This window comes from Artemia sp. Qi Xiang Cuo, chromosome 8 (assembly GCF_049724085.1).
Source record: "Artemia sp. Qi Xiang Cuo chromosome 8, ASM4972408v1, whole genome shotgun sequence".
In the NCBI taxonomy this organism is placed as follows: Eukaryota; Metazoa; Arthropoda; class Branchiopoda; order Anostraca; family Artemiidae; genus Artemia; species Artemia sp. Qi Xiang Cuo.
Window position 1 is genome coordinate 46,419,189 of NC_142801.1, and position 142,839 is coordinate 46,562,027.

Below are 142,839 nucleotides of genomic sequence, written 5' to 3' on the forward strand. Positions count from 1 at the left end.
CACTCACTGATTGACAACATTTTTTCGACTCTGCCTCCAACATCAGCCTCCGTTCTGCTATCCGACACTTCAGATCACTTCCCTCTGCTTACAAATTTCAACATACAGCATAAATATCCAAAGCCTAATGCTTCGATTAAGCAGGGGTTCACTACCTGGAAACTGAATGACAAGAACTTGAAAACTCTTAATCAAATTCTGGAGAGCACATCCTGGGAAAGTGTTATGAATACAGATGATGTTAATTCAGGATTTGAGGAATTTCAAAACATTTTAATGAGAATATATACGGATTGCTGTTGTGAAAAGCGTTCAAAGAAGACGGGATGGAAAAATCAACCCATAAGCCCTTGGAATAGTCATGGACTGCTCCAGTGTATTAACAGGAAAAATAAACTGTGGATGGATTACACAAATGACCCATGCATTGCAACGCTGGAGAAATATGAAAAATATAAAAAATGTCTTCGATCAGTTTTACGTAAAGCTAAACGAGATTATTTTAGTGGGAAAATAGCTGAAAGTGGCAAAATTATCGGAAAATATGGAAGGTTGTTAACTCTATACTGCGTCCCTGCAGCCCCCCACCTGAGCTTCCATCTAATTTATCTGTCAATGGGGAGACAGTAACAGGAGCAGATAATGTTGCAAATGCATTGGGAAAATTTTTTGCAGAACTGGGCAGAAAAACATCAGCGTCTGTTGGGAAGTCCGCGAAGAGTTTTAAAGATTACCTTGGCCCGGCATGCACTAAGTCTATGGCAATAGCACTTGTCTCTCCATCTGAAATTCTGCTAATCGTACTAAATCTAAGAGGCAATTCGGCTTCTGGGTTCGACCGAGTACATACCAAAGTGTTAAAAGCAGTTGCCCCTTCAATCATAGAGCCCCTTACTTACCTCATAAATTTGTCTCTGCACAAGGGCACTTTCTCAGAACTGCTAAAGAAAGCTAGAATAATTCCACTGCACAAAGGGGTTCTCAAGTTGACCCGGCTAATTACAGACCTATTTCTATTCTCTCAGTTTTTTCAAAAGTTATTGAAAAACCTATGCAACAGCAGCTACTCCAGTTTCTGGAGAAGAAAGGGTTTCTTAATAATCGCCAGTTTGGGTTCAGACCAGGGCACTCCACACAGGATGCACTAAAGGCGTTAAGTTTATGGATAAACAAAGCTTTGTATTCTGGTCTACTACCTGCAGCGGTTCTGCTTGATATCAGGAAAGCATTTGATGGCATGTACCAGTCAATTCTCCTCGGGAAACTGGAACATATAGGAATAAGAGGTGAAGCACTGGATTGGTTCAGATCATATCTGAGGGACCGCAGGATTTATTTGGGAGAAGATCCTGGAAACCATGTGCTCGTTAACTGCGGTGTCCCCCAGGGCTCAATATTAGGACCATTACTTTTCCTAATCTATGTTAACGATCTGAGTCGAGTACTGAACCCGGCACGAACAAATCTTCGCTGCTGTAATTTGTGCCAAGATGAAAACTCCCTCCGGTCCGAAGGTGAAGATCATGAGCTCGTGGCCTTTGCTGATGACACCACGCTTGGTTGCTGTAAAACGACTAAGACAACGCTCATGTCTAAACTGAGGGAGGTTCTGAAGGGGACGTATCTCTGGATGGATGCTAACCGACTTGTTATTAATGTTGAGAAATCTTGCGTTCTATTTTTTTCCCCTGTTGGAAGTGTCCATCCGGAGATATGTGGTATCCGGACATCCAGAGGTGTGATTAGTCAGCCAGAAAAGAATTTTGCATAATACCTAGGAATCCTCCTCGATGAGAACCTATCATTCGTGCATCATATTCAAGCAGTAGAGTTGAAGCTATCCCGGAATTTTGGAATAAAAAAAAACTGAAAAGCGCTGTGCCACAGAAAACGCTGGTCCTCCTGTACAACGCTCTTATAAAACCCCATTTACGGTATTGTGCAATGATCTAGCAATCAACTTTTAAATCCCACCTGCGAAAACTGAATTAGATTCATCAACGATGCCTGATATTAATTGGAAAAAATGAAGATTACTTGTCATTAGGGTCCCTGCATCAATTATCATGCTTGACCTTTGTCTTCAAGTTTTTAGCTGGAGACCTGCCATCTGCGTTTAAAAGATTATTTCGACCTATTTCAGACCAGCATAATTTGCATACCCGATCATCATCAAACCTGCAAATACCCCTCACCCCGACCGTATGATCAGATTTCGCTCCTAACGTAGCTTGTGCAAAGATATGGAACCTGATCCCAGAAGAGCTGAGAGGTAGGAACTCCCTCGCATCATTTAAAAAAAGAGTAAAAAATCATTTAATAGCTTTACAAAAGAATAGTTAATAAAAAAAAATAGAATTAAATGTAAGCAGTAAATTTAAATTATAATAGTATGATTTTTAAATATGACGGGGTGGTTTCCCCTGAGGGTAAGGAACGGGAAGGTAATAGTTTTAGTTATTTGGTAAATGAGGGGTATGGTTGTGTCTGAGATTAGGAGCGGTGACCATTCTGCGTATTATGTTAAATTGTAATGATTTTGGTTCTCGGCGTCCGGGAATGGACTGAGTATTTTGATTATGTGTGATTTATTATTTTTATTTGTTAATAAACCCATTGAACTTGAACTGATGTTAATAATGAATTTATTCATTCTGATACCTAGATTTTGTCAATGTTATCCCATGTGTCTGACAAAAGATGTATGTAAATTCCTTTTCTTACATCTCCGATATTTTAATAGACATTCTAAACGTTTGATATGCTAGCTTACTCTAAAAATAATAAAAACATAACAATGTAATGTATAATATATTTTTAATGAAATAATGCTATGTAGAATATTAATGCAAAAATATATTATGATACATTATTAATAACAATGATCAATTTTGGATATTTTGAATATGTCTCATAAAATATTTTACAATGTTCTCTCTTGATACTGTAGCTAATGTCTTCTGTTAGTTCGTAATCATCAGAATAATCATCATTCGATTTTGAGTCATGCACAATTTTTACTGGTGTGTGATTGATAGGCTCAATATACGTTTTGTCTTTGGTATTATTTGGTTCATTGACTGTTTGATCAATGGCAGTAACGTTTTCTGGTACTTTGTTTTTCATCGATTCATCTTTATACTCCATAGTGATATTTTTTGCCAATGCCCTTTTTATTTTTCTGGCAATTTCACTGTCTTTTATCACATTATTTTTACACAGGTAACAGTTTCGGCACGTAGACAAGATATGGTTTATGATACTAGTAGAAGAGTAGGCCTTCCTTTTTTGATTTTCCGTTGAATGCTAATACCCGAAAGCTGACGATACGATGTATCAGTATGTAATATGTTACCTGCAACAGTAGCAAGGAGTTGTCCTCTTTCACCAATGATTATTTTTATGTTGGCATTCTCTTTGAGTGTAATCATTTCTGGAGATCTCAATCTTGCATATCCACCAACATAAGAGTTGATTTTTTTCGGTACTCCAAAGAAATTTAATTCCTTACTGTCATGACAATGCATGCATACATTTCCAATTGTGCTACCACTTGTACTTGTTTCATAGTTTAAATACTTCTCCTTGTCGTCGTTCAATGCTACAATAACATTGTCATGTGAACACACTTTATTAAAATTCTCCATCTTCACTTTTTTTACAGATATGACTTATGTGTTTATCGTTCCACTGCGTAAAAAATACTGATTTAATACATGCAGTAAACTAGATAGTGTCGATAACCCGCCATAAAGTACCAGTGGGAAAGCCGCATTGTGTCTCTGAGCAAGCATAGAGTACAATTCTTAGAGCCGTAAGCATATTTTACGCCATTTTAAGATACGTAAAAAAAAATAATGCTTATTATCCTTGATGGTTCGTACTCACATACACCTTACTACTTGATTTGCAAGGATTTCTAAGGTTTGTTCTGAATTCCATTATTAAAATTCTTTTTTTTGCCATCTATATCTCTCTTAGTATCAACTTTTTAGTATACTATAACGTAATACTCTATTTTAAATTGACAACACTGTTCAAACACCACTTGTGTATTATACAGAACACATCGAAGAAGTAAAGCTAGGTCAAGTCATAAGAGCATTTTATCATCGTTAACCATTTCCATAGATTGATATTGTTCCAAATTTATAATAAAAAAGCTATGAGTTAACAACAACGAGGGATTACCTTAAATGATAATCACCAATTCGCAAATGCTATACCTTTTTTTGCATTTAGAGTTAGCTTTAGCAGCGACACATTCCCAACAAACTAGTCTTGACTAATGGCAATTGTCCAATAATCAGTTTAACCCTTTTTCCTACACCTTCATACGATCCAACTAGCAAATACTATCTAGCCCTGTTTTTTTCCCTATTATTCAATTAATATCGTTCGTATAGTCCAATTCGCAAATGCTATACCCTTTTTTTCAATTGGAGTTAGCTTTAGCAGCGACATATTCCTAACAAACTAGTCTTGGCTAAAGGCAATTGTCCAATAATCAGTTTAACCCTTTTTTCTCCACCTTCATACGATCCAATTCGCAAGTACTATCTAGCTCGGTTTTTTTCCCTATTATTCAATTAATATCGTTCGTATAGTCCAATTCGCAAATGCTATGCCCTTTTTTTCTCCACCTTCATACGATCCAATTCACAAATACTATCTAGTGACACATTCGAAACAAACTAGTTTTGACTAAAGGCAATTATCCAAAAAATCAGAAATCAGTCTGATAGCAAATACTTCAAAGAAATGTAACAGTGGATAATGCATGGGTGATAGACAGCTTTTCCTACAAAATCATTCCTAAATGCGCAATTTGACAATTTCTAGTTTTTGGTTAAAAAAAATGTTATACAATCTCATTTATACTTTCAAAACGTGGTTGATCACTTTATAGGTATATAACATAAAAGAATTGGTCGATTCTTGCAATGTGCTCGTCAAACTGCACTGCCTCAGGCGTATGTTTTCTTGTAGGGTTGATATTCCCTATGCCCTTACTACTCTAGTGCCTTTCTTAATAGTTGAAAGTGATTGAATAGCGACTAACGCCCCTCTCACGCAAATTTTGATTTAAATGTGACAGCGCAGGGATGCCAAAACAAAAGGAACACGCAGAAATTACTTTTAGGGGATTATTTTGGTGAAACCGTTTGAGTCATTTTAGAAGATGATTTAGGGTGAAACTCTATGGTCGTTATAATACACAAGTTCCATTTGTACAATGTTGTGAGGTCCCCATACCCCAAAGAGCCCCACCCCAACCCCCCCCCCAACCCCAAAGGGAACCCCGGGCCTCCAAATGACCCCGGACCCTCAAATGCCCTCCGGGCCCCAAAAGGGCCCTGGGACCGCAAAGAGCCCCCCAGGCCCCCAGTGCCCCAAAGGGCCCCCCAACTTTTTTGCCCCCCATTTTTTAATACTTTTTTATTTGCGCATTTGAGACAGAGAAGGGCCCCATCCCCCAACTTTTTGGCTCCCCTTCCCACCATTAGTGTTTTGTTCTGGTTTACCTTGTCACAGTTACATTCTCGTGATTTTTCAAAGCTCATTTTGAATTTCTTTCGTTGAAATGCAAGAGTTGGAATATTTCAATAGTGTTTTGTTGTGGTTTACCTTTTCAGAGTTACATTCTCTTGATTTTCCAAAGTTCATTTTGGATTTCTTTCATTGAAATGCAAGAGTTGGAATATTTCAGTAGTGTTTTGTCGTGGTTTACCTTGTCACAGTTACATTCTCTTAATTTTTCAAAGGTTATTTTGAATTTCTTTCGTTGAAATGCAAGAGTTGGAATATTTCAGTAGTGTTCTGTCGTGGTTTACCGTTTCACAGTTACATTCTCTTGGTTTTTCAAAGTTTATTTTGGATTTCTTTCGTTGAAATGCAAGAGTTGGAATACTTCAGTAGTGTTTTATCGTGGTTTACCCTGTCATATTTACATTCTCTTGATTTTTCAAAGTTCATTTTGAATTTCTTTCGTTGAAATGCAAGAGTTGGAATATCTCAGTAGTGTTTTGTCACGGTTTACCTTGTCACAGATACATTCTCTTGATTTTTCAAAGTTGATTTTGAATTTCTTTCGTTGAAATGCAAGAGTTGGAATATTTCAGTAGTGTTTTTGTCGTGGTTTAACGTGTCACAGTTACATTCTCTTGATTTTTCAAAGTTCATTTTGAATTTCTTTCGTTGAAATGCAAGAGTTGGAATATTTCAGTAGTGTTTTGTCGTGGTTTATCGTTTCACAGTTTCATTCTCTTGGTTTTTCAAAGTTCATTTTGGATTTCTTTCATTGAAATACAAGATTTGGAATATTTCAGTAGTGTTTTATCTTGGTTTACCCTGTCAGAGTTATATTCTCTTGATTTTTCAAAGTTCATTTTTGGTTTTTTTTCATTGAAATGCAAGAGTTGGAATATTTCAGTAGTGTTTTGTTGTGCTTTACCTTGTTACGGCTACATTCTCTTGATTTTTCAAAGATCATTTTGGATTTCTTTCGTTGAAATGCAAGAGTTGGAATATTTCAGTAGTGTTTTGTCGTGGTTTACCTTGTCACAGTTACATTCTCTTGATTTTTCAAAGCTCATTTTGAATTTCGCTTTTTTTGTGTTCTGGAAAATTTTTCGCTTTTTTTTGCCAGAAGAAAGAGCATGGATGGGTGTTTATTTTTTTGTCAGGGGTGATTGTATCGAACCACTGGTCCTAGGTGATTGAAAGAGGGCTCATTTGAACCGAAATTAAAAGTTCTAATGCCTTTTAAGTTATCAAAACATTGGAGGGCAAATCCTTATTGTCATCCGATTAAAATTTTTGGATTGCCATTTTATTCAGCATAGTTGAAAGGTCCAAAAGCTATGGCTATGGGGATGGTATGACCCATCAAGCCCCTGGGGGAAATACTGTAAGTTATGCAATTTGTCCATTGTTTAAAAATAGTAGTATTTGGGCTATTGATTAAAAAGGCCAGTATTCTTATTGGGAAACATACGTAAATTTTTCAAGGGGAATTTTTTTGCGGGGGAGGGGGAGATTCCCAACGGGAAAAATTTCCAATGGGGGAAGTTCTTCCCGGAAAATTTTTCCAGGGAAAATTTTACAAAGGGGAGGTCTGTAAGTTATGTAATTTGCCCATTGTTTGCACAAAGTATTTATTTAAGTACTTATTTAATACACAAAGCATTTATTCAGATTTTTATTTAATCAAACAGTTTGTGGTAACAAAATGTAAGTAAGAAGCAATTCGACCCAAAAGTAACCAAGACTTTTAAAAACTGAATTTTTATAACAATAGACACATCAAAAGAATTTCCTTTTTATGCTTATCCTAAATATATAAAATTCCTTAAGTTTAATGTGAATTTGAGGGCAACCAGCCCCCCTCCCATGCCCCTTTTTCCATAAAGGCTTCTGATAAAATTTTAAGATAGCCATTTGATTCTGCATAGTTGAAAGGTATAAAAACAACTGTGCATTCGGTGATGACATGAGTCTCCATAACCGGGTAAAGGGCTGCAATTCGGCCATATGATTCACGCATAGTATTTGTTTCTGGGAAATGTACAGGGATATTTTGAGGGGAATTTTCTTCGGGGGATTTTCCATTGGGAAAATTTTCCATGAGAAGGAGTTTTTCGGCGGGGAGGGGATTTTAGACAGATAATTTTACACGGGGGGTGGTTAGGGACTTCCAAGCAAGATTTAAAAAACGATCAGAAATTAAATTGAAAAACTAGTTTTTTAACTGGACGTAAAAAGCAACATTAAGACTTAAAACGAACAGAAGTTATTCGGTACATGAGGGGAGCTACCCCTTCCTCAACCCTCATTCTTTACGCTAAAGTTTGACTTTCTTCCTGGTTCTTTAAGAAAGACTACTCAAATACAAGGGTTGTTTATTTTGAATGAGGAGTATTTCTAAAGAACTTTAAGACTTTAACGTAAAGAGTACGGGCTGAGGAAGGGGCAGCGCCCCTCGTATACAGAAGAACTTCAGTTTGTTGTAAGTTTTAATGTTGCTCCTTATTTGCAGCTGAAAAAACTTTTTGTTTTTCGTTTAGTTAATCAAACAGTTCGTGGTAACGAACTGTAAGTAAGGAGCGACCCGGCTCAATGGTAACCGAAACTCTAAAAAACGGGATTTTGATACCAATAGATACATCAAAAGAATCAGATTTTAATTCTGATTTCAAATATATAAGTTTCATTAAGTTTAATCTAACCCATCAAAAGTTACGTGCCTGAGAAAATTTGGCTGATTTTCGAAAAAAGGGGGATAGATCCCCTAAAAATTATAGAAACTTCATGAAAATCACACCAGCATATTCAGCGTATTAGAAAACCCTATTGTAGTGGTTTTAAGCTCCTATCTACAAAAATGTAGAATTTTACATTTTTTGCCAGAAGAAATATCACGGATGCGTGTTTATTTGTTTGTTTGTTTGTTTGTTTGTTTTTTTTTTTTTTTTCCCAGGGGTGATCGTATCGACCCAGTGGTCCTAGAATATCGTGGGAGGGCTCATTGGAGCGGAAATTAAAAGTTCTAGTGCCCTTTTTAAGTGATAAAAAAAAATGGAGGGCAACTAGGCCCCCTCCCACGCTCAATTTTTTCCCAAAGTCACCCGATCAAAATTTTAAAATAACCATTTTGTTCAGTATGGTCGAAAATATGATAAAAATGTCTTTTAGGATGAATTGATACCCAACACGCCAGTTGTTTTGTTATTATTTTTTTTAAATTTAAAAAAGTTTACATTTTAGTTTGTTTTTTTTTTTTTCTTTATTCATTTTTATGTGTTGTTTGTTTATTTTTGGAGGTGGAAGGAGAGTGTCGGGGGATATATGGAAGGATCTTTCCATGAAGGAAGTTTTCATGGTGGAAGGGACATTGCTATGAAGGGGGCGCCGGATTTCCCAGCATTATTAAAGAAAAACATCAGGAATTAAATAAAAAAAAACAAGTTTTTCAAATGATCAACTGATTGTGATTAATAGGTATTTTTTAAAGAACTGGAAAAAATTCGAACATAGTTTAAAGAGCAGGGTATTGACTAGGGGGCGAACCCTCTAATATACGTGTTAAAAATTTATGAATATAGAAGTTCGTTACGTAAGTTAATTCTAAGTTACGTATATTTATTACTAATAAAAACGCTCGTAAATAAAATTAAACAAGTTTCGAGAAAGCCATTTAACCAAATATAATATGCAAATTTTGTTTTAATTATTCATGTACGGTGAGCCAAAATCAAAACCTGCATTAATTCAAAAACGTTCAAAAATTAAATAAAAAAAACAAGTTTTTTAACTGAAAGTAAGGAACGACGTTAAAACTTAAAACGAACAGAAATTATTCCGTATATGAAGGGGCTGTCCCCTCCTCAACGCCTCGCTCTTTACGCTAAAGTTTGACTTTCTCACAACTCTATTTTTTTAAACAATAAAAAAACTTTAGCGTAAAGAGCGAGGCGTTGAGGAGGGGACAGCCCCCTTCATATACGGAATAATTTCTGTTCGTTTTAAGTTTTAACGTCGTTCCTTACTTTCAGTTAAAAAAACTTGTTTTTTTTATTTAATTTTCAACTATAAGGAGCTTGTCCCTGGCCGCTACGTTCTGCTCAAAATTGATGCGTAATGTCTTTTGGTTTTGGATAGACAAGCTTTCAGGTACAAACTAGAAAAGAGACATATTTCTGTATAGGTAATTTTTTTAAGTAATTTTTGTCAAGGCTCACATTACTCTGGTGATACCTGGCTTTTCCTGCTTATGAAACTGGCATGGGTAGTAGATAACCCGTTTGGATCGAAAACTGAATATTATCTTTTATAAATAGTATGCTTCTTGGACGTCAAGTTGTAGTAGAGCAGGTATGCAAAAAAGGGCAACGAAGATAATGAAACTCAGCTTCACACGACACTGAAATCTTCAGTATCTAGAAGTTTTGACTATTGAATGATTATGGAGTATGAAAGTTTTGTATATACAAAGGAGCGCTTGGATTAATGCCCCGTAGAGGAGCAAAAGTGAAGGTAGTTGCATCTGCGTGTTAAGTGTTGTGGGGGAGGTCCACATCATAGGCAAGGCAGACATAGGAGTTTGATTCCAGGGGAAGGGGAATTCCGAAAAAAGCAGAAAAAAGACCAATTGTATTGAGAACATAAACATTTTGAAGTTTTAACTAGGGACATGCTAGAAGGCAAATCTGCGTTGCGTGTGCCTGGAATTGGGCGATGCAGGTTAGGTTATGGATCCCAAAATGCAATTCGGAGAGGGTTTCAGTTAAAGGTGAGAAAATACAATTAGAATAGATTCAAGTCAGGATCTGGAGTTCGAAGACAAATGTTATTTTAAATCCTCTGTTTGGTATGGATAATTGTAAACTAGATTCAAATTCAAACTTGGGGCTGCAATTATGGCAAAAAGGTTCAGTTATATTAAAAATACGAGAATGAAAATGCGGTACTCTTATTAAACGGACTCATTTATATAGTGCTAGTTTGGTTAATGCTAATGAAATGAAATAAAATAGGATGAATATATAATAGTTTAGAAACAAATTTGGGCTATATATTTGCACATTAGGGGGGAGGGGGGAAAGCATAGCGTATATTAAGTACTTAACCTAACCTGACCTAGGCAACTCTTTTCCCCAATAAACCCCAAAAAAAAACAATTTAAATACAGTTCTTTCCTTTGTTTATATTCCAGAATGCATTGTAAACCTGTTTTCATCACGCGTTTCAGTCTATTTTGTGACTGGTATGCATTGCCGTATATAAAAGAGTCCATTTAGTAGAAGAGTACCGAAAATGCTACTTATTTAGTATTTTTCAAATCTCCGAAGTTACTTTTTCACTTTGCCATTTCTCTTTTGTAGTCAACGTGCTAATAGTAATTTAGTAAAGAGTGATGTGCCTCTCATGTGCCATTGTTATTGCCTTATTTTTTCATCAGGTCTTGTCATATACAATGGATAATCGTAAAAGGATGAGAGAAGGGCTGTTCCATCACGAATTCCGATATGAAGAACCCTTAAAGCGACAAAAGCACATCCAAGAACCCTTTCATTGCCCTTTATCCTCCCATGGTCCCAGACCACTTTAGCTCAGAATTTCAAAAAACCTAAATATGTGACTCTAGAGGCGACAAAATAAGAGAAAATGCAGATAAGCAAGGTACGGCCTTCATTAATATGAAGGTTTCCTCGGGAGTAAGTTCTGTAAGTTTGCCCAATCTCTTGGGTTTCAGATATAAACATCAAGGACACTAAAATTGAAATCAAATTCTTTAGGTTGATTAAGCGGCACTTGCACAACCATATATGACATTAATGCACAATTGGTACCATTGAGAAAGAAATATGTTTAAAAAGCAGTGCTTACATCATAATGTGCAGAACAACTGTAGTTAACACATTTTGAAGCCGCTTCCACCTTTTTTTTACCCCCGACCCCTCCTAATGTGGAAATATACAGCCTAAATAATATATTTCCCACGCATTTTGCCATGCATCAGTCTTATTTCAAATTAATACCTATAAATTGAATCAACACTGACAAATCAAAAAACGGGAAAACACATAGGAAATATATAATGTGGGCAATATACTTTTACATTAGGGGTTGGAGTGGAGTATAGTAGAAGAAGTGGCTCAGAATATTTTAACTACAATTTTTCTGCCTATTATGATGTAAGAATTGTTTTCTTAACATGTTTTTTTCTCAATGGCCCCAATTGTACATTAACACTCCACATACGTCTTTCAAATTTAGGAAAACCCAGGAACTCAATTTTCAAACAAAAACACCTTCACATGCAAATAGGTAGTTGTTGCCGACTTTTTGACCCATGAATATTTCCCCTGAGCATCCAAAAATGTATAATTTTTAGCCAAATTGTGTCCATATTTTGTTTATAATATGTTCATAATATGTCCACCTTATCTCAGAAACTAGTTTTTTTTTACCACTTGTGCTGTTGACCAAAACACACTTTCTAAACCTCTTCAAAGCGGCTAGTTAACATGAAATTATATTAAAAAAAATCTTTAACACGGAATGTTTAAGTGAGAAAGCACAAAACTCATAAAACCATGGAAACAGTAAAAAACTACTTGTTGGAGCTTAAGGCTTATCTTCCAACAAGAATTCCTTTTGACAGGCATGATCGGCATGATGGTCAACATTTTCACTTCCTTTGGTAGCTTTTTGTCAATCAGAGTACTTCTTGTGTATGTCATAAGGCAGTGGTTCTCAAACTTATTTAGACGCTCTACCCCATTTAATCCACAAAACATTTTAAGTACCCCTTCTCTGTTACCGCTACTAAGATAACTATAGCTAAAATATAAATAAAATTGCCAGTCCTAGAGTAAAAGGGTTGTTTAATTTTTTTGTTGTTGGCCGGCTACGTACCCCCTAAAAGTTTTGGCGTACCCCCAAGGGTATGCGTACCACAGTTTGAGAACCACTGTTATAAGGCACAATCCAGGAGTAAAGCGACATTCCAGGATGCCAAAAATGTTGGGTTGTCCTCCAATCACTTTTGAATCTTACAAAGGGTGCTAGAACTTTCAATTTCCAATTGAATGAGCTCTTTTCGAAGTGCTTACGCCAATTCCTTCTATACGAAGTGCCTTGGCAGAAAAAAAAAAAAAAACAAGATAAAAATAAATCAATAATACATTGTTCCCACATTGTTCTTTACTTCAGCAGTTGTATTGCGCTGCGTATTATTTCTGGTTGTTTTGAGTTTTAATTATTATAAAGATTTATATCTTCTGAATTTATTTCTGGATTTTTATATGTTCTTTGGACTATTTTGAACAAAATGGCTGTCTCACAATTTCAATCAGATGCATTTGAGGAAAAGAGAGCATCGAAGGTGGGGGCTTACTCTCCAATCACTTTTGAATCTACTAAAAAGGGACTAGAACTATTAATTTCCAATCAAATGAGTCTCATCGAAAGTTTACACGGCCACCCCTTCCATTAAGGCCTTATTTGCTTCCGGGGTATAACTTATAACCGTTGCCCCCTAGCTATGGGGGATTGTCTCAACCCCAGAGGTCTTGTTGTATGATCTTCAGATTTTTTTTAATGGTTATATCAAACTTTCTAGTAGCCTATATACATTTGGGGAAAAGAGAACGTGGGTGGGGGTCTAGTGCCTTTCTATCATTCTTGACTCTTAAAAAGGGCACTAGAACTTTCAATATGTTAATAATATGTAACTAGTATAGCTCATAACCCTTATCCTGAGTACTTTTGGGGGGGGGGGCTTGTCATCCACAAATACTTAATGAGTGGACCTTTAAACTATGCTGAACAAAATGGCTATCTCAAAATTTTGATTGGATGTGTTGGGAGAAATGTTAAGCGTGGGAGGGGGGCTGGTAGCCATCCAATTACTTTTGACTTTTAAAAAGGGAACTAGAACTTTCAATTTTTGATCGAATAAGCATTTTCAAAGATTCTACGACATCTCCTGTGTACAAAATTATTAGAAAGTAAATAGATAAGTAGATTTAGTACTAGATAAGTAGTTTTAGCGGTACTTTACTGAAAAGTGTCATTGTTTTTTTTTTACAAAAATATATATCCGGTAGGGAAATATTTTGTTTTATGTCATAAATTTACAAAATGTGTTCGTTTTATGTCCCAAATTTCTAAAATGCGTCCCTTGTTTTCCCTGTAAAGTCATTGTATCCAGGCTCATAGGAACGTGTCCTTTGGATACTAAATATGTCCAGTTGGCAACATTGTGCTCGACACTCAGCTGCAAATAGGGTTGCCACCTAAGGCAAAAAAAATCCTTTTTTGAGATTAATCACCAAAAAATCACCAAAAGCCAAATTAGCGGTGAAAAACTATAGCATACCAAATACATCCATACCTATCAAGTAAAGAAATTAGAAATTTACGTCTAGTAACTGGTAGCAAATTGCACTTTATCAGACACTAGCACTACTGCCCTCATTATCTAAGCGTCATGTAGTAAAGTTCACTGAAATGTAATGCACATTTTCACAAGAAAGTGTAAAAGGTAGCATTTGGAAAAGATAGAACTTCCCTGTTGTCATTTTTTGCAGTAAGGACTTGGCGTTTGAGGACAATTGTCAACTTTTTTTGTAAGGTTTATCAAATTCCAGGGCGAAACTGCAGAAGTGGGAAATCTTTTGATACTATCCAGTAGATCCGCTTTTAAACCTGTTTTTTAGGTAGAATTATGCTTGCTATTTGTATTCAAATTTTTAAGTGAATGTATACGTGGTCCTTGTGTCAGCTGGCCTCCAGAACAAAGAGCAGCAGTTTCCATAGCAAAAATTCTTAAACTTCTACATTCACACTGATTTTGAACACAGCGTTCATGTTCCAGATAGTGCAGATTGTGAGACGTCAAAAACAAAGAGAAAATTGGTTTTAAAAGTTTCTTTGCCTACGGTGTATTTTATCATTATTTTGAATTCAAAGGTTCAAAAATGGCATGTTTTCAAAAGCTTTTAGGCTTGCATTTCCAGTTACTACAGTACAGAGTATTTGGTAACAAGGGTCGGTCTTTTGTTTTAAGTCATGTTTATTTTTTTAAGATTAAGAATATACCCCGCCCCTTCTCTCAAGCTTAGATAAAATGATCGGCTTTGCAATAACCCAAACAGAAGACCCATACAGCCTCAACTGCCCCAATTCAACTGCGGCTGCCTGTCATTTTCTTATTTAGCGAGGTATTGACTAGGGGGCAAACCCAATCATATACGGAATAATTTCTGTTCGTTTTAAGTTTTGAAGTGCTCCTTACTTTCAGTTGAAAAACTTTTTTTTTATTTAATTTCTGATCGTTTTTTAAATAATGCTGGGAAGTCCGGTGCCCCCTTAATAGCAATGTCCCTTCCCCCCATGAAAACTACCTCCATGGGAAGATCCTCCAAAGTAACATCTGACAGTCCCCCCCCCCCGTACCAGAAAAAATTCCCCTGAAAATGTCTGTATATTTCCCAATAACCAATACTATATGTAAACATTGGGCAAATTTAATAACTTGCAGCCAATCCCTGGAGACTTTGGGGGATTAATCATACTCAAATACATATCTATTATATTTTTCGACCATTTTGAACAAAATGGCTATCTCAAAATTTTGATCGAGTGACTTTGGGAAAAAATAAGCCTGGGAGGTTGCCTAGTTGCCCTCCATTTTTTGTCACTTTATAAAGGGCACTAGAACTTCTAATTTCCGTTCGAATGAGCCCTCCTGCAATATTCTAGGACCACTGGGTCGGTACGATCACCCTTTCTGGCATCATTCTTCTGGCAAAAAATACAAAATTCCACATTTTTGCAGATAGGAGCTTGAAACCTCTACTGTGGTTCTCTGATACGCTGAATCTGATGGTGGGATTTTTATTAAAGTTCTGTGACTATTAGGGGGGTTTCGCCCCTTTTTTCGAAAATAAAGCAAATTCTCTCGGGCGCGTAACTTTTGATGAGTAAGACTAAACTTGCTGAAATTTATATATTTGAAAGCAGTTTGAAAACTGTTTAATTACCACAAACTTTCTTTAAACAAAATTCAAGTTTGTCGCTGATTCTCGTTATAATGGTAAAGTGGTAAAGGTTTTGTTTTCAATTGCCGGAATAACTGAAGAAAGGGGGATGGGCTCAATATTTTTTTGTTTTACATTTTTCAATTTTTTATACATGATATTCTCAATATTTAGTCCAGTAAAACTACGGTTTGACCGGGACAATATTGCAACAAAAGGTTTTTGTACACCAAAATCGCTACACCGATTTTTTGTACACCGAAAAAATCGCTGAACAATATATCCAAAATCCGCAAAAATCACCCGCCGGGAAAACCTTCTGGGGCTGCTTAAAGAGTTTGGAAGGGGGCAAAAAAAAAGGTTTTTCCATTTTTGACATTTATGGAGCTTTTTTTTACACTTAAATATTCAAAAAAAAATCGCTGAACAACATATCCAAAATCCGCCAAAATCAGCCGCTGGGAAAACCTTCTGGGGCTGCTTAAAGGGGGTGAAAGGAGTGAAATAGTTTTTTTCGATTTTTGTTATTTATGTACATTCAGGGACTCGATTCTGGCATAAATCAACTCTCTGAAACCGAAAATGATGTTACTTTTATTGTAACACGTCTGTAACTTGTATTAAACTATAAACTTTAATAACTTTAATTTTAAGACTTTAACTTTAACTATAAGATTTTATTAACTCCATCGCAAAAATAAAGGAAATAGCTGTTCTTCCGAAGTGTCAGAAAGATCAGATCATGGGAAGCCTGAAATATTTCAAACAGCAACACAGGAAAATCTCGAACGGCAATTTAAAGGAGCAGAGAAGTACCCCACTCTTTGTTGCTTCGCTAATTGTTGGAAACCTGGTTATCCGATGAGAATCAACCGTGTGAGGACCAGACTGCAGAAAAAGGGAAACTAAAGGCATAGACGCATAGAAACTTGAAAAATCATTCTTATTATCGACTTCTATTACAGTTGGAAAACAAAAACATTAACAATCATCATTTTTAGATCAGATAATATTGAGAATCATCATTTCATTAATGAGCACTACAAAAGAGCACAACCACCGTTGTTGCAAAACACTAAAACTCTTCTTCTTCTAGAGATGTTGGTTCAGAGTTATTACAGCTTGTTCCCATGCACTCTCCGCAAGCAAGTGAGCAGGGCATGCCATTCTTACGGCAAGTGCATCTGGCAGTATCGCAACCTGATTTGTATTTGAAGCGGATAATTTGAAGAAGACTTTAGGGAGCTGGTTTCTTCTCCGTCATTACTGGAATGTAACTATCAGCAGAGAGTCGCCATCCCCAGTTCTCCGGTTTCATCGCAGCAGCATCGCTCTTCCATTTCATTACCTGCAAATACACGCAAAAAGAATGGAACTTCGCAGCTGAGGGTGTGGGAGGCATTCGATCAGGGCAGACAAATGCGGAAGAGGAAGTGAGCTTGGCCAAGAACAGACGATGTCTCAAGGACACGAGAGTTTCTTCAGGCTTTCCTTTATAAATTCTTAAAAGAGCTTGCTCACCAGCTACAATGAGCTCGTCTTTCGTAGCCTTCGAGTCCATAAAAACCTTAGCGGCCTCACGGAAAGACGGATCGGACCGGTACAATGACAGTCCGACAGATTTACCAATTCCTTGTAATCTCAAAGTGGTGTCACAGCCTAGGAACGCGTGCAGAAATAGAATTGCACCACACATGTCCCTTAGTTTTTCTTTGATGGAGCAAATATTACATAGCTTATCTTCGTTTGAAGCTTTCGTCTTGGATCTGAAATACAGGCCTTTGTGGGTGGCAGTGACATGATAGAGGAGAAGGATAAGGAGGTCAGTGTCGTTACCGATGAGACATGTCAACCGAGTTCTTGCACAATGAATGGATATGGTTGCAATCAGGACATCCGCGTCAGCAGACTTTATATGCGTCTATGCTTAGTCTCTCTTTTTCTAAAGTCTAGTTTTCACAAGTTTGATTCTCATCAGATAACCAAGTTCCCGACGACTAGCGAAGCAAAAAAGAGTGATGTACTGCTCTGATCCCTTAAGTTTGAGATTTTCCTGTATTGCTTTTCGCAGGCTGTTCGAAGTATTTCAGGCGTCCATTGATCTGATCTTTCTGTAAAACTTCGGAAGAAAAGCTACTTCCTTTATTTTGGCAATGGAGCTATTAAAATATTATTTTTGTAGTTTAATATAAGTTAGAGAAGTGTTACAATAAAAGTGATATCATTTTTGGTTTCAGCGAGTTGATTTATATCAGAATCGAGTCTCCGAACGTACCGAAATAACAAAAACGACAAACGGATTTTTCACCCCTTTCCGTCGGGTGATTTTAGCGGATTTTGAGTATGTTGTCCAGCGATTTTTTCTGAACATTTTAGTGTAAAAAAGCTTCCTAAATGTCAAAAATGAAAAACACCTATTTTGTCGCCCCCTTCCACCCCCTTTTAAGCAGCCCCAGAAGGTTTTCCCGGAGGTCAATTTTAGCGGATTTTGGATATGTTGTTCAGCGATTTTTTATGAACGTTTTGGTGTAAAAAAACCTTTTGTTGCAATTTTGTCCGGGTTGACCCACTTTTCTTCGCACTTTTACTGGACTAATTCTCAATTTATTGGGTCAACAATTACAGAATAAAAAATTTAAACACAATTTAAATCAGAGGCTTCATGATTGTGTGAACAGATTTTTAAAACTCGGTTGACTAAAGAGATTACCACCCCTCATTTCACAGATGGAGAGTGGTTTGACGAGAAATGCTGATCATGGTTGCAGCGGTAGCTGCAACCTAGTAAAGAGCAAACCACAGTCCATAGTAACCACAAGTTAAAAAACGTACGTTGAAAAAAATTGGCTAGTGAAAAAAAAAAATTTCATCTGACACTGACTCGGGAAAAGTAATTATTATTTCTTTTCGTCATAAAAGTAAAAGTTTATTGCGAAAAGAAATTTATGGGGATTTCGATAAAAAGCACCAAACCCCTCGAAAATGGCTTCAGATCAAAATGAAAAGTATATAATTGGAATCAGAATGATCAAAAACCTTGTACGGGAAATTACAGTCTCCCTCCTGGAACAACAGTATATACCAAGGTACCATTTTGCGCAGGCCCCCGTACCAAACAGTTTTTTCTGTTAGGTAAACAGGTCATTACACTCTTTGCCAGAGAATAACGCAATTTCAAAAGTTCAGCGTAACTTCAAAGTTCAGTGTCCTTTTTTAGTGTTAAACCCAAACCACAGAGTATAACTTGATTGGTGATTAGGATTTGAATAAAAAAAAAGGGTAATTAGTAATTGGAAAATTTCTTAATGCTTTTACAATCGGAGATGTTTGATTAACCTTTTGAAAAAAAAGGGGTAATGGGATATGCGAGTATTTGCAAAAAAGGGGTAATTAGTTAATGGAAATTTTTTTTAATGCTTTTACAATCGGAATTGTTTGATTAACCTTTGCAAAAAAAGAGGGTAATGGGATTTGCGATTTGGAGGAGATGGGATGATAGTGTACCGTATAATACACAAGTGATGTTTTGGAGCGTATTGTCAATTTAACGAGAAATGACTGAAAAGTGTTTTGAGGGAGATGGGTTGCATGGAGGGTTGAGTTGCATGAGAGTTCAGTTAAAGGGGGCGGGCACAGTTACACGGAGGTTGAGTTAAAAGGGGTCGAATTGCATGAGGGTTCAGTAGCACGAGGGTTCAGTTGCATGGGGGTTCAGTTGTACAGGGTTTCGGTTATACAGGGGTTCACTTACATGGAGGGATTCAGTTGAACGGGGGGGGGGAGATTTGCGAGGGGGAGGAGAGGGGATGATAGGGTACTGTATAATACGCAAGTGATGTTTTGGAGCGTATTGTCAATTTAACGAGAAATGACTGAAAAGTGTTTTGAGGGAGATGGGTTGTATGGAGGGTTGAGTTGCATGAGATTTCAGTTAAAGGGGGGGGGAGGGGGAGGGGGTACAGTTACACGGAGATTTAGTTAAACGGGGTCGAGTTGCATGAGGGTTCAGTAGCACGAGGATTCAATTGCATGGGGGGTTTAGTTGTACAGGGATTTCAGTTAAAGAATACCTCCTCGACATTAAACCTAAGGAAATTTATGTATTTGGAATCAGCGTATAAAGCCCAATCATTTTCATGTATCTATAATTATTAAAATTCTTTTTTTAGAGTTATGGTTACTTTCGGACACACTCAAGAAGTGAAGTTAAAGCAGATAATGGGAAAGTGGAAGAGTTGTAGCCTAAAACAGCCATAATTGTAATTTCGGTTCATTTAGGGTTTCATTTATTTATCGATGCTGATTTGTGGCAGTTTCATGATTGGTAGATTATTTGATGTTATTTTTGCTAATTTTTTGTTTATCATATAAGGCTATTGCGTCTTTCTGAACTTTCTGTTGGAGGCGGGGGTAAGTATTTAGTTTAAATAATTCTAGGAGGAATTGAGTTTTGTGGATGGTGTTGAAAAATGGTACGTGTTGAATATTTGGGTAAACATACGGCTAAGAAACGCTTCACTATAAATAAGACTATTGTGTATTTCTGAACTTTCTGTGAGAGTCAGTGATATCTATTTAGTTTAAATAATTCTAGGATGAATTGAGTTTTGTGGCTGTTGTGGAAAAATGGTACTTGTTAAATATTCGGGTAAACATTCGACTATAAATAAGGCTATTGCGTCTTTCTGAACTTTCTGTTGGGGGGGGGGGAGGGGGAGGGGGTACAGTTACACGGAGATTTAGTTAAACGGGGTCGAGTTGCATGAGGGTTCAGTAGCACGAGGGTTCAATTGCATGGGGGGTTTAGTTGTACAGGGATTTCAGTTAAAGAATACCTCCTCGACATTAAACCTAAGGAAATTTATATATTTGGAATCAGCGTATAAAGCCCAATCATTTTCATGTATCTATAATTATTAAAATTCTTTTTTTTAGAGTTATGGTTACTTTCGGACACACTCAAGAAGTGAAGTTAAAGCAGATAATGGGAAAGTGGAAGAGTTGTAGCCTAAAACAGCCATAATTGTAATTTCGGTTCATTTAGGGTTTCATTTATTTATCGATGCTGATTTGTGGCAGTTTCATGATTGGTAGATTATTTGATGTTATTTTTGCTAATTTTTTGTTTATCATATAAGGCTATTGCGTCTTTCTGAACTTTCTGTTGGAGGCGGGGGTAAGTATTTAGTTTAAATAATTCTAGGAGGAATTGAGTTTTGTGGATGGTGTTGAAAAATGGTACGTGTTGAATATTTGGGTAAACATACGGCTAAGAAACGCTTCACTATAAATAAGGATATTGTGTCTTTCTGAACTTTCTGTGCGAGGCAGGGATAACTATTTAGTTTAAATAATTCTAGGAGGAATTGAGTTTTGTGGCTGGTGTGGAAAAATGGTACTTGTTAAATATTCGGGTAAACATTCGACTATAAATATGGCTATTGCGTCTTTCTGAACTTTCTGTTGGAGGCGGGGGTAAGTATTTAGTTTAAATAATTCTAGGAGGAATTGAGTTTTGTGGATGGTGTTGAAAAATGGTAAGTGTTGAATATTTGGGTAAACATACGGCTAAGAGACGCTTCACTATAAATAAGGCTATTGTGTCTTTCTGAACTTTCTGTGCGAGGCAGGGATAGCTATTTAGTTTAAATAATTCTAGGAGGAATTGAGTTTTTTGGCTGGTATGGAAAAATGGTACTTGTGAAATATTTGGGTAAACATTCGACTATAAATATGGCTATTGCGTATTTCTGAACTGTCTGTTGGAGGTGGGGGTAAGTATTTAGTTTAAATAATTCTAGGAGGAATTGAGTTTTGTGGATGGTGTTGAAAAATGGTACGTGTTGAATATTTGGGTAAACATACGGCTAAGAAACGCTTCACTATAAATAAGGCTATCGTGTTTTTCCGAACTTTCTGTGCGAGGCAGCGATAACTATTTAGTTTAAATACTTCTAGGAGGATGAAGTATTTTTTTACTTAACAACTACATTAATAACTTCCAAGGTGATAGGACAGTATGACACAGAATTTATCAGTTACCGAGAGTTCAATACCCCTCCCCCCCCCGCAATGACTTCCAAGGGTTTTATGACTCCTCCCCACAATGAATTCAGATGGTTTTAAGGCTGATCTCACTAGTCATAACTCCGTTCAACCTTGAGCGAAGGTATAAAAGTTTGATGAAGTATTTGTCTGCTTAACAACTACATTAATAGCCTCCAAGATGATAGGACTGTATGACACCGAATTTATCAGTTTGAAAAAATCATCTTGCGGTGTTATATTCGAATGTGATTTTTTATTATTGTCTATGGATCTCGAAGAAATCGACTGTTATCATTGGTTAGTGAACTATAATCTGTTTGAGTATGATAAAAGCTTGTGGAGTACTACATTACGTTATATAAACAGACTGGGAATCTACGAGAGAGTGATTACACCACTTAATAATACTGGTCAGGAACTGAGAAATGTCCAGGAGGAAGTCAGTGAAATTTGCAGCTTTTTCGGAGTTGAAGCGCTCTACGTAAAGGGCAATGTACCTACAGATAAAGTTTTAATTCAAAAGTGTGACCGTAGGATTCCACTTTTCAATCTAGAAGAGTTTAAGTGTCCTAAATTTGAAGGGGGCTATCACCGTCCTGAAGACGAGGTTAGGTTCTTCACACAGTGGATACCTAAGAACATACCTGATCGGGATAAATCCATAAGACATGTTAAAAACTATCCTATATCATGGGACCATCGTTTGTGGATGTTTAAGAGTGAAGTCTAAGTGCTATTTTTATGTAAACATTTGTTGTTGTTTTTTCTTTCTCAAAAAAAAAATCTGTTAATACATTTAAGCAATAAATATCTTTAAGCTTAACCCCTTCTTTGTTCTTTAGAATAGTTCTATTGTAAGCAAGTAACAAACTCTTTCCTGAAGTCACCTCTTGGATACACAATGCAGAAACTTCATTTAAGAAACAATGAAAAAAATTGTAAGTAAGTAAGTAACAAATTCCTTCTTGAACTCACCTCTTTGATACACAATACAGAAATTTTCATTAAAGAAATTATGAAAAAATTGTAAGTAAGTAGCAAATTCTTTCTTGAATTCACCTGCTGGATAAACAAAGACATTTCGTTCAAGAAATTATGACAAAATTCTAAGTAAGTAACAAACTCTTTATTGTTTAAATGACTTAGATACACGATGTAGAAATTTATTTCAAGAAATTATGAAAAAATTCTCAGTAAGTAACAATTTCTTTCTTGAAGTCATCTCGTGGATACACAATATACGGAAATTTCATTCAAGAAATTATGAAAATATTTGTAAGTAAGTAACAAACTCTTTATTGATTTCACCTCTTTGATATACAGTACAGATACTTCATTCAAGAAATTATGAAAAAATCGCAGGTAAGTAACTTTTTTTTCTCTTTATCACAAACAATTTTCACTTAGCTAAATGATTTAGAAATTTAATTCAAGAAATTATTAAAAAATTCTCAGTAAGTAACAATTTCTTTCTTGAAGTCAACTCTTGGATATGCAATACAGAAATTTCATTCAAGAAATTATGAAAAAATTGCAAGTAAGTAGCAAATTGTTTCTTGAATTCACCTGCTGGATAAACAAAGACATTTCGTTCAAGAAATTATGACAAAATTCTAAGTAAGTAACAAATTCTTTATTGTTTACACTACTTAGATACACGATGTAGAAATTTAATTCATGAAATTATGAAAAAATTCTCAGTAAGTGTTAAAACTATTTTGGATTTGTGTAAAGGATTTTTTCTATTTTTAAGAATAGTTTTTGTTGTTTAAGAACTATTTTCAATTTTCTTACAACTTTTTGTATTTTGCAAGAATTGTTTCTGCTTTGTAAGAATTATTTTTGGAATAAGTTTGAATTTTTTGTATGCTATAATAACTATTTGGGATGTTGTTAGAAAATTTAGTGTCTTGAAGCAAGTATTTGGTATTTTGCATCAAGTATTTTTTATATTCTGTTAGAACTATTGTGGATTTGTGTAAAGTATTTTTGTATTTATTACGAATAATTTTTGTTTTGTAAGAACTATTTTGGATTTCTTAAAACTTTTTGTATTTTTTAAGAATTATTTCTGTTTTGTAAGAAATGCTTTGGATTTTTTCTGAACTTTTATATTCTGTAAGAACTATTTTTAATGTTGTTAGAAATCTTTTGGTTTTGTAACAAGTATTTTGTATTTTGCAAGAACTATTTTTTATTCTGTTAGAACTATTTTGGATTTGTCTAAAGTATTTTTGTATTTTGTAAGAAATATTTCCGGATTTTTCTGAACTTTTTGTATTCTGTATGAACTGTTTTCGATGTTTTCGAAATTTTTTTTATTTTTGAAAAGCATTTTAATATTTTGTAGTAACTATATTTTATTCTGCTAGAACTATTTTGGATTCGTTTAAAATATTTTTTCTATTTTGTAAGAATAATTTTTGTTTTGTAAGAACTATTTTGGATTTTTTAGAACTTCTTGTATTTTGTAAGAATTATTTATGTTAAGTAAAAATTATTTTTAGAATATTTTTGAACTTTTGTATTCAATTAGAACTATTTGGGATGTTGTTAGAATTTTCATATTTTGAAGCAAGTGTTTTGTATTATGTAGCAAATGTTTTTTAATCTGTGAACTATTTTTTTTTTATTCTGCTAGAACTATTTTGGATTTGTCTAAAGTATTTTTGTATTTTGTAAGAACTATTTCCGGATTTTTCTGAACTTTTTGTATTCTGTAAGAACTGTTTTCGATGTTTTTGAAATTTTTGCTATTTTTGAAAAGCATTTTATATTTTGTAGTAACTATTTTTTATTCTGCTAGAACTATTTTGGATTCGTTTAAAATATTTTTTCTATTTTGTAAGAATAATTTTTGTTTTGTAAGAACTATTTTGGATTGTTTAGAACTTCTTGTATTTTGTAAGAATTATTTATGTTCAGTAGAAATAATTTTTAGAATACGTTTGAACTTTTGTATTCAATTAGAACTATTTGGGATGTTGTTAGAATTTTCATATTTTGAAGCAAGTGTTTCATAGAGACACACACACACACACACACACACACACACACACACACACACACACACACACACACACACACACACACACACACACACACACACACACACACACACACACACACACACACACACACACACACACACACACACACACACACACACACACACACACACACACACACACACACACACACACACACACACACACACACACACACACACACACACACACACACACACACACACACACACACACACACACACACACACACACACACACACACACACACACACACACACACACACACACACACACAGAGACAACATCCACACAGAGATGACACACAACACACACACACACACACAGAGACGACACACTCAAAGTGACGACTGACACATAGAGATGACACACACACACACACAGAGACGACAAGCACACACACACACACACACACACAGAGACGACACACACACACATAGAGATGACACACTCAAAGTGACGACTTAAACAGAGACACCACACATACACACAGAGACGACAAACACACAGAGACGACACACATAGAGAGACGACACGCAAACAGAGACGTCAAACACACACACACAACACACACACACATATTAGAAAACACAACCTCTACTAAAACAGAAGTTATTTGACAAACCAACAAGAAACGACACACACACACACAGAGTCGAATACAACCAAGCTCGAAACACATGAAATATAGATGAATGCAAAAGAGACGACACACACACATATATAACACACAGACAAAGATAAGACACACGATACGTGTGGCACCAAAAACACGAACAGACACACACACACAGATACGACACAAACCTCCAGACCCCAAACACATAGAGATCACAGACACACAGATACAACACACCCACAGAGACACAGTCAACACCATCAGAGAGAGGAGACAAACACACACGGAGACAACACACACACACACAGATACTAAACACCCACAGAGAGCACACATCCACAGAGAAGACACACACATACACAGAGTCCACTCAAACAGAGAGAGGACAAACACACAGAGACGACAGACACAAAGAGACGACTCACTTGCCTTTCCTTGGCACCTTTCCAAACGAGCGGGGAGTCCCCACTGATTCCTACACATTTCAAAAAAGTGACCAGCACTAAAACTCCACCATTTCAACCAGACTGTTTTTTTGACACGACACACAACCAGAGTCATAGTGAGAGAGATATCCAAAAAGCTGGGGTTAATCTAGGTTCACTTAGAGTGGCGCGCCACTCTAAGTGAACCTAGATTAACCCCAACTTTTTGGATATCTCTCTCACTATGACTCTGTTTGTGTGTCGTGTCAAAAACCAGTCTGGTTGAAAACGTGGAGTTTTCATGCTGGTCACTTTTTTGCAATGTGTAGGAATCAGTGGGGAATCCCCGCTCGTTTGGAAAGGTGCCAAGGAAAGGCAAGTGATTCGTCTCTTTGTGTCTGTCGTCTAAATCTAAATCCAGAAATAGTTCTTACAAAATACAAAAATACTTTAGACAAATCCAAAATAGTTCTAACAGAATAAAAAAAAATAGTTCACAGATTAAAAAACATTTGCTACATAATACAAAACACTTGCTTCAAAATATGAAAATTCTAACAACATCCCAAATAGTTCTAATTGAATACAAAAGTTAAAATATATTCTAAAAATAATTTTTACTGAACATAAATAATTCTTACAAAATACAAGAATTTCTAAAAAATCTAAAATAGTTCTTACAAAAAAAAAATTATTCTTACAAAATAGAAAAAATATTTTAAACGAATCCAAAATAGTTTTAGAAGAATAAAATATAGTTACTACAAAATATAAAATGCTTTTGAAAAATAGCAAAAATTTCGAAAACATCGAAAACAGTTCTTACAAAATACAAAAAGTTCAGAAAAATCTGGAAATAGTTCTTACAAAATACAAAAATACTTTAGACAAATCCAAAATAGTTCTAACAGAATAAAAAATAGTTCTTGCAAAATACAAAATACTTGTTAAAAAACCAAAAGATTTCTAACAACATTAAAAATAGTTCTTACAGAATATAAAAGTTCAGACAAAATCCAAAGCAGTTCTTACAAAACAGAAATAATTCTTAAAAAATACAAAAAGTTTTAAGAAATCCAAAATAGTTCTTACAAAACAAAAATTTTTCGTAATAAATTCAAAAATACTTTACACAAATCCACAATAGTTCTAACAGAATAAAAAATACTTGGTGCAAAATACCAAATACTTGCTTCAAGACACTAAATTTTCTAACAACATCCCAAATAGTTATTATAGCATACAAAAAATTCAAACTTATTCCAAAAATAATTCTTACAAAGAAGAAACAATTCTTGCGAAATACAAAAAGTTGTAAGAAAATTGAAAATAGTTCTTAAACAACAAAAACTATTCTTAAAAATAGAAAAAATCCTTTACACAAATCCAAAATAGTTTTAACACTTACTGAGAATATTTTCATAATTTCATGAATTAAATTTCTACATCGTGTATCTAAGTCGTGTAAACAATAAAGAATTTGTTACTTACTTAGAATTTTTTCATAATTTCTTGAACGAAATGTCTTTGTTTATCCAGCAGGTGAATTCAAGAAAGAATTTGCTACTTACTTACAATTTTTTAATAATTTATTGAATGAAATTTCCGTATTGCATATCCAAGAGTTGACTTCAAGAAAGAAATTGTTACTTATTAAGAATTTTTTTTTTTAATAATTTCTTTAATTAAATTTCTACATCGTTTAGCTAAGTGAAAATTGTTTGTGATAAAGAGAAAAAAAAAGTTACTTACTTGCGATTTTTTCATAGTTTCTCTAATGAAGTATCTGTAATGTTTATTCAAGAGGTGAAATCAATAAAGAGTTTGTTACTTACTTACAAATAATTTCATAATTTCTTGAATGAAATTTCAGTATATTGTGTATCCACGAGATGACTTCAAGAAAGAAATTGTTACTTACTGAGAATTTTTTCATAATTTCTTGAAATAAATTTCTACATCGTGTATCTAAGTCATGTAAACAATAAGGATTTTGTTACTTACTTAGAATTTTGTCATAATTTATTGAACGAAATGTCTTTGTTTATCCAGCAGGTGAATTCAAGAAAGAATTTTCTACTTACTTACAATTTTTTCATAACTTCTTTAATGAAAATTTCTGTATTGTGTATCCAAGAGGTGAGTTCAAGAAGGAATTTGTTACTTACTTACTTACAATTTTTTTCATAGTTTCTTAAATGAAGTTTCGGCATTGTGTATCCAAGAGGTGACTTCAGGAAAGAGTTTGTTACTTGCTTACAATAGAACTATTCTAAAGAACAAAGAAGGGGTTAAGCTTAAAGATATTTATTGCTTAAATTTATTAACAGATTTTTTTTTTGAGAAAAAAAAACAACAAAAAATGTTTACATAAAAATAGCACTTAGAGTTCACTCTTAAACATCCACAAACGATGGTCCCATGATATAGAATAGTTTTTAACATGTCTTATGGATTTATCACGATCAGGTATGTTCTTAGGTATCCACTGTGCGAAGAACCTAACCTCGTCTTTAGGACGGTGATAGCCCCCTTCAAACTTAGGACACTTAAACTCTTCTAGATTGAAAATTGGAATCCTAGGATCACACTTTTGAATTAAAACTTTATCTGTAGGTACATTGACATTTACGTAGAGCGCTTCAACTCCGAAAAAGCTGCAAATTTCACTGACTTCCTCCTGGACATTTCTCAGTTCCTGACCATTATTATTAAGTGGTGTAATCACTCTATCGTAGAATCCCAGTCTGTTTATATAACTTAATGTAGTACTCCACAAGCTTTTATCATACTCAAACAGATTATAGTTCACTAACCAATGATAACAGTCAATTTCTTCGAGATCCATAGAAAATAATAAAAAAGCACATTCGAATATAACACCGAAATATGATTTTTTCAAAATGATAAATTCGGTGTCATACAGTCCTATCATCTTGAAGGCTATTAATGTAGTTGTTAAGCAGAGAAATACTTCATCAAACTTTTATACCTTCGCTCAAGGTTGAACGGAGTTATGACTAGTGAGATGAGCCTTAAAACCATCTGAATTCATTGTGGGGAGGAGTCATAAAACCCTTGGAAGTCATTGCGGGGGGGGGGGGTTATTGAACTCGCGGTAACTGATAAATTCTGTGTCATACTGTCCTATCACCTTGGAAGTTATTAATGTAGTTGTTAAGTAAAAAAATACTTCATCCTCCTAGAAGTATTTAAACTAAATAGTTATCGCTGCCTCGCACAGAAAGTTCGGAAAAACACAATAGCCTTATTTATAGTGAAGCGTTTCTTAGCCGTATGTTTACCCAAATATTCAACACGTACCATTTTTCAACACCATCCACAAAACTCAATTCATCCTAGAATTATTTAAACTAAATAATTACACCAGCCTCCAACAGAAAGTTCAGAAAGACGCAATAGCCTTATTTATAGTCGAATGTTTACCCGAATATTTAACAAGTACCATTTTTCCACACCATCCACAAAACTCAATTCCTCCTAGAATTATTTAAACTAAATAGTTATCCCTGCCTCTCACAGAAAGTTCAGAAAGACACAATAGCCTTATTTATAGTGAAGCGTTTCTTAGCCGTATGTTTACCCAAATATTCAACACTTACCATTTTTCAACAACATCCACAAAACTCAATTCCTCCTAGAATTATTTAAACTAAATACTTACCCCCGCCTCCAAGAGAAAGTTCAGAAAGACGCAATAGCCTTATTTATAGTCGAATGTTTACCCGAATATTTAACAAGTACCATTTTTACACACCAGCCACAAAACTCAATTCCTCATAGAATTATTTAAACTAAATAGTTATCCCTGCCTCTCACAGAAAGTTCAGAAAGACACAATAGCCTTATTTATAGTGAAGCGTTTCTTAGCCGTATGTTTACCCAAATATTCAACACGTACCATTTTTCAACACCATCCACAAAACTCAATTCCTCCTAGAATTATTTAAACTAAATAGTTATCCCTGCCTCCAACAGAAAGTTCAGAAAGACACAATAGCCTTATATGATAAACAAAAAATTAGCAAAAATAACATCAAATAATCTACCAATCATGAAACTGCCACAAATCAGCATCGATAAATAAATGAAACCCTAAATGAACCGAAATTACAATTATGGCTGTTTTAGACTACAACTCTTCCACTTTCCCATTATCTGCTTTAACTTCACTTCTTGAGTGTGTCCGAAAGTAACCATAACTCTAAAAAAAAGAATTTTAATAATTATAGATACATGAAAATGATTGGGCTTTATACGCTGATTCCAAATACATAAATTTCCTTAGGTTTAATGTCGAGGAGGTATTCTTTAACTGAAATCCCTGTACAACTAAACCCCCCCGGCAATTGAACCCTCGTGCTACTGAACCCTCATGCAACTCGACCCCGTTTAACTAAATCTCCGTGTAACTGTACCCCCTCCCCCTCCCCCCCCCCAACAGAAAGTTCAGAAAGACGCAATAGCCTTATTTATAGTCGAATGTTTACCCGAATATTTAACAAGTACCATTTTTCCACACCAGCCACAAAACTCAATTCCTCCTAGAATTATTTAAACTAAATAGTTATCCCTGCCTCGCACAGAAAGTTCAGAAAGACACAATATCCTTATTTATAGTGAAGCGTTTCTTAGCCGTATGTTTACCCAAATATTCAACACGTAACATTTTTCAACACCATCCACAAAACTCAATTCCTCCTAGAATTATTTAAACTAAATACTTACCCCCGCCTCCAACAGAAAGTTCAGAAAGACGCAATAGCCTTATATGATAAACAAAAAATTAGCAAAAATAACATCAAATAATCTACCAATCATGAAACTGCCACAAATCAGCATCGATAAATAAATGAAACCCTAAATGAACCGAAATTACAATTATGGCTGTTTTAGGCTACAACTCTTCCACTTTCCCATTATCTGCTTTAACTTCACTTCTTGAGTGTGTCCGAAAGTAACCATAACTCTAAAAAAAAGAATTTTAATAATTATAGATACATGAAAATGATTGGGCTTTATACGCTGATTCCAAATACATAAATTTCCTTAGGTTTAATGTCGAGGAGGTATTCTTTAACTGAAATCCCTGTACAACTAAACCCCCCATGCAATTGAATCCTCGTGCTACTGAACCCTCATGCAACTCGCCCCCGTTTAACTAAATCTCCGTATAACTGTACCCCCTCCCCCTCCCCCCCCCCCCTTTACCTGAAATCTCCTGCAACTCAACCCTCCATGCAACCCCTCTCCCTCAAAACACTTTTCAGTCATTTCCCGTTAAATTGACAATACGCTCCAAAACATCACTTGCGTATTATACAGTACCCTAGCATCCCATCTCCTCCAAATCGCAAATCTCCCCCCCCCGTTCAACTGAATCCCTCCATGTAACTGAACCCCTGTATAGCCGAAACCCTGTACAACTGAACCCCCATGCAACTGAACCCTCGTGCTACTGAACCCTCATGTAATTCGACCCCATTTAACTAAACCTCCGTGTAACTGTGCCCGCCCCCCTTTAACTGAACTCTCATGCAACTCAACCCTCCATGCAACCCATCTCCCTCAAAACACTTTTCAGTCATTTCTCGTTAAATTGACAATACGCTCCAAAACATCACTTGCGTATTATACGGTACACTATCATCCCATCTCCTCCAAATCGCAAATCCCATTACCCTCTTTTTTTGCAAAGGTTAATCAAACAATTCCGATTGTAAAAGCATTAAAAAAAATTTCCATTAACTAATTACCCCTTTTTTGCAAATACTCGCATATCCCATTACCCCTTTTTTTGCAAAAGGTTAATCAAACATCTCCGATTGTAAAAGCATTAAGAAATTTTCCAATTACTAATTACCCTTTTTTTTATTCAAATCCTAATCACCAATCAAGTTATACTCTGTGGTTTGGGTTAATCACTAAAAAAGGACACTGAACTTTGAAGTTCGGCTGAACTTTTGAAATTGCGTTATTCTCTGGCAAAGAGTGTAATGACCTGTTTACCTAACAGAAAAAACTGTTTGGTACGGGGGCCTGCGCAAAATGGTACCTTGGTATATACTAACAACAAGGAAAATCACTTTTTTGCATTGGTAGCACTGATCTGTCTCCCGTTTTTTTTGTTTTTTTTTTCAACAGGCCTAGTGGGCTACCAGAACATCATAAGAGATGCTTAATGGCTTGTTCAAAAGTTATTTCTCATATCTACGTGCTTTTTATAAATTCTGCCATCTGCAAGTGCCAATGGCACTAAAATGACCCTTTTTGTGCCATTTCTCAAGGGGTTGCACTAGCAGGCTACCAGAACATAGTAAACAGATCGTTTAAAGCTCATATAAGAGATATTGCTCATATCTACGTCCTTCATATAAATTCTACCATCAGCAAGTTCCAAATGGCACTGTAAACGACACTTTTGGTGCCGTGTCTCAGTTGGAAAAGCTGGGGCTATTGGGCTATCAGAATTTATAAGAGTGATGTTTAATGACTCATTTGAAAGCTATTGCTCACATATACGTGCTTTTTTTTTTTATCAATTTCATCATTCGTAAGTGCGATATAGCACTCAAAATAACAGTTTTGGTGCCACTTCTTAAGTGGTAAAGCTCTGAAGTACAAGACATGTGCTATTGTAATAGTTGTGATCCAGAACCCTTAACTGGAGGTTTAAAATAACCCCTCCCGTACACTCCCCCTCCCAGCCCCCTTAGTAAGATTCATAAATCGTCTACTCTTCGGTAAGCTACTGAAACATTAGCAGGCTACCACACCATCGTAGTTAGATGTTTAATGGCTCAATTAAAACCTTGAAATCAAATATATCAGATATATTTGAAATCAGCATAAAAATCTGATGCTTTTGATGTGTCTATTGGTATCAAAATCTCGTTTTTTAGTGTTTCGGTTACTACTGAGCCGGGTCGCTCCTTACTTACAGTTCGTTACCACGAACTGTTTGATGATATATTTTGTTTCTTTAAAAAAATTTCTAGTTTGTCGCTGATTCTCGTTATAATGGTAAAGTAGTAAAGGTTTTGTTTTCAATTGCCGGAAAAACTGAAGAAAGGGGGATGGGTTCAATATTTCCTTGTTTTACATTTTTCAATCTTTTATACATGATATTCTCAATTTATTGGGTAAACAATTAAAGAATAAAAATCTTAAACATAATTTAATTTAGAGGCTTCATGATTGTGTGAACAGATGTTTAAAACTCGGTTGACTAAAGAGATTAACCACCCCTCATTTCACAGATGGAGAGTGGTTTGACGGGAACTGAATATCATGGTTGCAGCTGTAGCTGCAACCTAGTAAAGAGCGAACCGCAGCCCATAGTAACCACAAATTAAAAACATACGTTGAAAAAAACTGCCTAGTGAAAAAAATTGTCATTCGACACTGACTCAGGAATAGTAATTATTTCTTTTCGTCTTAGAAGTAAAAGTTTATTGCGAAAAGAAATTTAGGGTGATTTCGATAAAAAGCCTCAAACCCCTCGAAAATGGCTTCAGATCAAAATGAAAAGTATACCATTGGAACCAAAATGATCAAAAATCTTGTACAGGGAAATTAAAGTCCCCCCTCCTGGAACAATAAGGAAAATCACTTTTTTGCATCGATAGCACTGATCAGTCTCCCGTTTTATTTCTTTTTTTTTCAACAGGCCTAGTGGGCAACCAGAACATCATAGAGAGATGCTTAATGACTCATTCAAAAGCTATTTCTTATATCTACGTGCGTTTTGTAGATTCCGCTGTCTGCAACTGCCATACGGCACTAAAATGGCACTTTTTGTGCAATTTCTCAAGGGGTGGCACTAGCAGGCTACCAGAACATTGTAGACAGATCTTTTATAGCTTATATAAAAGATATTGCTCATATCTACGTCCTTCATATAAATTCTACTATCAGCAACTTCCAAATGGCACTAAAAGCGGCACTTTTGGTGCCGTGTCTCAATTGGAAAAGCTGGGGCTATTGGGCTATCAGAATTTATAAGAGTGATTGCTGACACTGTCACCTATTGACACTGTCCCTCACCCCTGCTGCCATCTACAATTTAGTCTAACTCTGTCAGTACACCAAATAAGGGCATAGAGTCCCTGGGGAGAACACGTGGTTAATGGGGTCAATGACCTAAATTTCCAAAGGTCGATGTTGTTGTTGTTGTAAGTGCACGCTCTCAGCGAATGTCAAGGTCGATTTATTTGTTGTTGTTGTTGTTTTTGGCACGCTCTCAGCGAATGTTATGAGTTTCCCGGAAACAGTATTTGTTGTTGTTGCTCGAGCCAAATGTTATGAGTTTCCCGGAATTTGGAACACCTGTGCTGTCGACCACAATTCACCTATCGTGAATCAATAATTCCCCTTAGAAACAACAAATTAATTCCCCTTTCTTGACAGATCAATCAACCAATGACATCATCTGTCAGACTTTAAAAATTGTCGCATAGAAACGATTCTCCAGGAATAGATCCAAGACATTAATGTCTTTGCCTCGGAAACAACTCTTTTGGTCGAACTCCAAAGGATATTAATAGCCAAAGGCCATGGAAACAATTCTCCAAGAAACATCTTAGCGATGAATTGTTTTAGCGCGGGAATCAGGTTTCTTATTAATTTGAAATGCATTAGCGCAGAGATGCCAAAAACAAAAGGAACACGCTGAATTACGTTTAGGGATTATTTGGGCGAAACTGTTTTAGACAGGTTATGGAACTTTCGGCGAAACAGTTAGAGACATTTTAAAAGATGATTTTTGAAGAGATTTTAGAAGAGAATTTAATGGTGAAACTCTTTGGTCGTTATAATACACAAGTTTCATTTGAACAGTGTTGTGAGGTCCTCTAACCCAACCCCAAAGGGTTCCAATCCTCCTACCCCAACCCCGAAGGAAGCCCCCGGTCCTCAAAGGCCCCCCAAGCTCCCAAAGGGCCACCGGCGCCCCCCAAGGCCCACCCAGACCCCCAAAGGCCATCCCTGGGCCCCCCAAAGGCCCATCGAGCTCCCAAAGGACCAACGGGGTCCCAAAGGCCCTCCACCGGTCCCCAAATGTCCCCCAGGCCCCCAACCGCCCCCCGGACCCCCAAAGGCCCTCCCTGTGCCCCAAAGGCCCTCCCTGTGCCCCCAAAGGCCCTCCCCCCGGTCCTCAAAGGTCCCCTGAACCAGAGAAGTGCCCCTGGGATGCGCCGTGGGCCAGAACAGCGCCACAGTATGTGCCGCAGGGATGCGCCATGGGTCAGGAAAGCGCCGCAGGGGATGCGCCGCAGGAATGCGCCGCAGGAAAGTGCCGCAGGAATGCGCCACAAAAAAAAGTAAACTAAAAAGTAAAAATTTCGAAATGTTATCCCCCAAACGCCCTCCTCAGACCCCCAAAGGCCCTCCCCTGGTCCTAAAAGGTCCCCCGGGCTCCCAAAAGGGCCAACCGGCCCCCAAGGGCCCCCCGGGCCCCCAAAGGTCCTCCCCCGGTCCCCAAAGGTCCACTGGGCTCCCAAAAGACCACTCAATCCTCAAGGGCCCCGGATCCCCAAACGCCCTCCCTGGGCCCCAAAGGTCCTCCCCCGGTCCCCATACATGCACACAAAAACTTACACACACACAAAAACTTACACACACACACAAAAACTTACACACACACACGAAAACTTACACACACACACGAAAACTTATACACACACGCCAAAAATTAAACACACACACACACAAAAACTTACACACACACAAAAACTAACACATGCACACGAAAACTTACATGCAGATAAAAACTTACATGCACACAAAAACTTACACACACACACAAAACTTACACAAACACACACACTAAAACTCACACACACACTAAAAAACTTACACACACACAAAAACTTACACACACACACACACACAAACTTACACATGAACACAAAAAAAACTCACACACACACACACACAAAAACTTACACACACACACACACGCACACAAAACTTACACATACACACACTAAAACTTACACACACACGACAAAACTAACACACACAAAAACTTACACACACACACACACACACACACACACACAAACTTATACACACACAAAAAAAATAACACACACAAAAACTTACACACACACACACACACACAAACTTACACACACACACAAAAAACTTACATCCACACACAAAAGCTTAGACACACAAAAACTTACACACACACACACAAAACTTAGACCCACACGCAAAAACTTACATTCACACAAAAACTTACAAGAAAAAAAAAAATAACAAAAAAAAAAAAAATTACACACACTCACAAAAACTTACACACACACACAAAAACTTACACACACACACACACACATGAAAACATACACACACACGACAAAACTGACACACACACTCCAAAACTTACACACACACGAAAAAAAATACACACACACACACAAAAAATTACACACACACACACACACACACAAAAACAAAAACAACCAAAACAAAAAAAACAACCACAAAAAAACTAACAAGCACACACAAACTAACACACACACACACACACACACACACACACACACACACACACACACACACACGAAAACTTACACACACACACCAAAACTTGCACACACACAAAACTTACACACACACACAAAAAACTTACACATGAACACAACAAAAACTCACACACACACGCACAAAAACTTACAAACACACACACACACACACACACAAAACTTACACAAACACACCCTATAAATCAAACACACACTCAAAAACTTACAAACACACAAACTTACACACACACACACACACAACCACTTACACACACACACAAAAAAAACTTAAAACCACACACACACACACACAAACATACAAACACACACAAAAACTTACACCCACACACAAAAGCTTAGACACACAAAAACTTACACACACACACAAAAGCTTAGACACACAAAAACTTACATGCACACAAAAACATACATGCACACAAAAACTTACACACACACAAAAACTTACACACACACACAAAAACTGAAACACACACACAAACACATACACACACACAAAAACATACACACACACACACACACACACACACTTAAACAAGCACATGAACACTAACATGAACACAAACACTTAAACACACACACACACACGAAAACTTACACACACACACACGTCAAAACTTACACACACAAAAGCCTAGACACACAAAAACTTACACACACACACACACAAAAACTTACACACACACGCAAAAACTTACATTCACACAAAAAATTACATTCACACAAAAACTTACACACACAAAATCTTACACACACTCACAAACCATTACACGCACACACAAAAACTTACACACACACACGAAAACTTACTCACACACACGAAAACTTGCACACACACACGCCAAAACTTACACACACACAAAAACTTACACACTTACCATATCACAGTTACATTGTCTTAATTTTTCAAATTTCATTTTCAATTTCTGTCGTGAAATGCAAGAGTTGGAATATTTCAGTAGTGACTTGTTGTGCTTTACCTTCTTACAGTTACATTCTCTTGATTTTTCGAAGTTCATTTTGAATTTCTGTCATGAAATGCAAGAGTTGGAAAATTGGGGTCTTAGTCCACCAGCCCGAATGGTGGAAATCCACTAGCTCAGTATTGGGGTCCCAGTCCACCAGCCTGAACGGTGGAAATTCACTAGCTCAGAATTGGGGTCTTAGTCCACCAGCCTGAATGGTGAAAATCCACTAGCTCAATATTGGGGTCTCAGTCCACCAGTCTGAATGGTGGAAATTCACTGTTTAAGTTAGGTTAGGTTAACATATCATGAGCGCTCATGATAAGTTAACCTAACCTTTTCCGGCAAGTATGGTTAGGTTAGGCTAGATTAAGTTAGGTTAGGTTAAGTTAGGTTAGGTAAGCCCATGTACGCTTCACTTAGGTTAGCTTAGGTTAGGTGAGAGACAGGCAAAAAGTTAGGTGTATGATTAGGTTAGGTTAGGTTAGATTAAATTAGGTTAGGTTAAGTTAGGTTAGGCTAGGTTAGCCTACGTACGCGCGCGTACGTAGGCTAACCTAGCCTAACCTAACTAACCTAACCTAATTTAATCTGACCTAACCTAACCTAATCATACACCTAACTTTTTGCCTGTCTCTCACCAAACCTAAGCTAACCTAAGTGAAGCGTACATGGGCTAACCTAACCTAACTTAACCTAACCAACCTTAATCTAGTCTAACCAGACTCACCAGAAAAAGTTAGTTTAACTTATCCTGCGCGCGACGGATAAGTTAACCTAACCGAACTGCCCCAGGGAATTTCCTTCATTCATACTGGTATGCTGACACCTCAATATTGAGCTAGTGGATTTCCACCATTCAGGCTGGTGGACTAAGACCCCAATTCTGAGCTAGTGAATTTCCACCGTTCAGGCTGGTGGACTGGGACCCCAATACTGAGCTAGTGGATTTCCACCATTCAGGCTGGTGGACTAAGACCCCAATTTTCCACTTCTTGTATTTCATGACAGAAATTTAAAATGAACTTCGAAAATCAAGAGAATGTAACTTTGAGAAGGTAAAGCACAACAAGTCACTACTGAAATATTCCAACTCTTGCATTTCACGACAGAAATTCAAAATGAAATTTGAAAAATTAAGACAATATAACTGCGATATGGTGAGTTTGTAAGTTTTTGTGTGTGTGTGTAAGTTTTGGCGTGTGTGTGTGTAAGTTTTCGTGTGTGTGCGTAAGTTTTCGTGTGTATGTGTGTAAGTTTTTGTGTGTGCGTGTTAGTTTTTGTGAGTGTGTGTAAGTTTTTGTGTGTGTAAGTTTTTGTGTGCATATAAGTTTTTGTGTGCATGTAAGTTTTTGAGTGTGGGTGTTATTTTTTGTGTGTATGTGTTTTAGTTTTTGTGTGTCTAATCTTTTGTGTGTGTAATTTTTTTTGTGTGTGTGTGTGTATGTTTTCGTGTGTGTGTGTGTGTGTGTAAGTTTTTGTGTGCTTGTAAGTTTTAGTGTGATTTTGTTAGTGAGTGTGTGTGTGTGTGTGTGTGGGTAAGTTTTTGTGTGTGTGTAAGTGTGTGTGTGTGTCTGTTATTTTTTGTGAGTTTGTGTAATTTTTTCTGGGTGTGTAAGTTTTTGTGTGCATGTAAGTTTTTGTGTGCATGTAAGTTTTTGTGTGTCTAAGCTTTTGTGTGTGTGTGTAAGTTTTTGTGTGTCTAAGCTTTTGTGTGTGTGTGTAAGTTTTTTGTGTGTGTTTGTAAGTTTGTGTGTGTTTGTGTGTGTGTGTAAGTTTTGTGTGTGTGTGTGTGTGTGTATGTTGTGTGTGTGTGTGTGTATGTAAGTTTTTGTGTGTGTAAGTTTTGGCGTGTGTGTGTAAGTTTTCGTGTGTGTGTGTGTTAGTTTTGTGTGTGTGTGTGTGTGTGTGTTTGTTAGTTTTTTCGCGTGTGTGTGTGAGTTTTTGTTGTGTTCATGTGTAAGTTTTTGTGTGTGTGTGTGTATTTTTTTTTGTGTGTGTAAGTTTTGGCTTGTGTGTGTCAGTTTCGTGTGTGTGTGTGTGTGTGTGAGTGTGTGTGTGTGTGTGTTTGTGTTTTTGTTTTTGTGTGCATGTATGTTTTTGTGTGCTTGTAAGTTTTCATTTGCATGTGTTAGTTTTTTTGTGTGTGTGTGTGTGTGTGTGTAAGTTTTTGTTGTGTGTAAGTTTTTTCATGTGTGTGTAAGTTTTCGTGTGTGTGTGTGTGTGAGTTTTGTGAGTTTTGTGTGAGTTTTGTGAGTGAGAGTGTGAGTGTGTGTGTGTGTGTGTGTGTTTTTTTTTGTGTGCATGTAAGTTTTTGTGTGCATGTAAGTTTTCGTGTGCATGTGTAATTGTTTGTGTTTATTTGTTTGTGGTATATTGTTTGTGTGTGTAATTTTTGGAGTGTGCATATGTATTTGTTCGTGTGTGTGTGTGTAATTTTTCATGTGTTGGTGTGTTAGTTTTTGTGTGTGTGTGTTTAAGTTTTCGTGTGTGTGTGTATTTATTCGTTTGTGAGTTTAATTTTTTTTTTTTGAATGTTAGATTTTGTGAGTGTGTGTAATTTTTTGTGTGCATGTAAGTTTTTATGTGTATGTAAGTTTTCGGTTGCATGTGTAAGTTTTGTGTGTGTTTGTGTGTTTGTGTGTGTGTGTGAATAAGTTTTAGTGTCTTTTTGTAAGTTTTTGTGTGTGTGTTTAAGTTTTTGTGAGTGTGTGTAAGTTTTAGTTTGTGTGTAAGTTTTTGTGTACATGTAAGTTTTTGTGTGCATGTAAGTTTTTGCGTGTGGGTGTAAGTTTTTGCGTGTGGGTGTAAGTTTTTGTGTGTAAGTTTTTGTGTGTCTAATCTAGTGTGTGTTTAATTTTTTTATTGTGTGTGTGTTAGTTTTCGTGTTTTTTTTTTAGTTTGTGTTCTTTTATGTGTTCATGTGCTTGTGTAAGTTTTTGTGTGTGTGTGTGTGTGTGTGTGTAAGTGTTTTTATGTGTGTAAGTTTTTTTTTGTGTGTGTGTAATTTTTTGTGCGTGGGTGTATTTTTTGTGTGTGTGTTTGTAAGTTTTTGTGTGCATGTAAGTTTTTGTGTGCATGTAAGTTTTTGCGTGTGTGTTTAAGTTTTTGTGTGTGTGTGTGTATGTTTTTTTGTGTCTAAGCTTTTGTGTGTGTGTGTAATTTTTTTTTTGTTTTTGTAAGTTTGTGTGTGTTTGTGTGTGTGTGTATTTTTTGTTTTTTTGTTTGTGTATGTTTTTTTTTTAGTTTGTTTGTGTGTGTGTGTGTTTGTGTGTGTTTTTGTGTTTGTGTGTAAGTTTTTGTGTGTGTGTATAAGTTTTAGTGTGTGTGTGTAAGTTTTCGTGTGTGTGTGTGTAAGTTTTCGTGTGTGCGTGTAAGTTTTTGTGTGTGCGTGTAAGAGTTTGCGCGTGTGTGTAAGTTTTTATGTGCATGTAAGTTTTATTGTGATTGTGTAAGTTTTTGTGTGTGTTTGTGTGTGTGTAAGTTTTTGTGTGTGTGTAAGTTTTTGTGTGTGTGTGTGTGTATGTTTTAGTGTGTGTGATTAAGTTTTCGCGTGTGTGTGTGTGTTAGTTTTTGTGTGTGTGTGTGTTATTTTTTGTGCGTGTTTGTTAGTTTTGTTTGTGCGTTTGTTTTCGTGTGTGTGTTTTAGTTTTTGTGTGTGTGTGTGTGTATGTTTTTGCGTGTGTGTTTTATTTTTTGTGTGTGTGTGTGTGTGTTTTTGTTTGTGTGTTTGTTATATTTTGTGTGTGTGTGTTTAAGTTTTTGCGTGTGTGTGTAAGTTTTTGTGTGTGTGTGTGTGTAAGTTTTTGTGTGTCTAAGGTTTTGTGTGTGTAAGTTTTGTCGTGTGTGTGTCAGTGTTCGTGTGTGTGTGTATAAGTTTTTGTGTGCATGTAAGTTTTCGTGTGCTTGTGTTAGTTTTTGTGTGTGTGTGTGTGTGTAAGTTTTTGTGTGTGTGTGTAAGTTTTTTAGTGTGTGTGTAAGTTTTAGTGTGTGTGTGTGTAACTTTTTGTGTTTGTGTTTAAGTTTTTTTGCGTGTGTGTTAGTTTTTTTGTGTGTGTAAGTTTTTGTGTGCATGTAAGTTTTTGTGTGCATGTAAGTTTTTGAGTGTGGGTATAAGTTTTTGTGTGTTTGTGTTAGTTTTTGTGTGTGTAAGTTATTGCGTGTGGGTATAAGTTTTTGTGTGTTTGTGTAAGTTTGTGTGTGTGTGTGTGTGTGTAAGTTTTTGTGTGTGTAATTTTTTTTTTTGTGTGTGTGTTTTAGTTTGTGTGTGTGGTTGTGTTTTGTTGTGTGTTTTTTATTTTCTGTGTTTTTTATTTTTTTCGTGTGTGTGTAATAATTCGTGTGTGTGTGTGTATTATATTTTTGTTTTTGTGTTTTTGCAAGTGTTTTTGTTTGTTTGTGTGAGTTTTTTTTGTTTTAATGTGTAATTTTTTGTGTGTGTGTGTGTGTGTGTGTAAGTTTTTTTGTGTGTGTAAGTTTTGGTGTGTGTGTGTGAGTTTTCGTGTGTGTGTGTATGTGTGTAAGTTTTGTGTGTGTGTGTGTGTGTGTAAGTTTTTGTGTGCATGTAAGTTTTTGTGTGCATGTAAGTTTTCGTGTGCATGTGTAAGTTTTTGTGTGTGTGTGTGTGTGTGTAAGTTTGTGTGTGTGTGTGTGTGTGTGTAAGTTTTGGAGTGTGTGTGTTAGTTTTCGTGTGTGTGTGTGTCAGTTTTAGTGTGAATGTGTGAGTTTTTGTGTGTGTTAGTTTTGGGGTGTGTGTGTAAGTTTTCGTGTGTGTGTGTGTAAGTTTTGTGAGTGGGTGTGTGTGTAAGTTTTTGTGCGTGTGTGTGTGAGTTCTGTTTGTGTTCTTGTGTTAGTTTTTGTGTGTGTGTGTGTGTGTGTGTAATTTTTTTTGTGTGTGAATGTTCTTGTGTGTGTGTGTGAGTTTTAGTGTGTTTGTGTGTGTTAGTTTTGTGTGTGTGTGTGTAATTTTTTTTCAGAATTTAAGTTTTTGTGTGCATGTAAGTTTTCGTGTGCATGTGTAAGTTTCTGTGTGTGTGTGTGTGTGTTAGTTTTTGTGTGTGTCAGTTTTGGCGTGTGTGTGTAAGTTTTCGTGTGTAAGTTTTGTGTTTGTGTGTGTGTGTGTGTGCAAGTTTTTGTGCGTGTGTAAGTTTTGGCGTGTGTGTGTGAGTTTTAGTGTGTTTGTGTGTGTAAGTTTTTGTGTGTGTGTGTAAGTTTTTGTGTGATTTTAAGTTGTTGTGTGCATGTTAGTTTTTGTGTGCTTGTGTAAGTTTTTGTCTGTGTGTGTGTGTGTAAGTTTTTGTGTGTGTAAGTTTTGGCGTGTGTGTGTAAGTTTTCGTGTGTAAGTTTTGTATTTGTGTGTGTGTGTGTGTGTAAGTTTTTGTGCGTGTGTGTGTGAGTTTTTTTTGTGTTCATGTGTAAGTTTTTGTGTGTGTGTGTGTGTGTGTGTAATTTTGTGTGTGTGTGTAATTTTTTACGTGTTTGTGAGTTATATAGATTTTTTGTTAGTTTCTTTTTTTTTTGTTTGTTTGTGTGTTTTATTTTTTGTGTGAATGTAAGTTTTTGTGTGAATGTAAGTTTTAGTGTGCATGTGTCAGTTTTTGTGTGTGTGCGTGTGTGTTAGTTTTTTTGTGTGTGTGTGTAATTTTTTGAGTGTGTGTGTTATTTTCGGCGTGTGTGTGTAAGTTTTAATGTGTGTGTGTGTGTGTGTGTAAGTTTTTGTGTGTGTGCGTATTTTTTTGTGAGTGTGTGTAAGTTTTTGTGTGTGTGTAAGTTTTTGTGTGAATTTAATTTTTTGTGTGAATGTAATTTTTTGAGGGTGGGTCTATGTTTTTGTGTTTGTGTGTGTAAGTTTTTTTGTGTGTATGCTTTTGTGTGTTGTTGTAAGTTTTTTGTGTGTGTGTGTAAGTTTGTGTGTGTGTGTGTGTGTGTAAGTTTTTGTGTGTGTAAGTTTTTTGTATGTGTGTTTGTATTAGTTTTTGTGTGTGCGTGTGTGTGTGTGTGTGTGTGTAAGTTTTTGTGTGTGTAAGTTTTGGTGTGTGTGTGTGAGTTTTAGTGTGTGTGTGTGTAAGTTTTGTGTGTGTGTGTGTGTGTGTGTAATTTTTATTGTGTGTGTTATTTTTTTTTGTTTTTTTTTTTTATTTTTTTTTTGTGTTTTTTTGTGTAATTTTTTTTTTGTGTGTTATTTTTGTCTTGTGTGTGTTTTTTTTTGTGTGTGTGTGTGTTTAAGTTTTGTGTGTGTGTGTGTGTGTAAGTTTTTGTGTTCATGTAATTTTTTATCTGCATGTAAGTTTTCGTGTGCATGTGTAAGTTTTTGTGTGTGTGTGTGTGTGTAAGTTTTTGTGTGTGTGTGTGTGTAAGTTTTGGCGTGTGTGTGTAAGTTTTAGCGTGTGTGTGTTAGTTTTCGTGTGTGTGTGTAAGTTTTTGTGTGTGTGTGTAAGTTTTTGTGTGTGTGTAAGTTTTTGTGTGCATGTATGGGGACCGGGGGAGGACCTTTGGGGCCCAGGGAGGGCGTTTGGGGATCCGGGGGCCCTTGAGGATTGAGTGGTCTTTTGGGAGCCCAGTGGACCTGTGGGGACCGGGGGAGGACCTTTGGGGGCCCGGGGGACCCTTGGGGGCCGGTTGGCCCTTTTGGGAGCCCGGGGGACCTTTGGGGACCGGGGGAGGGCCTTTGGGAGTCTGAGGAGGGCGGTTGGGGGATAACATTTCGAACTTTTTACTTTTTAGTTTACTTTTTTTTGCGGCGCATCCCTGCGGCGCATCCTGCGGCGCTTTCCTGCGGTGCCTCCCTGCGGCGCATCCCCTACGGCGTTTTCCTGACCCGCGGCGCATCCCTGCGGCACATCCTGCGGCGCTTTCCTGGCCCACGGCGCATCCCGGCAGCGCTTCTCTGGTCCGGGGGACCTTTGGGGGCCGGGGGAGGGCCTTTGGGGCACAGGGAGGGCCTTTGGGGCACAGGGAGGGCCTTTGGGGGTCCGGGGGGCAGTTGGGGGCCTGGGGGACATTTGGGGACCGGTGGAGGGCCTTTGGGACCCCGTTGGTCCTTTGGGAGCTCGATGGGCCTTTGGGGGGCCCGGGGATGGCCTTTGGGGGTCTGGGTGGGCCTTTGGGGGCGCCGGTGGCCCTTTGGGAGCTTGGGGGGCCTTTGAGGACCGGGGGCTTCCTTCGGGGTTGGGGTAGGAGGATTGGAACCCTTTGGGGTTGGGTTAGAGGACCTCACAACACTGTTCAAATGAAACTTGTGTATTATAACGACCACAGAGTTTCACCATTAAATTCTCTTCTAAAATCTCTTCAAAAATCATCTTTTAAAATGTCTCTAACTGTTTCGCCGAAATAGTTCCATAACCTGTCTAAAACAGTTTCGCCCAAATAATCTCTAAACGTAATTCAGCGTGTTCCTTTTGTTTTTGGCATCTCTGCGCTAATGCATTTCAAATTAATAAGAAACCTGATTCCCGCGCTAAAACAATTCATCGCTAAGATGTTTCTTGGAGAATTGTTTCCATGGCCTTTGGCTATTAATATCCTTTGGAGTTCGACCAAAAGAGTTGTTTCCGAGGCAAAGACATTAATGTCTTGGATCTATTCCTGGAGAATCGTTTCTAGGCGACAATTTTTAAAGTCTGACAGATGATGTCATTGGTTGATTGATCTGTCAAGAAAGGGGAATTAATTTGTTGTTTCTAAGGGGAATTATTGATTCACGATAGGTGAATTGTGGTCGACAGCACAGGTGATCTAACTGTTTCCGGGAAACTCATAACATTTGGCTCGAGCAACAACAACAAATACTATTTCTGGGAAACTCATAACATTCGCTGAGAGCGTGCCAAAAACAACAACAACAACAAATAAATCGACCTTAACATTCGCTGAGAGCGTGCACTTACAACAACAACAACATCGACCTTTGGAAATTTAGGTCATTGACCCCATCAACCACGTGTTCTCCCCAGGGACTCTATGCCCTTATTTGGTGTACTGACAGAGTTAGACTAAATTGTAGATGGCAGCAGGGGTGAGGGACAGTGTCAATAGGGGCACTTCTACTCAAGTATATGTGCTTTTCAACATTCGTAAGTGCGATATAGCACTCAAAACAACACATTTGGTGCCTATTCTTTAGTGGTAAAGCTCTGAAGTACGAGACATATGCTATTGTAATAGTTATGATCCAGAAGCCTTAACTGGAGGTTTACAAGAACCCCTCCCGTAAACTCCCCCTCCCAACCCCCTTAGTCAGTTTCATAAATCGTTTACTCATCGGTAAGCTACTGAAAAATTACCAGGATACCACACCATCAGTAGAAAGCTATCATGAGTTCGTGACGGGAGTCCATATATGGGCATAGAATCCATCTAAGTGTATTGATTGACTCGAGGGGAGAGGATTTCCAAGATATTGATTGCGTAATCGGTGGGGAGAATGAATTGATTCGATAAAGGGAAACAGGATCACGTGTCTCCTTCTAAGCCAATCAGGGAGTCGATTACATATCCTTATAAGCCAATCAGGGAGTCGGTTACATCTCCTTCTAAACCAAACAGGGAGTCGGTTAAAATGATATTCTATCGAAACCATAATAGTATAGCTAGGAACATCTTAGAGATGAAGAGATTAACGCGGAAAGGGTTTCCTAGGAATTTCAAATGTGACAGCTCAGGGATGCCAAAACAAAAGGAACACGCAGAAATTACGTTTAGGGAATTATTTGGGCAAAACAGTTCGAGACACTTTAGAAGATGATTTGGGCGAAACAGTTTGAGGCATTTTAAGAGATGATTTTAGAAGATGATTTAGAAGATGATTTGAGGGTGAAACTCCGTGGTCATTATAATACGCAAGTTCCATTTGAACAGTTTTGTGATGTCCCCTACCCCAACCCCAAAGGCCCCCCTACCCCAACCCTAAAGGGCCCCCGGGACCCCCCGAGCCCCCAAATGCCCCCGGGCTCCACATTTTTTAAAATACTTTTTGAATCAATTTTTTTGCATGTCTGGGTTGGTGTTTCGAAGTCCAAGAATTTGTCTTTGTTGGTTTGTATATCTAAAAGGCCTGTCTTTCTCTGTTTGCATGTCTGATTCTATTTGTTTACATGTCTTGGTTGGTGTTTGCAAGTCCAAGTATTTGTCTTTGTTGCTTTGTAAAGTGCCTGTCTTTCTCTGTTTACATGTGTGATTCTATTTGTTTGCATGTCTGGGTTGGTGTTTGCAAGTCCAAGTATTTGTCTCTGTTGGTTTGTATATCAAAAGTGACAGTCTTTCTATGTTTGAATGTCTTATTCTATTTGTTTTCATGTCTGGGTTGGTGTTTTCAAGTCCAAGTATTTGTCTCTGTTGGTTTGTATGTCTAAAGTGTCTGTCTTTCTCTGTTTATATGTCTGATTTTATTTGTTTGCATGTCTTGGTTGTTGTTTGAAAGTCCAAGTATTTGTCTTTGTTTTGTTGTATATCTAAAGTGCCTGTATTTATACCTTTGAATTGCTTATTCTATTTGTTTGCATTTCTGGGTTGGTGTTTGCAAGTCCAAGTATTTGTCTTTGTTGTTTTGTATATCTAAAGTACCTCTCGTTATCTTTTTGGATGTCTGATTATCTCTTTTTTAACGTATTGGTAGGTTTATGCAAGTCCAATTATCTGTCGTTTTAGGTTTGTATATATCAATGGACTGTTGTTATCTGTTTGCATAACCGATTCTAACTTTTTGTATGTCTGGGTTGGTGTTTCCTACTCAAAGTAACTGTCTGTGTTGGATAGTACATATAAAGTGCATCTCTTTCTCTGTTTGCATGTCTGGGTTGGTGTTTGCAATTCCAAGTATTTGTCTTCGTTGGTTTGTATGTCTAAAGTGCCTATTTTTCTCTGTTTGCTTGTCAGATTCTTTTTGTTTGCATGTCAGGGTTGGTATTTACAAGTCCAAGTATTTGTCTTTGTTGGTTTGTATATCTAAAGTACATGTCTTTCTCTGTTTGCATGTCTGATTCAATTTGTTTGCATGTCTGGGTTGGTGCTTTGCAAGTCCAAGAATTTGTCTTTGTTGGTTTGAATGTCTAAATTGTCTGTCTTTCTCTGTTTGTGTGTCTGATTCTATTTGTTTGCATGTCTGTGCTGGTGTTTGCAAGTCCAAGAATTTGTCTTTGTTGGTTTGAATGTCTAAATTGTCTGTCTTTCTCTGTTTGTGTGTCTGATTCTATTTGTTTGCATGTCTGGATTGATGTTTGCAAGTCCTAGTATTTGTCTTTGATGGTTTAAATATCTAAAGTGCCTGTCTTTCTCTGTTTGCATGTCTGATTCTATTTGTTTGCATGTCTGGCCTGGTATTTGCAAGTCCAAGTATTTGTCTTTGTTAGTTTGTATATCTAAAGTGCCTGTCTTTTTCTGTTCGGGTTTCTGATTCTATTTTTTTGCATTCCTGTGCTGGTGTTAGAAAGTCCAAGTATTTGTCTTTGTTGGTTTGTATATCGAAAGTGCCTATCTTTCTCTGTTTGCATGTCTGATTCTATTTGTTTGCATGTCTGGGTTGGACTTTGCAAGTCCAAGTATTTGTCTTTGTTGGTAGGTATATCTAAAGTGCTTGTCTCTCTCTGTTTGCATGTCTGATTCTATTTGTTTGCATGTCTGAGTTGGGGTTTACAAGTCCAAGTATTTGTCTTTGTTGGTTTGTATATCTAAATTGCATGTCTTTCTCTGTTTGCATGTCTGATTCTATTTGTTTGCATGTCTGGGATGGTGTTTGCAAGTCCAAGTATTTGTATTTGTTGGTTTGTATATCTAAAGTGCCTGTCTTTCTCTGTTTGCATGTCTGATTCTATTTGTTTGCATGTCTGGGTTGATGTTTGCTTGTCCAGGTATTTGTCTTTGGTGGTTTATATATCTAAAGTGCCTGTCTTTCTCTGTTTGCATGTCTGATTCTATTTGTTTGCATGTCTGGGTTGGTGTTTGCAAGTCCAAGTATTTGTCTTTGCTGGTTTGTATGTCTAAAGTGCATGTCTTTCTCTGTTTGCATGTCTGATTCTATTTGTTTGCATATCTGGGTTGGTGTTTGGCAAATCCAAGTATTTGTCTTTGTTTGTTTTGTATATCTAAAGTGCATGTCTTTCTCTGTTTGCATGTCTGATTCTATTTGTTTGCATGTCTGGGTTGGTGTTTGCAAGTCCAAGTATTTGTCTTTGTTGGTTTGTATATCTAAAGTGCCTGTCTTTCTCTGTTGGCATGTCTGATTCTATTTGTTTGCATGTCTGGGTTGGTGTTTGCAAGTCCAAGTATTTGTCTTTGTTGGTTTGTATATTTAAACGTGTCTTTCTCTGTTTGCATGTCTAATTCTATTTGTTTGCATGTCTGGGTTGGTTTTTGCAAGTCCAAGTATTTGTCTTTGTTGGTTTGTATATCTAAAGTGCCTGTCTTTCTCTGTTTTCATGTATGATTCTATTGAGCCCCCCTCCCCCAAAGGCCCCCGGGCCCCCAAGCGCCCTCCAAGGGCCCCCGGGCCCCAAAGAGCCCCCTCCCTCCATTCCGCTCCCTTTCTCACTACATAGAAATACAAATAGCATAGGTTAGATTAGGTTAGGTTAGATTAAGTTAGGTTAAGTTAGATTTAGTTAGCCTACGTACGCTCGCGTACGTAGGCTAACCTAACCTAACTTAACCTAACCTAACCTAATCTAGCTTAATCTAGCCTAACCTAACCTAATCTAACCTATGGTTTTTGTATTTCTATGTAGTGGGAAAGGGAGGGGGATAGGAGAGAGGGGGCTCTTGGGGGCCCGGAGGCCCTTGGGGGGGAGGGGGGCTGGGAGGCCTTTTGGGGAGGGAGGCTCAATAGAATCAGACATGCAAACAGAGAAAGACAGGCACTTTAGATATACAAACCAAAGAAGACAAATACTTGGACTTGTAAACACCAACCCAGACATGCAAACAAATAGAATCAGACATGCAAACAGAGAAAGATATGCACTTTAGATATACAAACCAATAAAGACACATACTTGGACTTGCAAACACCAACCCAGACTTGCAAACAAATAGAATCAGACATGTAAACAGAGAAAGACAGGCACTTTAGATATACAAACCAACAAAGACAAATACTTGGACTTTCAAACACCAACCAAGACATGCAAACAAATAGAATTAGACATGCAAACAGATAAAGACAGGCACTTTAGATATACAAACCAACAAAGACAAATACTTGGACTTGCAAGCACCAACCAAGACATGCAAACAAATAGAATCAGACATGCAAACAGAGAAAGACAGGCACTTTAGATATACAAAACCAACAAAGACAAATACTTGGACTTGCAAACACCAACCCAGACATGCAAACAAATAGAATCAGACATGCAAACAGAGAAAGACAGGCACTTTAGATATACAAAACCAACAAAGACAAATACTTGGACTTGCAAACACCAACCCAGACATGCAAACAAATAGAATCAGACATGCAAACAGAGAAAGACATGCACCTTAGATATACAAACCAACAAAGACAAATACTTGGACTTGCAAACACCAACCCAGACATGCAAACAAATAGAATCAGACATGTAAACATAGAAAGACAGTCACTTTAGATATACAAAAAACCAAAGACAAATTCTTGGGCTTGCAAACACCAACACAGATATTTTAACAGATAGAATAATAACAAAAAACAGTATAAAACGTGTAATTTTAATAAACAACCAAACAATCACACATACTTTTTCTAGAAAACATCATCCCAGACAAGCCAACCGAAAGAATAAGAATATTGAACAGAGACATATAGCTGCTTTCTATATACAAGCCGACAACAACAAATTCTTGGACTTGCAAACACCAACCCAGACATACAAACAAGTAGAATCAGACATGCAAACATAGAAATACAGGCACTTTAGATATACAAAACAACAAATACAAATACTTGGAATTGCAGACACCAACCCAGATATGTAAAAAAATAGAATCTGACATGCAAACAGAGAAAGACAGGCACTTTAGATATACAAACCAACAAAGACAAATACTTGGACTTACAAACACCAACCCAGACATGTAAACAAATAGAATCAGACTTGCAAACAGAGAAAGACAGGTACTTTAGATATACAAACCAACAAAGACAAATACTTGGACTTGCAAACACCAACCCAGAAATGCAAACAAATAGAATCAGACATGCAAATAGAGAAAGACAGGCACTTTATATATACAAACCAACAAAAACAAATACTTGGACTTGCAAACACCAACCCAGACATGCAAACAAATAGAATCAGACTTGCAAACAGAGAAAGACAGGCACTTTAGATATACAATCCAACAAATACAAATACTTGGACTTGCAAACACCAACCCAGACATGCAAACAAATTAGAATCAGACATGCAAACAGAGAAAGACAGGCACTTTAGATATACAAACCAACAAATACAAATAATTGGACTTGCAAACACCTACCCAGACATGCAAACAAATAGAATCAGACATGTAAACAGAGAAAGACATGCACTTTAGATATAAAAACCAACAAAGACAAATACTTGGACTTACAAAAACCAACCCAGACATGCAAACAAATAGAATCAGACATGCAAATAGAGAAAGACAGGCACTTTAGATATACAAACCAACAAAGAGAAATACTTAGACTTGCAAACACCAACACAGACATGCAAACAAATAGAATCAGACATGTAAACAGAGAAAGACATGCACTGTATATATATAAACCAGCAAAGAAAAATATTTGGACTTGCAAACACTAGCCCGGACATGCAAACAAAAAGAATCAGACATGCAAACAGAGAAAGACAGGCTCTTTAGATATACAAACCAACAAAGACAAATACCTTGACTTGCAAACACTAACCCAGACATGCAAACAAATAGAAGCAGACATGCAAACGGAGAAGGACAGGTACTTTAGATATACAAACCAATAAAGGCAAATACTTTGACTTGCAAACACCAACCCAGACATGCAAACAAATAGAATCAGACATGTAAACAGAGAATGACATGCACTTTAGATATACAAACCAACAAAGACAGATACTTGCACTTTTAAAAACAAATCTATAAATATAAACAAATAGAATAAGACATGCAAATAGAGAAACAAAGACACTTTAGATATACAAACAACCAAAGACAAATACTTGGACTTGCAAAACTCCAAGCAACAACTAATAAAAAACAAAATCGGACCTCAAAACAGGAAAAAAGAGGCACTTAAGATATACAAACCAACAAAGACAAATACTTGGACTTGCAAACACCAACCCAGACTTGCAAACAGACAGAATCAGACATGCAAACAGAGAAAGACAGGTACTTTAGATATACAAACCAACAAAGACAAATACTTGGACTTACAAACACCAACCCAGACATGTAAACAAATGGAATCAGACATGCAAACAGAGAAAGACAGATACTTTAGATATACAAACCAACAAAGACAAATACTTGGACTTGCAAACACCAACCCAGAAATGCAAACAAATAGAATCAGACATGCAAATAGAGAAAGATAGGCACTTTAGATATACAAGCCAACAAAGACAAATACTTGGACTTGCAAACACCAACCCAGACATGCAAACAATTAGAATCAGACATGCAAACATAGAAAGACATGCAATATAGATATACAAACCAACAAAGACAATTACTTGGACTTGCAAACACCAACCCAGACATGCAAACAAATAGAATCAGACATGCAAACAGAGAAAGACAGGCACTTTAGATATACAAACCAACAAATACAAATAATTGGACTTGCAAACACCTACCCAGACATCCAAACAAATAGAATCAGACATGCAAACAGAGAAAGACAGGAACTTTAGATATAAAAACCAACAAAGACAAATACTTGGACTTGCAAACACCAACCCAGACATGCAAACAAATAGAATCAGACATGCAAACAGAGAAAGACAGGCACTCTAGATATACAAACCAACAAAGACAAATACTTGGACTTGCAAACATCAACACAGACATGCAAACAAATAGAATCAGACATGTAAACAGAGAAAGCCATGCACTTTAGATATATCGAAAAATAAAGACAAATACATAGACTTGCATAAACCAACCCAGACATGCAAACAAATAGAATCAGACATGCAAGCAGAGCAAGATAGGCACTTTAGATATACAAAACAACAAAGACAAATACTTAGACTTGCCAAAACAAAAGCAGACAAGCTAACAAATAGAATCAGACGTGCAAACAGAGAAAGACAGGCACTTTAGATATACAAACCAACAAAGGCAAATACTTGGACTTGCAAACACCTTCCCAGACATGCAAACAAATAGAATCAGACATGTAAACAGAGAATGACATGCACTTTAGATATACAAACCAACAAAGACAAATACTTGGACTTGCAAACACCACCCAGACATGCAAACAAATAGAATCAGACATGCAAACAGCGAAAGACAGGCACTTTAGATATACAAACCAACAAAGACAAATACTTGGACTTGCCAACACCAACCCAGACATGCAATCAAATAGAATCAGACATGCAAACAGAGAAATAAAGTCACTTTAGATATACAAAACAACAAAGGCGAACACTTGGACTGGCAAACACCTACCCAGAAACGGAAACTTAGAGAATATGACATGTATACAGAGAAAGACAGGTACTTTAGACATACAATAAAGCAAAGACATAAACTTTGACTTTCAAACCAATACCCAGAAATGCAAACAAAACTAATCAGCATTTGCATCATACACTGCTATGCACTTTATAGATAGAAAACAACACCCAACAATACTTGGATTTTCATACAACAACACAAACACGCAAACACATAGAATAGGACATAAAAACAGAGAAAGACAGGCACTATACAAAGCAACAGAGACAAACACTTGGACTTGCAAACACCAACCCAGACATGTAAACAGATAGAATCAGCAATGCAAACAGAGAAAGACAGGCACTTTACATATACAAACCAACAAAGACAAACTCTTGGACTTAGAAACACCAACCCAGACATGCAAACAAATTGATTCAAAAAGTATTTAAAAAAATGTGGGGCCCGGGGGCATTTGGGGGCTCGGGGGGCCCCAGGGGGGCCCATTGGGGTTGGGGGGCCCTTTGGGGTTGGGGTAGGGGGGCCCTTTGGGGTTGGAGTAAGGGACATCACAACACTGTTCAAATGGAACTTGCGTATTATAATGACCACGGAGTTTCACCCTCAAATCATCTTCTAAATTATGTTCTAAAATCATCTTCTAAAATGCCTCAAACTGTTTCGCCCAAATCATCTTCTAAAATGTCTCGAACTGTTTTGCCCAAATAATCCCCTAAACGTAATTTCTGCGTGTTCCTTTTGTTTTGGCATCCCTGAGCTGTCACATTTGAAATTCCTAGGAAACCCTTTCCCGCGCTAATCTCTTCATCTCTAAGATGTTCCTAGCTACACTATTATGGTTTCGATAGAATATCAATTTACCCGACTCCCTGATTGGTTTAGAATATTTACCCGACTCTCTGATGGGTTTAGAAGGAGATGTACCCGACTCCCTGATTGGCTTAGGAGGAGACACGTGATCCTGTTTCCCTTTATCGAATCAATTCATTCTCCACACCGATTACGCAATCAATTTCTCAGAAATACTCTCCCCTCGAGTCGATCAATACACTTAGATGGATTCTATGCCCATATATGGACTCCCGTTACGAACTCATGATAGCTTTCTACTACCATCTTGGATAGATGTTTCATGGCTCAATTTAAAGCTATTGCTTATATTTACCAAGTTTTTAAAAATTCTACCCTCTATTAGATTTCACAGATTTTAATGTTAACTATTTTCCTGGGAGAATCTGCAATGAACTCTTTGTCATGGTTGAAGCATTAGCTGCAGCCTATTAAAGAGCCAACCACAGCCCATACTAACTAAAAGTCTAAAATAAACTAAAAGTCCATACTGACTAAAAGTTAAAAAATATTGAAAAGGTTTTTTTTTCTTTTTTTAGGCCTAGCTGGTTACTAAAACTTTGAACTTTGACTTTATTGAATATAAACACACAAATAAAACACAACTCCAGGGACTGATCAATGATCCCTAGGGCCAAAATCTAGTCCCTGGAGAACGTTGAATATTCATATTAGGCTAATACATCACTGATTATTGAAAAAATAACAAAGTGTTAAACTGTGAAACAGAAAGAATGCTGAAAAAAGGCACTGTGCACTACATAGAAAGAGAGAATCCTGCTAAACATTACTCATTTGTACTAGTAGAAAGAAGATTTTTTTTTATGATTGTATCGAAATGACTGAACTTAAACAGAATCATTTATTTCCAGCAGAATGCTGTTCCATAATACCACTCCAACGTATTTTATAGAAAAAGCTCCTCTTTGCGTGTGAAAAATATCCGACATAAGAGAAAAATGTGTAGATGACGTTGGATAAGCATAGTAGAGATGACCCTAAAGGTCCCGTACGAACCACGTGGTTTATGGTCCAAATAAGGGCATAGCCTCCCTAGGGAGAATGATTGCGTAATCGGTCAATGACCTCTTTTTTCCAAGGTCGATTTATTTGATGTTTCTATGTGTAATAACTCCGGAACGAAGGTTGCACCTGCGCATTGAATTCTAACGGGAACAATGTTATAGATCTAGTACTCGAGGGGGAAGTGAATTTCCGAGAACTTGATTGCGTAATCGTTCGTGAATGTCATGGCGTCAAGAAATAGTATTTGTTGTTGTTGCTCTCGAGCCAAATGTCATGACTTTCCCGGAAACAGTTAGATCACGTGTTTCCTTCTCAGCCAATCAGCGAGTCGGATACATCCTCCTTCTCAGCCAATCAGAGGGCTTGCTTACATTTCCTTCTAAGTCAATCAGGGGGGGCGGAAATATTAGAAAAAGAAGATTGCAGATTGGGTTAGTTTAGATTTTTAGTTTATTATTTTATTACCTATTTAGTTTAGATTTTTAGTCTATTTTAAGTTTTTTTTTATTAACTTTATTTAATTTAGTTTCAGTTTGGTTTAGTTTAGATTTTAGTTTAGTTTTAGTTTAATGTTTAGTTTAGTGTTAAAATTTATATTTTGTTTAGTTTTAGTTTAGTTTTAGATTAGTGTTTAGTTTTAGTTAGAGTTATAGTTTAGTAGTTTAGAGATTAGAATTTATTTTTAGTTTAGTTTTAGTTAGTTTAGTTTTAGTTTAGTCTAGATTTTTAGTTTTAGTTTACTTTTAGTTTAGTTTAGATTAGAGTTTTAGTTTAGCTACAGTTTGCTAAAGAGTTTTAGTTTAGTTTTAGTTTAGTTTTAGATTAGTGTTTAGTTTTAGATAGAGTTATAGTTTAGTAGTTTAGAGATTAGAATTTATTTATAGTTTAGTTTTAGTTAGTTTAGTTTTAGTTTAGTCTAGATTTTTAGTTTTAGTTTTAGTTTACTTTTAGTTTTTTTTATTTAAGAGTATTCGTTTTACATATGAGTTTTAGTTAGAGTTTTAATTTAGTAGCTTAGTTTGGTTTTAGTTTAGTTTTAGATTAGTGTTTAGTTTTAGTTTAGAGTTATAGTTTAGTAGTCTAAGGATTAGAATTTATTTCTAGTTTAGTTTTAGTTATTTTAGTTTTAGTTTAGTCTAGATTTTTAGTTTAGTTTTAGATTAGTGTTTAGTTTTATTTAGAGTTTTAATTAGTTTAGTTTTAGTTTAGTCTAGATTTTTAGTTTTAGTTTTAGTTTACTTTTAGTTTAGTTTAGATTAGAGTTTTAGTTTAGCTACAGTTTGCTAAAAAGTTTTAGTTAGAGTTTTAATTTAGTAGCTTATTTCGGTTTTAGTTTAGTTTTAGATTAGTGTTGAGTTTTAGTTTAGAGTTTGATGTTTTACCTTAGAGTCATAGCTTAGAAATTTAGTTAGAGTTATAGTTTAGTTTAGTTTTAGATTAGTGTTTAGTTTTAGTTTAGAGTTTTAGTTAGTTTAGTTTACTTTTAGTTTAGATTTTTATTTTTATTTTTAGTTTACTTTTAGTTTACTTTATATTAGAGTTTTAGTTTATATAAAGTTTGCTAAAGAGATTTAGTTAGAGTTTTAATTTATTAGTTTATTTCGGTTTTAGTTTAGTTTTAGATTAGTGTTTAGTTTTAGTTTAGAGTTTTAGTTAGTTTAGTTTAGTTTTAGATTAGTTTTTAGTTTTAGTTAGAGTTATAGTTTAGTTTAGTTTTAGATTAGTGTTTAGTTTTAGTTTAGAGTTTTAGTTAGTTTAGTTTAGTTTTAGATTAGAATTTATTTCTAGTTTAGTTTTAGTTAGTTTAGTTTTAGTTTAGTCTAGATTTTTAGTTTTAGTTTTAGTTTAATTTTAGTTTAGTTTAGATTAGAGTTTTAGTTTAGCTACAGTTTGCTAAAGAGTTTTAGTTAGAGTTTTAATTTAGTAGCTTAGTTTGGTTTTAGTTTAGTTTTAGATTAGTGTTTAGTTTTAGTTTAGAGTTTTAGTTTAGTTTTAGATTAGTGTTTACTTTTAGTTTAGAGTTTTAGTTAGTTTAGTTTAGTTTTAGATTAGTGTTTAGTTTTAGTTTAGAGTTTTATTTTGTTTAGTTTACTTTTAGTTTAGATTTTTAGTTTTAGTTTTAGTTTACTTTTAGTTTAGTTTAGATTGGAGTTTTAGTTTATCTAAAGTTTGCTAAAGAGTTTTAGTTAGAATTTTCAATTAGTAGCTTAGTTCAGTTTTAGTTTAGTTTTAGATTAGTGTTTAGTTTTAGTTTAGAGTTTTAATTAGTTTAGTTTAGTTTTAGATTAGTGTTTAGTTTTAGTTAGTTATAGTTTAGTTTAGTTTTATATTAGTGTTTAGTTTTAGTTTATAGTTTTAGTTAGTTTAGTTTTAGATTAGTGTTTAGTTTTAGTTAGAGTTATACTTTAGTAGTTTAGGGATTAGAATTTATTTCTAGTTTAGTTTTAGTTAGTTTAGTTTTAGTTTAGTCTAGATTTTTAGTTTGAGTTTTAGTTTACTTTTGGTTTTTTTTATTAACAGTTTTAGTTTTACATATGAGTTTTAGTTAGAGTTCTAATTTAGTAGCTTAGTTTGGTTTCATTTTAGTTTTAGATTAGTGTTTAGTTTCAGTTTGGAGTTTTAGTTTAGTTTTAGTTTAGTTTTAGTTTGTTTAGTTTTAGTTTAGTCTAGATTTTTAGTTTAGTTTTAGATTAGTGTTTAGTTTTAGTTAGAGTTTTAATTTAGTAGCTTAGTTTGGTTTTAGTTTAGTTTTAGATTAGTGTTTAGTTTTAGTTTAGAGTTTTAGTTAGTTTAGTTTAGTTTTAGTTTAGTCTATATTTTTATTTTTATTTTTATTTTACTTTTATTTTTTTTATTTAATAGTTTTATTTTTAAATATGAGTTTTAGTTAGAGTTTTAATTTAGTAGCTTAGTTTGGTTTTAGTTTAGTTTTAGATTAGTGTTTAGTTTTAGTTTAGATTTTTAGTTAGTTTAGTTTATTTTTATTTTATTATAGATTTTTATTTTTAGTTTTATTTTAATTTTATTTTATTTTATATTATAGTTTTAGTTTATCTAAATTTTGCTAAAGAGTTTTAGTTAGAGTTTTAATTTAGTAGCTTAGTTCGGTTTTAGTTTAGTTTTAGATTAGTGTTTAGTTTTAGTTTAGAGTTTTAGTTTAGCTTTAGATTAGTGTTTAGTTTTAGTTAGAGTTATAGTTTAGTTTAGTTTTAGATTAGTGTTTAGTTTTAGTTTAGAGTTTTAGTTAGTTTAGTTTTAGTTTAGTATAGATTTTTATTTTTTTTTTTATTTTAATTTTAGTTTAGTTTAGATTAGAGTTTTAGTTTATCTACAGTTTGCTAAAGAGTTTTATTTAGAGTTTTAATTTAGTATCTTAGTTCGGTTTTAGTTTAGTTTTAGATTAGTGTTTAGTTTTAGTTTAGAGTGATAATTTAGTTTAGTTTTAGATTAGTGTTTAGTTTTAGTTAGAGTTATAGTTTAGTTTAGTTTTAGATTAGTGTTTAGTTTTAGTTTAGAGTTTTATTTAGTTTAGTTTAGTTTTAGATTAGTGTTTAGTTTTAGTTAGAGTTATACTTTAGTAGTTTAGAGATTAGAATTTATTTCTAGTTCAGTTTTAGTTAGTTTATTTTTAGTTTAGTCTAGATTTTTAGTTTGAGTTTTAGTTTACTTTTAGTTTTTTTAGTTAAGATTTTTCGTTTTACATATGAGTTTTAGTTAGAGTTTTAATTTAGTAGCTTAGTTTGGTTTAATTTTAGTTTTAGATTAGTGTTTAGTTTTAGTTTGGAGTTTTAGTTTAGTTTTATTTTAGTTTTAGATTAGTGTTTAGTTTTAGTTAGAGTTATATTTTATTAGTTTAGAGATTAAAATTTATTTCTAGTTTAGTTTTAGTTAGTTTAGTTTTAGTTTAGTCTAGATTTTTAGTTTGAGTTTTAGTTTACTTTTAGTTTTTTTAGTTAAGAGTTTTCGGTTTACATATGAGTTTTAGTTAGAGTTTTAATTTAGTAGCTTAGTTTGGTTTAATTTTAGTTTTAGATTAGTGTTTAGTTTTAGTTTGGAGTTTTAGTTTAGTTTTAGTTTAGTTTTAGATTAGTGTTTAGTTTTAGTTAGAGTTATAGTTTAGTAGTTTAGAGATTATAATTTATTTCTAGTTTAGTTTTAGTTAGTTTAGTTTTAGTTTAGTCTAGATTTTTAGTTTGAGTTTTAGTTTACTTTTAGTTTAGTTTAGATTAGAGTTTTAGTTTAGCTACAGTTTGCTAAAGAGTTTTAGTTAGAGTTTTAATTTAGTATCTTAGTTTGGTTTTAGTTTAGTTTTAGATTAGTGTTTAGTTTTAGTTAGAGTTATACTTTAGTAGTTTAGAGATTAAAATTTATTTCTAGTTTAGTTTTAGTTAGTTTAGTTTTAGTTTAGTCTAGATTTTTAGTTTGAGTTTTAGTTTACTTTTAGTTTTAGTTTAGTCTAGATTTTTAGTTTTAGTTTTAGTTTACTTTTAGTTTAGTTTAGATTAGAGTTTTAGTTTATCTAAAGTTTGCTAAAGAGTTTTAGTTAGTTTTAATTTAGTAGCTTAGTTTGGTTTTAGTTTAGTTTTAGATTAGTGTTTAGTTTTAGTTTAGAGTTTTAGTTTAGTTTTATTTTAGTGTTTAGTTTTAGTTTAGAGTTTTATTTAGTTTAGTTTAGTTTTAGATTAGTGTTTAGTTTTAGTTTAGAGTTTTAGTTAGTTTAGTTTACTTTTAGTTTAGATTTTTAGTTTTAGTTTTAGTTTACTTTTAGTTTAGTTTAGATTAGAGTTTTAGTTTAGATACAGTTTGCTAAAGAGTTTTAGTTAGAGTTTTAATTTAGTAGCTTAGTTCGGTTTTAGTTTAGTTTTAGATTAGTGTTTAGTTTTAGTTTAGAGTTTTAGTTAGTTTAGTTTAGTTTTAGATTAGTGTTTAGTTTTAGTTAGTTATAGTTTAGTTTAGTTTTAAATTAGTGTTTAGTTTTAGTTTAGAGTTTTAGTTAGTTTAGTTTAGTTTTAGATTAGTGTTTAGTTTTAGTTAGAGTTATACTTTAGTAGTTTAGAGATTAGAATTTATTTTTAGTTTAGTTTTAGTTAGTTTAGTTTTAGTTTAGTCTAGAATTTTAGTTTGAGTTTTAGTTTACTTTTAGTTTTTTTAGTTAAGATTTTTCGTTTTACATATGAGTTTTAGTTAGAGTTTTAATTTAGTAGATTAGTTTGGTTTAATTTTAGTTTTAGATTAGTGTTTATTTTTAGTTTGTAGTTTTAGTTTAGTTTTAGTTTAGTTTTAGTTATTTTATTTTTAGTTTATTCTAGATTTTTAGTTTAGTTTTAGATTAGTGTTTAGTTTTAGTTAGAGTTTTAATTTAGTAGCTTAGTTTGGTTTTAGTTTGGTTTTAGATTAGTGTTTAGTTTTAGTTTAGAGTTTTAGTAGCTTAGTTTGGTTTTAGTTTTAGAATAGTGTTTAGTTTTATTTTATATTTTAGTATTGTTTATTTTATTTTATTTTTAGTTAAGGTTTTGAAGTTACTAAAGGGAAAATAAATGCCGTTGTTCTTGTAGTTTCTTCAATGTCATAACGTCAACTAATAGCCTTTTCTACTGTTCACCAGAAGATTTACTGTAATTTCATTGTCAAAAATCTCGGTGACTACACGTAGATCCTTGAGCGTTCTCTGATTAAGATCCAGCAAATTGTAACCGTAGGGCTTGCTAGTCGCCTGAGTGTACGCTGACAACAGAAATTTTGGGGCACCAGGGTATATCTTTTTATTGAGAGTTATGAGTGAGCTAGAATCACGAACAACTCGATAGATAATATAGATAGTACAATTCAAAGCAAGGATTCGCATACATTTGCTCTGATGAAACAGATTGGGTAAAACTAGGGCTATGGAAATATGTTCATGATGAGATCGGACAGTGAACAATTGCAGCATTTCCTGTGAGAACTGTTCAATGGATTCAGTTAAATAATCAATAATCAGCCACGAGTTCGATTCAATACTATTGAAAACATCAAGTCCTCGTATGAATTGTATTGGTATGCTGTGGCAATAGCTTTTATTTTATCATAGGACTCTTGCCAAATACTATAGTAATAGTAGATTTTTTTTGGCTTTTCCAAAAACATTTTATCGCAATTTTGAATTATTCTAGCTAAAAGTGTTGTTTTCCCCGACATTGAGGGACCACACAGAAACAATCTGAAGGGTGTTTTAAATTGATACATGCTGTTGACAACAGTCGGTCTATGACTAACTGTAAACCATATGTATCCCATGAGTAGGTAGTAATTTTCCCATAGATCTATCTATTCAAGAACAAAAACAATATTTCATGGCAACATTTAATACAGCAATATGAACACTTGTTCAACGTGACAAAATTTCATGGTCAACATGAAAACTCTATTTGTTCAACATGAACAATGATAACACTTTTTTGTCTTTAAACACTTTTGTCCATCTACAGCACTTTTTGTACATCAACACTTTTCTGTACAACACTTTTTTATACAACAACATGAACACTTGTTCAACATGACAAAATTTCATGGTCAACATGAAAACTCTATTTGTTCAACATGAACAATGATAACACTTTTTGTCTTTAAACACTTTTCTGTACAAAAAAAAACAACAAACACTTTTCTATACAACACTTTTTGTACAACAAAAAAATACAGACACACACGGGAACTAGTAGCACAGTTGAACTTGATTATGGTGAATTTAAAGGTGTGGGTCCCCCCCCCCAGGGCCGCGGGGCCGAAGGCCGGCCGGCCGCGGGCGGGGACCCCCCCCCCACCCCCACCCCCTGGGCGGCCGCGGGAAGGGACCCCCCCCCCTGGGCGGCCGCGGGAAGGGACCCCCCCCCGGGAGCGGCGATGGAAAAAGAATAGTTGTCGTCACTGCAGGTTAGTGGTTGGGTTAGTTGGGTCAGTGGTTAGTGCTTGGGCTAGATGAGGTTGAGTTAAGGTTGTCAGATTGTCAGATTAGGTTAATTTATCCAGACCAAGTTGATTGCGATAGTCAATGCATTCAACTCGATCTGAAATACGGTAGTGGCCGTGGGGTAGGACACTCACACCATTCTCGAGCACATAGACCTTGTCGGATATACACGACATTGCATTTTTTTCTACTCTCACAGTATATTTTCTATACTGTAGAGAGCGAATTGCAAGCACTTGGGCTCTCGGCGCTAGGCTACTTTCCACACAGTCTCTGTACACACTCATGTTGAAATTGCTCTTTACAAAATGTGTAGGCACCCCTTTACACGCCTTATTTTCATCCCCACTATGAGTTTCAACGCAATAAACTTTGGGACCAGGGAACACCCCCCTGGATATCACATCACTCCCCGTCTCTGATTTTAATTTTAATAGTTGGTTGGGGGCTTGACGTTTCACCAAATCGGGGTAGAGAGATGGATTCCAGTTGGTGAAATCCATCCGCGAGCTGATTTGCACCCCCTTTTCTAAATCACCCAATAAATCTTCAGTCCCATTTACCTTTAACAGCAGAGAATCTGTATCACCATAGTAAACTTGAACCTCCCCCTCCCGTGGCCATTGCACCTTGCACACATTGTAAAAGAACGACAACATGAGCTTTTTTGAAATTTCCAGTACTGAACTACCGCCTGCAATATTCTTGTTCAGTACTAAATTTCGCTTTCGCCTGTGTAGAAGAACCATGCCAGTCTCTTTGCTCGTGAACGATGTAAAATTGAGGTCGGCAATAATTCGTGCACACTCTAGAGGGTCAGTCACGACATCGCAGCGAGATCTATTACGAATGCTTTCACACATTTTGCCAAGCGCTGAATTTAGGATAAGCTTATACATTTCCTTCTCCACCTTTGAATTTGCCTTAGAGCTTTTATCGAAAAAGGTGTCGATAAACGTTTTCAAGTAGGGTCGCTGATTTAACTGCAGGACCCTGTGTATTTTGGTGATTTTGAAACCATTGCTCACCATCCAGTGCAAAAGCACATGGTGAACAACGATATTCTCCTTAGGGTCCAAATCAGCAATCAGTTTCTGTTTAGAGGGAGTCCAGTGCATCCCCATATCCTCAACCAATGAACGATTTTAGGGGCTCAGAGAGTCCCTGCTCACGGGCCGATTGATACAGGGAAAGACAAAATCTTTGACTGAGTCATGAAGCGCCACCGGAATGTGACCGTCAACTTTAAAGAACCATCCTTGTGGCCCATTTTCCTCGACGGTTGTAATGTTGGGGAACTCACTAGGATTCTCAAGCAATTGATAGTTTCCACACGGCAAAGAGTAGTGTGACATTGCCGAGGGGTGCAACGAGTTCATGTCCAAGAACACTGCATTTGACTTAGAACCGGTGCTTTGTCCGCTCGGATCGGTTGATAAGACGAGGTCCCCATGAAAAACATACCCCCCCCTCAATGAAATCTCTACAAAAATGTTCTGATAAAAGTCGGTGATTATGCCTATTTCCTACCAGCTAAATTTTAAAATTAAATCCATCACTAAAAGGGGTGTATAAAAATAATAACCTATATCTAACCCGAACTCTGAATAGATCTGGTCTGTATTCTTACAGATTATATCCAGCAGAGTTAGAACGTCACTGGCCAAGTACAGTCTACAATAATCCCACCCATTTTTACAACCCCCTTGGACCACACCTTCTTGGCAAACTCATACTCCTCGGCTGTGCATTCACTGTTGGTCAGTGAATTGTAAAAAGCTTCAATTGGAGGTAGTTTCACCTCACTTAAGCGAGAGCCAGAACAGTAATAGTCGTATGCGTATATACCTTTGCAGGTCAACAGGTCATACATTTCACTGTCTGGAAAGTGCTGTTTAAGCAAGGGAAAGCTATCAAAATTGTCGCTTTTTTGCACTTGAATCAATTGACTCAGTACCTTGGGGAAAAAACTAAAGGAATCTAAAAACCTGATTTTATTCCAGCACATACGCCCATTATCCACTACCTGCCATTTCAGTTCGAGACGCAACAACTTTTCGGCCGATTTGGGAATAATGTTGTAAGTAAATGAACTATTTAACCATGGACAATATACTTCCCCTCCCTCCCTCTGCATACGTGCCAGTGCCAGTAAAATAAATTTTAAATCATAATCGGAATTATGAATAAAAACAGGGATAAAAAACTGCTGGCTAACGTTTAAATTACACGATTGATGCGCAGCCCCCCTAAAATTACTACCCCCGAGGATATTTCCTGCCACAAATGGTCATGATCTCTGACTTTCCCCCTCCCCCTCTTTTCCCTTTAGTCCCCTTATCCCCCTCCTCTGCAAACTCCCCCTTACAAACCCAACATATTTTTTGATTTTTAATAGCGAGACGATCCTCTGCAGACAACACCATTGGATAATGGGTATTTCTCAAACGAGAAATAGCACCATTAGCCGTGCCAATCAGTTTAGTCAGTGCCTTGTCCATGCACTCCCGCCGATCCAATGTTTCTACTATTTCTAACAACCGCATGGTGTTAGAATTGTCTCTTTGCGCGTGGGCGTAGGACACTGCAATAGCCTGATGTTCTTTGACTCGGTTTGGAAATTGGGGGTCGTTCACCTCCACCAGCTTAGCTTCACAATCCAAAGATATTTTGTTGCACTGGAGAAGGATATTTTGGAAATTTTTGAAGCGTAGAATGGCCCTATCCCCTGAAACCGTTTCCACTGTCTGGTAGCCGTGGCGGCTACAATGCCTCATATGATTTTGTAACTTTAGTTCAGTCCAAAATCTAGAGAGGCCTAGTCCCCTTATTCTTACCCTCCCCCAGAACTCTACTAATGTCAGTGATAGGGTTAAAATGACCGATTGTGTTCGGTTGACTAGGTGGCGTGTAAAGCAACCAAACCCAGTGTTCAACCAAATCAACTGAGGGACCCCTTACAGGGAAGACCACCCCCTTTCTTTTTAGAGTGAACCCCATCTTCAAATTCTGTTTCATACTGGACCACAGTAACGCCAATATTTAAATGAGCATTAGCCCTTTCAAACATGTCAATAGATCGAAGCGTTACTGGGTAATCTCCCTCTCAGGATGAAAAATATACTCTGGTAAAAGTGGATCCCTCCTTCCCATGTACACCCAAGTTGACTAAATTCGTCTTGGTAGCTTCCCGAGCTCGAGGCTCGTATGCTGAGATGATGAAAGCATATCGGAAACACATTTGACCTGTTTCAAAACAAATCCGCTGGACATCACGACAACCTTCTAAATCTGGATTATAATTTAAAACTATTGCCCCCCCAGACCCCCCGCCTGCCCCCCTCTTAAAATAAAATCTTTCTTAAATTTACAAATATTTACACTTAAATTTTCTACATAAAGAACTAGAGACCCACTACCGTTTTCATTAAAGTTCTCGAGATGCGTTATAATTTGATCGACCCAATCTATGAAAGCACCCTCAAAATTTTCCAAATTCGGATAAACCAAACGCATCTCGTAATGTATAAAATGATAGTAAACCTCACTTTTCACCTCATTCAAATAAAACACCTTTAGAACAATGGAAACCTAAATTTAATCCCTCCCCCACAACTGAATCTGATTCTCCAGTCCTGTACGAATTTTGTCAACATATGCATGCACTCTCTCTATGGTACCAAAAACAAAATTTCCCCCCCTTAGTGTATTAAAGGGGTCACCAAACAACGCAGGGACAACAACTATATTATTTAAAATTCTGTTGGACAACTGAAAGTCTGGGACTGGTGTACCCCCCACCCCCGCTGGTAGATTGACACCTCCCCCAAGGTGTTCAACAAAATCTGGCGAATGCTCCACTTCAGGTGTTCGAAGTGGAGTCGTTAGGGTATCGGCGGCGGGAGGGTTCCCGGTTAATTCCCGGGTAAAATCGTCTAAAATTTGTAAGGTGTTTGGACTTAGCCATGGGAAGTCCCCCTGTTCAACTGTGCTACTATCTAAATTAGTTAAAAAATCAGCAAAAAACTCATCAATATTAAAAGGTACTTCAATGCTATCGTCCCATAGTGAATTGTCTTGAAACTCCAGTGGCGGTGTTAGAATTGGTTCTTCCTCTTCTTCACTGGACGGAGAGTAGGGGGCCAATGCAATCTATAAATGAAAAAAATAGCTTATTTTCAAAGTTTTCAAATCACCCCTACTGTTAAAATTTGGATTATTATTGCTTAATAACATTTGTTTAATTAAACTGAAGATAATCTAAGATATGACATAGAAGGCAACAATTTTTTCGTTTATTTTCAAAGTGTTTAAATTTTTTTTTTTTTTCGGCGCTTCCCCCAACGCTCCCCTGACTCGTGGCGCATCCCTGTGGCACTTCCCTGACCCGTGGCACTTACCCCGGCGCTTCCCTAACCGTGCCCCACAGCACTTCCCGGACCCATCGGCGCAGTCCGGGCTCCGTAGCCCCCGGCCATTTACCTAATGTCCCAAAAAACCGTCGTGTGAGGCAGAATAATTAGTTTCGCCAACTTACCGTAGAGGTTGTCTAGGACACCCAAAGAACCTTGATTATTTTTAATAGCGTGTATGCTCTGTTTCCAATCGCATTCTCTGGGAAATAGATCAATTAAATTAAAAACCTATTAATCCATATTCGGGACTGTCTCCCCATGCAAAATCATGGCAAGTTGATCTAGACAATCGTTACGCAAATTAGAATTAGGCATATGTGTAAGAGATTGCAATGCTATAATCTCTGTCCAACACAAATTGAGTGGGGGAAAAACATCTTTTAAAATCTATGAAATTTTAATTTTACAGTGTTGAAAAAAAGCGAAAAGCTAAAAGATGGAGGAAATGGCTTGAAACTAATCAGATTTTGAAAAACCGTTGTATTGAAGGTAGAACCCAATAATGGAAGTTAATTTGTAAATCCCCCGACATTGCATAAAGAACAGGCATTGTACTAGGTGGACATATTAGCCTAGGCCTCGAACCACTGTTTGTTTTAACTACGATTCAAGGAAGCAGCATGCTGAATGTAGGTGATTCCAGCGAAATGCTTTAAAAGGGGGGAGGGGGGCAATGTCCTTTAATAAAAATGACAAAATTTTACTTTGATGAAATAAAATGTTTAATTCTAGGCCACTTAAAAATATAAAATTATAGCAAAAATAGCAATTTTTGATAAAAAGGTTCTCAAAAAGTAAACTAGAAAATTAGCTAAAAATATTATTATGAGATAGCGGCGAAGAGATAGCAAAGATTAGAAAAGAGTGGTTTCTTTACAAAAAATTACATTTAGATATGTCATATGAGGTTAATATCTCACAGAGATAAGTTTATATTAGGATTGAAAAGGACTAAAAATTGGAAGAAATAGAAAGGTAGGAAAAAATGCTGACATTTTTATATCCCAGCTGCACTTGGGTGCCAGATGGTCCGGGTAGTGCGTGTTGGAGGGTGGATGGGGCGGCGTCGCTATGTTCTTGCGCGACTGGGCCGGCTATTTCACAATCTTGCATAGCTTCGGCAGGGTTCACCATATTATAAGAATCCGCCCATTCTCTCTTTCACTTTCTGCGAGGGTGCAGTGAGGTTGGCACTGATAGGGGTGCCTCATGCCCACTGGCTTTCTTGGAAGGAGGAGGCACACATTATTCATAATTTGCCTGAAAAACAAGAAAATAAATTAGTTTCTAAATAACTTGCCCCTTTTTTTCAGAAAGAAAGTTAGTATCCTCAACCATATAATTTTGTTTAGACAAAGCATTAATCACTAAGAAAGCACAACGTAAAAATTTCGCGAGAAATATATTAGGCTTAGAAATCAAACGTTTTAATTTCGTGAGAAATATATTAGGCTTAGAAATCAAACGTTTTTATTAGACAATCAGTAGTCTACAGCCATAGGATAGGAATCATTGTTTCTAATTTTACCATTTAGAAAAATATTAAATTTTCCGGTCTATAGGCTTTAAATTAGATCGTTAACCCATCGACCTGTAGGACTATATTTTGCAAACATAGGTTAAAAATGCTATTCAATTTATACATAATATTAGCTTCATGCAACTCACAAAGACTTTTCTAGCCCTGCTTGGTTAATTAGTGTTTTAATTTGACAGAAGAATAGTTCCTTTGACATGACTGCGTTTGTAAACAAAACCGGAAAGAGGGTGACAGCTAATTTTAACCACGCACTGGAGTCTTGTGTCAAAACAGAATGACATTTTCACTAAAAATTGACAGAAGTCAGCGGTCACTTTAGCTGGAAATATAGAAGGAAGGATAATTATTTCTTTTTGCGAGAATTTGATTGTAAAACAATGGTGGGAGGGGATTTAGCTGGAAATATAGAGGGAAGGAATTTATCAAAATGGTATTTCTTTTTGCGAGAATTTGGGGTTGTAAGACAATGGGGGAGGGGGGGGGGATATTGTTAGACCCTAATTCGAAAATAACTTGTTTCTCTACTTCTATACAGGTTGCATAGGCCTAGCTTAATTATTGCTTAATTAGTGTTTTAATTTGACAGAAGAATAGTTCCGTTGACCGCGTTTGTAAGCCGGAAAGGGTGACTGCTAATTTTAACCACGCACTGGAGTCTTGTGTCAAAACAGAACGGCATTTTCACTAAAAATTGACAGAAGTCAGCGGTCACTTTAGTTGGAAATATAGAAGGAAGTATAATTATTTCTTTTTGCGAGAATTTGATTGTAAAACAATGGTGGGGGGGGGATTTAGCTGGAAATATAGAAGGAAGGAATTTAACGAAAGGATATTTCTTTTTGCGGGAATTTGGGGTTGTAAGACAAGGGGGGAGGGCGGGGCATATTGTTAGACCCTAATTCGAAAATAACTTGTTTCTCTACTTCTATACAGGTTGCATAGGCCTAGCTTAATTATTGCTTAATTAGTGTTTTAATTTGACAGAAGAATAGTTCCATTGACCGTGTTTGTAAGCCGGAAAGGGTGACTGCTAATTTTAACCACGCACTGGAGTCTTGTGTCAAAACAGAACGGCATTTTCACTAAAAATTGACAGAAGTCAGCGGTCACTTTAGCTGGAAATATAGAAGGAAGGATAATTATTTCTTTTTGCGAGAATTTGATTGTAAAAACAGTGAGGGGGGGTAGGTTTCGAGGGTAAAAAGAATATATTTTGCGTTTTCCATTGATTATAATGATGTTTGTATGGTTTGGGGGGGGTGGGGGGAAAAGGAAAAAATTTACGTTTTAGCCGAATATACTGGAGGATGTCCATGGAAAATTCGTTTGAAAATAAAAGTGCACTTACATTGCTAATTGCGGCTGCCAAGACTTCTAAAGAGTTAAATTTATCCATTGTTATATCAACTATGTCAAAATACTTTCTGATAATTTAATCACATTGCATGCCCGTTATATACGAAATCTCATGGGCGAATTGTTATGTAACGGGGAAAATCATATGTAAGCAGGTCTCTGATTGGCTGAGAAGGAGGATGTATCCGACTCGCTGATTGGCTGAGAAGGAAACATGTGATCTAACTGTTTCCGGGAAAGTCATAACATTTGGCACGAGCAACAACAACAAATACTATTTCTGGACACCATGACATTCACAAACGATTACGCAATCAATTTCTCGGAAATTCGCTTCCCCCTCGAGTCCTAGATCAATAAAATTGTCCCAGTTAGAATTCAATGCGCATGTGCACCCTTCGCTCCGGAGTTATTACACATAGAAACAACAAATAACTCGACCTTGGAAAAAAGAGGTCATTGACCCCATTACGCAATCATTCTCCCTAGGGAGGCTATGCCCTTATTTGGACCATAAACCACGTGGGTCGTACGGGACCTTTAGGGTCATCTCTACTAAGCAAGATAATATGACGATAAATGAAAAAGGACAAGTTGTGTTAGTCCGGGGGGTGTTAGACTATTCAAGTATTTATACATGAAAACAGCAGTTTGGAGCTTGCAAATTTGTCTTACTGTTAGAAACTGAGATCTAAGAAAAACTTCTTTAGTATTGAGTTGATTAAAATAATTGACTTTACAGCTCTATTTTGTTAGATTTGAACTGTCTTTAAATTATAACAGAAAGAATTAGCCCAAACGTAACAACTATACTGAATATAAAGATAAACAAGAGTAAAATAAAGGGTTCGCAAAACTTTTTGCGGAAGGAAATTTTTGAGTCTATACAAAATCCCAGCTCCTCTCGCAATTTTTATAGATAATGAATTTACATGTTCTTTCCATGACGATAATTCATCAATGATTACACCTAAATATTTAAAATTTGAAACCCTGTCTATCAAATATTTATCAGCTGTTAAAGGTAGTTCACCTTTTTAATAGTAAAAAAAATCATGTAATTTGTTTTTTTTCTAATATTAATCAATAAACGGTTACTCCTCGTCTATTTTATTTGATCATTCAACGCGCTCTCCATGGTCTTATAAACATCATAGAGAGATGCTTAAGAGCTCATTCAAATGCTATTTCTCATATGTACGTGCTTTATATGAATTCTACCGGGCTACCAGAACATCTTAGATAGATTTTGATTTAATGTTGCTTCTTACTTTCAGTTGAAAAAACTTTTATTTAATTGCTGATCGTTTTTAAATAATGTCGAGAAATCCAGCTCCCCCTCCATGGAAAATTCCCTGCCCCCAAAAGAAATTTCTCCATGGAATGATTCTCCCCCGCAACTTAAAGTAGAAAAAATCATGTAATTTTTTTTTTTTTTTTTTTTTAATATTAAAAATTAAAAGGTTAATCCTCTTAAATTTTATTTGATCATTCAACGCGCTCTCCATGGTCTTGAAAACATCATAGAGAGATGCTTAAGAGCTCATTCAAATGCTATTTCTCATATGTACGTGCTTTATATGAATTCTACCGTCTGCAAGTGCCATATGGCACGAAAAAAGGCACTTTTTATGCCGTCTCTCGAGGGGTGGGGCTAGAGGGCTACCAGAACATCTTAGATATATTTCTGATAGCCCATATAGAACATATTGCTAATATCTACGTTCTTCCTATAAATTCCACCATCTGCAAGTTTCAAATGGCACTTAAAACGGCACTTTTGGTACCATGTCTCAAGTAGAAAAGGAGGGGCTAGTGGGCTACCAGAACTTTTAGAGTGATGTTTAATGGCTCATTGGAAAACTTTTGCTCATATCAATGTGATTTTTATCAATTCTACCATTCATAAGTGAGATATAGCACTGAAAACAACATCTTCGGTGCTACTTCTGAAGTGGAAAATCTTGGACGCATAAAACGGTATCATTGTAATAATTATGGTCCAAAACCCTTAACTGGAGGTTTGCAACAACACCTCCCGCAAATTCCACATCCAGGCCCCCTTAATAAGCTACACAATACTCTTTAAACAGAGACTTTAAACAGAGACTCTTTAAAGTTTAGCGAGGAGACTCGCCAAAGTTTGAATCTTTCTCACAACTCTACTTTATATAACAATAAAAAGCTTTAGCATAAAGAGTGGGGCGTTGAGGAGGGGACATCCCCTTTCTAATGTGGAATAATTTCTGTTCGTTTTAAGTTTGAATGTCGCTCCTTACTTTCAGTTAAAAAAAACTTGTTTTTATTTAATTTCTGAACGTTTTTTAATTTGGCTCATCGTACATGAATAGTTAAAACGAAATTTGTGTATTAATTTTACTTCTTTTAACTAATAATGACCTTATAATAACGTAAGTTTGATTTTTGTTCCGATTTTCAGGAATGACTCCTGAATCACAAAGGCTATTTAATTAGAATAATAACCTCTTTTAAAAGTTAAAAAAAAACCTTAGCGTAGGAGCGAGCTATTAAGGAGAGGCAACCAATCTCATATACGTAATAGTTTCTGTTCTTTTTAAGCTTTAATGTTGCTTCTTACTTTCAGTTGACAAAACTTGTTTTTTATTTAATTGCTGATCGTTTTTTAAATAGTGTCGGGAAATCCAGCTCCCTCTCAACGGAAAATTCCCTCCCCCCAAGAAAAATTTCTCCATGGAAAGATCTTCCCACGTAACTTAAATTAGTGATATTTGCGGAGCTAATTTCTGAAAGGCATGGGAACACAACGGCCAAAGAAATTAAAACTATTTTTATGAAAATGAAATTCAAAAGTTGAGCAATTCTCAAATCACTGAAATGAATGAAAGAAAAGATCTTTAAAAGATATAAATAATCATTTATGCTCGCTTTAAGTTTTAATGTTATTGCTTACTTTCAGTTGGAAAAAACTGTTTTTTTTTTATTTAATAGCAACCGTATACAATATCTTATCTTATTAGAATAAATAGCTCTTTCGAAATTGCTAAAAATACTTTAGCGTAAAGAACGAGGGATTGAGGAGGGGACGATCCCCTTCATATACGTAATAATTTATGTTCGTTTTAAGTTATGATGTTACTCCTTACTTTCAGTTGACAGAACTTGTGTTTTTATTTAATTTCAGATTGTTTTTTAAATAATGCTGGGAAATCCAGCATTATTTAAAATGCTTCCAGCCCCCTTCATGAAAATTCTCTTCCCCCATGAAAAATTCCTCCATGGAAATATCCTCCCACGTAACCCAATCCCCCGACCCCTCACCAGAAAAAATACCCCCTGAAAACGTCTGTATACCTACCAATAACCAGTACTATATGTAAACAATGGGCAAAGTTCATAACTTGCAGCCCTTCCCCCGGGAACTTTGGGGGATTAAGTCATACTCAAAGACATAGTTAGTAGATATTTTGACTATGCTGAACAAAATGGCTATCTCAAAGTTTGGATCCGGTGACGTTGGGAAAAAATGAGCGTGGGAGGGGGCCTAGTTGCCCTACAATTTTTTAGTCACTTAAAAAGGGCACTGAAATTTTAATTTTTGTTCCAATGAGCCCTCTTGCAAATTGTAAGACCATTGGGTCGATCCGATCATCCCTGAAAAAACAAAACAAAAAACAAATAAACACGCATCCGTAATCTTTGTTCTGGCAAAAAATACAAAATTCTAGATTTGTGGAAATAGGAGCTTGAAACCTCTTCACTAGGGTTCGCTGGTATGCTGAATCTGATGGCGTGATTGATGATTTATTAAGATTCTATGATTTTTAGGGGGTGTTTCTCCCTTTTTTTCGAAAATAAGGCAAATTTTTCAGGCTCGTAACTTTTGATGGGTTTGACTAAACTTGACTAAACTTATATATCTAAAATCAGCATAAAAACTCATTTCTTTTGATGTATCTATTGTTATCAAAATTTCTTTTTTTTTAGAGTTTCGGTTGCTATTGAGCCGGGTCACTCTTTACTTAAAGTTCGTTACCACGAACTGTTTGAACAAACATTGTATAGGTACGAATCAAGTCAATTTCAAACAGTACATTTATTGAATAGGCCTATGTTAATGCTTGATGAAAATGTTCATACCACCGTCGCATTGAATAAAAACATGAGCATGACAGACTTAAAGCATCTTAAATATTGACATTGTTTACCTGTGTATTGAACTAGTCCATTGCCTATCCAATTTGAATAATCAGAGTGACAACCATATAATCAACATGAGTGATTGTTGTCTTCTCAAAGATCAATTGCCACTGAAAAATGACTCTATTACACTCATATCAAACACTTCGTGGCAACAAACTATAGTGAGGAGTGACTTCGCCCAAAAGTAACCGAAATTCTAAAAAAACAGGAATTTTGATTACAATTAATACATCAAAAGAGTTGGCGTTTTATGCTCATACCAAATATATAAAATTCATTAAGTTTAATACAGCCCATCAAAAGCTAAGAGCCTAAAAAAATTTACCTGGTTTAAAAAAAGGAATCAAGCAGTTCGTGGTAACGAACTGTAAGTAAGGAGCGACCCGGCTCAATAGTGACCGAAACTCTAAAAAACGGAATTTTGATACCAGTAGATACCTAAAAAGAATCATATTTTAATGCTGTTTTCAAATATATATATTTCATCAAGTTTGGTTCTACCCATCAAAAGTTACGCGCCTGAGAAAATTTGCCTGATTTTCGAAAAAAGAGGGAAACACCCCATAAAAGACATAGAACCTTAATGAAAATCACACCATCAGATTCAGCATATCAGAGAACCCTACTGTAAAGGTTTCAAGCTCCTATCTGCCAAAATATGGAATTTTGTATTTTTTTGCCAGAAGAAAGATCACGAATTCGTGTTCATTTGTTTTGTTGTGTTCCCAGGGGTGATCGTATCGACCCAGTGGTCCTAGAATATCGTGGGAGGGCTCATTCGAACGGAAATTAAAAGTTCTAGCGCCCTTTCTAAGTGACTAAAAAATGGAGGGCAACTAGGCCCCCTCCCACGCTCATTTTTTCCTAAAGTCACCCGATCAGGCTGTCCCCTCCTCAATGTCTCGCTCTTTACGCTAAAGTTTGTCTCTTTCTCACAACTCTATTTTTTTTAAACAAAAAAAAAAAATTTAGCGTAAAGAGCGAGACGTTTAGGAGGGGACAGCCCCTTTCATATAAGGAATAATTTCTGTTCCTTTTAAGTTTTAATGTCGCTCCTTACTTTCAATTAAAAAAAACTTGTTTTTTTTTATTTAATCACACTATCATCAAAGTTCAGTACATCAAAGAACTTACTGCAAAGGTTTTAAGCTCCTATCTACAAAACTGTGGAATTCTGTATTTTTTGAAAGAAGAAAGAGCAGCAATTATATCAAACCAATTCTTATAGAAGATCGGAAGAGGGCTCATTCAGACAGAAATTAAAAGTTCTAGTACCATTTATAAAGGAACAAAAAGATTGGAGGGCGACTAGCCCCCCTACCATACCCCTTTTCCCCAAAGACACCCGATCAAACTTTTAGATAACCATTTGGTTCAGCATGGTTGAAAAGTGCAACATATACTGTGGGGTTGGCATGACCCCCCACAGCCCGTTTGAAAGTGGCTGCAAGTTATGGAATTTGCACATTTTTACGTGTAGTGTTGTTATTGGGAAATATAACTAAACTTTTCGGGGATAGATTTTCTGGGGTTAATTTTCCACAAAGGGGGATTTTCTGGGTGGATTTGAAAAACGATTAGAAATAAAATAAAAATAAGATTTTTCAATTGAAACCAAGGAGCAACATTCAAACTTCAAATGAACAGAAATTATTCCGTATGTGAGAGGGTTGCCCTTTTCTCAATCCGTTGCTCTTTATGCTAAAAATTGACTCTTCTGTTCCAGTGCTTTAAGAGCAACTGCTGAAACACAAGAGCCGTTGATTTGGAATAAGAAGCGTCTTTAAAGCACTAGAAACATTAGCGTAAAGAGCGAGGGATTGGGGAAATTTCTATTCGTTTTAACTTTTAATGTTGCTCCTTACTTTTAGTTGAAAAAAAATATCTGTTTTCAGTATTCTCATACAAGTCTAGCTGGGAAGTACGACTGAGATACATTTGAGAAAATTTTAAATTGGACACTGGTAAATATTACTATGCGAAGATTATTTTCAATCTGCTGCAGGAGCACCTTGCTGGAATTGATATAATGCAATGCTTTTCAACCTGTATAATTACAAGACCAACCAAGGTCTTTGTTACCTCTCATACTGGTGATAGATAGACATGTTGCAATCTTCTTTTTTTTTTACCATGCCTATACATGAATGTTCAATCAGCATGATAGGAAGCACAGAGTTAGCCAACGCCCTCACCCCATCTTTTTAGTAGTAATGCTTACATGTTACCTTTCGTTATGTCGTAATTACGGAATAATGCAAGCAGAGCCGAAGCTAGGTTTTTTCTCGGGGGGAGGGGGGCAAATATAGACTTTGCCGATCCCCCTGCCGCACCATCAATGCTGTAAATATTACAGTTTTGCCCAGAAACATTACAACTGAAGCTTGTTTTACCACCCCCTGGCATGCCACCCGGGGTGCTGGCCCCCTGTAGCCCCCCTCAGATCCGTCCCTGTATGCAAGAATTCTCATACTGGATAATTTTTACTTATTTAGAATCAGCATAAAATATAGATTATTTGTTTCCAAAATTTCGTTTTAAAAGTTTGGGTTCTTATTGGTATGGGTCACTCTTTGCTTATACTTTGAACTGCATGGCAGGATTTGATGCCATTGGCTAGATTTACTTTGTTCGCCAAAGAACACTGATATTAGGAGAATGGAAAACTCAGATTGCTATAACACAAAATTTAAGATTTATAACGTGCCTCCACGGAAGGAGGGGGGGGGAGGATCTGAACTCGGCCTGAATACCTTCTGGAAAAATTGAACAATGATTGCGTTAAAATGCACACTGGCTATGACCCCTGTGTTCCATAGTTAAAACGTTTCGATCCCCCAACTCTTAAAGGTTTCGACACATGCCTAACTACTCTTTATAATCCACTGATATTGCTGCTGCGGGATCAAAGTTCTTATCCTGTAGCAAAAGCACATATTTTTTTTTCTATTTAAACAGTACACTTTCTTGAATAAGCTACGTTTTTTTGGCTTGTTGATACTACGAAATGTTTTGTCATTTGGCAATCACGATTGTAATTCTGGGATAAACAGATCTTAATTAGTATTTTTTGTGGCATAAAATGGACTAGCCTATCCCTTTGCAAGTTCCTCAATTTCGTAAAAGGGTAAATTGAACTACCTATTTTAAAATAATAATCATTCAAAGCTTAAATGGAATCTTCAGCTTTACCGAGTTTCAAGACGACCCTCCCCCACAGTCCGAAAATGAAATGAAATTGTGTGCTATTGATAAACTGGACGTTTTCAATGTTTTTCTATCATACAAACTATATATATATATATATATATATATATATATATATATATATATATATATATATATATATATATATATATATATATATATATATATATATATATATATATATATATATATATATATATATATATATATATATATATATATATATATATATATATATATATATATATATATATATATATATATATATATATATATATATATATATATATATATATATATATATATATATATATATATATATATATATATATATATACTGGAATTTTTCCTCCGCGAAGGAAAACAACACATTTTCCTTTCTGGAACTCCTCTTCCTTCCCCAGAAAAAGGAGTGTGTTGAGGATTGAAATCCTGACTATGCACGAACAAACGCGCATACAGTGTAAACAATTTTACTGTCATAATTCCATTAAATTCTAGTTTACAGTGTTATACTTTGTAGCAGTAGTTGCTTTTACCTTTATAACAACATATACTTTCCATTCAGGAATGTCAATCACCATTTTTGCTGAGACATCGCGGGTTATCTTAGCGTCTTAATCACAGTATCGTCAGTTGAACGCATGGAAAGCAGCTAGTTTGGATTGAGCACATCGTTACTAGTCACTCTTAAAACCGCTAAAAGATGGGGAAAAAGGTAAGAGTTAGAAATTTTTGGTTTGCATTTCTAGTCACCACTAATGTTGAGTTCAGGCGCGTATAATTAATACTAGGACTTTTTAGCTAGACAGGTTTGTGGGGTTTTTATGTGTACTTAATTAAAAAAAAACTTTTTCCACAAAACAAGTTTTTCAAAGAAAAGTAAAGAGCTTCTTTGAACTTAAGACCAATGGAAATGAAGTAAGTCAAGTGTCAAACGAACATAAATCACTATGAAAAAAAAGTAAAACCCGAAACAAATAGGGTTGTCATGGGTAGTATAGTAGCAAAGTAAGGTAGTACTTTTTGATCAAAGACTTATTTTATGAAGACCTCCAACAAAAGTAGTACTTTTTCAACACTTCTAGTTAAAAGTAGTACCTTTTTAAAATTTAAAGTCTAAGACATCAACTCACTCATTAGCAATCTATTTCCCGTAAAAAAATAAAGTTTTCCGGTTTTATTGGCAAGCATTTGTGCAACAAAATGTAAAACTTCTATACTTTAACATTCATAGCATCTTTAGTTGTAACACACACGTTTTGTACAGACAAGGGTAATATACTAACCACAGTAGACAGAATATGCACACAGTCAACAGTGATACTAACATTTTGATTCATCTATTCTTCACTTGTGATGCTAAGAAAACAAATAGAAATTACAGGTTACAGTGTTTTGGTTTTTGTTCATTCATACATTTGACAGCTAAATGTATAGATATACAAAACAAAGGTAAATATTCTTTTGTGAAGTAGCCTATAGGTAAAGATTATAAAAAATTATTTTTAAATAAGACATCAAGGCCGTATCCATTATTTTGTTGGGGGGAGGTGCAAAAAAAAATGTATAAAAAGATTATTGATATGGATTTTTGTTCGGTTATTTCAAGTCGGACAAAATTTCGGGGAGTTTAAACCCATAAACCCTCCCCCGGATGCTGCCTTGTTAGACATTATAAGCTAAAATAATGAGGGGTTGAGCCTCGGGGGCCACCCTCTTCCTGAAATCCTAAACAAAAAAACCTCTCTTGAAATCAAGGATCTTACAATCAGCAGTTATATTTGATACCGCAGTTTGTTTTGTTGCAGAATGTTTTACAAATATTTGAATATTATTTAGCCAGAAAGTCCCAATAAAATTATTTCTTTACTAAATTCGGGAAATGTTTTCTTGACATTTGCCTTTTATCAGATTTTTTTAATCCCTTCCAGTCTAACCGTTTAACACCCCTCCCCCTTAACTTACTGCTTGGATATAATCTAAGGTCAGACACAAAAGTTTGTTTTTTATTTGGCATTATGAACCACTGCTAGTGAGAAATATGCCTACTAAAGTAATGGTGGAAACTGTCAAAATGAGTCATTTTTCGTTTATAGAAAAAGTGATACACTGGTATCAATGACGTAATTGGAAGAAGGAGCCATACCCCTTGATTATTTGCCCCGTTAGATTTTTAAAGAAGACCTTTTTGAGGGGTACTTTCATTGTAAAATCCTTTTTGTATGTTCCATGAAAAAATTAAACGTCAAATTTGCCTCCCCCCTTTAGAAATTGAAAGGCAACTGTCAAATTAGCGCTTCACTTAGCGCCCGCGCTAAGTGAGCTTAAAAGAACCAATATTTTTGCATGTCTCTCTCACTATATCCGTGTGTCTGAGCGGGTGTGCTGCCATCTATAAAATAAGTGAAAAGATGGTAGAAGTTGAGGTAGTGAAAAGATGTCACCATCTATAAAATTTTTTTTTTTTATCTCTTAGATCCATGTGTTTTATCTTCAATCATACCTCAAAACTATGGTTTTCTATGATTCTTCTTTATATTTGGAAGTTTTGCTAGCGAGGACTGTACATTAGGTCAAATTAAGATATTTCTTTATATTTTGGAAGTTTTGCTACCAATGATTTGAAATTAAAATGTTTTTCGTCTCTTGGAGCCACGTGTTTTAGGTCAGATTAAGATTTTTCTCTATATTTGGAAATTTTGATAGCAAGGCCATGAAATTAAAATGTCTTTCGTCTCTTGCGAAAAAAAGTTCAAGTTCTCGTCTGAATTTTCCAAGAGAAACGGAAAAAAACTATAGTTCAATTCTAAATTTTTCCAAAGAAGAGTTCTCTTCTGAATTTTTTCGAAAGAGAGATAGAAATTTCAAGTTCTATTCTGAATTTTTCTGTAGAAGACTGAAAAAAGTTATACTTGTCTTCTGAATTTCTCTCTAGAAGAGAAAAGGTTCCACTTTAAATCTGAGTTTTCTCAAAGAAATGAAGAAAAGCTCAAGTTTTCTTCTGAATTTTCTAAAGGAAAAGAAAAAAAAGTTTTATTTCAATCCTAAATTTTTCCAAAGAAGACAAAAAAGTTCCACTTTGATTCTTAGTTTTTTCAGAGAAGTGATGTAAAGTTCAAGTTCTCTTCTGAATTTTCTCAATAAAGAGATATAAATTCCAAGTTTTGTTCTGAATTTTTCCGTAGAAGATAGAAAAAAGTTATTTATCGATCTTGAAATTTTCCCCAAGAAGAGAAAAAGTTCCAACTTTAATTCTGAATCTTTTAAAAACAGTTTGTGATTGTTACGTCTCTGAACAGTATATGCAAAAGTAGATTTATCGAAACCAACTTTACTGAGACCATACCAATATTTTCCTAAAACAGACAAAGTAATCACTTCTGAACAGTCTTTGCAAAATCAGATTTATTGAAATCAACTTTCACTCTTCTGAATTTTCTAAAAGAAAAGAAAAAAAAGGTTGCAGTTCAATTCTAAATTTTTCCAAAGAAGAGAAAAAAGTTCCACTTTAATTCTGAGTTTTCTCAATGAAGTGAAGAAAAGTTAAATTTCTCTTCTTTATTTTTCCCCAAGAATAGAAAAAGTTCCACAGTTCTCTTCTGAATTTTCTCAATACAGACATAGAAATTTCAAGTTCTTTTCTGAATTTTTTCCATAGAAGATAGAAAAAGTTGCACTAAGTGAGCTTAAAAGAACCAAACTTTTTGCATGTCTCTCTCACTATATCCGTGTGTCTGAGCGGGTGTGCTGCCATCTATAAAATAAGTGAAAAGATGGTAGAAGTTGAGGTAGTGAAAAGATGTCACCATCTATAAAAAAGTTCTTTTTCATCTCTTACATCCATATCTCTTATCTTCAGGCATTTCTAAAAACTATGGTTTTCTATGATTCGTCTTTATATGTGGAAGTTTTGCTACCTCTGACTTGAAATTAAAATATTTTTTCGTCTCTTGGAGCCATGTGTCTTAGGTCCAATTAAGAACTTTCTCTATATTTGGAAATTGTGATAGCAATGACATGAAATTAAGATGTTTTCGTCTCTTGTGAAGAAAAGTTCAAGTACTCTTCTGAATTTTCTAAAAGAAAAAAAATCGGTTGCATTTTAATTCTAAATTTTTCCAAAGAAGAGAAAAAAGTTCCACTTTAATTCTGAGTTTTCTCAATGAAGTGAAGAAGAGTTCAAGTTTCTGAATTTTGCCCCAAGAAGAGAAAACAGTTTAATTTTAATTCTGAGTTTTCTCAATGAATTGAAGAAAAGTTGAAGTTCTCTTCCGAATTTTCCCCCAAGAATAAAAACAGTTCCACAATTATCTTCTGAATTTTCTCAATGGAGACATAGAAATTTCAAGTTCTGTTTTGAATTTTTCCGTAGAAGACTGAAAAAGTTATACTTGTATTCTGAATTTTTCCCGAAGAAGAGAAAAAATTCCACTTTGATTCTTAGTTTTCTCATAGAAGTGAAGAAAAGTCCAAGTTCTCTTCTTAATTTTCTAAAGGAAAAGAAAAAGTTTCAGTTCAATTCTAAATTTTTGCAAAGAAGAGAAAAAATTTTTACTTTAATTTTCTCAATTTTTACTTGAGTTTTCTCAAAGAAGTGTAGAAAAGTTCAAGTTGTCTTCTTAATTTTCTCAAGAAAGAGAGATAAATTTCGAGTTCTGTTCTGAATTTTCCCGTAGAAGATAGAAAACAGTCATACATCGATCTTGAATTTTTCCCCATGAAGAGAAAAAGTTCCAACTTCAATTCCGAATCTTGCAAAAAACAGGTTGTGATTGTTTAAGATGCATAATAGCCCTCTGAACAGTAAATACAAAATCAGATTTATTGGAGTCAACTTTACTAAGATCATACCAACATTTTCCTAAAACCAATAAAGTGTTGCATAAAATATTTTTATTGAAGTAATGGGATGTAGAATATTAACATAAAGATATGTTACATACATTATGGTACAATATTAATATTACTGTATAACAGTTAAAATTCTCTTCCTGAATTTCCCCCCACAATAGAAACAGATCCACTTTTAATTCTGATTTTTATTGGAGAAGTGAATAAAAGTTTAAGTTCTCTTCTGAATTTTCTAAGGGAAAAAAAGTTACAGATCAATTCTTAAAATTTTTCCAAAGAAGAGAAAAAAGTTCTGCTTTAATTCTGAGTTTTCGCAAAGAAGCGAAGAAGAGTTCAAGTTCTCTTCTGAATTTTGTCAATAGAGAGATATAAATTTCAAGTTCTGTTCTGATTTTTTCAGTAGAAGAAAGAATTTTTTTAACATCAATATTGAATTTTTCCCCAAGAAGAGAAAAAGTTCCCACTTTAATTCTGAATCTAATAAAAAACAGTTTTGTGATTGTTTAAGGTGCATAATAGGCCTCTGAACAGTCTATGGAAAATCAGATTTATTTAAACTGACTTTAATAAGACCATACCAATGTTTTTTTAAGACAAACGAATTAAGACATAAAATATTTATAATTAAAAAGGGACTTGTAGCACATTAACATAAAGATATGTTACATACATTATTATACATTATTAATATTATTGTACAATAATTAAAGTTCTCTTCTGAATTTTTCCCAGAGAATAGAAACAGTTCCACTTTTAATTCTGTGTTTTCTTGAAAAAGTGAAGAATAGTTCAAGTTCATTTCTGGATTTTCCAAAAGAAAAGAAAAAAAAGGTATAGTTCAATTCTTAATTTTTCCAAGGAAGAGAAAAAAAGTTCCACTTTAATTCTGGGTTTTCTCAGAGAGGTGAAGAAAATTTCAAGTTCTCTTCTGAATTTTCTCAATAAAAAGATATAATTTTCAAGTTCTGCTCTGAAGTTTTCTGCAGAAGACTGAAAAAGTTATACTTGTCTTCTGAATTTTTCCCCAAGAAGAAAAAAAGGTTCCACTTTGATTCTGAGTTTTCTCACAGAAGTGAAGAAAAGTCGAAGTTCTCTTCTGAATTTTCTAAAAGAAAAAAAAGTTATAGTTCAATTCTAAATTTTCCAAAGAAGAGAAGAAAAACTTCCACTTTAATTCTGAGTTTTCTCAGAGAAGTGAAGGAAAGTTCAAGTTCTTTTCTGAAATTTCTCAATAAAGAGATATAAATTTCAAGTTCTGTTCTGAATTTTTCTGTAGATGATAGAAAAAGTTATACATCGATCTTGAATTTTTCCCCAAGAAGAAAAAGGTTCCACTTTGATTTGGAGTTTTCTCACAGAGGTAAAGAAAAGTTGAAGCTCTATTCTAAATTTTCTAAAGGAAAAGAAAAAGTTACAGTTCAATTCTAAATTTTTCCAAAGAAGAAAAAAAGTTTCACTTTAATTCTTAGTTTTCTCAGAGAAGTGAAGAAAATTTCAAATTATCTTGTGAATTTTCTCAATAAAAATATATAAATTTCAAGATCTGTTCTGAATTTTTCCGTAGAAGATAGAAAAAGTTATACATCGATCCTGAATTTTTCCCCAAGAAAAGGAAAAGTTCCCACTTTAATTCTGAATCTTGTAAATACAGTTTGTGATTGTTTTGTTCTTACTCATTAGAATAATCATTATTCCATTTTGAGTCATACCCAATTTTTACATGGATGTCAGCTACAGGTTCAATATGTGTTTTGTCTTTTAAATTATCGGGTTCATTGACTATATGGTCAATAGTAGCAATAATTTTCACCAGCATTATTTTCCATCAATTCACCTTTTTATTTATTAACAGTATTGTTTGTCAAGGCCCTTTTTATATTGCTAATGGCTTCGTTTCCTATTATGGTGTAGCATTTGTACAAGAAACAATGCTGACATATAGAAATAATATCACTTAAGATACTAGTGCAGGAGTTGGCCTTTCTTCTTCTTGTCTTCTTTCGAATGCTAATACCAGAACGGTTACGATAGGATCTATCAAAAGGTAACGTTTTACCACTAACAGTAGCAAGAAGTTGTCCTTCATCATCAAAGATTATTTTTATATTCACGTTCTCTTTGAGCACTAACTTCTCTGGAAATAACACACTCGCATATTCACCATTTGTACGATGGAAATTCTTGGTTACTCCAAAGAAATTAAGCTCTTCACTGTCATCACAACGCACGCATACATTTCCAATAAGATTTTCACTAATGCTTGTTTCATAGTTCAAATACTATTCCTTGTCAGCATTCAACGCAACGATGATTTTATCGTGTCTACACACTTTCTTCGAATAATTCATCTTCACTTTTTTTAAAAATATGATGCAGGTGTTTATCCTTCCGATGCGTGGAAATTACTGATTTAATTCAAACAATATAATAGGTAGCGTCGATAACCTGTCATAGAATACCACTTGGACAGTCGTTTAGTGTCTATGAGCAAGCATGTAGTACCATTGATACTGCCACATAAATAATAATAATAATAATATAAAAAAAATGTTGAACAATTTTACAAGTCCAAGTCCAAAAAATTCCAAGTCAGAAAAAAAAGAAAAGTGCTACTACAAACACTATTTTTCTAATAGTAAAAGTGACGATTTACACATCTAAATCAATCTCATTTTTTATTTTGAAAATATTAAATGTGATTGTGTTTGGTTTTAAGCATATTTCATGTTTTTCTATGACATGTAAATAATAGAGTATCACTGGGAGAACCGCATAGTGTCTATGAGCAACTATTGAGTACCATTAATGTAGCCCAATAAAAAAAGAAAAAAAAGTTGAATAATTTTTCCTCCTAAGAAATTCAGTCCAAAAAAAAGAAAAGTGCTACTACAAATATTACTTTTCTAAAGGTAAAAGTCACGACTAACATATCTATATCATTTTCATTTTGTACTTTAAAAATATTGAATGTGAATTTTTAAGTTTTAAATGTGTTTCATCTCATTTTAAGCCATGTAAAAAATTGAAAAATTTCTATGTTAAAAAAAATATAAAAATAAAAGTAAAAAAAAAGTAAAAAAAAAACTAAACTTAAAAAAAAACTTCAAAAAAGTAGAAATAATGGGAGAATGGGGCCAAAAAACTGGAGGGGGGGGGGGAATTCGTGCCGTTGGAGGTTGGGGCATGGACGACTAATGACTGCCATAAATTATTGCCTAAAATGTATACAGCTTTATTAATATCGATTTTATGTATATTCCAGATACTACACAACATTTTGTATCTCTTAATGGAACTATCATTCCCTGATATTTATCCCATAGTTGATAAACAATTAATATTTCAACCCTTTCTATTTTTAAATAATTATTTCCAATTCTATGTGCACGTAAGAATCTCATGTCAAATTCCTGAGGAAATAATCTGTAATCTCTCACTTGAATTCTAGCGCTCTCTCTATAGTAGGTCAAATTCCTTTCTCTTGTACTTTTTCGTCATGGTCTATTTTTAGATCTAGGTTCGGATTATAGAGGTGTTGTTCTGGCTCGAGTCCAGTTGTCTTGCAAATATGGACTCCCTTCCAAACCTTTTCCCTTTATACTACTCATTGTCAGTTTAATATACATATGCTGATATTTATTCCTTAAAATCTTAATTAATTTTTTATTTCTTAAAGTTATAAAAGGGAAAAAATTTAAAAGAATTTTTTAAGTAAAGTAATAATTATATTCTGGATCTTAGAAAACATAGGGTTTAGACCCTACTCAGATTAATTTCTGCTCGTTTTGAGTTTGACTTATTTTAATTCCTGTTTGTTTTGGGTTTCATTTATTTATTGATACTGATTTCTGGTAGTTGTATGCTTGGTAAATTATTTGATTATATTTTTGTTCATTTTTGGTTCCGTGGAGTCCTTAACTTTTTTTTGAAAAACTTATTTTGTGCAAAAAGTTTTTTTGATTAATTTCTGTTCGTTTTATATTGACACAGTCTATTTCAGGGAGAAAGCCCGAGCCTGTTCAGAAGTTAAACAACCATCCCTTCCATAAGAAATTGAAAGGGCAATAGCCCTTTCAAATTCCAATCGAATGAGCCCTTTTTGAAAGTTTTACGACAATGCTTTCTATAAAATTATTATATACCCTCAGGGCATAGCTTACAACCTTAGCCCTTAGGGCTGTGGCGAGGGGGTTGTCATCCTCAAAGACCTAATTTCCAGAAGTTTCAATTACGTTCAAAAAAATAACTATCTCAAAATTTTGAGATATCTCAAACATGTGTTTGGGGAAATGGTGGGCGTGAGACGGGGGTTAGCTACCCTCCAATCCCTTTCGACTATTAAAAAGGGCACTAGCCCTTTCAATTTCCGATTGAATGAGTCACTTTTGAAATTTCTACGACAACGCTATCTATACAAACCTTATATGCTCCAGGGCATAACTTACAACATGTTCCCTGGAAGCTCTGGGGGGTTAGTCATCCTCTACATAATTTCCAGAGCTTTCAATTATGGTGAACATAATGTCTATCTCAAAATATAGAATGAAAGTGCTTGGGGAATCGGTGGGCATGAAAGGGGGGTTAGTTGCCCTTCAATCACTTTCGACTATTAAAAAAGGCACTAACCCTTTCAATTTCCAATCAAATAAGCCTTTTTTTAAGTTTCTACAATATCGCTTCCTATAAAAACCTTATATGCCCCCAGGATATAACTTACAACCCTAGCCCTGAGGGTTGTGGGGGAGGGGGCTGTCATCCTCAAAGACATAATTTCCAAAACTTTCAACTGCGTTGAATAAAATGCTTATCAAAAAATTTTGATTGGATGTGTTTTGGGAAATGGTGGGCGTGATAGGAGGGTTAGTTGCCCTCAAATCACTTTTAACTATTAAAACGGGCCCTAGCCCTTTCAATTTCCAATCGAATGAGCCCGTTTTGAGGTTTCTAAGACAAAGATTTCAATAAAAACCTTATATGCCCCCAGGGCATAACTTATAATCCTTGCCCTGAAGACTGTGGGGGGAATGTCGTGCTCAAAGACATAATTTCCAGAATTTTCAACTGTGTTGAACAAAGTGGCTATTTCAAAATTTTGGTTGGATGTGTTTGGGGAGATGGTGGGCTTGGAAGGGGTGTTAGTTGCCTTCCAACCACTTTCGACTATTAAAAAGGGCACTAGGCATTACCATTTCCAATCGAATGAACCCCTTTTGAAGTTTCTACGACAAAGATTTCAATACAAACATTATATACCCTCAAGGCATAACATACAACCTTAGCCATGAGGGCTCTGGGGGAGTGTTATCCTCAAAGACCTAATTCCAGAATTTTCAACCACGTTGAACAAAATGGCTATCTGAAAATTTTGATTGGATGTGTTCGGGGAAATAATGGGCGTGAGAGGGAGGTTAGTTACCCTCCAATCACAATCGACTATTAAAAAGGGCACTAGCCCTCTCAATTTCTCACTGAAAGAGCCCCTTTTGAAGTTTCTACGACAACACTGTCTATACAAACCTTATATGCTCCCAGGGCATAACTTACAAACTTTTCCCTGGGGGCTCTGGGGGGTTTGTCATCCTCAAATACATAATTTCCAGAACTTTCAACAACATTGAACAAAATGGATATCACAAAATTTTGATTGGATGCATTTAACTAAATGGTGGGCGTGAGAGGGGGGTTAGTTATCCTCTAATCACTTTCGACTGTTAAAAAGGGCACTAGTCCTCTTAATTTCCAATTGAATGAGCCCCTTTTGAGGGGTTGTCAACATGATGTGTTTGGGGAAATGGTGGGCGTGAGAGGGGGGTCAGTTATCCTCTAATCACTTTCGACTGTTAAAAAGGGCACTAGTCCTCTTAATTTCCAATTGAATGAGCCCCTTTTGAGGGGTTGTCAACATGATGTGTTTGGGGAAATGGTGGGCGTGAGAGGGGGGTCAGTTATCCTCTAATCACTTTCGACTGTTAAAAAGGGCACTAGTCCTCTCAATTTCCAATTGAATGAGCCCCTTTTGAAGTTTCTACGACAACGCTGTCTATAAAAACCTAATATGCCCCCAAGGCATAACTTACAACCTTTTCCCTGAGGGCTCTGGGGGGTTTGTCATCCTCAAAAACATAATTTACAGAGCTTTCAACTACATTGAACAAAATGGATATCTCAAAATTTTGATTTGATGTGTTTAAGGAAATGGTGGGCGTGAGAGGGGGGTTAGTTGTCCTTCAATCCCTTTCGACTATTAAAAAGGGCACTAGCCCTTTCAATTTCCAATCGAAGGAACCCTTATTTAAGTTTCTACGACAATGCTTTCTAACAGAACCTTATATGCCCCAGGGCATAACTTACAACCTTTGCCCTGGGGGTTCTGGGGGGTTTGTCGTCCTCAAATATGCCTCCAGGGCATAAGTTACAACCCTGGCCCTGAGGGTTGTGGGGGAGGGGGCTGTCATACTCAAAGACATAATTCCCAGAGCTTTTAACTACGTTGAAAAATGGCTATCTCAAAATGTTGCGTCTATGTGTTTGGGAAAATGGTGAGCGTGAGAGGGGGTTAGTTGCCGTCCAATCAGTTTAAACTATTAAAAAGGGCACTAGCCATCATGGGCGCCCATAAGGGGGGGGGGCAGGAAGGGGTCCCAGCCCCCTCCTCGCTGAATGATGCTTCCTTATATTTTATATTTTTGTTTTGGGATTTCTATTATATAGCATTAAAAGTGCCAATTTGACCAGGTAACCCCCCCCCCCCCCCGGGAATTCATCCTGTGGGCGCTCATGCTAGCCATTTCAGTTTCCAATCGAATGGACCCTTTTTGAAGTTTCTACGACAACGCTTTCTATAATAACCTTATATGCCCAAAAGGCATAACTTACAACCCTTGCCCTGAGGGCTGTGTGGGGGGGGGGGGTAAAGTTGTAATTCTCAAAGACCTAATTTCCAAAACTTTCAACTGCGTTGAACAAAATGACTGTCTAAAATTTTTGAATGTATGTGTTTGGGGAGAAGGTGGGCATGAGAGGGGGGGGGGGTTAGTTGCCCTTCAATCACTTTCGACTATTAAAAAGGGCACGAGCGCTTTGAATTTCTAATCGAAAGAGTCTTTTTTCAAGTTTCTACGACCAAGCTTTCAATAAAAACCTTATATACCATCAGGGCATAAATTATAACCCTTGCCTTGAAGACTGTGAGGGGAGTGTCCTGCTCAAAGATATATTTCCCAAAACTTTCAACTGCTTTGAACAAAATGGAACCTAATTGGAACTTTGAACCTAATTTCCAAAACTTTCAACTGCGTTGAACAAAATGACTGTCTAAAATTTTTGAATGTATGTGTTTGGGGAGAAGGTGGGCATGAGAGGGGGGGGGGGTTAGTTGCCCTTCAATCACTTTCGACTATTAAAAAGGGCACTAGCGCTTTGAATTTCTAATCGAAAGAGTCTTTTTTCAAGTTTCTACGACCAAGCTTTCAATAAAAACCTTATATACCATCAGGGCATAAATTATAACCCTTGCCTTGAAGACTGTGAGGGGAGTGTCCTGCTCAAAGATATATTTCCCAAAACTTTCAACTGCTTTGAACAAAATGGATATCTCAAAATTTTGATTGGATGTGTTTGGGGAATAATTCGGCTCGGAAGGTTGTTAGTTGCTTTCCAATCACTTTCGACTATTAAAAAAAGCACTAGCCATTTCAATTTCCAATCGAATGAGCCCCTTTTGAAGTTTCTACGACAACACTTTCTATGAAAAATCTTATATACCCCCAGGGCATATCTTATAACCCTTGCCCTAAGGCTGCGTGAGGGGGGGTTCATCCTAAAAGACCTAATTTCCAGAACTTTCAACTAGTTCAGACTCATTTAATATTAATATCACAGTTCATATAATTATCCAGTAAGCTTATCGCAGATCATTTCTGGTCTTCGTTCTCGGTGCGAACAGAAAGCTCCTCCCACTTATTTCTGCATTAGCGGGTTAGTATGAGAAATGGTTACAACGTGCATTGTTCGTAATTGCGAAAGCAGAAAAAAACTTGGTGAGCCAGCCAAGTGGTTTGCAAGTGTCCCATCTCACAGGTATAAATTAATTTATATACAAATTATGACTTAATCTATTATTACATACAGGGGACTCAAATGATTGGCCTATGTAGGATTTTGTAAAAAAGGAAGCGGGGGGCTAACGAGATTTCTGGAAACAAGGATTTTTTTTTTCTTCTAATACCTGGTGGAAGGGGTGTGATGATTTCAGGGGTGGATGCAGGATTTTCTTAGGAGAGGGAGGTACAAAATAGGTTGATTTGACAAATTTAAACTAGCGGCAAGTTTAATTAATGCAAACTTTCGTTAATTAGGTAAATTACCCTGCTTTAGACTACTTTACGGGGTAACCCTCCCCCCCCCCTCTGGATCCGCAACTGGATAGTTTATCATTTTTTTTCACGTCGTGATATTTTTATTCTCAGATTGTAGTTCCTGTGATATTTGAAAAAATCTAGTTACCTGTTTTGGCTGAGAGCCTAAATAAGACTAGTTTTGTTTTCAATCAATGTTTTCATATGAAATGGGCAGACCTTTCCTGAACTTTAAACAATAAACACCTCTGTTTGAAAATCTTTGCACTTTCTGAATTTAGATAGCGATAAGGGTTCCTGATTGATTACCGCCCTACCAATTATTCTCCTTTCCTTTTTTATTCTTTAATAATAATTTCTGGTCGTTTTGAGTTTGAACTATTGTAGGCTTCTATTTCTACTCATCTTAAGTTTAATATGGCCTTTACTTTTCTTTAAAAAAAAACTTTCTTTTTCGTAAAGTTTTCGTAGCGTATATATATATATATATATATATATATATATATATATATATATATATATATATATATATATATATATATATATATATATATATATATATATATATATATATATATATATATATATATATATATATATATATATATATATATATATATATATATATATATATATATATATATATATATATATATATATATATATATATATATATATATATATATATATTTGATTTTTTGATTGGATGTGTTTGGGGAATAATTCGGCTCGGAAGGTTGTTAGTTGCATTCCAATCACTTTCGACTGTTAAAAAACGCACTAGCCATTTCAATTTCCAATCGAAAGAGCCCTTTTTGAAGTTTCTACGATAATACTTTCTATAAAAATCTTATATGCCCCCAGGGCATAATTTATAACCCTTGCCCTAAGGGCTGCGTGGGGGGGGGGGGGTTCATCCTAAAAGACCTAATTTCCAGAACTTTCAACTACGTTGAACGAAACAGCTACCTCAAAATTTTGATTGGATGTTTTTGGGGAAAAGGTGAGCGTGACAGGGAGGTAAGTTGCCCTCCAATCACTTTCGACTATTAAAAAGGGCACTAGCCCTTTGAATTTTCAATTGAATGAACCCTTTTTCAAGTTTCTACGAAAAAACTTTTAATAAAACCTTATATGCCCCAGGGCATAACTTACAACCTTAGCCCTGAGGGTTCTGGGGGAAGTGTCATCTTCAAAGACCTAATTTCCAAAACTTTCCACTACGTTGAACAAAATGACTATCTGAAAATTTTCATTGGAAGTGTTTGGGGAAATGTTGGGCGTGAGAGGGGGTTAGTTGGCCTCCAATCACTTTCGACTATTAAAAAGGGCACTAGCCTTCTCAATTTCCAATTGAATCAGCCCCTTTTGAAGTTTTTACGACAACGCTATGGCTATCTAAAAATTTTGATTGGATGTGTCTGGGGAAAAGGTGGGCATGAGAGGGGGTTATTTGACCTCCAATCACTTACGACTCATAAAAAGGGCACTAGTTCTTTGAATTTCCAATCGAATGAGCCCTTTTTCAAGTTTCTACGACAAAGCTTTCAATAAAAACCTTATATGACCCCAGGGCATAGCTTATAACCATTGCCCTGAAGACTGTGAGAGTGTTCTGCTCAAAGATATAGTTTCCAGAACTTTCAACTGCGTTGAACAAAATGGCTATCTTAAAATTTTATTGGATGGTGGGAATGAGAGGGGGGTTAGTTGCCCTCCAATCACTTTCGACTATTAAAAAGGGCACTAGCCCTTTGGTTTTCCAATCGAATGAGCCCTTTTTGAAGTTTTTACGACAAAGCTTTCTGTAAGAAGCTTATATTCCCCCAGGGCATAACTTTAAACCCTTGCCCTGATGGCTGTGGGGGGAGTGTCTTCCTCAAAAACAAAATTTCTATCTGGAAATCAGCTACGTTGAACAAAATGGCTGTCTCAAAATTTTGATTGGATGTGTTTGTAGAAATTTTGGGCCTGGAAGGGTTGTTAGTTGCCTTCCAATCACTTTCAACTATTAAAAAGGGCACTAGCCATTCAATTTCCAATCGAATGAGCCCTTTTCGAAGTTTTTACGACAACTCCTTCCATACGAAGTGCTCTGGTCAAAAGGGGGAAAAAATAATACATTGTGCCAACATCGTTCTTTACTTAGGCAGCGCTTTTGCGCTGCCTTTGAAAACCTATTGTCGTCGAAAATTAAATTTTTTTTCTACTGAAAAGTGCATAAATCTTAATAATTTCAACAATTTGTTGGAATTCAATAAGCAAGTCACAATTTCAACAGAAAAATTGTATTTTTTGTTTGACTTGTTTGAATTCAATAATCAAGTCACAATTCCAAATGACAAATTGGATTTTGTTTTGACTTATTTGAATTCGAGCAAAAGTTTATGTTGGAAATATTTTTTTTTAACAGTATTGGTACGAGTGTATTGTGATCACAGTTCATATAATTATCCAGTATGATCATTCCCTATCTCACCCATTATAAGAACCTGGACCGGGGTGCGAGTGCTCCAGAGAACGTAGAAACATAAGCGGCGTCAGATCTTTTCACGGGTAGACAAGTCAGACGCGAAACAATCGGAAACAAGTGGAAACCCGCTATTAATAACTGCACGAAGAAGTGGGAGGAGCTTTTTGTTCGCACCGAGAACGAAGCTCAGAAATGATCTGCGATAAGCTTACTGGATAATTATATGAACTGTGATTAAGCGTATTGGTATCGCAGGTATCTAGACAGATTTGTAATAGGTCAACTAAAAGATATTTCTCATATCTTCGTCAATTGGCGTAATTTTGTCAAAATCCTGGGGTTGGGGGAGCTAAGTTGGAGTCAATTTTCCCAAATCAAGTGAAAATTATAGTGAAAACTGAAAAATGACTCATATACTAATCTGTAAAAAAAAAGTTTGATTTCCAACAAGATGTTTTGCTTGAATTCAAACAGGTCAAAAAATCCAATTTTTCTGTTGGAATTGTGACTTGCTTATTGAAAACAAACTAGTCAAGAAAAAAAAATCCAATTTTTCTGTTGAAATTGTGACTTGCTTATCGAATTCCTATTTTTCTGTTATAATTTATATAATATAAATTATTAAGATTTATGCACTTTTGAGTAGAAAAAATGTGATTTTTGACGCAAATAGGTTATATTAATCAAAATGTCTCGGACTTCAACAGTAAATTGAAATTTCTAGAATATCATATTGAATTTGACTATGGTGCCATTTAAAGTTAATTTATGTACAAATTTTTTAATGAACAAGCATGAATTTGTGTGCAAAAATGTTTAACCTAAAATTAATATTTTGGAGCAATGGAAGAATATCATATGAATTTTTTAATCACCAGTGGCTTATGGAATAGTTACAGTGTATTAATAAAAGAGAAACTATCTTTTTTGACCTTTTTTAAATAAACACAAATTCAGACTCATTTAATATTAATATCACAGTTCATATAATTATCCAGTAAGCTTATCGGAGATCATTTCTGGTCTTCGTTCTCGGTGCGAACAAAAAGCTCCTCCCACTTATTTCTGCATTAGCGGGTTAGTATGAGAAATGGTTACAACGTGCATTGTTCGTAATTCCGAAAGCAGAAAAAAACTTGGTGAGCCAGCCAAGTGGTTTGAAAGTGTCCCATCTCACAGGTATGAATTAATTTATATACAAATTATGACTTAATCTATTATTTACATACAGTGGACTCAAATGATTGGCCTATGTTGGATTTTGTAAAAAAAGGAGGCTGGGGGTTGATGAAACTGGTGAAAATAAGGATTTTTTTTCTTCTAATAACTGGGGGAATAGGTGTGATGGTTTCAGGGGCGGATCCAGGATTTTTTTAGGGGAGGGGGGCGCAAAGTAGGTTGATCCGACAAACTTACGTTAGGAGCAAGTTTAATTAAAGCAAACTTGCGTTAATTAGGTAAATTACACTACTTTAGACTACTTTACGGGGTAACCATCCCCCCCCCCTCTGGATCCGCAATTGGATAGTTTTTTATTTTTTTTTCACGTCATGATATTTATTTTCTCAGATTGTAGTTCCTGTGATATTTGAAAAAATTTAGTTTCCTGTTTTGACGGAGAGCCTAGATATGACTAGTTTTGTTTTCAATCAAAGTTTTCTCATAAAATAGGCAGACCTTTCCTGATCTTCAAACAATTAACATACTTGTTTGAAAATAGTTGCACTTTGTGAGTTTAGATAGCGATAAGGGTTCCTGATTGATTACCACCATACCAATTATTCTCCTTTCCTTTTTTATTCTTTAATAATAATTTCTGGTCGTTTTGAGTTTGAATTATTGTAGGCCTCTATTTCTACTGATCTTAAGTTTAATACTTTTACTTTTCTTTAAAAAAAAACTTTCTTTTTCGTAAAGTTTTCGTAGCTTATATATATATATATATATATATATATATATATATATATATATATATATATATATATATATATATATATATATATATATATATATATATATATATATATATATATATATATATATATATATATATATATATATATATATATATATATATATATATATATATATATATATATATATATATATATATATATATATATATATATATATATATATATAATATATATATATTTATATCGGCGCGTACAAACAGCTCCTCTCATTTGATCTGCCATCAGCGGTCCAATTACCCTGGAACACGTATTTTGGCAGTAAATTTCTCAAAATGCCTTTGAAACCAACTTGAGACTTCGAAACCTATTGTTAATTCCTAAAAACATCTAATAATAACATTACAATACTAACTACCGATTTTCATGTACGCATTGGAATAAATTAATTTAAAATTAGTTTCTTCAAAATTAGTGTTCCAACATTGAAGCCAAGTTTCGCGTCCAAGAGAAATCTGACTTGTCTACCCGTGTAAATATCTGATACCGCCTATGTTTCTATCTGCAAAAACTTTCTCCGGAGCACTCGCACCCCGGTCCGGGTTTTTATAATGGGTGAGATAGGGAATGATCATACTGGATAATTATATGAACTGTGATTAATATCATACTTTACGGGATAATTTACGGGATAATTCTTTAATAATAATTTCTGGTCGTTTTGAGTTTGAATTATTGTAGGCCTCTATTTCTACTGATCTTAAGTTTAATACTTTTACTTTTCTTTAAAAAAAAACTTTCTTTTTCGTAAAGTTTTCGTAGCGTATATATATATATATATATATATATATATATATATATATATATATATATATATATATATATATATATATATATATATATATATATATATATATATATATATATATATATATATATATATATATATATATATATATATATATAAATATATATATATATATATATATATATATATATATATTTATATCGGCGCGTACAAACAGCTCCTCTCATTTGATCTGCCATCAGTGGTCCAATTACCCTGGAACACGTATTTTGGCAGAAACTTTCTCAAAATGCCTTTGAAACCAACTTGAGACTTCGAAACCTATTTTTAATTCCTAAAAACATCTAATAATAACATTACAATACTAACTACCGATTTTCATGTACGTATTGGAATAAATTAATTTAAAATTAGTTTCTTCAAAATTAGTGTTCCAACATTGAAGCCAAGTTTCGCGTCCAAGAGAAATCTGACTTGTCTACCCGTGAAAAGATCTGATACCGCCTATGTTTATATCTGCAAAAACGTTCTCCGGAGCACTCGCACCCCGGTCCGGGTTTTTATAATGGGTGAGATAGGGAATGATCATACTGGATAATTACTGAACTGTGATTAATATCATACTTTACGGGATAATTTCTGTAGTAATGATTACTTGGGTTTCGCTGGAAACCGCCGGTTCCACTAAACTTTATGATGAGTTGAAAAGTCTGCCTCTGAGCAGGAGAAGGACCTGTTCAGGCTTATATCTGAAACTGGTCATTGATGACCATTCCTGGCAGCTGTTAGAACATCCAACTAGTTTATTGTTCGAAAATATTGTAGGCCTAATAAATCTAACAATGATGGTATTGGGCATCCAATTAAAGAACATGAAATCCAACAAACAAGAAGGAAATCCAATAAGGATATTAAAATCCAACATGTTGTGTTTGAAAATTCAATTCGGGTATGGGAATCCAACATTTTTGTTTCTCAACAGATTGGATATTCAATAATGATAATGGAATTCCATAATCGTCTCTAATATTCAATTTAAGCTCCTGAAATTCCAATTTTGCTGTTGATAAACATTACAAACAATTTTTGTTGAATCTCAAACAATTATTTTATAGTGCAAAGATATACTAAAGAAAACTGACCTGTTTCTCTGGACACTTGAATTATGCATACTTATCTTAGTTTTGACAAGATTTTTCGCAGAAACTAAATTTCTGCTGAAGGAGAGGGGGGGGGGGCAAAATGAGGTAGGGGCGGGGGAGTAAACTTGAGTCTGGGGGAGGTGGTTTCCCCCCTGTCCCATAACAAATTACGCCCCCTTCTGCATCCTTTCTATAAATTCCACCATCAGCAAGTTCCAAATGGCACTAAAAAAAGCACTTTTGGTGCCATGTCTCAAGTGGAAAAGCCGAGGCTAGTGGGCTACTAGTACTTTTTAGAGTGATATTGAATGGCTCATTTGAGAGCTATTTTTCATATCTAAGTGATGTTTATCAATTCTACCATCCGTAAGTGTAATATAGCACTAAAAACAACACTTTTGATGTCACTTCTTAAGCAGAAAAGCTTGGAAGTATAAGATAATATGATCATTGTAATAATTATGATCCAAAACCCTTAACCGGAGGTTTTCAAGAACAGCTCCCGTATGTTCCTCCTCCAAGCCCCCAAAATCAGCTGGGCAATTAAGGTACACCTGCCAATATATCAAATTAGATTATTAGAGGTTGGGTCTGTTGGCAAAGCCTTCGACGTCGAATTAGAGTGGCTTGCGTTCGACTCCTGCTTGTTTTGTATCAATCATGGTTTTCTCCCTTCTATGCGATCTTTTTCAGATAATTCCACTGTTTTTGTAAATGTGGTGCACTTATTTTTTCACGCATGTCCCAGGAAGGTATTTTGTCAAGCATTTTGATTCAAAAGGAATAGAGGCAACCCAGTCCATGGTTTGCAACGACATTCTGAGTAGATCACTAAATCCATACCCCAACGAGTGGCGTAATTTTGTCAAAATCCTGTGGGGGCAGGGTCAATGTTAGAGGTAATTTTCCCAAACCAAGTGAAAATAACAGAGAAAACTGAAAACGAGCCGTATAGTAATAAAAAGGGTAAAGATGTACGAAATAAAAATGATCTGTTTCAGTAGATGCTTGAATTATGCAGGCTTATCTTAGTTTTGACAACATTTTTCGAGAAACTAAATTTAAGCTGGGAGGGGGGAGGGGATGAAAATGGGGTCTGGAGGAAAACTAAGGTCTGGGAGGGGAAGTTGCCTCCTCTGTCTCGTATAACAATATACTCCAGACACCAACTCCCAACCATTTAATGGTTGGAGAAGTGTACGCATGTGGTTCCAGAACCACTCAAAGTTGTATGTTAAAAGAAGGATTCCCTATTGTCATACTTACTTATTCAAATTATTTACTTGACAATTCCACCTTAGTATTCTCTCCATACGTGAGATTGTGTATCCAAAGAGGAAGAAAGGCAAATGAAAATAGTTCTCTAGCAGAATTCGGGTAATTTTTCCCAACATTTTTTAAATGAAAACAAACTTAGTTTATAATACCATATATCGTACCTACAAAAGAAATGACCATTTTTTGAAATTTCCATTCATTTCTGAGTAATGATTGGCTTTTTATTTAGGGACGGGTCAAATAAATCCCTAAGCCTAAAGGCATATTTCTGTTGAGCAAAATTTCCCGATAGAATGTCGATCCATAAACCTGTCAGCTCAGTTAAGCTTTTGTGTCGTAGATACTTGCATGGAGCTACTTTCTTAAGTGCTACTAAATGTAATTTTTTATAACAAAGAATTAAAGTTCTATTTCTTCTTTTTTATTTTTTTTTTTTTACAAAAAGAAACGACACTATGTTATGATTTTTTTTCCACTCTAAACTTATTTTTCCCTTCAATTCCTATACGGCTTCTCAGTTCTTCTCCTTAATAAGGGTTGAGATTCCTTATCTCCCCTAGATTGGAGGTGATTAGAAATTATAAAAAAAGTTTTCAACTGAAACTAAGGATCAACATTAGAACTTAAAACGAACAGAAATTATTCCGTATAAATAAAAGAGCTCATAGCAGTGTTGTTTCTAAATTAAATTTTAATCAAAAACGAGCATAGATTAATTAAAAAAAAGTTTTCCGAGGGAAGTAAAGAGCGAAGTTCAAACTTAAAACGAAAAAAAATTATTACTTAACAGCCTATCTAACATAGGCCTATATCAGTAAAACTAGTGCAAATAAATTAACTGGTGATATTTCCCTATGTTTGTAACATCACAGAAAACTAACACTTTACTAAAAACACCAAACAATATAATATTTTTGGTACGGTAAAAGTAAACCTTTTAAGAACACTTTTAACAGTATGAAAGTAAAGCATTTTTAGATTGTTGCTTTATTTGTTTGTTTTTTTTCGTTTAATTTGGCATCGCTTCTGCACAATGACATCAGTTCAATGATTTACTGTCGTTTTGGATCTTAAAAGGACATTTCATGATTATTTTGTAGACAAGATCGAAGTCTCACTACAGACTCGCTTTAGAATTTGTATCACAACCTAAAATTCTCCATTTTATGGAGAGAAATAACTGGATTTCCAGAGTTCAGTTTACAGTTGATATGTTCTTCATTTTGAGTAATACTAGGTGAGACCAAGATGTTACCTGATAAATCAATCCATTATTTTATATGCAGTATAATGACTTGAAACTTATTATTTTTCTGCCTAAGTTTTTAAGATAATTTTAATTGTATACTGAAAGTTACTGATATCACAGCTCCTGTAGGACTATGAAAAGCGTTATAGATTAGTTTGCCGTTGTGAGGACATGTATTTGCTTTTGACTCCTAAATCAATATTCTTGTTTTTTATACTTGGCTTTTATGTTTTCAGTAAAGCGCTAGTTTTCTGTAATGTTACAAATATAAGGAAGTATCACCAGTTGATTTATTTGCATTAGTTTTATTGATATATGTTAGATAGGCTATGAAGTAATAATTTTTGTTCGTTTTAAGTTTCAACTTCACTCTTTACTTCCCTCGGAAAAACTTTATTTTTTTAATTAATCCTTCATGAATTAAACATGCTGTTGAGGTAGGAAATGAGCTAAAAAAGCTGGTTTGGAATTAAATCAGGCGTTAATCGTGATTTCATTTTATCCCCGTTTTTATGAATCATTTTGCTGGACTTTGTCCTAAGGACCAGAGCAAAGGACATGGGAAAGCATGGAATCAAATGGGGAAGTATAACTGTTCTAGACTTAGTTTATGCTGATGACTTAAGAGTCCTAGATAAAAATGCTGGCAAAATACATGAACTTTTTTGAAGGTTTTGAGGATTCAGGGTGCAAGAATAGGTTTTAAAATTAATGCTAAGAAGACTAAGTCGCTAGGACTAGAAATAAGTGAAGGTGAAGAGATGACGTTGGGTATCGAGAAGACCGATCAAATGAACAGCCTCATTTCTTTTGGTAGTATTATTTGTAAAGACGGTTGGTGCAGTGAAGATATTAAAAGTAGAATAGGCCAGGGTGTTTTTTCACGGTTGAAAAAAGTTTGGAAGAATAGGGAGATCAGTCTGCGAACCGAAATCATAATCTTGGAAGCTACAGTGATGACAGTGGTCAAGTAAGGTTCTGAAGCATAGGCACTCCGAAAGACGGAGGAGGATATCTTAGATGTTTGTCAGAGAAATTGTCGACGGATTTATTTGGGTACCTGTTTGACAGACCATATTTCAAACTTAAATCTGTACAAAAAATTTGGTTCTATCCCGCTTTCTAGGGCTATAATGAGAGAAAGGTTAAGGTGGCTTGGAAGTTTTCTGCGGATAAAGGATGACAGATTGCCAAAGATCTTCCTTGTCGGCCAACCATCTAGGACTACACGAAAAGCAGGTCGTCCCCGAATGGGGCGAGAGGGTGTCGTAAGGAAATATGTAAGAGAAATTGGAACTTCAAAAGAGGATTAAAAAGGGGAGGCTTTGAATAGATTAGTATGGAGAACGAGCGTGTGTAGCTGTGTTGGCCTCAAGTGGCTTTGTTCTGTAGTGAGTTGTTAGTAGTAATAGTTGTAGTAGATTGTTATACCTACAAAATTGTAGAAGTCTATAACTGTTATTATTTTATTTTCTTAAATTACGTTTACCTATGCTCAGATACGATCTTTCCCGATATCTATCTACCTGGGCTTTAAAATCCTCTAGTAAAAATAATATATTTCTTCCTGGGATCTCGTCTTTTTGTTCCTGCAGCTGTAAGTAAAATTTGTCTCAGTCACTAAGGTCTCCATTAGTCGGTTTTCATGAGCCTTACTCTCTGCCTATGCACCCCATCCTTTCTGCCTGAGTAGATACATTTTATGTCACTTTATTTCATGTTTCCTACCCCCCTGGGATATTAGTATCTGAAACTCTTAACAAGTCCAGTTGAAAATGTCTGAATTCTTCAGTCAATATGTCAATACGATAGTTGTTTTTTAAAGTTGTGACATTCCAAGTTATTTAAAACTACTATGGCCTCAGGAAAAGCAAAGCTTCCCAAACCTCAAGTCTGCAAAAAGCACTTAAGCCGGCTTAGAACCGAACAGCAAGAAGTCCCTGGGACCTCCAGTGTCAATGGGGGTTTTGTGCAATCCTGGGCCCACCTTGGTCACAACATCGTTTTCCACACTTGGTGATGGTCTTTTATAAACAATAATAAGTATCAAAGGAGCTTATAGTGAAAAAAGCTATTTATATATGTATTGGAGACAAAATTGGTTAATCCTTTTATTATCCCCCAAAATCTAAGCTTTTGAACTTTCCTTACTTACCCCTTTCCCCTTCCTTTCTTCGCAGTGCCTGAAGTCTCAACTAAATTCCCCAAACTGTTCCCAAGATATTACATACATGCTATTTTAAAGACCTGGATGAACATAGTAACTTTCGATTTACCCTCCTCCCCCCAGCGTGAAAATTGTAAATTCACTTGACCCTCCCATGCCCCCTCGTAGTTTCAATTTGATCTCTTTAATCTCTTTTGCCCATCACGAGATATTGCAAATTGTCTAAATAATCAGGAGCACATAGTGTCTTTTGATTTACTCTGGCACTCCTGTCGTTTCCACAGTGTGTTTTTGGTCAGCCCTGGTAATCTTGGCCTGGCGAATAATTATTAAGAGCTCACTCGAAATGCAACTAAATACGAACAAAGAGTTTTTTTTCCATTTTAAGACTCCCTCCTTAACAAACTAAAATGTGTAATTTTCACGGCCCAAAGAATAATTCCTGCAAGTTTCGAGCTTATCAGAAACCCAAGATTAATCATGCCCCTTCAATTATTAATTTAAGAAAACTTTTTCCACAAGACAAGTGCTTCAAAGAAAAGTAAAGAGTTAAGCCAAGAATTAGCAAAAATAAAGTCAAATAATCTTCCAAGCGTAAAACTATCACAAATCACCATGAAAAAATAAATAAAACTCAAAACGAACAGAAATTACAATAAATATCCGAGTCAAACTCAAAACGTTAAAAAATTAACATGAGTAGCGCTGATAACCCCTATGCCTTCTAAAAACCACAACACAATTTGCGCTTTACTAAAAAAAAAAAAAAAAAAAAAAAAAAAAAAAAAAAGAAATGACCGTGGATTGTCAGTTTAACTGACATATACTGACATTTCTTCGTTAAGGTTTTGATCATTTTCTATTTATAAAAGTAAGAAAGGTGAAAACATTTCAAACGTTTTTTTTTTTCAGTAAAGCGCAAACCCTTGTTCTGGTCTTGGGGGTGTGTGGGTTATTGTGGGGGGTTATAGTTGCTGGACCGTTCTACTATGCTGAAAAAATGGCTATCTCAAAACTTTGACTGGATGCGTTTGGAAAATGAATGGGCTTGAGAGAAGGGCATCTTACCCTCCAATCTCTTGTTACTCTTAAAAAGGGCACCAGACACTCGCGCTGTAATTGGAGTGCATGGGGGAGGACTTCCGCCTTCATATATCTAGTAAGACATTTAAAAAAAGTAAAAACAATGTGAAAGCATTCTAAATATATTTTGTTTTCAGTAAAGTGCAAATTATGTTCTGGTCTTGAGAAGGCATGGGGGTTGTCAGCCCTACTCATGTTAATTTTTGCTCGCTTTGAGTTTGACTCGGTTATTTATTGCATGATTTAAATAAACAAAATACGTTTAGAATATTTTAACTTTTTTTTAACTTTAATAAATTAAAAATTATTAAAACTTCAAGGAATATATATCAGTATATGTATTCTAAACTCACAATCAACAGCCATTTTTTCAGTAAAGTGCAAATTATATTCTGGTCTTGAGAAGGTATGAGGTTGTCAAAGACATAATTACCAGACCTTTCAACTACAGTGAACAAAATGGCTATCTAAAAATTTTGATTAGATGTGTTTTGGGAATTGATGGGCGTGGGGGCTTGTTGCCCTCCAATCACTTTTGACTAATAAAAAGGGCACTAGCCCTTTCAATTTTCAACCGAATGAGCCTTTTTCGAAGTTTCTACGACTACAAATGGCCATCTCAAAATTTCTATCAGATGCATTACGGGAAAATACAAGGTTTTGAGGGGTACAGGTTATCCACCATTAGATCGTACTGAATCTTAAAAAGGGCACTAGAACTTCTGATTACCAATCCAACGAGCCCCCTCCAAAGTTTATACGATTACCCTTTCTATATATATATATATATATATATATATATATATATATATATATATATATATATATATATATATATATATATATATATGCCCCCAGGGCATAACTTACCTTGCCCCCTGGGCTGTTGAGGGGGTTGTCATCCTCAAAGACATAATTTCCGGTCCTTTCAATTACGTTGAACAGAATGGCTATCTCAAAATTTTGATTGGATGTGTTTGGGGAAATGGCGGGCGAGGGAGGGGGTTAGTTGCCCTCCAATCACTTTCTACTAACAAAAAATATACTGGACCTTTCAATTTCCAATCGAATGAGCTGTTTTAGAAGTTCCTATGACAATAAATGTCCATCTCAATATTTCTATCAGATGCATTTCGGGAAAATACGAGGTGTGGTGGGGGTATCCACCTTCCGATCTCTCTGGGTCTTATAAGGGCGCTAGAACTTCTGATTACCAATTTAATGAGCCCCCTTCGAAGTTTATACGATCGTGTTTTCTATATACACCTTTTATGCTCCCATGACATAACTTACAACCCTTGCCGTGAGGGTACTGGGGGGGGGGGGGGGTTGTCATCCTCAAAGACAAAATTTCCAGACCTTTCAATTACGTTGAACAAAATGGATATCTTGAAATGCATTTCGGGAAAATACGAGGTGTGGTGGGGGGCATCCACCCTCCGATCACTTTGGGTCTTATAAGGGCACTAGAACTTCTGATTACCAATTCAATTAGCCCCTCCGAAGTTTTTACGATCGTCTTTTCTATATATACCTTATATGCCCCCAGGACATAACTTACAACCCTTGCCCTGAGGTCTCTAGGGGGGGTGTCAACCTCAAAGACATAATTTCTGGACCTTTCAGCTACATTGATCATAATGGCTATCTCAAAATTTTGATTGGATGTGTTTGTGGAAATGATTGGCGTGGAAGGGGTTAGTCGCCCTCCAATCACGCTTGACTATTAAAAAGGGCACTAGCCCTTAGTAGAGATGGGGGTCCGACTCCGATCCCTCACCCCTGCTGCCACCTACAACTTTTTTTGCACCCCAAATAAGGGCATAGAGTCATTAGTGAGAATGATTGCGTAATCGGTCAATGACCTCTTTCTCCAGGTGTGTTTTTGGCGCGCTCTCAACGAATGCCAAGGTCAATGTTGTTATTGTTTCCGAGGCCAAATACCAAGGTCAATGTTGTTGTTGTTTTGAACAGAGTCATTAGAGAGAACACGTGGTTAATGGGGTCAATGTTGTTGTCGTTCGAAGCAAAGTTAATGACACTTCCTTCCTGTTCGAGGCAGATGTTATGATCCAGAAATAGTATTTTTTTATTGTTATTCGAGCCAGATGTTATGAGTTTCACTTTATCAGATAATTACAAATACTTATTTTTGATGTTTTTCGTGAAATATGTTGTTGTCGTTCGAAGCAAAGTTAATGACACTTCCTTCCTGTTCGAGGCAGATGTTATGATCCAGAAATAGTATTTGTTATTGTTATTCGAGCCAGATGTTACGACTTTCCCGGAAACAGTTAGATCCCCCTTCTCAGCCAATCAGCGAGTCGGTTACATCCTCCTTCTCAGCCAATCAGAGACCTGCTTACATATGATTTTCCCCGTTACATAACAATTCACCCTTGAGATTTCGTATATAACGGGTGTGCAATGTGACTAAATTATCGGAAAGTATTTTGACACAATTGATATAATAATGGATAAATTTGATGAGCTTGAGGTCTTGGCAGCCGCAATTAGCAATGTAAGTGCATTTTTATTTTCAAACAAATTTTCCTTGGACATCCTCCAATATATTCAGCTAAACCCCCCCCCCCTCCCTCTACCATTGTTTTACAACCAAATTCTCGCAAAAATAAATAGCATTTAAATAACTTCCTTCCTTCTATATTTCCAGCTAAAGCCCCCCTCCCTCCACCATTGTTTTACAATCCCAAATTCTCGCAAAAAGAAATAATTATCCTTCCCTCTATATTTCCAGCTAAATCCCCCCTCCCTCCACCATTGTTTTACCATCCCAAAATCTCGCAAAAAGACATAAATATGCTTCCCTCTATATTTCCAGCTAAATCCCCCTCCCTCCGCCATTGTTTTACAATCCCAAATTCTCGCAAAAAGAAATAATTATCCTTCCCTCTATATTTCCAGCTAAATCCCCCCTCCCTCCACCATTGTTTTACAATCCCAAATTCTCGCAAAAAGAAATACATTCCTTCCCTCTATATTTCCAGCTAAATCCCCCCTCCCTCCACCATTGTTTTACAATCCCAAATTCTCGCAAAAAGAAATAATTATCCTTCCCTCTATATTTCCAGCTAAATCCCCCTCCCTCCACCATTGTTTTACAATCCCAAATTCTCGCAAAAAGAAATACTTATCCTTCCCTCTATATTTCCAGCTAAATCCCCCCTCCCTCCACCATTGTTTTACAATCCCAAATTCTCGCAAAAAGAAATAAATATCCTTCCCTCTATATTTCCAGCTAAATCCCCCCTCCCTCCACCATTGTTTTACAACCCAAAATTCTCTAAATAATTTATTATTATCCTTCCCTATCTATTTCCAGCTAAATCCCCCCCTCCCTCCCCCATTGTTTTACCATCCCAAATTCTCGCAAAAAGAAATACCATTTCAATAATTATCCTTCCCTCTATATTTCCAGCTAAATCCCCCTCCCTCCACCATTGTTTTACAATCCCAAATTCTCGCAAAAAGAAATAGCATTTCAATAAATTCCTCCCTCTATATTTCCAGCTAAATCCCCCTCCCTCCACCATTGTTTTACAATCCCAAATTCTCGCAAAAAGAAATAGCATTTCAATAAATTCCTTCCCTCTATATTTTCAGCTAAACCCCCCCCCCCCAAACCATGCAATCTTTATAGTCAATGTAGATATATTCATATACCCTCAAACCCCCCCCCAAACCTTACAATCATTATAGTCAATGTAAATATATTCTTTTTACCCTAACCCCCCCCCCCTATTGTCTTACAACCCCAAATTCTCGTGAAAAGAAATAGCATTTCAATAAATTCCTTCCCTCTATATTTCCAGCTAAATCCTCCCCCAAACCATGCAATCTTTATAGTCAATGTAAATATATTCTTTTTACCCTAACCCCCCCCCTGTCTTACAACCCCAAATTCTCGCGAAAAGAAATAGCATTTCAATAAATTCCTTCCCTCTATATTTCCAGCTAAATCCCTCCACCAATGTTTTACAATCATATTCTAGCAAAAAGAAATAGCATTTCAATAAATTCCTTCATTCTATATTTCCAGCTAAAAGCGATCACTTTCCTTTGTCAATTTTAATGAAAATGCCGTTCTGTTTTGACATAGCGCGAGGCCTAAAATTAGCAGTCACCCTATTTCTGGTTTACAAACGCGGTCAAGTCAAAGGGTTTCTCTGTCAAAATTAAAACACTTTGAGGTAATAATTAGAATTGTAGTTTCGTAACCTGTATGGAAGTAGAGAAACAGATTAAGTTTAACAATATATTCAGAACATTAAGTGAGAGGGGGGAGGGGGCAATACCTCGCTTCTAACAGCTTCGTTGTAAGTAAAAGTAAGGGGGATTCTGTGTGTAGACATATAGGCCCATTGACAAGAAAAATAATGTGTAAATATAAAATTTTTTCAAGCTCACAATAAAGTTTTTTTTATATCCCCAGGATTGAATCCATGATTTTTGTTGAGGGTTAGCGATTTTATAATAAATAGAAAAGATAATTTCTTATTCATAATTTATGGATTTTATATATAAAATTTTAATAAAATCTATTAAGATATGACTTTCTCTTGAATAAAAACCTGAAACTTCATATAATAATGCTTTGACTAATTACAGAGAAAATTTGAATTAATTATAATCAAACTAAGATTTTCAGAGTTTAGGTTGCTTTCGACAAAGATTTCTCCTTACATACGGAAATTTCCACAAGATGATTGATCCATGCCCCATCTAAATGTGATAGAAGCTACTACACCCTGCTTCAATCTCTTTTACATATTCAAACTGAATTCTCGTATAACAATGCTTTGAGTTATTCCTCAGAAAATTGACCCCTCTAAATATTTACTCAGAGGAGCGGGTGCTGAAATGTAAAACGTTACCTATTTGCCTATCATTTCACAGTTTTCAAGTTGAGATCCTTGAACACACTTCCTCCTTCTCAGTTTATTCTATGAAAGTGAGCTGTATTTGTTAGAGTTTCAGAATCATTACATATTTATTTAATTTAAGCACTTTTTTCAGATATAATAATGTTTGGTGTGATTGATACGGAATATATTGGTCTGAAATATTCCTCAACTGGCATCATTTTCGAAGCAGCTTTCTTACTCCTAGACAACCAACGACGTGAAATTCATTGCTATAAATGGAACATCAGATACAACGTGTATAAGTACGAGAAAAACAGATGGCGTCCTACACTAAATTTTATAAATCAAAATGGCTTTTACGCTAAAACTATGCGAGCACATAATGAAAATGGCTATAAAATACAACATGTACAAGAAGAAATTCAGGAAATATGCAGTTTTTTCGGTGTGCAAGCTGTTTATGTTAAGGGAAACGTGCCAACTGATAAACTCTTGCTAGAAAAATGTGATAAAAACATAGCATTATTCAATTTAGAAGACTTCAAATGTGAGAAGTACTTGCATTCAGTCCATGACCCAGAAGATGAAGTTAGATATTTCGCTCAGTGGATACCGGAAAAGATACCTGACATGGAAAAATGCATCAGATATCCAAAGTCCTAAACTTGCTCCTCCTCATATCAAATGGATTAAGCTTCTTTTTTAATATGTCATTATTTTTTCAAATGTTTTTAAATATGTTTAAGCAATAAATATCTTAAGCCTCAACCGTTTTTATTCTTTAGAAAAATCCGTCGCCATGAAATTACACTTTCAGATCCAACAGGTCAGGGAAAAGCTTTCAGATTCAACATATATGAGAACCATAAAGGCTCACCCCTAAAAAAAAAGGTAATTGACCACTAACGAATATAGACGGTCTCTTATATCACTAATACTGATACAAAATGTCGTATACAAAAATTTGCTAAGAACTAAAAAGACCCGATAAAATACCTCGATTAGAGACTATCTCGGTCATAAAAATGTCAGATAAAACAGAACAGGGAAAAACTTTCAGGTTCAGCATGTAGGAGAACCCTAAATGCTCATCCCTAAAAAGGTAAGTTAACCCTAAACGCTTAAAGAATTTCTCTGAAATCCCACTTTCAGATTCAACATGTAGGAGAACCCTAAATGCTCATCCCTAAAAAGGTAAGTTAACCCTAAACGCATAAAGAATTTCTCTGAAATCACACTTTCAGGTTAGGTCAGGTAGGACCCCGGCCCCACTACCACAAACCCAAAGGGTTCCAACCCCCCATATCCCAACCCCCAACGAAGCCCTCCGGTCCTCAAAGGTTCCCCAAGCACCCAAAAGACCACCGGGCTCCCAAATGACCCCCCGGACACCCAAAGGCCCCCACCCGGTCTCCAAAGGTCCACCGGCCGCCCAACGGACCCAACGGTCCTCAAATACCCCCTCCCAGACCCCAAAGGCACTCTCCGGGCCTCCCAAAGACCCACCGGGGACCCCAAAAGACCACCGGGCTCCCAAAGAGTCCTCCGGACCCCAAAAGGCCCCTGAGCCCCCATTTTTTGATACTTTTAATGGCTTTATTATATCCTTTCAGGACAAACTATTTTCTTAATGTCCATCCTAAGCACATTTTACAAGTTGAATTACCCATCCCTCAACATTACTTTACAGCTCTTGAATGCACCAACACCAAGCAATACTTTTCAAAGGCATTTCAGAACAAGTTCCTTTCTTAATGTTCCTCCTAAACCCATTTTACAAGTTGAATTCCTCATCCTTTTTACCATAACTTTGGTATACTACTTTTTTGAATGCTCCAACACCAGGCAATACTTCTCAAATGACATTTCAGAAACTAATTTTCACATTGATGTGAAGGAAAGTTCAAGTTCCTTTCCTAACTATCCATATGAAAAGAAATAAGTTACATATCAATTCAATTTTTTCAAGAAAAATAAAATTTTCCACTTCAGTTCAGATTTTTCTCAAAGAGATGGAAAAATTTAAAATTACTGTTCTAAATTTTTCATAGAAGATGCAAAAGTTCAAGTTCTCTTCTGAATTTTACCAAAGAACACAATTCAATTCTAATTTCTCCAGAGAAAATAAAATCTTCCTCTGCAGTTCATAATTTCACAAAGACACAAAGAAATTTTAATTTCTCCTCTGAATTTTTGTAGAGGAAAGAAAAAGTTATCCTATGATTGTGATTATTTTCCATGAAGATAAAAGTTTCACTTTAATTCTATATTTTCTTAAATTCAATTCCGACCTTCTCAAAGAGATCAAAAATTTAAAGTTCTGTTCTAAATATTTTCCTGGGAGAAGAAAATTTCAACTTCAATTCTGAATTTTCTCAATGAAAATGAAATAAGTTTTTGATCATTTCTATTTTCCCAAAATAAATATAAAAATTTTCCACTTCAGTTCAGATTTTTCTCAAAGAGATGAAGAAATACAAAATACTCTTCCAAATTTTTCATAGAAGTTAAAAAGTTCAAGTTCTCTTCAGAATTTTACCAAAGAACACAATTCAATTCTAATTTCACCAGAGAAAACAAAATCTTCCACTTCAGTTCTTTATTTCACAATGACATAAAGAAATTTAAAGTTCAATTCTAAGTTTTTCGGTATACAAAATCAGAAAAATCTTCAATGTTCCTCTAGTACCTACGCAATTAGGCTAAAAATGAAGATATTTATGCACAGTTTCGACTCGCTATGGCTAATTTTGCTAAAGACAAGCTATTTTCTTGTGAAAACACACAAAATCAGAAAAAATGTTCAATGTTCCTTTAGTACCTACACAATTAGGCTAAAAATGAAGATATTTATGCTCAGTTTCAACTCGCTATGGCTAAGTTTGCTAAAGACAAGCTATTTCTTGTGAAAACACACAAAATCAGAAAAATGTTCAATGTTCCTTTAGTACCTACACAATTAGACTAAAAATTAAGATTTTTATGCTCAGTTTCAACTCGCTATGGCTAAGTTTTCTAAAGACAAGCTATTTCCTTGAGAAAACACAAACAAACACAGAAATAATTGTTCAAAGTTCCTTAAGTACATACACAATTAGAGTAAAAATGAAGATAGTTATGCAGAGTTTCAACTATCTATGGCTAAGTTTGCTAAAGACAAGCTATTTTCTTGCGAAAACACAAACAAAATCAGAAAAATGTTCAATATTCCTTTAGTACCTACATAATTAGGCTAAAAATGAAGATATTTATGCTCAGTTTCAACTCAGCTATGGCTAAGTTTGCTAAAGACAAGCTATTTTCTTGTGAAAACACAAAATCAGAAAAAATGTTCAATATTCCTTTAGTACCTACACAATTAGGCTAAAAATGAAGATATTTATGCTCAGTTTCAACTCGCTATGGCTAAGTTTGCTAAAGACAAGCTATTTTCATGCGAAAACACAAACAAAATCAGAAAAATTTTCAATGTTCCTTTAGTACCTATGCAATTAGACTAAAAATGAAGATATTTATGCAGAGTTTCAACGATCTATGGCTAAGTTTGCTAAAGACAAGCTATTTTCTTGCGAAAACACAAACAAAATCAGAAAAAAGTTCAATATTCCTCTAGTACCTACACAATTAGTCTAAAAATAAAGATATTTATGCTCAGTGTCAACTATCTATGTATAATTTTTCTAAAGACAATCTATTTTCTTGCGAAAACACAAACAAAATAAGAAAAAATGTTCAAATTTCCTTTACTACCTACGCAATTAGACTAAAAATGAAGATATTTATGAAGAGTGTCAACTATCTATGGCTAAGTTTGCTAAAGACAAGCTATTTTCTGTGAAAACACACAAAATCAGAAAAATGTTCAATGTTCCTTTAGTACCTACACAATTAGGCTAAAAATGAAGATATTTATGCACAGCTTCAACTAGCTATGGCTAAGTTTGCTAAAGACAAGCTATTTTCTTGTGAAAACACACAAAATCAGAAAAATATTGTTAGGTTAGGTTAGATTAGGTTAGCCTATGTACACGCGCATAGTAGGTTAGGTTAGGTTGATTGAAGTTAGGTTAGGTTAGATTAGCTAGGTTAGGTTAGAGTTAGGTTAGGTTAGATTAGGTTAAGTTAGGTTAGGCTAGGTTAGCCTACGTACGCGCGCGGACGTAGGCTAACCTAGCCTAACCTAACTTAGCCTAACCTAACTTAATCTAACCTAACCTAACTTAATCTAACCTAACTTAATCTAACCTAACCTAACTTAATCCAACCTAACCTAACCTATATGCGCGCGTACGTAGGCTAACCTAATCTAACTTAATCTAACCTAACAATATTTTTTCTGATTTTGTGTGTTCTAGCAAGAAAATAGCTTGTCTTTAGCAAACTTAGCCATAGCTAGTTGAAACCGTGCATAAATATCTTAATTTTTAGCCTAATTGCGTAGGTACTAAAGGAACATTGAACATTTTTTCTGATTTAGTGTGTTTTAGCCAAGAAAATAATTTGTCTTTAGCAAACTTATCCATAGCTAGTTGAAACTCTGCATAAATATCTTAATTTTTATTATTATGGAGTATTTTCTATATTTTCTTTTAAAAAATGGTCTTTGATCTAGTGTGTTTTCGCAATAATATTGATTGTCTTTATAACTATTATACATAGCTAGTTGAAACTTAGCATACATATCTTTAATTTTAGCATCATGGTGTAGGTACTAAAGAACTCTGAACATTTCATATGATTTTGTTTGTGTTTTCGCAAGAAAATACCTTGTCTTTAGCAAACTTAGCCATAGATAGTTGAAACTCTGCATAAATATCTTCATTTTTAGTCTAATTGCGTAGGTACTAAAGGAACATTTAAAATTTTTCTGATTTTTTTTGTGTTTTCGCAAGAAAATAGCTTGTCTTTAGCAAACTTAGCCATAGCGAGTTGAAACTGAGCATAAATATCTTCATTTTTAGCCTAATTGTGTAGGTACTAAAGGAATATTGAACATTGTTTTTGATTTTGTGTTTTCGCAAGAAAATAGCTTGTCTTTAGCAAACTTAGCCATAGCGAGTTGAAACTGAGCATAAATATCTTCATTTTTAGCCTAATTGTGTAGGTACTAAAGGAATATTGAACATTTTTTCTGATTTTGTTTGTGTTTTCGCAAGAAAATAGCTTGTCTTTAGCAATCTTAGCCATAGATAGTTGAAACTCTGCATAAATATCTGCATTTTTAGTCTAATTGCGTAGGTACTAAAGGAACATTGAACATTTTTTTCTGATTTTGTTTGTGTTTTCGCAAGGAAATAGCTTGACTTTAGCAAACTTAGCCATAGCGAGTTGAAACTGAGCATAAATATCTTCATTTTTAGACTAATTGTGTAGGTACTAAATGAACATTGAACATTTTTTCTGATTTTGTGTGTTTTCGCAAGTAAATAGCTTGTCTTTAGCAAACTTAGCCATAGCGAGTTGAACCTGAGCATAAATATCTTCATTTTTACCCTAATTGTGTAGGTACTAAAGGAACATTGAACATTTTTTCTGATTTTGTGTGTTTTCGCACGAAAATAGCTTGTCTTTAGCAAACTTAGCCATAGCGAGTTGAAACTGTGCATAAATATCTTCATTTTTAGCCTAATTGTGTAGGTACAAAAGGAAAATTGAACATTTTTCTGATTTTGTGTACCGAAAAACTTAGAATTGAACTTTAAATTTCTTTATGTCTTTGGGAAATAAAGAACTGAAGTGGAAGATTTTGTTTTCTCTGGTGAAATTAGAATTGAATTGTGTTCTTTGGTAAAATTCTGAAGAGAACTTGAACTTTTTTAACTTCTATGAAAAATTTGGAAGAGTATTTTGTATTTCCTCATCTCTTTGAGAAAAATCTGAACTGAAGTTGGAAATTTTTATATTTATTTTGTTAAAATAGAAATGATAAAAAACTTATTTAATTTTCATTGAGAAGATTTAGAATTGAAGTTTAAATTTTTTTCTCCAATGAATATATTTATAACAGAACTTTCAATTTTTTCATCTCTTTGAGACAGGTTTGAATTGAATTTAAGAAAATTTAGAATTAAAATGAAAATTTTTATCTTCATCGAAAATAATCACAATCATAGGATAACTTTTTCTTTCCTCTACAAAAATTCAGAGGAGAAATTAAAATTTCTTTGTGTCTTTGTGAAATTATGAACTGCAGAGGAAGATTTTTATTTTCTCTGGAGAAATTAGAATTGAATTGTGTTCTTTGGTAAAATTCAGAAGAGAACTTGAACTTTTTGCATCTTCTATGAAAAATTTGGAAGAGTATTTAAAATTTCCATCTCTTTGAGAAAAATCTGAACTGAAGTGGAACTTTTTTATTTTTTCTTGAAGAAATTGAATTGATATGTAACTTATTTCTTTTCATATGGATAGTTAGGAAAGGAACTTTAACTTTCCCTTCACATCAATGTGAAAATTAGTTTCTTAAATGTCATTTTAGAAGTATTGCGTGGTGTTGGAGCATTCAAAAAAGTAGTATACTAAAGTTATGGTAAAAAGGATGAGGAATTCAACTTGTAAAATGGGTTTAGGAGGAACATTAAGAAAGGAACTTGTTCTGAAATGCCTTTTAAAAGTATTGCTTGGTGTTGGTGCATTCAAGAGCTGTAAAGTACTGTTAAGGGATGGGTACTTCAACTTGTAAAATGTGTTTAGGATGGACATTAAGAAAATAGTTTGTCCTGAAAGGATATAATAAAGCCATAAAAAGTATTAAAAAATGGGGACTCAGGGGTCTTTTGGGGTCCGGTGGACTCTTTGGGGGCCCGGTGGTCGTTTGGGGTCCACGGGGAGTCTTGGGGAGGCCCGGCGAGGGCGTGGGGGGTTCTGGGAGGGGGTATGTGAGGACCGTTTGGTCCGTTGGGAGTCCAGTGGTCCTTTGGGGACCGGGGGGGGGCCTGGAGGGGTCCGGGGGGTCCTTGGGGAGCCCGGTGGTCTTTGGGGGGCTGGGGGACCCTATGAGGACCGGAGGGCTTCCTTCGGGGTTGGGGTAGGGGGGGTTGGAACCCTTTGGGGTTGTGGTAGTGGGGTCGGGGTCCTACCTGACCTAACCTGAAAGTGTGATTTCCGAGAAATTCTTTATGCGTTTAGGGTTAACTTACCTTTTTAGGGATGAGCATTTAGGGTTCTTCTACATGTTGAATCTGAAAGTGGGATTTCATAGAAATTCTTTAAGCGTTTAGGGTTAACTTACCTTTTTTAGGGATGAGCATTTATGGTTATCATACATGCCGAACCTGAAAGCTTTTTCCCTGAACTGTTGGATATGACAGTGTTATTTCAGAGAAATTCTTTATGCGTTTAGGGTTAACTTACCTTTTTAGGGATGAGCATTTAGGGTTCTCCTACATGTTGAATCTGAATGTGGGATTTCAGAGAAATTCTTTATGCGTTTAGGGTTAACTTACCTTTTTTTAGGGATGAGCATTTAGGGTTCTCCTACATGCTGAACCTGAAAGCTTTTTCCCTGACCTGTTGAATCTGAAAGTATAATTTCATGGCGACGGATTTTTCTAAAGAATAAAAACGGTTGAGGCTTAAGATATTTATTGCTTAAACATATTTAAAAACATTTGAAAAATAATGACATATTTAAAAAAGAAGCTTACTCCATTTAATATGAGGAGGAGCATGTTTAGGACTCTTGATATCTGATGCATTTTTCCATGTCAGGTATCTTTTCTGGTATCCACTGAGCGAAATATCTAACTTCATCTTCTGGATCATGGACTGAATGCGGGTACTTCTCACATTCGAAGTCTTCTAAATTGAATAATGCTATGTTTTTATCACATTTTTCTAGCAAGAGTTTATCAGTTGGCACGTTTCCCTTAACATAAACAGCTTGTACACCGAAAAAACTGCATATTTCCCGAATTTCTTCTTGTACATGTTGTATTTTATAGCCATTTTCATTATGTGCTCGTATGGTTTTAGCGTAAAAGCCATTTCGATTTATAAAATTTAGTGTAGGACGCCATCTGTTTTTTCTCGTACTTATACATATTGTATCTGATGTTCCATTTATAGCAATGAATTTCACGTCGTTGGTTGTCTAGGAGTAAGAAAGCTGCTTCGAAAATGATGCCAGTTGAGGAATATTTCAGACCAATATATTCCGTGTCAATCGCACCAAACATTATTATATCTGAAAAAAAGTGCTTAAATTAAATAAATATGTAATGATTCTGAAACTCTAACAAATACAGCTCACTTTCATAGAATAAACTGAGAAGGAGGGAGTGTGTTCAAGGATCTCAACTTGAAAATTGTGAAAATGATTGGCAAATAGGTAACGTTTTACATTTCAGCACCCGCTCCTCTGAGTAAATATTTAGAGGCGTCAATTTTCTGAGGAATAACTCAAAGCATTGTTATACGAGAATTCAGTTTGAATATGTAAAAGAGATTGAAGCAGTGTGTAATAGCTTCTATCACATTTAGAAGGGGCATGGATCAATCATCTTGTGGAAATTTCCGTATGTAAGGAGAAATCTTTGTCGAAAGCAACCTAAACTCTGAAAATCATAGTTTGATTATAATTAATTCAACTTTTCTCGGGAATAAGTCAAAGCATTATTATATGAAGGTTCAGGTTTTTATTCAATCGAAAGGCATAACTCACTAGATTTTATTCAAATGTTATAGCTAAAATCACTAAATGATGAAGAATCAATAATATTTTCTATTTATAATAAAATCTCTAAACCCCAAAAAAAATAATGGATTCACGCCTGGTAATATAAAAAAAACTTTATTGTGAGCTTGAAAAAATTATATATTTACACATTAGTTTTCTTGTCAATGGGCGTATATGTCTACACACAGAATCCCCCTTACTTTTACTTACAACGAAGCTGTTAGAAGCGAGGTATTGCCCCTCCCCCTCTCACTTAATGTTCTGAATATATTGTTAAACTTAATCTGTTTCTCTCCTTCCATACAGGTTACGAAACTACAATTCTAATTATTACCTCAAAGTGTTTTAATTTTGACGGAGAAACCCTTTGACTTGACCGCGTTTGTAAACCAGAAATAGGGTGACTGCTAATTTTAGGCCTCGCGCTATGTCAAAACAGAACGGCATTTTCATTAAAATTGACAAAGGAAAGTGATCGCTTTTAGCTGGAAATATAGAATGATGGAATTGATTGAAATGCTATTTCTTTGTGCTAGAATATGATTGTAAAACAATGATGGAGGGATTTAGATGGAAATATAGAGGGAAGGAATTTATTGAAATGCTATTTCTTTTCGCGAGAACTTGGGGTTGTAAGACAATAGGGGGGGGTTAGGGTAAAAAGAATATATTTACATTGACTATAAAGATTGCATGGTTTGGGGGGGGGATTTAGCTGGAAATGTAGAGGGAAGAAATTTATTGAAATGCTATTTCTTTTCGCGAGAATTTGGGGTTGTAAGACAATAGGGGGGGGGGGTTGAGGGTAAAAAGAATATATTTACATTGACTATAATGATTGTATGGTTTGGGGGGGGGGGTTTGAGGGTATATGAATATATCTACATTGACTATAAAGATTGCATGGTTTGGGGGGGGGTTTAGCTGGAAATATAGAGGGAAGGAATTTATTGAAATGCTATTTCTTTTTATGAGAATTTGGGATTGTAAAACAATGGTGGAGGGAGGGGGATTTAGCTGGAAATATAGAGGGGAGGAATTTATTGAAATGCTATTTCTTTTTATGAGAATTTGGGATTGTAAAACAATGGTGGAGGGAGGGGGGGGGATTTAGCTGGAAATATAGAGGGAAGGATAATTATTGAAATGGTATTTCTTTTTGCGAGAATTTGGGTTTGTAAAACAATGGGGTTGGGTGGGGGGGATTCAGCTGGAAATATAGAGGGAAGGATAATTATTTCTTTTTGCGAGAATTTGGGATTGTAAAACAATGGTGGAGGGAGGGGGTGGATTTAGCTGGAAATATATAGGTAAGGATAAGTATTTCTTTTTGCGAGAATTTGGGATTTTAAAACAATGGTGGAGGGAGGGGGTGGATTTAGCTGGAAATATAGAGGGACGGATAATTATTTCTTTTTATGAGAATTTGGGATTGTAAAACAATGGGGGAGGGAGGGGGGATTTAGCTTGAAATATAGAGGGAAGGATAATTATTTCTTTTTGCGAGAATTTGGGATTGTAAAACAATGGTGGAGGGAGGGGGGATTTAGCTGGAAATATAGAGGGAAGGAATTTATTTCTTTTTATGAGAATTTGGGATTGTAAAACAATGGTGGCGGGCGGGGGGAGTTAGCTGGAAATATAGAGGGACGTAAAATGATTTCTTTTTGCGAGAATTTGGGATTGTAAAACAATGGCGGAGTGAGGTGGTATTTAGCTGGAAATATAGAGGGAAGGATAATAATTTATTTGTGAGAGCATTTGGGATTGTAAAACAATGGTGGGGGGGGGGGATTTAGGTGGAAATATAGAGGGAAGGATAATTATTTCTTTTTGCGAGAATTTGGGATTGTAAAACATTGTTGGTGGGTGGGGGGATTTAGCTGGAAATATAGAGGGAAGGACTTTATTGAAATGCTATTTCTTTTTGCGAGAATTTGGTTGTAAAACAATGGTAGAGGGAGGGGGGGGGGTTTTAGCTGAATATATTGGAGGATGTCCAAGGAAAATTTGTTTGAAAATAAAAATGCACTTACATTGCTAATTGCGGCTGCCAAGACCTCAAGCTCATCAAATTTATCCATTGTTATATCAATTGTGTCAAAATACTTTCCGATAATTTAGTCACATTGCACACCCGTTATATACTAAATCTCATGGGTGATTTGTTATGTAACGGGGAAAATCATTTGTAAGCTGGTCTCTGATTGGCTGAGACGGAGGATGTAACCGAGTCGCTGATTGGCTGAGAAGGGGGATCTAGCTGTTTCCGGGAAAGTCATAACATCTGGCTCGAATAACAATAACAAATGCTATTTCTGGATCATAACATCTGCCTCGAACAGGAAGGAAGTGTCATTAACTTTGCTTCGAACGACAACAACATCTGGCTCGAATAACAACAACACGAAGGAAGTGTAATTAGCTGTTTCCGGGAACGTCATAACATCTGGCTCGAATAACAATAACAAAGACTATTTCTGGATCATAACATCTGCCTCGAACAGGAAGGAAGTGTCATTAACTTTGCTTCGAACGACAACAACATTGACCCTATTAACCAAGTGGTCTCTCTAATGACTCTGTTCAAAACAACAACAACATTGACCTTGACATTTTGCCTCGAAAACAATAACAACATTGACCTTGGCATTCGTTGAGAGCGTGCCAAAAACACACCTGGAGAAAGAGGTCATTGACCGATTACGCACTCATTCTCACTAATGACTCTATGCCCTTATTTGGTGTGCAAAAAAAGTTGTAGGTGGCAGCAGGGGTGAGGGATCGGAGTCGGACCCCCATCTCTACTGCCCTTTCAATTTTCAATGGAATGAGCTCTTTTCGAAGTCTCTACGACAACAAATGGCCATCTCAAAATTTATATCAGACGCATTTCGGCAAAATACGTGGTGTGGGTGGGGGGGGGGGGACTATCCACCCACTGATTACTCTGAATCTTAAAAAGGGCACTAGAACATCTGATTTGCAGTCAAATGAGTCCATTCCAGAGATTTACAATCACCCTTTCTATATATACCTTATATGCCCCCAAGGCGTAATTTATAACCCTTGCCTTGAGGGCTGTGAGGGGGTTGTCAACCTCAAAGACATAATTTGTGGACCTTTGAATTACATTGAACAAAATGGCTATCTCAAAATTTTCATTTGATGTGTTTGGGGGAAAGATGGACGTGGGAGGGGGGTTAGTTCCCCTCCAATCACTTTTGACTATTAAAAAGGGCACTAGCCCTTTCAATTTTCAGTCGAATGGGCTCTTTTTGAAGTTTCTACAGCAACAAATGGCCATTTCAAAATTTCTATCAGAAGCATTTCGGTAAAATACGAGGTGTGTGTTGGGAGGGGGGTCCACCCTCAGATCACTCTGAATCTCAAAAAGGGCACTAAAACTTCTGATTAGCAATCCAATGAGCCCCCTTCGATGTTTATACGATCACCCTTTCTATATAAGCCTTAAATGCCCCCAGGGCATAACTTACAACCCTTGCCCTGAAGTCTGTGGGGAGGGTATGTCATACTCAAAGACAAAGTTTCCGGTTCTTTTGACTACGTTGAACTAAATGGCTATCTCAAAATTTTGATAAAATGTATTTGGGGAAATTTTGGGCGTCGGAGGGGCGTTAGTTGCCCTTCAATCACTTTGGCCTATTGAAAAGGGCATTAGCCCTTTCAATTTCCAATCGAATGAACCCTTTTCGAAGTTTCTACGACAACTTCTTCGATACGAACTGCCCTGGTCTAAAAAAATTATAACAATACATTGTGCCCACATCGCTCTTCACTTAGGCAGCGCTATTGTGCTGCCTGTGAATAATATAAAAAAAACTTTTTCTACAAAACAAGTTTTTCAAAGAAAAGTAAAGACCTCCATTAAACAAAACGAGCAGAAAGCAAATCAAATAATCTTTCAAGTGTAAAACTACCACAATTCACTATCAATAAATAAATAAAACTAAAAACGAACAGAATTTACAACAAATAACCGAGTCAAACTCAAACCGAGCAAAAATTAACATGAGTAGGGCTGACAACCCGAATGCCTTCTCAAGACTAGAACGTAATTTGCACTTCACTAAAAAAAAAACGAAAAAAGAACAAAAAAACAAGTGACAAGTGATCACTTTTGACTAGTAAAAAAGACACTGAAAATTTCATGAAGTATTTTCAATGAAGTATTTTCTTTCTGGAGACATTGCAGGTAGACACATAGTGCCTTTCACGTAGACACTAAAATTTCAACTTAATACCCTTAGCCGTTTCTGAGAAACCGCATATATACCATTTTTGCAGCCTGTAGCACATAGTGTCATTTGATTTAGCTCAATACCCCCCCCCCCCTCATCATTCCCTGAAAGTCTCAACTTAATACCTTTAGCCGTTCCTGAGATTTCGCAATACACCATTTTAACAACCTGGATGCACAGAGGGCCTTTTGATTTAGTTCAACATCCCCATTAGCAGTCCCTAAAAGTTTCAGCTGAATACCCTTAGCTGTTCCTGAGATATTGCAGATGGTCCGTTTAAACAACCTAGATAGGAATAGTGTCTTTGATTCAGTTCATCTTAGATGGGAATCATTGAATCGCAAGATACACCATCTTTACAGGCTGGATGCACATAGTGTCATTTGATTTAGCTCAACACTCCCCTTAAAATTCCCTGAAAGTTTCAACTTAACACTCTTAGCCGTTCATGAGATATTGCAGATGGTTCGTCTAAACAACCTAGATGCGGAATGTGTCTTTGATTTAGTTCACCCCCCCCCCCTTCTTCGACATTCCCTAAAAGTTTAAACTTAATACCCTTAGTTGTTCCTAAGAAATTGCAAATGTGCAGCTTTAACAATCTGGCAGCGCATAGCGTCTTTTGATTTAGTTTATTCCGCTCTTCAACATTCTCTGAAAGCTTTTTCCAATGGGGATTCAAAACCCCAAAAAAGTGTTTTAGGCTTAAATCTTTCATTTTTTTTTCTGTGAGGGGGTCTGTGGGACAATTTTTGCAGAATAGGCTGAATCTTCTGGTATTTTGATGTAAATCATAGCTAGCGGAATCTCATGTGTATTATAGGTTTGAATTATACAGTCCGGTTTGAATGAGAATCCAATAAGAGGTTTGCAAAATTTGTATTATAGACGTAGTTAATTATGTATTTACTCGTAAGTTCTTTTTAGAATATTTGAAAATAGGCTACGTAAACTTAACCCCTGTTTAATTCAACTCCCGTTTAACTGAGCCCCATTCAACTCAACTCCCGTTTAACTGAGCCCCATTCAACTCAACTCCATGCAACTCAACCCTGTTCAACTTAGCTCCATTCAAATCAACCTCCATGCAACTTAAACCCCATGGAACTCAAACCCATTTATGTCAAACCCCATACAACTCAATTCCGTTTAACTAAACCCTCATGGAACTTTCCTCCCATTCAATCAATCCCACAAAACTAAAACCCCATTTGCTTGTAACTGGTTACACGTTAGGTTATGATAGGTTGAGTTAAATGGAGATTTAAGTTGAATTGCGTTTGGTTCCAGTGGAGTTTGAGTTGCATGGCAGCTAAGTTAAATGGGACTGAATGAAATCAGGTTGAGTTGGACGAGGGTTGAATTGCAAGGAGGTTAAGTTAGACGAGAGTTGAGATGAAAGGGATTGAGTTGCGTTAGGAATGAGCAGCACGGGGGTTTAGTTAAACGGGGGTTGAATTGCGTAAGGATTGAGGCGCAGTCTTTTTAAAATATTCTTATAACAAACTTCTTACTAAATATACATTATTTAGTGGTTCTTATTTTCTAGGGAAAGGATATCGAAGACCTTAAAAAAGAATTGGAACTTGATGAGCACAAAATATCTATCGAGGAGCTCTGCAAACGTTTGGGAACTAATCCAAAAACAGTAAGCTAGATTTTACGTGTTTATTATACTCCAAACCAATTAATTGAATCATACATTACTTGACTTTGATCATTCCCGCTTTAAGCAATTTACCCACACAATACGTGGAGAAGACAAGGAATCCTTAACTGCAAATCATAAAAATAAGTTTTCAGGTCCCTGTTGTATGCAAGCTAATATTCAGAAAGTGAAAAACGCAAAACTGAATATTTTCATGTTTTGCGGGCAACTAACATTGGAAAGGATATTGAGTCCTGGATGTATAGTCGGCCACAGATTCTCAAATGATCTTCTTTATAGGAATGCTTTTCAAATAAACAGGATCATTTTACGATTTATCCCTTAATGCTACCGATCTGGAGGGTCACGACATAATAGAAATACTGGAGATATGCTTCAGGTAGATTACCGTACGTAAAAAAAAGAAGGCGAGATAAATTTTGAGCCTATCAAATCTAAGCTGTAAGCTAAACCTTGTCCCAAAAGGACATTAAAGCTGAAAATAAAAAGGTGACAGGCGAAGACATTAATAAACTGTCTAAATTACTGGAATTTCTGAAAGAAATAAAAAGCTTAAAAGTTTGTATAAACGAACCAACATAGAGTAAGATAAAAACAGTTACTGACAAAAGTTTGTTCGAAATAGAACCAAAGAAAAGTTGTAAGACCAAGATTAAAAAAAAAGGCGAAAAATAAATGTATGTAGTCGTATATGGAAATGTATATAGTGGTAACAAATGTTGTTGAGGAAATATATAGTTATAAATGTATTTTGCAAATCTTTAATAAATATGGAATTTTATCGCATAAAATTGCAAATGCATAAATTTTCATAACAAAGTCGTATTGTAAGAACTGTTGCTAAGCCCTTAAACAGCGGCTAATCATAGTTCTCTGTGATAATGTATAAATCTATTTGTTAGAGTACATTTTTTCTTCATATTAATTAAAAAAACTTTTTCCAAAAAATAAGTTTTTCAAAAAAAGTAAAAAATCTATTAAACAAAAAAAGAGCAAAAATAAAATCCAACAATCTACCAGTCGTGAAACTACCACAAGTCAGCATCGATAAATAAATGAAACCCAAAACGAACAGAAATTACAATAAATAACCGAATCAAACTCAAAACGAGCAGATATAAACATAAGTTGGGCGCAAAACCCCTATGCCTTCCCAAGGCCAGAACAAAAATTTGCACTTTACTGAAAAAAATATAAACGTTTTTGCTTTTATAACTTCAATAAATCAAATGATATTAACATTTTGATTACTAAATATCAGTATATGTATATTAAACTGACAATTACATTCATTTGTATTATCACAGTGCATTTTGATTTAATCTTTAGGCAACATTTAATTTTTAAAAAATATGGGCCAATGGGAGGGTGGGCAGGGGAGGGGAGTGGAAGGGGGATTAGTTGCCCTCCAATCACTTTCAATTATTAAAAAGAGCATCAGCCGTTTCTATTTTCAATTGAATAAGCCCTTTTCGAATTTCCCACGACAACTCTTTCGATACGAAGTGCCCTGGTCTAAACAACTCCAACAATAAAAAATAATACATTATACCCGCATAGATCTTTACTATAAAAATGTCAAGCCTTCCAGTCACTTTTGACTATTGAAAAGACCACTAGGCCTTTCGATTTCCAATCAAATGAGCCCTTTTGGAAACGACAACGCTTTCTATAAACACCTTATATGCCCCCAGGGCACAAATTATAATAAAGGTCTGGTAGGGTGGTTGTCATCCTCTAAGACCGAATTTCTAGAACTTTCAACTACGTCAAACAAAATGGCAAATCTCAAAGTTTTGATTGGATGTGTTTGGGGAAATGGTGGGCGTGATAGGGGCGGTATTAGCTCTTCAATCTCTTGCAAGTATTAAAAATGGTACTAGCCCTTTCAATTTCCAATCAAATGAGCCCTTTTGAAGTTTCTACGACAAAACTTTCAATAAAAATCTTATATGCCCCCATGGCATAACTTAAAACCTGAATGCTGGGGTTGGGGAGTGTCATTCTCGAAGACCTAATTTCCAGAACTTTCTAGTACGTTGAACAAGATGGCTATCTGAAAAATTTGATTGGATGTCTTTGGAGGAATGGTGGGCGTGAGACGGGGTTAGTTACCCTCTAATCACTTTTAACTATTAAAAAGGGCACTAGCCCTCTCAATTTCCAATTGAATGAGTCCCTTTTGAAGTTTTACAACAACTCTATCTATAAATACCTTATATGCCCCCAGTGCAGAACTTACAAACTTTGCCTTTGGGGCTCGGGGGGGGGGAGGGGGTTTGTCATTCTTAAAAACATAATTTCCAGAACTTTCAACTACGTTGAACAAAATAGCTATATCTAAACTTTGATTGAATGTTTTTTGGGAAATGGTGGGCGTAAGAGGGGGTTTAATTGCTCTCAACTCACTTTCGACTATTAAAAAGGGCAATTTCAATTTCCAATCAAGTGAGCTCGTTTTGAAATTTCTACAACAACCTTCTATATAAACTTTATATGCCCCCAGGGCATAACTTACAACCCTTGCACTGAGGGCTCTGAGGAGGCTATCATCCTAAAAGACCTAATTTCAAGAACTTTCAAGTACGTTGAACAAAATGGCTATCTCTAAATTTTGATTGGATGTGTTTGGGAAAATGGTGGGCGTGAGAGGGGCGTTAGTCGCTCTCCAATCACTTGTAACTATTAAAAAAGGCACTAGCCCTTTCACTTTCCAATTGAATGAGCCCTTTTGAAGTTTCTACGCTTTCAATAAAAACTTTACATGCCCCCAGGGCATACATGCTTTTTGGTGGCTCCTTATAACGTTTCTAGGTTCTCTTGTCATCGGTTACAGCTAAAAGGAAGTTTATGAACCTGCACACACAAAATTAATTATTTATAGCCTCACATTTTATTTGTGGCCACAGTTTTCTCTTGGGCTCTTTCTCTTATCAAAAAAATGGCCCTACTGCAAGGAATATGCCTCGCCTTCTTTTTTTTACGTACGGTAATCTACCTGAAGCATATCTCCAGTATTTCTATTATATCACGGCCAGAGTAACACCTCTTTCATGGTGTCTCCTCAGCATAATATACTACTTATTTGTACTCATTTAGTACAAAAATCTCGTAAGTAGTAACCTAGGTGCTGATCCGGAACCTACATGAAAACCTACAAGAATATGTGCTGATCCGGAACCTACATGAAAACCTACAAGAATATGTGCTGATCCGGAACCTACAAAAAAACCTACATGAATATGCGTGTAGTTTAACCGGTACATTGGCTTACCAGGGTCAGTCACCTATTACTACGAACGGTACATGCCTTACCAGACGGGTTTTCTGAGGTAACACCCATTTTTTGGGGGTCAAACATAGAGAGAGCGGTGGTTAGTCCATATACGGAATGGGATGCTATAATTAGAATGGTTTTAAGTTGAAAATTGTGACGTAAAAATAACTCTATTTGCGAATTTTTGTGAAATGGTATTTGCGTAAAGGTATTGCGTTGGTTAAGAAAGTGTAACGGGTAATTAAAGTATGAGGAATGGGATGCTATAATTAGAATGGTTTTAAGTTGAAAATTGTGACGTAAAAATAACTCTATTTGCGATTTTTTTGCGAAAAGGTATTTGCGTAAAGGTATTGCGTTGGTTAAGAATGCCTCAAGGGTAATTAAAGAATGAGAAATGGGATGCTTGCATCAACAATACAAAGAATATGCTCAAATACTTAATAGATTTGACGCCTACAAGAGACATTGGTAAAAGGTATTCAATAGCTTAATTGAAAAGTAACGATAGAATGACATTGTGACTTGACCTAGCTTTACCTCTCCGATGTGGTCTAAATAATACACAAGTAACGTTTGAAAAGTATTGTCAATTGAAAAAGAAATGGCTGAAAAGTGTTTTGAGGGGGATGGGTTGCATGGAGGGTTGAGCTGCACGAGGGTTCAGTTAAAGGGGGTACAGTTACACGGGGGTTTAGTTAAATTGGGTTGAGTTGCACGAGGGTTCAGTTAAAGGGGATATAGTTACACAGGGGTTTAGTAAAATTGGGTCGAGTTGCACGAGGGTTCAGTAGCACGAGGGTTCAGTAACATGGGGATTCAGTTGTACAGGGTTTCGGTTATACAAGGGTTCAGTTACATGGAGGGTTCAGTTGCACGAGGGGGGATTTGTGAATTGGAGGAGATGGGGTGATAGTGTACTGTATTATACACAAGTGATGTTTTGGAGAGCACTGTCAATTTAAAATAGTTTAGAAATAAAAAAAAAATTTAACAAGAAATGGCTGAAAAGTGTTTTGAGGGCGATGGGTTGCATGGAAGGTTCAGTTGCACGAGGGCTTCAGTTGAAGGGGGTACAGTTACACGGGGGTTTAGTTAAATTGGGTTGAGTTGCACGAGGGTTCAGTAGCATGAGAGTTCAGTAGCAGGGGGGTTCAGTTGTACAGGGTTTCGGTTATACAGGGGTTCAGTTACATGGAGGGTTCAGTTGCATGAGGGTTCAGTTAAAGGGGGTATAGTTACACGGGGGTATATATATATATATATATATATATATATATATATATATATATATATATATATATATATATATATATATTTTTGAGGGAGATGGGTTGCATGGAGGGTTGAGTTGCACAAGGGTTCAGTTAAAGGGGGTACAGTTACACTGGGGTTTAGTCAAATTGGGTAGAGTTGCACGAGGGTTCAGTAGCACGAGGGTTCAGTAGCACGGGGGTTCAGTTGTACAGGGTTTCGGTTATATAGGCGTTCAGTTACATGGAGGGTTCAGTTGCACGAGGGTTCAGTTAAAGGGGGTATAGTTACACAGGGGTTTAGTTAAATTGGGTCGAGTTGCACGAGGGGTTCAGTAGCATGAGGGTTCAGTAGCACGGGGGTTCAGTTGTACAGGGTTTCGGTTATACAGGGGTTCAGTTACATGGGGGGGTTCAGTTGCACAGGGGTTGAGTTAAATGGGGCTTGAGTTCAACTAGAGTAGTGCTTTGTCGTGGTGTAGCTTCTCACAGTTACATTCTCTTGATCTTTCAAAGTTCACTTTGATTTTATTTCATTGATTCTTTTTGTTTGCATGTCAGGGCTGGTGTTTGCAAGTCCAAGTTGGGTTTTCAGACCTACGTTTTTAGATTTTCGTGGGTGTTTGGATGTTTCGTCGAAAAAAAAACAAAGTTGTACCCTCAACGCCTCGCTCTTTACGCAAAATTTTTTTTATTGTTTAAAAAATTAGAGTTGTGAGAAAGTCAAACTTTAACGTAAAGAGCGATTCGTTGAGGAGGGGACAGCCCCGTTCATAAACGGAATAATTTCTATTCGTTTTAAGTTTTGACATCGTTCCTTACTTTCAGTTAAAAAAACTTGTTTTTTACTTAGGTAATAATGGAACATTTAGTATTTTTTCTAATGTAAGGGTTTTCTTAAGAAAATGGCCCATCTGTAACAAATATAGCCTTAGCTAGTTAAAACTGCACATAAACTGTTGATTTTTTGTCGTGTTACTTAGATAATAAAGGAACATTTGGTTTTCTTTCCTAACTTAGTGTGTTTTCTTAAGAAAATGCCCCATCTTTAACAAATTTTGCCTTAACTAGTTAAAACTGTGCATAAATTCTTCAATTTTAGTTATGTTACTTAGCTAATAAAGGAACATTTGGTTTTCTTTCCTTATTTATGTGTTTTATTAAGAAAATGCCCCATCTTTAACAAATTTAGGCTTAGCTAGTTAAAACTGCACATAAACTCCTGATTTTTTGTCGTGTTACTTAGATAATAAAGGAACATTTGGTTTTCTTTCCTAATTTAGTGTGTTTTCTTAAGAAAATGATCCATCGTTAACAAATTTTGCCTTAACTAGTTAAAACTGTGCATAAATTCTTCAATTTTAGTTGTGTTACTTAGGTAATAAAGGAACATTTGTTTTTTTTCCTTATTTATGTGTTTTCGTAAGAAAATTGCCCATCTTTAACAAATTCAGCCTTAGCTAGTTAAAACTGCACATAAACTCTTTATTTTTTGTCGTGTTACTTAGGTAATAAAGGAACATTTGGTTTTCTTTCCTAATTTTGACTTTATTCTTACGAAAATGATCCATCTTTAACAAATTAAACCTTAGCTAGTTAAAACTGCACATAAACTCTTGATTTTTTGTCGTGTTAGTTAGATAATAAAGGAACATTCGGTTTTCTTTCCTAATTTAGTGTGTTTTCTTAAGAAAATGATCCATAGTTAACAAATTTAGCCTTAGCTAGTTAAAACTGCACATAAACTCTTGATTTTTTGTCGTGCTACTTAGATAATAAAGGAACATTTGGTTTTCTTTCCTAATTTAGTGTGTTTTATTAAGAAAATGATTCGGGGAAACGCTGTTTGAGGAGGGGGAAGCTATCAAAATTGTCACTTTTCTGCACCTGAATCAATTGACTTAAAGATTTGGGGAAGAAGCTGAAAGAGTCTAAAAAATGGATTTTATTCAGGCACATGTTACCCTTGTCAACTGTTTTCCACATGAATTCTAGCAGCAGTACCTTCTCCGATGATTTGGGTATGATATTATATGAAAAAGAACCATCTATCCTTGCATCATCTACAACTCCACCCTTGGCAATGCGGGCCAATGCCGGAAGAACAAACTCTAACTCGTAATTGGAATTGTGTATAAAAACAGGTGCGAAATATTGTTTTTTAACGTTTGCTTAGCTAGTTAAAACTGCGCATAAATTCTTGATTTTCATTCTAACTTAACTTGTAGGAATAGGACTTCATTCAAACAAGTAAATCAGCTTTATTCAATGTATAATAGCGCATAAAAAAGACTATCCTGGAGGGTTTTATGACTCCTCCCCCCAATGAATTCAGATGGTTTTAGGACTCATCCCCCTAGCCATAACTCCATTCAACCTTGAGCGAAGATATAAAAGTTTGATGAAGTATTTTTCTACTTAACAACTACATTAATAACTTCCAAGATGATGGGACTGTATGACACAGAATTTATCAGTTACCGAGAGTTCAATGACTCCTCCCCGCAATGATTTCCAGGGGTTTTATGACTCCTCCCCACACTGAATTCAGATGGTTTTAGGACTCATACCCCTAGCCATAACTCCATTCAACCTTGAGCGAAGGTATAAAATTTTGATGAAGTATTTTTCTACTTAACAACTACATTAATAACTTCCAAGATGATAGGACTGTATGACACAGAATTTATCAGTTTGAAAAAATCATCTTGTGGTGTTATATTTGAATGTGCATTTTTATTATTGTCTATGGAACTCGCAGAAATTGACTGTTATAATTGGATAGTGAACTATAACATGTTTGAGTATGATAAAAGCTTGTGGGGTACTACATTACGTCATATAAACAGACTGGGATTCTACGATAGAGTGATTACACCACTTAATGATGCTGGTCAGGAACTGAGAAATGTTCAGGAGGAAGTCAGTGAAATTTGCAGCCTTTTCGGGGTTGAAGCGCTCTACGTAAAGGGCAATATACCTACAGATAAAGTTTTAATTCAAAAGTGTGACCCTAGGATTCCACTTTTCAATCTAGAAGAGTTTAAGTGTCCTAAATTTGAGGGGGGTTATCACCGTCCTGAAGACGACGTTAGGTTCTTCGCACAGTGGATACCTAAGAACATACCTGATCGTGATAAATCCATAAGACATGGTAAAAACTATTCTATATCATAGGACCATCGTTTGTGGATGTTAAAGAGTGAACTCTAAGTACTATTTTTATGTAAACATTTGTTGTTGTTTTTTTTTTTCTCAAAAAAAAAATCCGTTAATACGTTTAAGCAAAAAATATCATTAAGCTTAAAACGTCTTTATGATTTAAAATAGTTCTATTGTAAGCAAGTAACAAACTCTTTCCTGAAGTCACCTCTTGGATACACAATGCAGAAACTTCATTTAAGAAACTATGAAAAAATTGTAAGTAAGTAAGTAACATATTCTTTCTTGAAGTCACCTCTTGGATACACAATACAGAAATTTCATTAAAGAAATTATGAAAAAATTGTAAGTAAGTAGCAAATTCTTTCTTGAATTCACCTGCTGGATAAACAAAGACATTTCATTCAAGAAATTATAACAAAATTCCAAGTAAGTAACAATCTCTTTATTGTTTACACGACTTAGATACACGATGTAGAAATTTAATTCAAGAAATTATGAAACAATTCTCAGTAAGTAACAATTTCTTTCTTGAAGTCAACTCTTGGATACACAATACGGAAATTTCATTCAAAAAATTATGAAAATATTTGTCAGTAAGTAACAAACTCTTTATTGATTTAACCTCTTTGATATACAGTACAGATACTTCATTTAAGAAATTATGAAAAAATCTCAAGTAAGTAACAAACTCTCTATTGTTTTCACCTATTGGATATACAATATTGAAATTTCCTTCAATAAATTATGAAAGAGTTGTAAGCAAGTAAAAAACTCTTTCCTGAAATCACCTACTGGAGACGCAATACACTATACTGAAATTTCATTTAAGAAATTATGAAATAAATCTAAGCAAGTAATAAACTCTTGCCTGAAGTCACCTCTTGGATACACAATACAGAAATTTCATAAAAGAAATTATGGAAAAATTGTAACTAAGTAGCAAATTCTTTCTTGAATTCACCTGTTGGATAAACAAAAAGACATTTCGTTCAAGAAATTATGACAAAATTCTAAGTAAGTAACAAACTCTTTATTGTTTTCACGAGTTAGATATACGATGTGTAAATTTAATTCAAGAAATTATGAAAAAATTCTCAGTAAGTAAAAATTTCTTTCTTGAAGTCAACTCTTGGATACACAATACGGAAATTTCATTCAAGAAATTATGAAAGTATTTGTAAGTAAGTAGCAAACTCTTTTTTGATTTCACCTCTTGGATATACAGTACAGATACTTCATTCAAGAAATTATGAAAAAATCGCAAGTAAGTAACTTTTTTTTTCTCTTTATCACAAACAATTTTCACTTACCTAAACGATGTATGAATTGAATTCAAGAGATTATTAAAAAATTCTCAGTAAGTAACAATTTCTTTCTTGAAGTTAACTGTTGGATAAACAATTCGAAAATTTCATTCAAGAAATTATGAAAATATTTGTAAGTGAGTAACAAGCTCTGTATTGATTTCACCTCTTGGATATACAGTACAGATACTTCATTCAAGAAACTTAGAGTGGCGCGCCACTCTAAGTGAACCTAGATCAACCCAACTTTTTGGATATCTCTCTCAATATGACTCTGTTTGTGTGTCGTGTCTGTGCGTGTCTCGTCTCTATGTGTGTGTCATCTCTGTGGGTGTGTCGTCTCTGTTTTTGTGCTCCGCTGTGTGCGTGTCTCGTCTCTATGTGTGTGTCATCTCTGTGGGTGTGTCGTCTCTGTTTTTGTGCTCCGCTGTCTCTGATTGGTCCCTAAAACTGGGTGTTGTCTAAAAAACCAGTCTGGTTGAAAACGTTGAGTTTTCGTAGTGCCGACTTTTTTGCAATGTGTAGGAACCAGTGGGGAATCCCCGCTCGTTTGGAAAGGTGCCAAGGAAAGGCATGCAAATAGCATGTAGTTTCAAAACGTGTTTAGTCACGTTTCTTGAATGAATTATCTGTACTGTATATTCAAGAGGTGAAATCAATACAGAGCTTGTTACTTACTTACAAATATTTTCATAATTTCTTGAATGAAAATTCCGTATTGTGTATCCAAGAGTTGACTTCAAGAAAGAAATTGTTACTTACTGAGAATTTTTTCATAATTTCTTGAATTAAATTTCTACATCGTATATCTAACTCGTGAAAACAATAAAGAGTTTGTTACTTACTTAGAATTTTGTCATAATTTCTTGAACGAACTGTCTTTTTGTTTATCCAACAGGTGAATTCAAGAAAGAATTTGCTACTTAGTTAAAATTTTTTCATAATTTCTTTAATAAAATTTCTGTATTGTGTATCCAAGAGGTGACTTCAAGAAAGAATTTGTTACTTACTTACAATTTTTTCATAGTTTCTTAAATGAAGTGTCTGCATTGTGTATCCAAGAGGTGACTTCATGAAAGAGTTTGTTACTTGCTTACAATTTTTTCATAATTTCTTGAATGAAATTTCAGTATTGTGTATCCAATAGGTGAAAACAATAAAGACTTTATTACTTACTTGCGATTTTTTCATAATTTCTTGAATGAAGTATCTGTACTGTATATCCAAGAGGTGAAAACAAAAAGAGTTTGTTACTTACTTACAAATATTTTCATAATTTCTTGAATGAAATTTCCGTATTGTGTATCCAAGAGTTGATTTCAAGACAGAAATTGTTACTTACTGAGAATTTTTTTATAATTTCTTGAATTAAATTTCTACATCTTGTATCTAAGTCGTGTAAACAATAAATAGTTTGTTACTTACTTAGAATTTTGTCATAATTTCTTGAACGAAATGTCTTTGTTTATCCAGCAGGTGACTTCAAGAAAGAATTTGCTACTTACTTACAATTTTTTCATAATTTCTTTAATGAAATTTCTGTATTGTGTATCCAAGAGGTGACTTCAAGAAAGAATTTGTTACTTACTTACTTACAATTTTTTCATAGTTTCTTTAATGAAGTTTCTGCATTGTGTATCCAAGAGGTGACTTCAGGAAAGAGTTTGTTACTTGCTTACAATAGAACTATTCTAAAGAATAAAGACGGGTTAAGCTTAAATATATTTTTTGCTTAAACGTATTAACAGATTTTTTTTTTTTTAGGTAAAAAAAACACAAGAACAAATGTTTACAAAAAATAGTACTTAGAGTTCACTCTTAAACATCCACAAACGATGGTCCCATGATATAGAATAGTTTTTACCATGTCTTATGGATTTATCACGATCAGGTATGTTCTTAGGTATCCACTGTGCGAAGAACCTAACCTCGTCTTCAGGACGGTGATAACCCCCTTCAAATTTAGGACACTTAAACTCTTCTAAATTGAACAGTGGAATCCTAGGGTCACACTTTTGAATTAAAACTTTATCTGTAGGTAAATTGCCCTTTACTTAGAGAGCGCTTCAACTCCAAAAAAGCTAGAAATTTCACTGACTTCCTCCTGAACATTTTTCAGTTCCCGACCAGCATTATTAAGTGGTGTAATCACTCTATCGTAGAATCTCTGTCTATTTATATGACGTATTGTAGTAGTCCTCAAGGTCTTATCATACTCAAAAATGTTATTGTTCACTATCCAATGATAATAGTCAATTTCTTTGAGTTCCATAGACAATAATAAAAATGCAGATTCAAATATAACACCACAAGATGATTTTTTCAAACTGATAAATTCTGTGACATACAGTCCTATCATCTTGGAAGTTATTAATGTAGTTGTTAAGTAGAAAAATACTTCATCAAACTTTTATATCTTCGCTCAAGGTTGAATGGAGTTATTGCTAGAGGGATAAGTCCTAAAACCATCTGAATTCATTGTGGGGAGGAGTCATAAAACCCTTGGAAGTCATTGCGGGGAGGAGTCATTGAACTCTCGGTAACTGATAAATTCTGTGTCATACAGTCCTATCATCTTGGAAGTTATTAATGTAGTTGTTAAGTAGAAAAATACTTCATCAAACTTTTATATCTTCGCACAAGGTTGAATGGAGTTATGGCTATGGGGATGAGTCCTAAAACCATCTGAATTCATTGGGGGGAGGAGTCATAAAACCATCCAGGATAGTCTTTTTTTTATGGGCTATTATACATTGAATAAAGCTGATTTACTTGTTTGAATGAAGTCCTATTCCTACAAGTTAAGTTAGAATGAAAATCGAGAATTTATGCGCAGTTTTAACTAGCTAAGCAAACGTTAGAAAACAATATTTCGTACCTGTTTTTATACACAATTCCAATTACGAGTTAAAGTTTGTTCTTCCGGCGTTGGCCCGCATTGCCAATGGTGGAGTTGTAGATGATGCAAGGATAGATGGTTCTTTTTCATGTAATATCATACCCAAATCATCGGAGAAGGTACTGCTGCTAGAATTCATGTGGAAAACAGTTGACAAGGGTAACACGTGCCTGAATAAAATCCGTTTTTTAGATTCTTTCAGCTTCTTCCCCAAATCTTTAAGTCAATTGATTCAGGTGCAGAAAAGTGACAATTTTGATAGCTTCCCCCTCCTCAAACAGCGTTTCCCCGAATCATTTTCTTAAGAAAACACACTAAATTAGAAAAGAAAACCAAATGTTCCTTTATTATCTAAGTAGCACGACAAAAAATCAAGAGTTTATATGCAGTTTTAACTACCTAAGGCTAAATTTGTTAACGATGGATCATTTTCTTAAGAAAACACACTAAATTAGGAAAGAAAACCGAATGTTCCTTTATTATCTAACTAACACGACAAAAAATCAAGAGTTTATGTGCAGTTTTAACTAGCTAAGGTTTAATTTGTTAACGATGGATCATTTTCTTAAGAAAACACACTAAATTAGGAAAGAAAACCAAATGTTCCTTTATTATCTAAGTAACACGACAAAAAATCAAGAGTTTATGTGCAGTTTTAACTAGCTAAGGCTAAGTTTGTTAAAGATGGGCCATTTTCTTGCGAAAACACATAAATAAGGAAAGAAAACCAAATGTTCCTTTATTACCTAAGTAACACAACTAAAATTGAAGAATTTATGCACAGTTCTAACTAGTTAAGGCAAAATTTGTTAACGATGGGTCATTTTCTTAAGAAAACACACTAAATTAGGAAAGAAAACCAAATGTTCCTTTATTATCTAAGTAACACGACAAAAAATCATGAGTTTATGTGCAGTTTTAGCTAGCTAAGGCTAAATTTGTTAAAGATGGGGCATTTTCTTAAGAAAACACATAAATAAGGAAAGAAAACCAAATGTTCCTGTATTAGCTAAGTAATGCAAATAGATTTTATTAATTTATTCACAGTCGTAGACAGCTAAGTTTAAATTATCTAACGAGGTTTAATTTACTTAAGAGAACCCACTCAATGAGGTAATAAAACCAAATCTTATTATATTATCTAAGTAAAACGACAAAAAATCAAGAATGTATGTGAGGTTTTATCTAACTCAGGCTACATTTCTTCCAGATGGACCATTTTATTAAGAAAACACTTACATTAGAAAAAATACTAAATGTTCCATTATTACCTAAGTAAAAAACAAGTTTTTTTAACTGAAAGTAAGTAACGATGTCAAAACTTAAAACGAATAGAAATTATTCCGTTTAGGAAAGGGGCTGTCCCCTCCTCAACGTCTCGTTCTTTACTTTAAAGTTTGACTTTCTCACAACTCTAATTTTTTAAACAATAAAAAAAATTTTGCGTAAAGAGCGAGGCGTTGAGGGTACAACTATGTTTTTTTTTCGACAAAACATCCAAACACCCACGAAAATCTAAAAAACGTAGGTCTGAAAACCCAACTTGGACTTGCAAACACCAGCCTGGACATGCAAACAAAAAGAATCAATGAAATAAAATCAAAGTGAACTTTGAAAGATCAAGAGAATGTAACTGTGACAAGCTAAACCACGACAAAGCACTACTCTCGTTGAACTCAAGCCCCATTTAGCTCAACCCCCGTGCAACTGAACCCCCCATGTAACTGAACCCCTGTATAACCGAAACCCTGTACAGCTGAACCCCCGTGCTACTGAACCCTCATGCTACTGAACCCTCGTGCAACTCGACCCAATTTAACTAAACCCCCGTGTAACTATACCTCCTTTAACTGAACCCTCGTGCAACTGAACCCTCCATGTAACTGAACCCCTATATAACCGAAACCCTGTACAACTGAATCCCCATGTCACTGAACCCTCGTGCTACTGAACCCTCGTGCAACTCAACCCAATTTAACTAAACCCCCGTGTAACTGTACCCCCTTTAACTGAACCCTCGTGCAACTCAACCCTCCATGCAATCCCATCTCCCTCAAAATATATATATATATATATATACCCCCGTGTAACTATACCCCCTTTAACTGAACCCTCGTGCAACTGAACCCTCCATGTAACTTAACCCCTGTATAACCGAAACCCTGTACAACTGAACCCCCGTGCTACTGAACTCTCATGCTACTGAACCCTCGTGCAACTCAACCCAATTTAACTAAACCCCCGTGTAACTGTACCCCCTTTAACTGAAGCCCTCGTGCACCTCAACCCTCCATGCAATCCCATCTCCCTCCAAACACTTTTCAGCCATTTCTTGTTAATTTTTTTTTCTAAACTATTTTAAATTGACAATACTCTCCAAAACATCACTTGTGTATTATACAGTACACTATCATCCCATCTCCTCCAATTCGCAAATCCCCCCTCGTGCAACTGAACCCTCCATGCAACTGAACCCTTGTATAACCGAAACCCTGTACAACTGAATCCCCATGTTACTGAACCCTCGTGCTACTGAACCCTCGTGCAACTCGACCCAATTTAACTAAACCCCTGTGTAACTATACCCCCTGTAACTGAACCCTCGTGCAACTCAACCCAATTTAACTAAACCCCCGTGTAACTGTACCCCCTTTAACTGAACCCTCGTGCAACTCAACACTCCATGAAACCCATCCCCCTCAAAACACTTTTCAGCCATTTCTTTTTAAATTGACAATACTTTTCAAACGTTACTTGTTTATTATACATACCCAATCGGAGAGGTAAAGCTAGGTCAAAGTCACAATGTCATTCTATCGTTACTTTTCAATTAAGCTATTGAATACCTTTTATCAATGTCTCTTGTAGGCGTCAAATCTATTAAGTATCTGAGCATATTCTTTGTATTGTTGATGCCAGCATCCCATTCCTCATTCTTTAATTACCCGTGAGGCATTCTTAACCAACGCAATACCCTTATGCAAATACCTTTTCGCAAAAAATTCGCAAATAGAGTTATTTTTACGTCACAATTTTCAACTTAAAACCATTCTAATTATACCATCCCATTCCTCATACTTTAATTACCCGTTGCGCTTTCTTAACCAATGCAATACCTTTACGCAAATACCTTTTCACAAAAAATTCACAAATAGAGTTATTTTTACGTCACAATTTTCAACTTAAAACCATTCTAATTATAGCATCCCATTCCGTATATGGACTAACCGCCGCTCTCTCTCTGTTTGACCCCAAAAAATGGGTGTTACCTAAGAAAACCCGTCTGGTAAGGCGTGTAACGTTCGTAGTAATAGGTGACTGACCCTGGTAAGCCAATGTACCGGTTAAACTACACGCATATTCATGTAGGTTTTTTTGTAGGTTCCGGATCAGCACATATTCTTGTAGGTTTTCATGCAGGTTCCGGATCAGCACATATTCTTGCAGGTTTTCATGTAGGTTCAGGATCAGCACCTAGGTTACTACTCTCGTACTAGTCTGGCTGGGTCAGCTCAATATGCACGTATATCGAAGTCTAGCCGACTTCATTCAATTTCTTTTACTTCACTTCCGTGTGGCTATATTTTCAACTTGAGCCTTTTTTTCATTTTTATTATTTACTTCAATGAAGCCTAAGGGTTTTTTTCAAGTATTTTTCAGGTTTGTCAGTACAATAAGTCTTTTCTAAGCCTATATTTATATGTCTACTGTTTTATTCAATAGCTTTTACAAGTTTTTACGCCGATTGCCATTCTATGGTCAATTTCATTATCTCCTTGTTTTTAGGGGGGGGGGGGGTTGTCTATTCCTGCAACCTGTGTTTTTTTAGATTATTTCAGTTTCCCAGTCCAAAAGTGCTTGTATTTTAAAAGCACTGTATTTTCCAGTTGATGTCTAGAGCACTTTTACTTAAGTTTTGCGCCACATTTTTTAGCCCATTTGTTCATAAAAAATAAAAGTTTTACAATAAACTGGTTGCCAATTTTATTTTAGCTTTAATTATGATATTATTTGCCACGAGAAGAGAGAAAATAATTCCATTGGCAAGGCTGAATAGCTATGAATGCGGTGTTCGCGATCTGTGGTTTGTTGATAAACTCGAATCTGGGAAAATTATATGATATCTGGGAAAATTTAATTATGATATTATTTGCCACGAGAAGAGAGAAAATAATTCCATTGGCAAGGCTGAATAGCTATGAATGCGGTGTTCGCGATCTGTGGTTTGTTGATAAACTCAAATCTAGGAAAATTATATGAATAAAATTCTGTTCATTTTCCCATCTTCCCTCGTTGAGTTTATAGGTAAGTTTAATTTTTTTTTTAATCTTTTGAGTTTTTCACGTTCTGTTCACCTCTCGTAAGGACGGATGGTAGTTGGAGTAGAGTATAACTAATCTGATATTTTAGCTGCAATCGTCTTGATTTTTTTGGTGAAATTCTCCGTTTGTATCAAATTTTTGCCATTGATTAATGTAGTTAATTTTGGCTATTTTGAACGGATTTTGGCGTCGGCTATTATCTGCTGGGTAAGTTTTTAGGCTATATCTTATTTTTATTTTGCTATTGGTTTCTTTTACCTAACATTTGTTGATTTCTAAAACTATTCCAAGTTTCACTTTCATCTGTAGAGTGCTTAAATATTGCCTTTAATTTTTTTCCTTTTACATTTTGTCACTAATAAAAAATTTATTACATGAGACTAGTAGAGGAGGGGGTAAAGGTCCGACGATTACACCACCCCTTCGAATCCCGATCCGGACACTTTTTTTAAAACTCCCACGATCACCACGTGGTTTATGGTCCAAATAAGGGCATAGCCTCCCTAGGGAGAATGATTACGTAATGGGGTCAATGACCTCTTTTTCCAAGGTCGATTTATTTGATGTTTCTATGTGTAATAACTCCGGGGCGAAGGTTGCACATGCGCAGTGAATTCTAACGGGAACAATGTTATTGATCTAGGACTCGAGGGGGAAGTGAATTTCCGAGAACTTGATTGCGTAATCAAAGTGTGTCAACAACAACAACATCGACCTTGACATTCGCTGAGAGCGTGCACTTACAACAACAACAACATCGACCTTGACATTCACTGAGAGCGTGCACTTACAACACCGGTACGAACCACGTGGTTTATGGTCCATATATGGGCATAGAATACTGACGGGGCACCAAATATGGGCATGGACTCATTAGGGGGAACACGTGATTAATAGGGTCAATGACCTAAATTTCACAACAACAACATCGACCTTGACATTCGCAGAGAGCGTGCACTTACAACAACAAAAACCCGGAATTTGGAACACCTGTGCTGTCGACCTCAATTCACCTATCGTGAATCAATAATTCCCCTTAGAAACAACAAATTAATTTCCCCTTTCTTGACAGATCAATCAATCAATGACATCATCTGTCAGACTTTAAAAATTTTCGCCTAGAAACATTTCTCCAGGAATAGATCCAAGTCATTAATGTCTTTGCCTCGGAAACAACTCTTTTGGTCGAACTCCAAAGGATATTAATACCCAAACGCCACGGAAACAATTAGGCAAGAAGCATCTTAGCGATGAATTGTTTTAGCGCGCGAGAAGGTTTCCTATTAATTTGAAATGCGTTAGCACAGAGATGCCAATAACAAAGGAACACGCTGAATTTACGTTTAGGGATTATTTGGGCGAAACCATTTTAGATAGGTTATGGAACTATTTCGGCGAAACAGATAGAGACATTTTAAAAGAAGATTTTTGAAGAGATTTTAGAAGAGAATTTGAGTGTGGTCGTTATAATACACAAGTTTCATTTGAACAGTGTTGTGAGGTCCTCTAACCCAACCCCAAAGGGTTCCGATCCTCCTACCCCAACCCCGAAGGAAGCCCCCGGTCCTCAAAGGCCCCCCAAGCTCCCAAAGGCCCTCCACCGGTCCCCAAATGTCCCCCAGGCCCCCAACTGTCCCTCCGGACACTCAAAGGTCCCCCAAGCTCCCAAAGGGCCACCGGCGCCCCCAAAGGCCCACCCCAGACCCTCAACGGCCATCCCCGGGCCCCCCAAAGGCCCATCGAGTTCCCAAAAGACCAACAGGATCCGAAAGGCCCTCCACCGGTCCCCAAATGTCCCCCAGGCTCCCAACTGGCCCCCCGGACCCCCAAAGGCCCTCACCCGGCCTCCAAAGGTCCACCGGGCTCCCAAAGGACCAATCGGTCCTCAAGTGCCCCCAGACCCCCAAAGGCCCGCCCTGTGCCCCCAAGGCCCGCCCCCGGCCCCCAAAGGTCCCCCGGGATCCCAAAGGCCCCAACGGCCCTCAAGGGCCCCCCCGACCCCCAAAGGCCCATCCCGGGCCCCCAAAGGGCCCCCAGAGCCCAAAAAGGCCCTCCCTGTGCCCCAAAGGTCCTCCACCGGTCCCCAAAGGCCCATCGAGCTCCCAAAGGACCAACGGGGTCCCAAAGGCCCTCCACCGGTCCCCAAATGTCCCCCAGGCACCCAAAGGCCCTCCCTGTGCCCCAAAGGACCTCCACCGGTCCCCAAAGGCCCATCGAGCTCCCACAGGACCACCGGGGTCCCAAAGGCCCTCCACCGGTCCCCACAGGCCCCTCGAGCTCCCACAGGACCAACGGGGTCCCAAAGGCCCTCCACCGGTCCCCAAAAGTCCCCCAGGCACCCAAAGGCCCTCCACCGGCCCCCAACTACCCCCAAGCTCCCAAAGGATCACCGGTGCCCCCAACTGCCCCCAAGCTCCCAAAGGATCACCGGCGCCCCCAAAGGCCCACCCAGACCCCCAAAGGCCATCCCCGGGCCCCACAAAGGAATTATTTACTGACCTTCAGTTGTTGTGATTTTAAAAGTTATGCTTTTGTTTCCTAAAATCATCGCCTAAAATGCCTCAAACTGTTTCACCCAAAGAGACACATACACAGAGACACACACACAGAGACACACACACACAGAGACACACACAGGTTATGGTTTACCTTGTCACAGTTACATTTTCTTGATTTTTCAAAGTTCATTTTGAATTTCTTTCGTTGAAATGCAAGAGTTGGAATATTTCAGCAGTGTTTGATTGTGGTTTAACTTGTCACAGTTACATTTTCTTGATTTTTCAAAGTTCATTTTGAATTTCTTTCGTTGAAATGTAGAGTTGGAATAATTCAGTAGTTTTTGGTTGTGGTTTAACTTGTCACAGTTACATTTTCTTGATTTTTCAAAGTTCATTTTGAATTTCTTTTGTTGAAATGCAAGAGTTGGAATATTTCAGTAGCGTTCGGTTGTGGTTTACCTTGTCACAGTTACATTTTCTTGATTTTTCAAAGTTCATTTTGAATTTCTATTGTTGAAATGCAAGAGTTGTAATATTTCAGTAGTGTTTGGTTGTGGTTTACCTTGTCAAAGTTACATTTTCTTGATTTTTCAAAGTTCATTTGAATTTCTTTCGTTGAAAAGCAAGAGTTGGAATATTTCAGAAGTGTTTGGTTGTGGTTTACCTTGTCACAGTTAAATTTTCTTGATTTTTCAAAGTTCATTTGAATTTCTTACGTTGAAATGCAATAGTTGGAATATTTCAGTAGTGTTTGGTCGTGGTTTACCTTGTCACAGTTACATTTTCTTGATTTTTCAAAGTTCATTTTGAATTTCTTTCGTTGAAATGCAAGAGTTGGACTATTTCAGTGGTGTTTGGTTATGGTTTACCTTGCCACAGTTACATTTTCATGATTTTTCAAAGCTAATTTTGAATTTCTTTCGTTGAATTGCAAGAGTTGGAATATTTCAATAGTGTTTGGTTTTGGTTTACCTTGTCACAGTTATATTTTCTTGATTTTTCAAAGTTCATTTTGAATTTCTTTCGTTGAAATGCAAGAGTTGGAATATTTCATAAGTGTTTGGTTGTGGTTTAACTTGTCACAGTTACATTTTATTGATTTTTCAAAGTTCATTTCTAATTTCTTTCGTTGAAATGCAAGAGTTGGAATATTTCAGTGGTGTTTGGTTATGGTTTACATTGTCACAGTTACATATTCCTGATTTTTCAATGTTCATTTTGAATTTCGTTCGTTGTGTTGCAAGAGCTGGAATATTTCAGTAGTGTTTGATTGTGGTTTACCTTGTCACAGTAACATTTTCTTGATTTTTAAAAGTTCATTTTGAATTTCTTTCGCTGAAATGCAAGATTTGGAATATTTCAGTGGTGTTTGGTTGTGGTCTACCTTGTCACAGTTACAATTCCTTGATTTTTAAAAGTTCTTTTTAATTTCTTTCGCTGAAATGCAAGAGTTGGAATATTTCAGTAGTGGTTGGTTGTGGATTACCTTGTCACAGTTACATTTTCTTGATTATTCAAAGTTCATTTTGAATTTCTTTCGTTGAAATGCAAAAGTTGGACTATTTAAGTAGCGTTCGGTTGTGGTTTAACTTGTCACAGTTACATGTTCTTGATTTTTCAAAGTTCATTTTGAATTTCTACCGTTGAAATGCAAGAGTTTGAATATTTCAGTAGTGTTTGGTTGTGGTTTACCTTGTCACATTTATATTTTATTAATTTTTCAAAGTTCATTTTGAATTTATTTCTTTGAATTGCAATAGTTTTAAAATTTAAGTAGATTATGGTAGTGGTTTCCATATTAAAAGTTAAAGTTTATTGATTATTAAATTTTAATTTTGAATTTCCTTTGTTGAAATGCAAGAGTTGGAATATTTCAGTAGCGTTAGGTTGTGGTTTAACTTGTAAAAGTTAAATTTTATTTATTTTTCAATGTTAATTTTTAATTTCTTTGTTGAAATGAAAGAGTTGGAATATTTCAGTAGTGTTTGGTTGTGGTTTACCTTGTCACAGTTAAATTGAATTGATATTTCAAAGTTCATTTTTAGTTTCTTTCATGGATATGCAAGAGTTGGAATATTTCATGAGTCTGTTAAGGCGTAGTACCTGGACAATAGTACTTTGGAATGATATTTCATTTTACATTTTAATTTTATTCATTGTAATGCAATATTGTTACTAATTAAGTAGTTTGTTGTCATGGTTTAAATTGGAACAGTTAAAGTTTAGTTTTGTTTAATATTTCATTTTGTTTGTATTTCGATGAAAGCATGAGTTTGAAGAATTCATTTTTTTATTGTATTGTTTGTACTTGTCACTGTTAAATTTTCTCGATTTTTCAAAGTTCATTTTGAATTTAATTCATTGAAATGCAAGAGTTGGACTATTTCGGTAGTGTTTGATTTTGGTTTACCTTGTCACAGTTACATATTCATGATTTTTCAAAGCACATTAAGAATTTATTTAGTTGAAATGCAAGAGTTGGAATATTTCAGTAGTGTTTGCTTATTGTTTACCTTGTCACAGTTACATTTTCTTGATTTTTCAAAGTTCATTTTGATTTTCTTACAATGAAAAGCAAGAGTTGGAATATTTCAGTAGAGTTTGGTTGTGGTTTACCTTGTCACAGATACATTTTCTTGATTTTTCAAAGTTCATTTTGAATTTCTTTCGTTGAAATACAAGAGTTGGAATATTTCAGTTGTGTTTGGTTTTGGTTAACCTTGTCACAGTTACATTTTAACAATTTTTCAAAGTTCATTTTGAATTTATTTCGTTGAAGTGCAAGAGTTGGAATATTTCAGTAGTGTATGGTCGTGGTTTACCTTGTAACAATTACATTTTCTTTATTTTTAAAAGTTAAATTTGAATTTATATCTTTGAAATTAAATAGTTGTAATATTTCAGTAGTGTTTGGTTTTGGTTTACCATGTCA

At 35.6% G+C, this 142,839-nt stretch overlaps 1 long non-coding RNA gene and 1 pseudogene across 1 annotated transcript; both read left to right on the forward strand.

Moving 5' to 3' along the window:
* The first annotated feature begins 9,870 nt into the window (after window positions 1-9,870).
* Window positions 9,871-121,169, forward strand: LOC148949468 (uncharacterized). Its single transcript, XR_016142085.1, has 3 exons — window positions 9,871-10,035; window positions 76,940-77,089; window positions 121,070-121,169. It is a non-coding gene; the product is annotated as an uncharacterized LOC148949468 (long non-coding RNA).
* Window positions 95,391-95,580, forward strand: LOC148949469 (small nucleolar RNA U3; annotated as a pseudogene).
* Window positions 121,170-142,839: the final 21,670 nt, after the last annotated feature.